Below are 144,179 nucleotides of genomic sequence, written 5' to 3' on the forward strand. Positions count from 1 at the left end.
GGATGAGGCTGGATCTTGTGTTTCTGGTGGGCAGGTCTATGTCTGGTGGTGTGTTTTGGGGTGTCTGTGGACTTACTATGATTTTAGGCAGCCTCTCTGCTAATGGGTGGGGCTGTGTTCCTGTCTTGCTTGTTGTTTGGCATAGGGTGTCCAGCACTGTAGCTTGCTGGTCGTTGAGTGAAGCTGGGTGCTGGTGTTGAGATGGAGATCTCTGGGAGATTTTCACTGTTTGATATTACATGGAGCTGGGAGGTCTCTTGTGGTCCAGTGTCCTGAAGTTGGCTCTTCCACCTCAGAGGCACAGCACTGACTCCTGGCTGGAGCACCAAAAGCCTTTCAACCACACACTCAGAATAAAAGGGAGAAAAAATAGAAAGAAAGAAAGAAAGAGGATAAAATAAAGTAGGATAAAATAAAATAAAGTTATTAAAATAAAAAATAATTATTAAGAAAAAAATTTTTTTAAGAAAAGAAAAAAAACCGGACAGTCAGAACCTTAGGACAATTGGTGAAAACGAAGCTATACAGACAAAATCTCACATAGAAGCATGCACATACGCACTCACAAAAAGATGAAAAGGGGAAAAAATCATAAATCTTGCTCTCAAAGTCCACCTCCTCAATTTGGGATGATTCGTTGTCTATTCCGGTATTCCACAGATGCAGGGTACATCAAGTTGACTGTGGAGCTTTAATCCGCTGCTCCTGAGGCTGCTGGGAGAAATTTCCCTTTTCTCTTCTTTGTTCGCACAGCTCCCGGGGTTCAGCTTTGGATTTTGCCCTGCCTCTGCGTGTAGGTCACCTGAGGATGTCTGTTCTTCACTCAGACAGGACGGGGTTAAGGGATCAGTTGCGCCGGGTCTCTGGCTCACTCAGGCCAGGGGGAGGGAGAGGTACAGATATGGGGCGAGCCTGCGACAGCAGAGGCCGGCGTGACATTGCACCAGCCTGAGGTGCACTGTGCGTTCTCCCGGGGAAGTTGACCCTGGATCACAGGACCGTGGCAGTGGCGGGCTGCACAGGCTCCCAGGAGGGGAGGTGGGGATAGTGACCTGTGCTTGCACACAGGCTTCTTGTTGGCTATAGCAGCAGTCTTAGCACCTCATACCCGTCTCTGGGGTCCACGCTGTTAGCCGCGGCTCGCGCCCATCCCTGGAGCTCCTTTAAGTGGCGCTCTTAATCCCCTCTCCTCGCGCACCAGGAAACAGAGGGAAGAAAGGGGTTCCCTGGTGGCGTAGTGGTTGAGAGTCTGCCTGCCAATGCAGGGGACATGGGTTCGTGCCCCGGTCCGGGAAGATCCCACATGCCACGGAGCGGCTGGGCCCGTGAGCCATGGACGCTGAGGCTGCATGTCTGGAGCCTGTGCTCTGCAACGGGAGAGGCCACAACAGTGAGAGGCCCGCGTACCGCAAAAAAAAAGGGAAGAAAAAGTCTCTTGCCTCTTTGGCAGCTCCAGACTTTTTCCTGGACTCCCTTCTGGCTAGCCGTGGTGCACTAGCCCCTTCAGTCTGTGTTCATGCCGCCAACTGCAGTCCTCTCCCTGGGATCCGACCTCCAAATCCTGAGCCTCAGCTCCCAGCCCCCGCCCGCCCCAGTGGGTGAGCAGACAAGCCTCTCGGGCTGGTGAGTGCTGGTCGGCACCGATCCTCTGTGCGGGAATTTCTCCGCTTTGCCCTCCGCACCCCTGTTGTTGTGCTCTCCTCCATGGCTCCAAAGCTCCCCCTTCCGCCGCCCCGCAGTCTCCGCCCGTGAAGGGGCTTCCTCGTGTGTGGAAACGTTTCCTCCTTCACAGCTCCCTCCCACTGGTGCAGGTCCTGTCCCTATTCTTTTATCTGTGTTTTTTCTTTTGCCCTACCCAGGTACGTGGGGAGTTTCTTGCCTTTTGGGAGGTCTGAGGTCTTCTGCCAGCATTCAGTGGGTGTTCTATAGGAGCAGTTCCACGTGTAGATGTATTTCTGGTGTATCTGTGGGGAGGAAGGTGATCTCTGTGTCTTACTCTTCCGCCATCTTCTCCAGAATCCGATATTTGTTTTTCTCTTTCTGACTTACTTCACTCTGTATGCCAGTCTCTAGATCCATCCATGGCTCCACAAGTGACTCAATTTCATTCCTTTTTATGGCTGAGTAATATTCCATTGTATATATGTACCAGATCTTCTTTATCCATTCATCTGTTGATGGGCACTTAGGTTGCTTCCATGACCTGGCTATTGTAAATAGTACTGCAATGAACATTGGGATGCATGTGTCTTTTTGAATTATGGTTTTCTCTGGGTATATGCTCAGTAGTGGGATTGCTGGATCATATGGTAATTTTATTTTTAGTTTTTTAAGGAACCTCCATACTGTTCTCCATAGTGGCTGTATCAATTTACATTCCCACCAACAGTGCAAGAGGGTTCCCTTTTCTCCACACCCTCTCCAGCATTTGTTGTTTGTAGATTATCTGATGATGCCCATTCTAACTGGTGTGAGGTGATACCTCATTGTAGTTTTGATTTGCATTTCTCTAATAATTAGTTATGTGGAGCAGCTTTTCATGTGCTTCTTGGCCATCTGTATGTCTTCCTTGGAGAACTGTCTATTTAGGTCTTCTGCCCATTTTTAGATTGGATTTTTTGTTTCTTTAATATTGAGATGCATGAGCTGTTTATATATTTTGGAGATTAATCCTTTGTTGATTCGTTTGCAAATATTTTCTCCCATTCTGAATGTTGTCTTTCATCTTGTTTATGGTTTCCTTTTCTATGCAAAAGCTTTAAAGGTTTGAAGTTTCATTAGGTCCCATTTGTTTATTTTTGTTTTTATTTCCATTACTCTAGGAAGTGGATCAAAAAAGATCTTGCTGTGATTTATGTCAAAGAGTGTTCTTCCTCTGTTTTCCTCTAAGAGGTTTATGCTGTCCGGTCTTAATTTAGGTCTCGAATCCATTTGAGTTTATTTCTGTGTACGGTGCTGGGAATGTTCTAATTTCATTCTTCTACATGTAGCTGTCCAGTTTTCCCAGCACCACTTCTTGAAGAGACTGTCTTTTCTCCGTTATATATCTTTGCCTCCTTTGTCATAGATTAGTTGACCATAGGTGCATGGATTTATATCTGGGCTTTCTATCTTGTTCCATTTATCTATGTTTCTGTGCCAGTACCATATTGTCTTGATTACTGTAGCTTTGTAGTATTGTCTGAAGTCAGGGAGTCTGATTCCTCCAGCTCCGTTTTTTTCCCTCAAGACTGCTTTGGCTATTCGGGGTCTTTTGTGTCTCCATACAAATTTTAAGATATTTTGTTCTACTTCCGTAAAAAATGCCATTGGTAATTAGATAGGGATTGCATTGAATCTGTAGATTGCTTTGGGTTGTATACTCATTTTCACAGTATTGATTCTTCCAATCCAAGAACATGGTATATCTCTCCATCTATTGTTATCATCTCTAATTTCTTTCATCAGTGTCTTATAGTTTTCTGCATAAAGATCTTTTGTCTCCCTAGGTAGGTTTATTCCTAGGTATTTTATTCTTTTTGTTGCAGTGGTAAATGGGAGTGTTTCCATGATTTCTTTCAGATTTTTCATCATTGGTGTATAGGAATGCAAGAGATTTCTGTGGATTAATTTTGTATCCTGCAACTTTACCAAATTCATTGATTAGCTCTAGTAGTTTTCTGGTGGCATTTTTAGGATTCTCTATGTATAGTATCATGTCATCTGCAAACAGTGACAGTTTTACTTCTTTTCCAATTTGTATTCCTTTTATTTTTTTCTTGTCTGATTGCTGTGGCTAGGACTTCCAAAACTATGTTGAATAACAGTGGTGAGAGTGGACATCCTTGTCTCATTCCTGATCTTAGATGAAATACTTTCCATTTTTCACCATTGATAAAGATGTTTGCTGTGGGTTTGTCATATATGGCCTTTATTATGTTGAAGTAGGTTCCCTCTATGCCCACCTTCTGGAAAGTTTTTATCATAAATGGGTGTTGAATTTTGTCAAAAGCTTTTTCTGCATCTATTGAGATGATCATCTGGTTTTTATTCTTCGATTTGTTAATATGGTGTATCACATTGATTTTGCATATATTGAAGAATCCTTGCATCCCTGGGATAAATCCCACTTGATTATGGTGTATGATCCTTTTAATTTGTTCTTGCATTCTGTTTGCTAGTATTTTGTTGAGGATTTCTGCATCTATATTCATCAGTGATATTGGTCTGTAATTTTCTTTTTTGTAGTATCTTTGTCTGGTTTTGGTATCAGGGTGATGGTGGCCTCATAGAATGAGTTTGGGAGTGTTCCTTCCTCTGAAAATTTTTGGAAGAGGTTGAGAAGGATGGGTGTTAGCTCTTCTCTAAATGTTTGATAGAATTCACCTGTGAAGCCATCTGGTCCTGGACTTTTGTTTGTTGGAAGATTTTTAATCACAGTTTCAATTTCATTACTTGTGATTGGTTTGTTCATAATTTCTGTTTCTTCCTGGTTCAGTCTTGGAAGGTTATACTTTCCTAAGAATTTGTCCATTTCTTCCAGGTTGTCCATTTTATTGGCATCCAGTTGCTTGTAGTAGTCTCTTAGGATGCTTTGTAGTTCTGCAGTGTCTGTTGTAACTTCTCCTTTTTCACTTCTAATTTTATTGATTTGAGTCCTCTCCCTCTTTTTCTTGATGAGTCTGGCTAATGGTTTATCAATTTTGTTTATCTTCTCAAAGAACCAGCTTTTAGTTTTATTGATCTTTGCTATTGTTTTCTTTGTTTCTATTTCATTTATTTGCTCTGATCTTTATGATTTCTTTCCTTATGCTAACTTTGGGTTTTGTTTGTTCTTTTTCTAGTTCTTTTAGGTGTAAGGTTAGAATGTTTTTGAGATTTTTCTTGTTTCTTGAGGTAGGCTTGTATAACTATAATCTTCTCTCTTAGAACTGCTTCTGCTGCATCCCATAGGTTTTGTATCATCATGTTTTCATTGTCATTTGTCTCTAGGTATTTTTTGATTTCCTCTTTGATTTCTTTAGTGATGTCTTGGTTATTTAGTAACGTATTGTTTAGCCTCCATGTGTTTGTGTTTTGTACGTTTTTTTCCCTGTAATTCATTTCTAACCTCATAGTGTTGTGGTCAGAAAAGATGCTTGATATGATGTCAGTTTTCTTAAATTTACCGAGGCTTGATTTGTGACCCAAGGTGTGATCTATCCTGGAGAATGTTGCATGCGCACTTGAGAAGAACATGTAATCTGCTGTTTTTAGATGGAATGTCCTATAAATATCAATTAAATCTATCTGGTCTATCGTGTCATTTAAAGCTTCTGTTTCCTTATTTATTTTCATTTTGGATGATCTGCCCATTGGTATAAGTGAGGTGTTAAAATCCCCCACTATTATTGTGTTACTGTCAATTTGCTATTTTATAGCTGTTAGCAGTTACCTTATGTATTGAGGTGCTCCTATGTTGGGTGCATAAATATTTATAATTGTTATATCTTCTTCTTGGGTTGATCCCTTGATCATTATGTAGTGTCCTTCTTTGTCTCTTGTAACAGTCTTTATTTTAAAGTCTTTTTTATCTGATATGAGTATAGCTACTCCAGGTTTCTTTTGATTTCCATTTGCATGGAATATCTTTTTCCATCCCCTCACTTTCAGTCTGTATGTGTCCCTAGGTCTGAAGTGGGTCTCTTGTAGACAGCATATATATGGGTCTTGTTTTTGTATCCATTCAGCAAGCCTGTTTTTTTTGGTTGGAGCATTTAATCCATTCACGTTTATGGTAATTATCGATATGTATGTTCCAATGACCATTTTCTTAATTGTTTTGGGTTTGTTTTTGTAGGTCCTTTTCTTCTCTTGTGTTTCCCACTAGAGAAGTTCCTTTAGCATTTGTTGTAGAGCTGGTTTGGTGGTGCTGAATTCTCTTAGCTTTTGCTTGTCTGTAAAGCTTTTGATTTCTCCATCAAATCTGAATGAGATCCTTGCCGGTTAGAGTAATCTTGGTTGTAGGTTCTCCCCTTTCATACCTTTAAATATATCATGCCACTCCCTTCTGACTTGTAAAGTTTCTGCTGAGAAATCAGCTGTTAACCTTATGGGCATTCCCTTGTATGTTATTTGTCATTTTTCCCTTGCTGCTTTCAATAATTTTTCTTTGTCTTTAATTTTTGCCAGTTTGATTACTATGTGTCTTGGCGTGTTTCTCCTTGAGTTTATCCTATGTGGGACTTGCTGTGCTTCCTGGACTTGGGTGGCTATTTCCTTTCCCATGTTAGGGAAGTTTTCAACTATAATCTCTTCAAATAATTTCTCTCATCCTTTCTCTCTCTCTTTTCCTTCTGGGACCCCTATAATGCGAATGTTGTGGCATTTAATGTTGTCCCAGAGGTCTCTTAGGCTGTCTTCATTTCTTTTCATTCTTTTTTCGTTAGTCTGTTCAGCAGCAGTGAATTCCACCATTCTGTCTTCCAGATCACTTATCCATTCTTCTGCCTCAGTTATTCTGCTATTGATTCCTTCTAGGGTAGTCTTCATTTCAGTTATTGTATTGTTCATCTGTTTGTTTGTTCTTTAATTCTTCTAGGTTTTGTTAAACATATCTTGCATCTTCTCGATCGTTGCCTCTATTCTTTTTCCGAGGTCCTGGATCATCTTCACTATCATTATTCTGAATTCTTTTTCTGGAAGTTTGCCTATCTCCACTTCATTTAGTTGTTTTTCTGGGGTTTTATCTTGTTCCTTCATCTGAGACATAGCTCTGTGCCTTTTCATCTTGTCTATCTTTCTGTGAATGTGGTTTTTGTTCCACAGGCTGCAGGATTGTAGTTCTTCTTGCTTCTGCTGTCTACCCTTTGGTGGATGAGGTTATCTAAGAGGCTTGATGGGAGGGACTGGTGGTGGGTAGAGCTGACTGTTGCTCTTGTGGGAAGAGCTCAGTAAAACTTTAATCCACTTGACTGTTGATGGATGGGGCTGGGTTCCCTCCCTGTTGGTTGTTTGGTGTGAGGCAACCCAACACTGCATCATACCTGGTGTCTTTGGTGGGGCTAATGACAGACTCTGGGAGGGCTCACGCCAAGCAGTATTTCCCAGAACTTCTGCTGGCAGTGTCCTTGTCCCCATGGTGAAACAGAGCCACCCCCCGCCTCTGCAGGAGATCCTCCAACACTAGCAGGTAGGTCTGGTTCAGTCTCCGCCGGGGTTACTGCTTCTTCCCCTGGGTCCCAATGCGCACACTTTGTGTGTGCCCTCCAAGAGTGGAGTCTCTGTTTCCCCCAGTCTTGTCAAATTCCTGCAATCAATTCCCACTAGGCTTCAAAGTCTGATTCTCTAGGAATTCCTCTTCCTGTTGCCAGACTCCCAGGTTGGGATGCCTGACATGGGGCTCAGAACCTTCACTCCAGTGGGTGGACTTCTGTGGTATAAATGTTCACCAGTCTGTGAGTCACCCACCCACCAGTTATGGGGTTTTATCTTACTGTGATTGCGCCCCTCCTACCATCTCATCGTGGCTTCTCCTTTGCCTTTGGATGTGGGGTATCTTTTTTGGTGAGTTCCAGTATCTTCCTGTCGATGATTGTCCAGCAGCTAGTTGTGATTCTGGTGTTTTCTCAAGAGGAAATGAGAGCACATCCTTCTACTCCGCCATCATGGTTCCTCTCTATGTAATCTTTTTTGCTTAGTTTTGTGAAATCAGTTTCCCTTAGACTCTTTAAAATTTCTTACCCATTTTAGCTGTATGCTTTAAAGTTTTCAGATACCTGTACTTGTCAAAGTCATTTTCCATGAATCTTCCTGAAGATGAAGAAGCTGATGCTTTGCAAAACATAACTGTCTATGAATGGCAACCGGCTTAAAAACGCAAGGTTAGAGATATAATTACAATGTTTTTTACAAAGGAGCTTAACCAAGATGTTGTGACATGCAACATTTTAAGATAACACCTAGAATTATGACAACATATCAGGGCATAGCAGATTTTAGGAATTTCATATAAATTTTGGAATATCTGTATTAATGACATTTACTTATATAACCTAAAGTTCATCTCCAATCAGTTGAGAATGTGTCTCAAGTAATTTTAACATACCAAATAAGCCTAATTAGTTTTACATTCCTCTCTGATATGTCTCAGGGTTCCTTTGAAGCAAGCACATCTCAGAGTTAGCTGGAGGTTAAAAGAAATTTAGTTAGAATTTGATATTTGTGAAGTTTGTTAAATATATCAGAAAGGTTTTAAAACACATGAGGTCACTGTGAAATATTACTTATTCACTTAACTAAAGGCTTTAAGAAAGTTTTCCCAAAAAATTACTTAAAGGCACAGAAACTCACACAATCTGTTATCAAAAGCAACACTCCAAGAAAACTTTCTTCCCTTAACAGAGAGAAAATTAAACTCCAGTCTTGTACCAGCTTACTTTTGTGTGTGTGTGTGTGGTATGCGGGCGTCTCACTGTTGTGGCCTCTCCCGTTGCGGAGCACATGCTCCGTTCGCACAGGCTCAACGGCCATGGCTCACAGGCCCAGCCGCTCTGCGGCATGTGGGATCCTCCCAGACCAGGGCACGAACCCGTGTCCCCTGCATTGGCACGTGGACTCTCAACCACTGCGCCACCAGGGAAGCCCCCAGCTTACTTTTAACAACAAAATCTGCTTACTAAATTGAATTAAATCTAAATTTGGTCAATTCTATCCATGCACAAACCGTTTTCCTTAGGATTCCTTTTCCACAAAACTTCCATCACTTTCTGTATCCAAATAGTTTGTCCCTTATTTTTCCCGTCTAGAGACAACTAGCTCTAAGACAAAATTACTTTTCTCTTAATGAAATGCAATTCCATCCTTTATACCTCCTTTTTTAAAACACACATTCTTACTTTCCTACTGTATACTGAAATGTATTTCTTTATTATTTCCAGTAGCCTTAGCTACATGATTAAGATAGAATCCTCAACTCTTAAAATCTTAGTTTCCAGTGAAAACTAAGAAATAAGCAATTATGAACTGTCTTCTACATTAGCATTCAATAGATTGGCAAACATAAATACCCATGATAATTTCTAAATATAGGTGCTTTCTTATAGAGAATATCTAAGGGTTGCACCAAACATATTCATCGATAGTTCTGAACACTTTTAGTTTTTCCAAAAAGGGAAGCCAATGTCAGGTAATATTTCAATATTTCTTTTTTGGGAGGGAATGACCTAGTTATTAAACTTCCATCATTTAACTCAATTTGGCATAACTCTAAGATTTCAATTTACCAAATATCTGGAGTTATTATGTTTAAGTACACATGTCTAAAACATGATCATTTCTAAACAATTCACCCAAAAACTCTTGCCTCATTTGCATTCAATTTACTTATAAGAATTTTATCACAATAATTTAATTTTCTTGCTGACAAATTTGCAACAGATATAACAAGGTCTTGTTTGTTATTTCTATTAAACCCAAGTATAATAAAAGTATTATACTTAATGTTCATGACTCTAAAGACATTTCTACATTAATTAGATCAGCAAACTTAAACTAACCTTAATACCAGATATCAACTTAATATTGAATAATTCTCAGTTCACATGAACCTGAAAGCCATTTTGTCTAGCTACTTTTATATTTAATTTGTAAGTGCTTGCTTACTTTTAAGTCAGTTAAGTAGAGCTCTTTATAGATTCAATTTTGATAATATTTTCCAGAGGTAGAGATATTTCATATGTATAATGTGTTCACAGACATATAAACAGACAACACTAGAGCTCTCATAGGTTCACTTGAAAAAACTCAGTTATGGGACTTCCCTTGTGGTGCAGTGGTTAAGAATCCACCTGCCCATGCAGGGGACATGGATTCGAGCCCTGGTCCAGGAAGATCCCACATGCTTCAGGGCCCCTAAGCCCATGCCTGCTTCTAGAGCCCACGAGCCACAACTACTGAAGCCCGCACACCTAGAACCCGTGCTCTGCAGCAAGAGAAGCCACCACAATGAGAAGCCCGCGCACCGCAATGAAGAGTAGTCCCCACTTGTTGCAACTAGAGAAAGCCAGCGTGCAGCAACGAAGACCCAACACAGCCAAAAATAAATACATTTAAAAAATAAAAATTTAAAAATAAATTTAAAAACTCAGTTATGAATCAGGTATTACAATATAAACTTACTAGTTTACAAATGAGTAAACGTTGCTTGCTCAGATGATAAAGGCTTTACTATTTGTTCTTGATAAACCCTTAGAAGGCTTATGAACTAAACTTAGGCTGATGGAGCCTTCAGTCCAAGGATCACACGTTGATTACATAAGTTCCTAAGAGCCCAGGTAGATCATCTACATCTCAAAGGCACAGGAAACAACTTCTCCCAGAAAGGCCCTTCTCTAAGGATCAGAATTTAAAGAGATATTTTTCCAAGCTAGATTTTTCTAATTGCATATACAAGGAAAGGAATCTGTTTTGGAGTTTCAAAAGAGTTTCATCTTGGGTTTCCCTGGTGATGCAGTGGTTGAGAGTCCGCCTGCTGATGCAGGGGACACGGGTTCGTGCCCCGGTCCGGGAAGATCCCACATGCCGCGGAGCGGCTGGGCCCATGAGCCATGGCCGCTGAGCCTGCGCGTCCGGAGCCTGTGCTCTGCAACGGGAGAGGCCACAGCAGTGAGAGGCCCGCATACCGCAAAAAAAAAAAAGTTTCATCTTATCCAGTTTTTCTCTAGAGTCTAAAGAGTATTGTGGCCACACAATGTTATAATAAAATACCATCTTTCTCTTAGTCATCGTCTCATAACAAAAATCTTTCCCATTTCAAAAGACAAAAGATAGACACGAAACACAAATTCACAAACCAGACTGGTCACAAACCCAAATCCTCCTCAAGCCCGTGGAGAGACCAATTTGGAATCTCACTTTTTTTGCTCCCTTAAAGAATTGACACTCTAGGGCAGGGAAGACTGACACTCATCAAGGTCAAAGGGCAGCGAGCTGCCACAGAACAGGTAAGAGAGATTGGCTGGTGCTAGCTCCAGCAGATTTACCCAGATCTAGAGCCCATCAGCTCTTAAAGTTGCAAGTTTCATTTCTATCAACCTGAAGTAAAAAGGCAGCTGGTGTCAGGCAGGAAAGAGACCAGGAGAGTCTAAAAAATTGGCTTAGTCAGCGGCCGAGACCTCCCCAGAAATTTCCCCACGAAGGCCAGCTAGCCACAAGCAGCTGACTCATCACTACTGTCCCGGTGCATTGCTGTGGCTGGTGGCCTTACTCCAGGAAGCCCAGAGGACCCAAATATCATGAGAGTTCAGCTCCACATTGGGTGCCAAAACATCTGTTACCAAATCAGATCCAGCTGCTCGCCACTCGAAAATCAATACATGAGAGAGAGATGTTGGTAGAAAGGAAAGCTGCTTTTCATCAGAATGCCAGCAATCTGGGTAGATGGTGGACTCAGTGTCCCCCAAAACCCACCTCCAAAGATTCTGCTTGACCATGAAAGTTTTTAAAGGGTAAAAGGGTGTAATCTCAGTTAATCACTGAGATAGGGGATCAGAATGGTCACCATCCCCCACTGTACGCAGGCTCGTCTGCAGGCTTATAGACTTCTTGTGGTTTTTCTTTAGATGCTATCTTGTTCACGCAGCTTTTTCACAAGATTACTGAAGGGAAAGCCAGGGAAGAGATTTCATCATCTGTTAATTACTTATTCTTCATTTCTACTTCTTTGATCTATGGAAGGAGCTAACAGATTAGGAAGGAATTATGTGATCCAAAGATTTGAAAGGTGTGCTAGGGCTGGAGATGCGTAGAATATGGAGGTGCTTTGTTTAAGGTTAGTGACAGGACAAGAGGTGTCTCCTGCAGAGAGCTCTTTCCTGCCTAAAGCTGCTTACGGTATGCCTGGGTCTTGGACAGACTGAAAGCTGAACATGAGCATGTTATCACCATTGACATCTCCCTGTGGGAATTCGAGAACAGCAAGTACTATGTGACCATCATTGATGCCCCAGGACACAGAGACTTTGTCAAAAACATGATTACAGGCATATCCCAGGCCGACTGCGCTGTCCTGATTGTTGCTGCTGGTGGTGTGAATTTGAAGCAGGTATCTCCAAGAACGTGCCCTTCTGGCTAACACTCTGGGCGTGAAAGAACTAATTGTCGGAGTTAACAAAATGGATTCCACTGGTCACCTTACAGCCAGAAGAGATACAAGAAAATTATTAAGGAATTTAGCACCTACATTAAGAAAATTGGCTACAACTCTGACACAGTAGAATTTGTGCCAATTTCTGGCTGGAATGGTGGAACCATGCTGGAGTCAAGTGCTAGCATGCCATGGTTCAAGGGATGGAAAATCATCTGTAAAGTTGCCAATACCAGTGGAACCACACTGCTTGAAGCTCTGGATTGCATCTTGCCACCAACTTGTCCAACTGACAAGTCCTTGCATCTGCCCCTCCAGGATGTCTACAAAATTGGTGTTATTGGTACTGTCCCTTTGGGTCAAGTGGAGACTTGCGTTCTCAAACGTGGCATGGTGGTCACCTTTGCTCCAGTCATTGTTAGAACTGAAGTAAAGTCTGTTGAAATGCACCATTAAGTTTTGAGTAAAGCCCTTCCGGGGGACAATGTGTGCTTCAATGTCAAGAGCATGTCTGTTAACTATGTTTGTCATGGCAATGTGGCTTGTGACAGCAAAAATGACCCACCAGTGGAAACATCTGGCTTCACAGCTCACGTGATTATCTTGAACCATCCAGGACAAATCAGCATTGGATATTCACCTGTGCTGGACTGTCACACAGCTCACATTGCTTACAGGTTTGCTGAGCTGAAAGAGAAGATTGATCATCATTCTGGAAAAACAAGCTGGAAGATGTCCCCAAATTCTTGAAATCTGGTGATGTTGCCATTGTTGATATGCTTGTTGGCAAGCCCATGTGTGTTGTGAACCTCTATGACTATCCTTTTTGTTTGTTTTGCTGTTCATGACATGAGATAGACAGTAACTGTGGATGTCATCAAAGCAGCAGACAAGAAGGCAGCTGGAGTTGACAAGGCACCAGGTCTGCCAGAAAGTTCAGAAAGCTAAATGAGTATTATCCCCAATACCCTCTTTTTTTAAATTAAAATATAGTTGAACTACAACTTTGCATTAGTTTCAGGTATACAGTCAATTGATTCAGATAAATATATGTGCCATACAGTAGTCCTTGTTGGTTATCTACTTTATATATAGTGCTGTGTATATCTTAATCCCCCACTCGTAATTTATACCTGTCCCCCCACATCCCCTTTAGTAACCCTAAGTTTTTCTGTGTCTGTGGGTCTATTTTTGTTTTGTATCTTTTTTTAAAGATTTTTAAAATATAAGTGATATTATATGATATTTGTCTCTGTCTGGCTTACTTCGCTTAATATGATAAGCACTAGATCCATCCGTGTTGCTGAAAATGGCATTATTTCATTCTTTTTTTTGACCAAGTAATATTTCATTGTATGTATATACACCACATCTTCTTTGTTCATTTATCTATTGATGGACATTCAGGTTGATTCCATGTCTTGGCTATTGTAAATAGTGCTGCTATGAACTTTGGGGTGCATGTATCTTTTTCAATTATGGTTTTCTCCAAATAGATGACCAGGACTGCAGGATCACGTAGTAGTTCTATTTATAGTTTTAAAGAATCTCCATATTGTTCTCCATAGTGGCTGCACCAATTTACACACCCACCAACAGTGTAGGAGGGTTCCTTTCTCTCCACCCCCTCTCTAGCATTTGTTATTTGCAGACATTTTAATAATGGAAATTCTGACTGGTGTGAGGTGATACCTCATTGTAGTTTTGATTTGCATTTCTCTAATAATCAGCCATGCTAAGAATCTTTTCATGTGCCTTTTGGAATCTGTATGTTTTCTGTGGAGAGATATCTTCATAGATCTTTTGCCCATTTTTGATGAGGCTGTTTGCCTTTTGATACTGAGTTGTATGAGCTGTTTGTATATTTTGGAGATGAATCCCTTGTCAGTCACATCAATTGTAAATATTTTCTGCCATTCTGTATGTTGTCTTCATTTTTTACAGTTTCTGTTGCTGTGTAAAAGCTTTTAAGTTTAATTAGTCCCCATTTCTTTATTTTTGTTTTCTTTCATTACTCTAGGAGAAAGATCCAAGAAGATACTCCAGCAATTTTTGTCAAAGGGTGTTCTGCCTTTGTTTTCCTCTAGGAGTTTTACAGTAACTGGTTTTATATTTAGGTCTTTAATCCATTTTGAGTCTATTTTTATATATGGTGTTAGAGGATGTTCTAATTTCATTCTTTTACATCTAGCAGTTCTGTTTTCCCAGTACCATTTATTGAAGAGAATGTCTTTTCTCCATTGTATATGCTTCCCTTTTTTGTTGTATATTAATTGACCATAGGTGCATGGGTTTATTTCTGGGCCTTCCTCTTCCATTGATCTATATGTCTGTTTTTGTGCCAGTACCATACTGTTTTGATTACTGTAGCTTTGTAGTATAGTCTGAAATCAGGGCACCTGATTCCTCCAGCTCGGTTTTTCTTTCTCAAGATTGCTTTGGCTATTTGGAGTCTTTTGTGTCTCCATACAAATTTTTTCTTCTAGTTCTGTGTAAAATGCCATTGGTAGTTTGATAGGGATTGCAATGAATATGTAGACTGCTTTGGGTAGTATAGTCATTTTGACAATATTGATTCCTCCAGTTCAATAGCATGCTATATTTCCATCTGTGTTGTATTCAATTTTTTATCAGCATCTTACAGTTTTTAGAGTACAGGTCTTTTGCCTCCTTAGGTGTGATTATTCCTAGGTATTTTATTGGTTTTGATGAGACGGTAAATGGGATCGTTTCCTTAGTTTCTCTTTCTGATCTTTCATTGTTACTGTATAGAAATGCAACAGATTTCTGTGTATTAATTTTTCTATCCTGAAACTTTACCAAATTCATTGATGAGCTTTTGTAGTTTTCTGGTAGCATCTTCAGGATTTTCTATGTATAGTATCATATCATCTGCAAACAGTGACAGTTTTACTTCTTCCTTTCCAATTTGGGTTCCTTTTATTTTTCTTCTCTGATTGCTGTGGCTAGGACTTACAAAACTATGTTGAAAAAAGGTGGCAACAGCTGGCATCCTTGTCTTGTTACTGATCTTAGAGGAAATGCTTTCAGCTTTTCACCACTGAATATGATGTTAGCTGTGGGTTTGTCATATATGGCCTTTATTATGTTAAGGAAGCTTCCCTCTATGCCCACTTTCTGGAGAGTTTTTATCATAAATATGTGTTAACTTTTGTCAAAAGCTTTTTCTGCATCTACTGAGATGAGTATATGGTTTTTATTATTCAATTTGTTAATGTGGTATATTACACTGATTGATTTGCAGATACTGAAAAATCCTTGCATCACTGGGATAAATCACTCTCAATCATGGTGTATGATTCTTTTAATCTATTGATGGATTTGTTTTGCTAGTATTGTTTGAGGATGTTTGCATTTATATTCATCAGGGATATTGGCCTGTAGTTTTCTTTTTTTGTAGTATCTTTGTCCAGTTTTAGTATCAGGGTGATGGTGGCCTCGTAGAATGAGTTTGGAAGTGTTGCTTCCTCTGCAATTCTTTGGAATAGTTTCAGAAGGATAGGCATAACCTTTTCTCTAAATATTTGGTAGAATTTGCCTGTGAAGCCATCTGGTCCTGAACTTTTGTTTGTTGGGACTTTTAAAATCATAGATTCAATTTCAGTACTTGTAATTGGTCTGTTCATATTATCTATTTCATCCTGTTTCAGTCTTGGGAGACTGTACCTTTCTAAGAATGTATCCATTCTTCTAGGTTGTCCATTTTATTGGCATATAGTTGTTATAGTCTCTTATCCTTTGTATTTCTGTGTTGTCAGTTGTAATTTCTCCTTTTTCATTTCTAACTTTATTCATTTGAATCCTCTCCCTTTTCTTGTTGATAAGTCCAGCTAAAGATTAATCCATTTTGTTTCTCTTTTCAAAGAACCAGCTTTTAGTTTCATTGACTTTTGCTTTTCTCTTTGTTTCTATTTCATTTATTTCTGCTCTGATCTTTATGATTTCCTCCTACTAACTTTGGGTTTTGTTTGTTCCTCTTCGTTTTATTTATTTATTTACATCTTTATTGGAGTATAATTGCTTTACAATGGTGTGTTAGTTTCTGCTTTATAACAAAGTGAATCAGTTATACATATACATATGTTCCCATATCTCTTCCCTCTTGCGTCTCCCTCCCACCCTCCCTATCCCACCCCTCCAGGCAGTCACAAAGCACCGAGCTGATCTCCCTGTGCTACGCGGCTGCTTCCCACTAGCTATCTACCTTACGTTTGGTAGTGTATATATGTCCATGCCTCTCTCTCGCTTTGTCACAGCTCACCCTTCCCCCTCCCCATATCCTCAAGTCCATTCTCTAATAGATCTGTGTCTTTATTCCTGTCTTACCCCTAGGTGCTTCATGACATTGTTTTTCTTAAATTCCATATATATGTGTTAGGATACGGTATTTGTCTTTCTCTTTCTGACCTACTTCACTCTGTATGACAGACTCTAGGTCCATCCACCTCATTACAAATAGCTCAATGTCGTTTCTTTTTATGGCTGAGTAATATTCCATTGTATATATGTGCCACATCTTCTTTATCCATTCATCCGATGATGGACACTTAGGTTGTTTCCATCTCTGGGCTATTGTAAATAGAGCTGCAATGAACATTGTGGTACATGACTCTTCTTGAATTATGGTTTTCTCAGGGTATATGCCCAGTAGTGGGATTGCTGGGTCATATGGTAGTTCTATTTATAGTTTTTTAAGGAACCTCCATACTGTTCTCCACAGTGGCTGTATCAATTTACATTCCCACCTACAGTGCAAGAGGGTTCCCTTTTCTCCACACCCTCTCTAGCATTTATTGTTTCTAGATTTTTTGATGATGGCCATTCTGACTGGTGTGAGATGATATCTCATCGTAGTTTTGATATGCATTTCTCTAATGATTAATGATGTTGAGCATCCTTTCATGTATTTGTTGGCAGTCTGTATATCTTCTTTGGAGAAATGTCTTCTGCCCATTTTTGGATTGGGTTGTTTTTTTGTTATTGAGCTGCATGTGCTGCTTATAAATTTTGGAGATTAATCCTTTGTCAGTTGCTTCATATGCAAATATTTTCTCCCATTCTGAGGGTTGTCTTTTGATCTTGTTTATGGTTTCCATTGCTGTGCAAAAGCATTGAAGTTTCATTAGGTCCCATTTGTTTATTTTTGTTTTTATTTCCATTTCTCTAGGGGGTGGGTCAGAAAGGATCTTGCTGTGATTTATGTCAAAGAGCATTCTGCCTATGTTTTCCTCTAAGAGTTTGATAGTGTCTGGCCTTACGTTTAGGTCTTTAATCCATTTTGAGCTTATTTTTGTGTATGGTGTTAGGGAGTGGTCTAATCTCATACTTTTACATGTACCTGTCCAGTTTTCCCAGCACCACTTATTGAAGAGGCTGTCCTTTCTCCACTGTACATTCCTGCCTCCTTTATCAAAGATAAGGTGACCATATGCATGTGGGTTTATCTCTGGGCTTTCTATCCTGTTTCATTGATCTATCTTTCTGTTTTTGTGCCAGTACCATACTGTCTTGATTACTGTAGCTTTGTAGTATAGTCTGAAGTCCGGGAGCCTGAGTTTTCCAGCTCCGTTTTTCGGTCTCAATATTGCTTTGGCTATTCGGGGTCTTTTGTGTTTCCATACAAATTGTGAAATTTTTGTTCTAGTTCTGTGAAAAATGCCAGTGGTAGTTTGATAGGGATTGCATTGAATCTGTAGATTGCTTTGGGTAGTAGAGTCGTTTTCACAATGTTGATTCTTCCAATCCAAGAACATGGTATATCTCTCCATCTAGTTGTATCATCTTTAATTTCTTTCATCAGTGTCTTATAATTTTCTGCATACAGGTCTTTTGTCTCCTTAGGTAGGTTTATTCCTAGGAATTTTATTCTTTTTGTTGCAAAGGTAAATGGGAGTGTTTTCTTGATTTCACTTTCAGATTTTTCATCATTAGTGCATAGGAATGCCAGAGATTTCTGTGCATTAATTTTGTATCCTGCTACTTTACCAAATTCGTTGATTAGCTCTAGTAGTTTTCTGGTAGCATCTTTAGGGTTCTCTATGTATAGTATCATGTCATCTGCAAACAGTGACAGCGTTACTTCTTCTTTTCCGATTTGGGTCCTTTTGTTTCCTTTTCTTCTCTGATTGCTGTGGCTAAAACTTCCAAAACTATGTTGAATAAGAGCGGTGAGAGTGGGCAACCTTGTCTTGTTCCTGATCTTACTGGAAATGCTTTCAGTTTTTCACCATTGAGGACAATGTTGGCTGTGGGTTTGTCATATATGGCCTTTATTATGTTAAGGAAAGTTCCCTCTATGCCTACTTTCTGCAGGGTTTTTATCATAAATGGGTGTTGAATTTTGTGAAAAGCCTTCTCTGCATTTATTGAGATGATCATACGGTTTTTCTCCTTCAATTTGTTAATATGGTGTATCACGTTGATTGATTTGCGTATATTGAAGAATCCTTGCATTCCTGGAATAAACCCCACTTGATCATGGTGTATGATCCTTTTAATGTGCTGTTGGATTCTCTTTGCTGGTATTTTGTTGAGGATTTTTGCATCTATGTTCATCAGTGATATTGGCCTGTAGTTTTCTTTCCTTGTGACATCCTTGTCTGGTTTTGGTATCAGGGTGATGGTGGCCTCATAGAATGAACTTGGGAGTGTTCCTCCCTCTGCTATATTTTGGAAGAGTTTGAGAAGGATAGGTGTTAGCTCTTCTCTAAATGTTTGATAGAATTCACCTGTGAAACCATCTGGTCCTGGGGTTTTGTTTGTTGGAAGATTTTTAATCAGTTTCAATTTCAGTGCTTGTGGTTGGTCTGTTCATATTTTCTATTTCTTCCGGATTCAGTCTTGCCAGGTTGTGCATTTCTAAGAATTTGTCCATTTCTTCCAGGTTGTCCATTTTATTGGCATAGAGTTGCTTGTAGTAATCTGTCATGATCTTTTGTATTTCTGCATTGTCAGTTGTTCTCCTTTTTCATTTCTAATTCTATTGATTTGAGTCTTCTCCCTTTATTTCTTGATGAGTCTATCTAATGGTTTATCAATTTTGTTCATCTTCTCAAAGAACCAGCTTTTAGTTTTATTGATCTTTGCTATCATTTCCTTCATTTTTTTTCATTTATTTCTGATCTGATTTTTATGATTTCTTTCCTTCTGCTAACTTTGGGGTTTTTTTGTTCTTCTTTCTCTAATTGCTCCAGGTGCAAGGTTAGGTTGGTTATTTGAAATGTTTCCTGTTTCTTAAGGTAGGATTGTATTGCTATAAACTTCCCTCTTAGAACTGCTTTTGCTGCATCCCATAGATTTTGGGTTGTCGTGTCTCCATTGTCATTTGTTTCTAGATATTTTAATTTCGTCTTTGATTTCTTCAGTGATCACTTCGTTATTAAGTAGTGTATTGTTTAGCCTCCATGTGTTTGTATTTTTTACGGACCTTTTCCTGTAATTGATATCTAGTCTCACAGTGTTGTTGTCGGAAAAGATACTTGATACAATTTCAATTATCTTAAATTTACCGAGGCTTGATTTCTGACCCAAGATATGATCTATCCTGGAGAATGTTCCATGAGCACTTGAGAAAATGTGTATTCTGTTGTTTTTGGATGGAGTGTCCTATAAATATCAATTAAGTCCATCTTGTTTAATGTATCATTTAAAGCTTGTGTTTCCTTATTTATTTTCATTTTGGATGATCTGTCCATTGGTGAAAGTGGGGTGTTAAAGTCCCCTACTATGAATATGTTACTGTTGATTTCCCCTTTTATGGCTGTTAGCATTTGCCTTATGTATTGAGGTGCTCCTATGTTGGGTGCATAAATATTTACAGTTGTTATATCTTCTTCTTGGATCGATGCCTTCATCATTATGTAGTGTCCTTCTTTGTCTCTTCTAATAGTCTTTATTTTAAAGTCTATTTTGTCTGATATGAGAATTGCTACTCCAGCTTTCTTTTGGTTTCCATTTGCATGAAATATCTTTTTCCATCCCCTCGCTTTCAGTCTGTATGTGTCTCTAGGTCTGAAGTGGGTCTCTTGTAGACAGCATAATATATGGGTCTTGTTTTTGTATCCATTCAGCCAATCTGTGTCTTTTGGTGGGAGCATTTAGTCCATTTATATTTAAGGTAATTATCGATATGTATGTTCCTGTTCCCATTTTCTTAATTGTTTTGGGTTCGTTATTGTAGGTCTTTTCCTTCTCTTGTGTTTCTTGTCTAGAGAAGTTCCTTTAGCAGTTGTTGTAAAGCTGGTTTGGTGGTGCTGAACTCTCTCAACTTTTGCTTGTCTGTAAAGGTTTTAATTTCTCGATCAAATCTGAATGAGATCTTTGCTGGGTAGAGTAATCTTGGTTGCAGGTTTTTCTCCTTCCACACTTTAAATATGTCCTGCCATTCCCTTCTGGCTTGCAGAGTTTCTGCTGAAAGATCAGCTGTTAACCTTATGGGGATTCCCTTGTGTGTTATTTGTTGTTTTTCCCTTGCTGCTTTTAATATGTTTTCTTTGTATTTAATTTTTGACAGTTTGATTAATATGTGTCTTGGCGTATTTCTCCTTGGATTTATCCTGTATGGGACTCTCTGTGCTTCCTGGATTTGATTAACTATTTCCTTTCCCATATTAGTGAAGTCTTCCACTATAATCTCTTCAAATATTTTCTCAGTCCCTTTCCTTTTCTCTTCTTCTTCTGTAACCCCTATAATTCGAATGTTGGTGAGTTTAATGTTGTCCCAGAGGTCTCTGAGACTGTCCTCAGTTCTTTTCATTCTTTTTTCTCTATTTTGCTCTGCAGTAGTTATTTCCACTATTTTATCTTCCAGGTCACTTATCTGTTCTTCTGCCTCAGTTATTTGCTATTGATCCCATATAGAGTATTTTTAATTTCATTTATTGTGTTGTTCATCATTGCTTGTTTCATCTTTAGTTCTTCTAGGTCCTTGTTAAATGTTTCTTGCATTTTGTCTATTCTATTTCCAAGATTTTGGATCATCTGTAGTATCATTATTCTGAATTTTTTTCAGGTAGACTGCCTATTTCCTCTTCCTTAGGTCTCGTGGGTTTTTATCTTGCTCCTTCATCTGCTGTGTGTTTCTCTGTCTTCTCATTTTGCTTAGCTTACTGTGTTTGGGGTCTCCTTTTTGCAGGCTGCAGGTTTGTAGTTCCCATTGTTTTTGGTGTCTGCCCCCAGTGGCTAAGGTTGGTTCAGTGGGTTGTGCAGGCTTCCTGGTGGAGGGGACTAGTGCCTGTGTTCTGGCGGATGAGGCTGGATCTTGTCTTTCTGGTGGGCAGGTCCACGTCTGGTGGTGTGTTTTGGGGTATCTGTGGACTTATTATGATTTTGGGCAGCCTCTCTGCTAATGAGTGGGGTTGTGTTCCTGTCTTGCTAGTTGTTTGGCATAGGGTGTCCAGCACTGTAGCTTGCTGGTCATTGAGTGAAGCTGGGTGTTAGTGTTGAGATGGAGATCTCTGGGAGATTTTTGCCATTTGATATGTGGAGCTGGGAGGCCTCTTGTGGACCAGTGTCTTGAAGTTGGCTCTCGCACCTCAGAGGCACAGCACTGACTCCTGGCTGCAGCACCAAGAGCCTTTCATCCACACGGCTCAGAATACAAGGGAGAAAAAGAAAGAAAGGATTAGTAGAAGAAAGAAAGAAAGAAAGAAAGGGAGGGAGGGAAGGAAAAAAGAAAGAAAGAAGATAAAGTAAAATAAAGTAAGATAAAATATAATAAAGTTATTAAAATAAAAAAATAATTAAGAAAAAATAATTAAAAGCCAAAACAAAACAAAACCAAAAAACGGATGGGTAGAACCCTAGGACAAATGGTGGAAGCAAAGCTATACAGACAAAATCTCACACAGAAGCATACACCTACGCACTCACAAAAAGAGGAAAAGGGGAAAAAATCATAAATCTTGCTCTCAAAGTCCACCTCCTCAATTTGGGATGATTCATTGTGTGTTCATGTATTCCACAGATGCAGGTTACATCAAGTTGTTTGTGGAGCTTTAATCTGCTGCTTTTGAGGCTGCTGGGAGAGATTTCCCTTTCTCTTCTTTGTTCTCACAGCTCCCAGGGGCTCAGCTTTGGATTTGGCCCCGCCTGTGCGTGTAGGTCGCCAGAGGGCATCTATTCTTCGCTCAGACAGGATGGGGTTAAAGGAGCCGCTGATTCGGGGGCTCTGGCTCACTCAGGCCGGGGGGAGGGAGGGGCACGGAGTGCGGGGCAAGCCTGCTGTGGCAGAGGCTGGCGTGACATTGCACCAGCCTGAGGCATGCTGTGCGTTCTCCCGGGGGAGTTGTCCCTGGATCCCGGGACCCTGGCAGTGGCGGGCTGCACAGGCTCCCCGGAAGTGGGGTGTGGATAGTGACCTGTCCTCGCACACAGGCTTTTTGGTGGCGGCAGCAGCAGCCTTAGCGTCTCATGCCCGTCTCTGGGGACCGCGCTTTTAGCTGCGGCTCGCACCCATCTCTGGAGCTCCTTTAAGCAGCGCTCTTAATCCCCTCTCCTCGCGCACCAGGAAACAAAGAGGGAAGAGAAAGTCTCTTGCCTCTTCGGCAGGTCCAGACTTTTCCCTGGACTCCCTCCCGGCTAGCCGTGGTGCACTAACCCCTTCAGACTCTGTTCACGCTGCCAACCCCAGTCCTCTCCCGGTGCTCCAAAGCCCAAGCCTCAGCTCCCAGCCCCGCCCGCCCCGGTGGGTGAGCAGACAAGCCTCTCGGGCTGGTGAGTGCTGGTCGGCCCTGATCCTCTGTGCGGGAATCTCTCCGCTTTGCCCTCCGCACCCCTGTGGCTGCGCTCTCCTCCGCGGCTCCAAAGCTTCCCCCTCCACCACCTGCAGTCTCCACCCACGAAGGGGCTTCCTAGTGTGTGGAAACCTTTGCTCCTTCACAGCTCCCTCCCACTGGTGCACGTCCCGTCCCTATCCTTTTGTCTCTGTTTATTCTTTTTTCTTTTGCCCTACCCAGGTACATGGGGAGTTTCTTGCCTTTTGGGAGGTCTGAGGTCTTCTGCCAGCGTTCAGTAGTGTTCTGTAGGAGTTGTTCCACGTGTAGATGTATTTCTGGTGTATCTGTGGGGAGGAAGGTGATCTCCGCCTGTTCCTCTCTGTATAGTCACTTTATGTGTAAGGTTAGGTTGTTGGAGACTTTTCTTGTTTCCTGAGGTTAGATTGTATTGCTATAAACTTCCCTCTTAGAACCGCTTTTGTTGCCTCCCAAAGATTTTGGATCAACACGTTTTTGTTTTTATTTGTTTCTAGCTTTTTCTGAGTTTTCTCTTTGATTTCTTCAGTGGTCCACTGGTTCTTCAGTAGAATATTATTTAGCCTCCACATGTTTGTGATTTTTGCAGTTTTTTTTTCTTGTAGTTGATTTCTAACCTCATAGTGTTGTGGTCAGAAATGATGCTTGATGTGATTTCAGTTTTTTTAAATTTACCAAGGCTTGCTTTGTGGCCCAACGTGTGATCTATCCTGGAGAAGTTCCATGTGCACTTGAAAAGAATGTTTATTCTGCTGCTTTCAGATGGAATGCTCAATAATTATCAGTTAAGTCCATCTGGTCTACTGTGTCATTTAAGGCCTCAGTTTCCTTATTGATATTCAGTCTGGATGTTCCATCCATTGATGTAAGTGGGATGTTAAAGTCCCCCACTATTAGTGCCCTACAGTCAATTTCTCCTTTTATGTCTGGTAACATTTCCCTTATATATTAAGGTGCTCCTATGTTGGGTGCATATATATTTACAATTGTTAAATCCTCTTCTTGGATTGATCCCTTGATCATTATGTAGTGTCCTTCTTTGTCTCTTGTAACAGTCTTTTTTTTAAAGTCTATTTTGTCTGATATAAGTATTGCTACTCCAGCTTTCTTTTGATTCCCATTTGCTTGGAATACCTTTTTCTATCCCCTCACCTTCAGTCTGTATACATCTCTAGATCTGAAGTGGGTCTCTTGTAGGCAGTATAAATACAGGTCTTGTTTTTGTATCCAGTCAGCCAGTCTGTCTTTTGGTTGGAGCATTTAATCTGTTTACATTTAAGGTCATTATCAATATGTATTTTTATTGCCATTTTGTTAACTGTTTTGGATTTGTTTTTGTAAGTCTTATTTTTCCTTTCCTCTTTTGCTCTCTTGTGATTTGTTGATAATCTTTAGTGTTGTGTTTGGATTCCTTTTTCTTTTTTGTGTGTATATCTATTATAGATTTTGGGTTTGTGGTTACCATGAGTTTTCAGTATAGCAATCTCTGTATATACATGATTGTTTTAAGTTACTCACTTCTTAATTTTAAATGCATTTTATTTTCTTTAATTTTTATTGGAGTATAGTTGATTTACAATGTTGTGTTAGTTTCTGCTGTACAGCAAAGTGAATCAGTTATACATATACATATATCCACTCTTTTAGATTCTTTTCCCATATAGGTCATTACAGAGTACTGAGTAGAATTCCCTGTGCTATACAGTAGGTCCTCAATTGTTATCTATTTTATACATAGTAGTGTGTATCAAATGTATTTTAAATATCCAGCATTTGTACTCTCCTCTCACATTTACTGTTTTTCATATCATATTTGTGTGTGGATGACTCCCTACCTTTACTGTTTGTTTGCCTTTACCAGGCAACTTTCCCATTTCATTAATTGTCTCATTTCTAGTTGTGGCCTTTTCTGCTTACAAAAGTTCCTTTAGCATTTTGTTGTAAAGCTGCTTTGGTGATGCTAAATTCTTTTAGCTTTTGCTTGTTTGTAAATCTTTTGATTTCTCTGTCAAATCTGAATGAGAACCTTGCTGGGTAGAGTATTTTTGTTGTAGGTTTTTCCCTTCCATCCCTTTCAGTATATTATGCTGTTCCTTTCTGGCATAGAATTTCTGCTGAAAAATTAGCTGAAGCCCTATGGGGATTCCTTTATATGTTACTTTGTTGCTGTTAATATTTTTCCTTTATCAATTTTTGTTCAATTGATTACTATGTGTCTTGGAGTGTTCCTCCTTTGGTTAATCCTGTATGGGACTCTCTGTGCTTCCTGGGCTTGGGTGACTGTTTCCTTTCCCAGGTTTGGAAGGTTTTTAGCTATTATCTCTTCAAATATTTTCTCAGGCCCTTTCTCTCTCTCCTCTTCTGGGACCTCTATAATGCAAATGTTGGTGCATTTGACCTTGTTCCAGAAGTCTCTTAGACTGTCCTCATTTCTTTTCATTTTTCTGTTCTGTGGCAGTGATTTCCACCCCTCTGTCTTCCAGCTCACTTACTGTTTTTCTGCCTCATTTATTCTGCTCTAGATTTCTTCTAGTGCATTTTTCATTTCAGTTTTTGTATTCTTCAGCTCTGGTTGTCTCTATACATTCTAACTCTTTGTTAAAAACTTCTTGTAGCTTCTCACTCTGTGCATCTGTTCTTTTCCCGTGTTCTTGGGTCATCTTTATGATCAGTACTCTGAACTACTTCTCATATCTCCACTTCACTTAGTTGTCCTTCTGGGGTTTTATCTTGTTCCTTCATCTGGAATATATTTCTCTGCCTTCTTATTTCATCTAAATTTGTTTGCATTTTTATGTATGTGGAAGGTTAGTTATGTTTCTCAAACTTGGAGAAGTGGACCTCTGTAGGGAATGTCCTATGTGTCCCATCAGTACACTCCCTTTCTTCACCCAAGGGCCAGGGATCAGCTGGTCCCAGAGTAGGTTCTGACCTGTGCTTGGGGACTCATATCCACAGGCTGCAGGACTGTAGTTTTCTTGCATCTGTTGTCTGCCCCCTGGTGGGTGAGGCTCGTCTAGAGGCTTGTTCATGCTTCTGGGTGGGAGGGGCCAGTGTCTGCCCACTGGTGGGCAGAGCTGGGTCTTGGCCTTCTGGTGAAAATGTAAAAGTCTATACAATAGTTACCCTTATCAGTTTTTGGACTGGTAAAGTGTTAATAAGAAGACTCACATTTTAATCCATTTTAGGAGCAAGCAAACAGGTGGAGTACAGCTGAGGCTACAAAGGGGAATCAGCCCTCATTGGTTAGCTAATGGTCTCTGACCTCCCCAGGCAGAGTGTCCTCACTCTCTATGGGACCTGGGAGTGTGCAGGTAAACTCAGGAGAGGACCGGCAAAGAAACAGATTTGAAGGAGAACGGTCAATACCAGGTTTTGACAATTTTATTGGAAAATAAATACAGTCCATTGATCAATGATAGGTGCTGTACATGAATCTGGCATCTTACTATATAAAAATATTTGGTATCTGCTACAGAATTATACAAACAAGTTTTTAAAAAACCCTTCATCATTAACCAGTACAAATATAATTTACAAAAAATATCATTGAAAAAATGGCTCAATACCCTTTCTTTCATTGCAAATAAAATAGAGGCAGAAGGGGGAAAATAAAAATTCTGCTAAGCCAGTTTTAACAACTGGAAATGAAACACTTCATTGCATTTGCAAACTTAAACAGTTAGGCTGACCAGAACAAACAAAAAATTTACCATCAGATAGCGCAGTAAAATCTAATTAATGGGGAAGGCCTGAAAGGAAAGAGGGTAGAGGAAACCTTAAAAGAGATTTTCAAAAATTAAATAAGATAATCTGCGGACATTTTTAAACAATAAAGCACTACACAAATCTGTTATATGTGCAAATTACTTCTGAAGGCACCTCTGACAAAGAGACACACCCACACCTCTCCTGCAGAGAGCAGGGCTCCTTAGCTGGAGACAGAACAGACTTCCCATAAAGTGACAGCCAACAATAAGTACAATCAGACTGAGAAAAAGAGAGCAAGTGCCTTAGGGCAGTTTCTTGGGGAGATCTCTTGGAGGAAGTGACTTGGAGTAAATTTTGAGTTTCAGTAAAATTCTGGTCAGCTGGAGAAAATGTGAGGAGACAGGAAGGAGAGGCAGAGGTGGAGGGGCACTGGGGGCAGGTATGAAGGTGCACAACTTGGGATTCGCAGAGCAGGACCAAGAGGGGTCCAGCTGTGTTGGGGTGGTGAGATGCTAAGTGGGAGAACATGGGCTTTAGCTCCTGAACCAGGAGGAGCCAGTGGAAGTATTCTAGTAAGGACAGGATGAGATCACAGCAGCATTGTGGGAAAGATGGTTCATCTGGGGCCGTGTGTGTATGACAGAGTATAAGGAAGAGGTGACTTGGAAGTTGTCCTTCCAAAGAAGGTACGAGTAAAGTAAAATGCAGAAGAATAAGGTGGAACCGAATGGTCATTCCAGGGGGAAGGCATTAAGAGGTGGATCAATTCTTTGCAACTCTTGCTCTTGAAATTCTCTCTCTCCTGCAGAAAGCTAAGGTTATTGCAAACCCTTCTAATACTGGAGAATTCCTTTGTTCATTGAAATGACAGTTTTAAAGGTCTGTGAAGTAAAATTCCATCTTTGGAAAGTGACTGCCAGCCGTCAAGGGGTATGGGAAATGCAAGGCAAATGGAAAGTTCTCCAAGAATGCGTCTAATTCCCTGGGAAGTACGGGTCTCACTGTGCCTGCAGCAATGTCCAAGAGAACCGCTCGAGGACCAGTGACCCTGCTGTCCCCAGACTGGGCCACAGCCCTGCCCTCAGACTGTGGGTGACTTCCTAAAGCTGTCTATAGAAGGGATTTCCTGCACGTTCATTCCTCTTGTTTGCCGCCTCAGTGCCTTTTCTCAGCAGTTCAAACATTCAGACAGGGCATCTGCTGCCTTGTTAAAGGACTTTCCAAGCCCTCTGCTCTGAGTTGCCCTGGCCACAGGGCAACTGTCACCACTTACTGCTCCCTTAACAATCCAATTCTAGGTGACCTCAGGGATAAGGGACTACACAGGTGTGTGGTATGACTGTACAAGTCAGTGAGGCCCAGCCCTGCCTGCAATGCCTGAAGACAGGAATCACCAAGGAACTCTTGACCAAGCTTCTCTGCTACCCGAGGGGCACGTGGACCTCCAGTGGCCGTTTCTCCTTAGAGTCCCGCTGAGTGGCCGGGGACAGCAGCTTGTGCTTGGCTGAAGGCGGCTGCCGCTGGACCGGCATGTGGTACCTGACCTTCTTCCAGAACCTCGAGTTCGTAGTCTGCGACCCTTCTCTAATGTCCCCTGACCAGCGTATGGCCCCCTGTTTCTGCTTAATGAATTTAATGGATTCTGGCATTTTCTCATAGTCTGGGATTTTCTCTAGCTCCAGCAGGACAACTTTAATTCCTTCCTGAATGAGAGCGTTGTACATGGCTATCTGCTCTTCAGATGAATTCCCCAGCCAGCAGAATCCTGATATTTCTCGGGCCAAAATGATAATCAGTCTTCTGCTTTTCTTTATGGTTTCATTAGCAACCTCCACAATGCCTGAAAAACACGGAGCACAGCAAGTAAACTTTCAACTTACAATCATTCCCTCCAGAACCAAAACCCCTCAAGGTTCTTCCCACCCCATGGCCTATGTCTCCTAATGCTCTTTTTTTCTTGCCTTACCTAAGATTGAAGGAGTTTCTCATTTTATAGAATAGATCAAAAACTGACCCACAAAAGGTGAGCAGGGGTCAGAGTACTTTAAGTAGAAATTTATAAACTTTCTTGTTAAACCACTGGATCTATATCACTCCTATTTTACCATCAGCTGTAAAGTAACTACTGGATCTAACTAGTTACGTTTTCCAAAATGAAATAAAACTTAGTTAATTGTTGCCCCAAAAGAATATGAGAAAAGTAAACACTTTGCATTTAATATGAAAGTCGTCATCATGCACCACTTAAGAGGCTCTTAAAATTGTCAGATATGTACACCCAGAAAGAGGGAACCCAAGTTTAGTAATTAAATTAGTTTTACAAGACTATTACTTTTTCCACTGCATACATACTTTCCCCAACATAGTCATCTCGGCCACTGATGAAGAGCTTATATCCACACTGTTTTTCCAAGACCTCAGGTAAGACTTTAAACACAAAAATATCTGAGTTAGAGGTGGACCCTTCCCCAGGGGTCTTTGGACATAGTATGTACGCATCATACGTCTTTCCATCTGAAGCTAAAGAGAAAATGCAATATATTTAGAACCAAAAGAAAAAAAATGAGATTTGGTAAAGTCAGTATCGCAAACATGCATTTCATAGTGAATTATTAATTTTGTGTGCAATGGTATGAAGCAACAACACCAAAAGTATAATGCCTTTTTAAAGTGTTCATCTTCTTACAAGTTTACATTTATTCTGTTTTACTACAAAGTTCTTCTTATATTATTCGATGGTCCCCTCATATGCAAACATTCTTTACCCCTCAGTATGGAACTACCCTTATCTCACTGTTCTCATCTTCCCCAAACGTCTAAGCCCTGAATGCTATCCATTCTTCCTTTTATATATTAGTGTAGTATTAGTTTTCTGTGAGGTTTAAACAAAAGAGAGAGTGCTTCCCTGATGCCTGAAAATTACATCATTTCTTCCATTTGATGGCAAATCATGGGGTGATCTGTGTTCTACCCAGCACAGAGCAAGTCCTCAACCACAGCTTCTGAATAACTGGATTTATCAGCAGATGCTCTAAACGCCTGTTTATCCCACCATGATGAACACCAGAGCAGTAACTTAGAAAATAATACTATTCAGTCTATTTGGTTAAGAAACTATAATTATGTATAATTATGTTATTTTGTATATGCCACATTTCATTTTAAAATTTAAATAAAACCCCTCTTAGTTAGCTTTTACATCTCTTAACTATCCCAACAAGAAAATACTGCATAGAATACAAAATTGTACCTTTTTTGGGGAGAAAATCATAGAAAGAATCTCTGTACCAAAGCACAATGTCAACCTTGAAGACTTTATAGATGAAAACAGAGCATGTAATTACCAATGTTAACATGACAAATATACCAATTGTGGGCGTCTGGAAGTCAGGGACTACAGCAGAAAAGAGGGGAAAAAATATTAGAACCCAAAGAATTTAAAAATTGAGCATAGCAAATTAAACATTATCATCCCAGAGAAACCATATTTGGGATTGGCCTGTAATCCCAAATCCCAGACAGTATTAACCCATTCATTATCGTCTTTTATTAATGAATACTAATGTACAAAGGCATTGAGAATGGATACTGTATAAAACTAAGGTGCGTTGTATTAAATCTTCACATAAGTCGTATGTAATAACATAGAAAAAATACCAAAGACCATAGGATAGAGTACTCCATAGGACTATGAGTAAAGTCAGAGTCACTCAAGAACCTACAAAAGTTCTACAAAAGTAGGAGAGTCAGGTGGAGCAAGCTGCAGACAGGAGGAAAGGAGAAAAGGGTTTAGGGATGCCAGACAGTGTTTCACACTTCCACATCCTCCCAGCTTCACATGCTAGTTATTCATCTGATGACTGCAGAGGAGTTCATGCGGAGAGGTAAGGGAGAGGAGAGGAGAGAAAGAAGGAGGAGCCTTCTAAATGCCAAGGGCCAAGGAGGCATCCAGAAAGCTCTGTTATGTTGCTTTTCCAATTTCAGTCATTGATCCATCTGCAGTTGAACTGGCTATGAAGTGGAACTCAAGATAGATCAATATCCGATTGGCCCAACTGATAGTTCACATTTACAGTCTTAATTACTGTAGCTTTGTACAAGATCATGATATCTGAAGTGTAAATCTTTGCGATTTGTTGTTTTTATTCAAGACCACCTTGACTAGTCTTGGCCCTTTACATTTCCAATATGACCTTTAGGATAAACGTGCCCACAACAACATGCCCACACAAATGCCCACCCACACCTGTACAAATATTGCTGAGATTTTGATTGGAACTGTTTTGAATCTGTAGATTAATTTGAAGGGAACTAACATATTTATAATACTGAGTATTTCAGTCTTTCAATCCATGGATATTGTATATCCCTCCATCTATTAGGTCTTTAATTTATCTCGATAATGTATTTTTAGTTTGTATCACAGATTTTGAACAGCTGTTGCTGGATTTATTCCTATATACTGAATATTTGATAGTTTTAGATGCTACTGTAAATGTTATTTTTAAACTTAATTTCTATTTGTTGTTGTTATTTGCAGAAATACATAGAAATACTATATATAAACATATACACTAGGGATCATGCTAAATTCATTTAGCTATTAATTCTAATAGTTTGTCCATAGGTTCTTTTAGATTTTCTTCCATGTACACGTTCATAAATACCATATTTTAATTCAACTACAAATTACCTTAAAATATTTCACAAACACTTTAAGATTTTTTTATTGGAGTATAGCTGACTTATAATGTCATGTTAGTTTCAGGTGTACAGCAAAGTGATTCAGTTATATATACAAATAAAATATATAATTCAGTTAGATGTGTATATATATATATATATGTTCTTTTTCAGATTTTTTCCCCTTATAGGTTATTACAAAATATTGAATATAGTTCCTTGTGCTATACAGTATGTTCTTGTTGGTTATCTATTTTATATATATTAGTATATATATGTTAATCCCCAACTCCTAATTTATCCCCCCCTCCCCTTCCAACTTTGGGAACCATAAGTTTGTTTGCTATGTCTGTGTGTCTATTTCTGTTTTGTAAACAAGTTCATTTGTATCTTTTTTTTTTTTAGATTCCACATATAAGCGATAACATATATTTGTCTTTCTCTGTTTGGTCTACTTCACTTAGTATGATAATCTCTAGGTCTATCCATGTTGATACAAACGGAATTATTCTATTTATGGCAGAGTAACATTTTATCGCAAATATATACCACATCTTCTTTATCCATTCATCTGTTGATAGACATTTAGGTTGCTTCCATTGTTAAATAGTGCTGTTAGGAACATTGGGGTGCATGTATCTTTTTGAATCATAGTTTTCTCTGGATATATGCCCAGAAGTGGGATTGCAGGATCATATGGTAACTCTATTTTTAGTTTTCTAAGGAACCACCATACTGTTCTCTATAGTGGCTGTACCAATTTTCAATCTTACCAACAGCATATGAGGGTTCCCTTTTCTCCATTCCCTCTCCAGCATTTATTATTTGTAGATGTTTTGATGATGGCCATTTTGACAAGAATGAGGTGACACCTCATTGTAGTTTTGATTTCTCTAATAATTAGTGATGTTGAGCATTTTTTCATGTGCCTGTTGGCTATCTGTACGTCTTCTTTGGAAAAATGTCTATTTAGGTCTTCTGCACATTTTTTGATTGGGTTTTTTTGTTATTATTGAGTTGTATGACTATTTGTGTATTTTGGAGATTAATCCCTTGTCAGAGGCATCATTTGCAAATAACTTCTCCAGTTCTATAGGTCATCTTCTCACTTTGTTTATGGTTTCATTTGCTGTGCAAAAGCTTTTAAAGTTTACTTAGGTCTCATTTGGTTTTGCTTTTATTGGCATCTAGAAGATGGATCGGGAAAAATATTGCTGTGATTTATGTCAAAGAATGTTCTGCCTTTATTTTCCTCTAGGAGTTTTATAGTATCTGGCCTTACATTTAGGTTTTTAATCCATTTTGAGTTTATTTTTGTATAGGGTGTTAAAGAATGTTCTTTTACATGTAGCTGTCCAGTTTTCCCAGCACCACTTATTGATGAGATTGTCTTTTCTCCACTGTATATTATTGCTTCCTTTGTTTAATTGACCACAGGTGTGTGGGTTTATTTCTGGGCTTTCTATCCTGTTCCATTGATCTATATTTCTGTTTTTGTGACAGTACCATACTGTTTTGATGATTGTAGCTTTTCAGTATAGTCTGAAGCCAGAGAGCCTGATTCCTCCAGCTGTTTTTCTTTCTCAAGATTGCTCTGGCTCTTCAGGGTCTTTTCTGTTTCCATAGAGATTTAAAAATTTTTTGTTCTAGTTCTGTGAAAAATGCCATTGGTAGTTTGATAGGGATTTCATTGAATCTGTAGATTACCTGGAGTAGTACAGTCAGTTTGAAAATATTGATTCTTCCAATCTAAGAACATGGTATATCTTTCCATCTGTTTGTGTCATTTTCAAATTCTTTCATCAGTGTCTGATAGTTTTCGGGGTACAGTTCTTTTGCCTCCTTAGGTACGTTTATTCCTAGGTGTTTTATTCTTTTTGATGTGATGATAAATGGCATTGTTTCCTTAATTTGTTTCTGATCTATTGTTAGTGTATAGAAATGCAAGAGATTTCTGTGTATTTTCTATCCTGCAACTTTACCAAATTCACTGATGAGCTCTAGTAGTTTTCTGGTAGCATCTTTAGCATTTTCTATGTACAGTATCATGTCATCTGCAAACAGTGACAGTTTTACCTCTTTTCCAATTTGGTTTCCTTTTATTTCTTTTTCTTCTCTGATTGCTCTGGCTAGGAATCCTAAAATTAAGTTGAATAAAAGTGGCAAGAGCGGGCATCCTTGTACTGTTCCTGAGGAAATCTTAGAGGAAATGCTTTCAGCTTTTCAGTGTTGATTATAATGTTAGCTGTGGGTTTGTCATATATGACTTTTATTATGTTCCCTCTATGCCCACTTTCTGGAGAGTTTTTATCATAAATGGGTGTTGAATTTTGTCAAAAGCTTCTTCTGCATCTATTGAGATGATCATATGGTTTTTATTCTTCAATTTGTTAATGTGGTGTATCACACTGATTGATTTGTGGATACTGAAAAACCCTTGCATCCCTGGGATAAATCCCATTTGATCATGGTGTATGATCCTTTTAATGTATTGTTGGATTTGGTTTGCTAGTATTTTTTGAGGATGTTTGCATTTATATTCATCACTGATATTGGCCTGTAATGTTCTTTTTTTGTGGCATCTTTGTCTGGTTTTGGTATCAGTGTGATGGGGGCCTCATAGAATGCATTTGGAAGTGTTCCTTCCTCTAGGTTGTCCATCTTATTGGCATATAGCTAGTTGTTGTAGTCTCTTATGATCCTCTTATGACACTGTATTTCTGCAGTGTCAGTTGTAACTTCTTTTTTGTTTCTAATTTTATTACTTTGGGCCATCTCCCTTTTTTCTTGATGAGTCTGGCTAAAGGTTTATCAATTTTCTTTACTTCTGTTCTGATCTTTATGATTTCTTTCCTTCTACTAACTTTGGGTTTTGTTTGTTCTTCTTCCTGTAGTTACTTTAGGTATTAGATTAGGTTATTTGAGATTTTTCTTGTTTCCTAAGATTGTATCACTATAAACTCCCCTTTTAGAACTGCCTTTGCTGCATCCCAGAGGTTTTGGATGGACATGTTTTTTTCATTTGTCTCTAGGGGTTTTTTTTCTTATTTCCTCTTTGATTTCTTCAGGTGATCCATTGGTTCTTTAGTAGCATATTATATAGCCTCCACATATTTGTGGTTTTTGCAGTTTTTTTCTTGTAGTTGATTTCTAATCTCAGTGTTGTGGTTGGAAACGATGCTTGATATGATTTCCATTTTCTTAAATTTACCAAGGCTTGCTTTGTGGCCCAACATGTGATCTATCCTGGAGAATGTTCCATATGCACTTGAAAAGAATGTGTATTCCCTGCTTTCAGACGGAATGCTCTTATAATTAAGTCCATCTGGTCTACTGTGCCATGTAAGGCCTGAGTTTCCTGATTGATGCTCAGTCTGGATGATCTGTCCATTGATGTAAGTAGGGTGTTAAAGTCCCCCACTATTATTGCCTTACTGTCAATTTCTCCTTTTATAGCTGATAACATTCTCCTTAGATATAGAGGTGCTCCTTCTATGCTAGGTGCATATATAGTTACAATTGTTAAATCTTCTTCTTGGATTGACCCCTTGATCATTATGTAGTGTCCTTCTTTGTCTCTTGTAACAGTCTTTAATTTAAAGTCTATTTTGTCTGATATGAGAATTGCTACACCAGCTTTCTTTTGATTTCCATTTGCATGGTATATCTTTTTCCATTCCCTCAGTTTCAGTCTGTATATATCTCTAGATCTGAAGTGGGTCTCTGGTAGATGATATATGTATAGATGGGTCTTGTTTTTGTATCCATTCAGCCAGTCTGTATGTTCTTATTGCCATTTTGTTCATTGTTCTGGATTTGTTTTGGTAGGACTTTTTTTTTTTTCTTTTCCTCTTTTGTTCTCTTCTCTTGTGATTTGATGACTACCTCTAGTGTTAGTTTCTTGATGACTACTAGTGTTAGTTTCCTTTTTTATGTGTATATCTATTGTAGATTTTTGGTTTGTGGTTAACATGAGGTCTTGGTATAGCAGGCTATATATATACATTGTTGTATTAAGTTGCTGATCTCTTAATTTCAAATGCATTTTAAATATCCTGCATTTGTACTCTCCTCATGATTACTGGTTTTCATATCTTTGTGTGTCTATGATTTCCTGCCTTTACTGTATGTTTTCCTTTACTGGTAAGCTTTCCCGTTACATAATTTTCTTGTTTCTAGTTGTGGCCTTTCCTTTTCTGCTTATAGAAGTTCCTTTAGCATGTTTTGTAAAGCTGGCTTGGTGGTACTGAATTCTTTTAGCTTTTACTTATCTGTAAAGCTTTTGATTTCTCCATCAAATCTGAAGAATAAACTTGCTGTGTAGATTATTCTTGGTGGTAGGTTTTTCCATTACATCATTGTAAAAATACAGTGCCACTCCCTTCTGGCCTACAGAGTTTCTGATGAAAAACCAACTGATAAGCTTATGTGGTTTCCCTTGTATGTTATTTTCTGCTTTTCCCTTGTTGCTTTTAATATTTTATCATTAATTTTTGTCAGTTTGATTACTATGTGTCTCAGCATGTTCCTCCTTGATTTTAATCCTGTATGGGACTCTCTGTGCTTCCTGGAATTGGGTGGCTGTTTACTTTCCCATGTTAGGGAAAATTTCAGCTATTATCTCTTCAATTATTTTCTCAGGTCCTTTCTCTCTCTCTTCTCCTTCTGGGACCCCTATAATTGGTGCATTTGACATTGTCCCCAAGGTCTTGTAAACTGTCCTCATATTTCTCATTCTTTTTTCTGTTCTTTAGCAGTGGCTTCCACCACTGGGTCTTCCTAATCTAACTTTGCAGCCCCATGTAGGTTGATAAGTCTGAACTTTTAAAAGCAACCTATGATTCTGAAAATAAGTGGTCTCAAGACCAATTTTACAGACTATTAATGGAGCAAATAAGGAACTCTAATGGTGAAATTGTGAGGAAAATAATTTTAGTGCAATGAAAAAGAAAAGGAGACAGCAAAGGAAATAAGGGTACAATGAAGTAAGAGAAAGTACAAGAAGCAAAGAGTAGAATTTTAAGGAGCGTTGGCAAATGCTGCAGAGTATCTGAGGAGGGGGAGAAAGCTGAATAACACTTGAAGGAGTCTGTAAGAGGCTTGAAATATCCAGTAGGCCATGAGGAATCACTGAAGCCTTTGATGGCAGAGTAGGACCTTGAGTTCCCCTCCTCTCACGAGCACACCAAAATCACAACTAACTGCTGAACCACCATCTATAAAAGAGTGGAACCTACCAAAAATGACATTCTACATCCAAGGAATTAAAGAAGAAATCATGATGAGATGGTATGAGGGGCACACTCGCAATATAATCAAATCCCATGCCACCCGGGTGGGCAACCCACAAACTGGAGAATAATTATATTGCAGAAGTTCTCCCACGGGCATGAGAACTCTGAGCCCCACATCAGGCTCCCTGACCTAGGAGTCTGGCATCAGGAGGAAGAGCCCCCAGAGCATTTGGCTTTGAAGGCCCATGGGGCTTCACTGCAGGAGCTCCGCAGGACTGGGGGAAAGAGATTCCACTCTTGGAGGGCACACAAGGTCTTGTGCACACCAAAACCCAGGGCAAAAGCAGTGACTCCATAGGAGTCATTACCTGCTGGTTTGGAGGGTCTGCTGGGCAGGCGGCAGCTGTGGCTCTCTCTGGGATCATAAAAGCTGGTGGCAGACATATCTGGGAGTGTTCATCTGCGTGAACTCTTGATAGAGGCAGATATCTTGCTTGGGTCTTTGGCACCAAGACCTGGCCTCCTGCAACAGCCTGTAGGCTCCAGTGCTGGGCTGCATCAGGCCAAACGACCACCCAGGGCAGGAGCACAGCCCCACCCATCAGCAGACAGGCTGCCTAAAGACTTCCTGAGCCCACAGCCAGCTCTAGATGTTCCCCTTGACACGGCCCTGCCCCCCAGAGGGCCAAGCCCCAGCGGCACCCACCAGTGGTCAGGCACTGGCCCCTCCTACCAGGAAGCCTGCATAAGCCCCTAAACCAGCCTCACCCCCCAGAAGCAAGAAAACTATCATCCCACAGCCTGTGGAACTGAGTACACAAACAGGTCAGAAGCTACCCTGGGACCAGCTGGTCCCAGGCCACTGGGTAGCAAGAGGGGAGTGTACTGACACACAGGACATCCCCTACAGAGGGCCACTTCTCCAAGACCAAGAAACATAACTAATCTTGCATATACATAAAAATACAAATAGAAAGTTAACAAAATGAGACAGCAAAGGAATACATTCCAGACGAAGGAACAAGATAAAACCCCAGCAAAACAACTAAATGAAGTGGAGACAGGCAATCTACCCAAGAAAGAGTTCAATATAATGATCGTAAAGATGATCCAAGAACTTGGGGAAAGAATGGATGCACAGAGCAAAAAGCTATAAGACGTTCTGAACACAAAGTTAGAAAATATAGAGGCAACCAGAGTTGTTGAATACCATAACTTTAAATGAAAAATACAGTAGAAGGGATCAATGGCAGAATAAGTGAGGCAGAAAAATGAATCAGTGAGCAGAAACACAAATACTGCCAATATTGTGTTTGATTACAGAATTCATGAAAACCAGTAACTTCTGACATCCTGTCCGGAAAGTGGATATTTAGGCTTCCCCTGTGCATTCATCATGTAGTGCTTTACCTAAAGCTATTCATTAGGTACCGAGGATGACCAGACTTAAGTTGCTATTAGCTCTGGAAATAGAACGATTAGTAATTATCTGCAACATCACAGAATTTATATTCAAGTAAAGAAAACTAAGATAGATATGGACATGCATAGCAGAGGCTCTACGGGGCAGAGAGAGGGGTTAAGAGTAGGCAGCAGGACAGCACAACCTCCTAGAAGAAGATATAGTTCAGCTGGGAAGTGAAAAAGGAACGGCAGTCCCCAGGTTAAGAGGAATCTAAGAGCATTCTGGGCAGAGGAAATAGCATGGTAAACCTCAAGGTCATGAAATCTTACTACAGGAAAACAAAATTGCATTTCAAATAAACAGCTGTGTTGTTTACCTGGATGTATTAATTGGATATATGCTGTACTCCTTCCTTCTGTATTCTTGGCTAAACAGATAAATGGATGTAGAAAAAATTTACTTTCCACTGCTGTAATATTAAGCCGTGCGATGACCGCACTCTTTCTTTTGTTTAAAGGATTCTGCACGCTGTTCAAAAGAGTAACAAAATTGTATAAATGGCATCAATTATAGATACGATAAGCATCCCTGGTTTATCGTTACAGCAGAAATAATCACCAGCCCTAAGCACAGGTATAAGAATCAGGCTTTTAGCAAGACTGATCTGATGTTTCATAGCCCTAAGACCACTGTTAGTAAAAGACTCAGTAGCACAGAGAAATAAAATTAAAATTACCAGCTTCCAAGAAGAAAAATGGGGACCTAGGCATTCTGGTCTCCATGGGGCACGAAGAATATATGAAACAAGGGTAGATTGGGACAGATGGGAAAGGGTTTGCAGGTGATGCTAAGAAGTAATAGGACGCCATCAGAGACCTGAGCAGGGGAGTGCCTGATTCTTGGCCACAATTAATGAGTCTTTTCTAAACTACTTTAAAAATGGAATGACATGAAGGATAATTCAGGACAATTGCTTCATGGGAATGCTGCAACATTTTTAACTGAACTTAAGAGAAAGCCTTCCAAGGGGTCTGGAATTTGTACCATAATGGCATGTATCGTCACCTTCATTGGACAAGATCTTATGAATCCTGCTGAGCTTAGCAAAACTCAATATGGGCAGCAAAGGGTTAAGGACCAATCAATGACCAACTCGATCACGGCCACTAGATTCAATCATAACGGTTATATAATGTATGACATGGAATTTAATACCAAAATGTCTGGCTCTTGGCATACTTACTATGTAAACTCTTCCATCATCATAGGCTCGTATTCCTTAATTCCTGACCCATTCCACCTCCAGTAGACAAAGTTACTTAACTGGCCGGTAACATTGCAGATGAGTTGGAGCCAGGATCCTGCAAAGGAATGGATTTTGAATCATAACATTAATGGACTTTCACCTGATCTATCTAGATTAATAAATGACTGTTGAACAAAAATTTTAAATTACAGGAAAGCAAAAAGAAGAAATTGCCCTTATATCCACCACCGAGAGATAAGCACTATTAGTAACTTTACGTAGCTCATTCCTTACCTTTCGGTGTACGTATGCAGTTTTTAAAATGGGGTGTCGTTGTCTACTATTTGTAATTATTGTACATTGAGAATTTCGGCTCACGTGATTAGCCTTCCAAAATAGGCTATTTCATGACAGTTTACTATTCCATCATACAGACATACTATGATGAATTCCTTTCCTATTGCTAAACATAATGTTTCTAATTTTCCATTATTATGATTAACATTCCAATGAATGTTCCTGTACGTCAACATTGTACATATCCTGAAGTATTACTCTGAATAAAAATCTGGAAGAATTGAGTTAAAAGAGAGACATACTTTTAAAAGCCAAACGCCCTGTCCCAAGGGAGACTACACCAGTCTGCACTCTGTCCAGCAGTGTATGCAAGAGTCATTTATCCCCGAAAGCCCCAGATACCAAGTGTTTTTGGTTAGTCATTGCCAATTGAGAGAAGAAAAAAATTCCATTTAAATTTTCATCTGCATTTCTTGAGCTCATGGTGAATTAGTATTCATTTGCCCTTCTTTTAAGAATTGCTTGTTATGGGCTTCCCTGGTGGCACAGTAGTTAAGAATCCACCTGCCAATGCAGGATCCGGGAAGATCCCACATGCCGCGGAGTAACTAAGCCTGTGCGCCACAACTACTGAGCCTGTGCTCTAGAGCCCATGTGCCACAACTACTGAAGCCCGTGTGCCTAGAGCCGGTGCTGCACAACAAGAGAAGCCACCGCAGTGAGAAGCCTGTGCACCGCAAGGAAGAGTAGCCCCTGCTCTCTGCAACTAGAGAAAAGCCCACACAAAGCAACGAAGACCCAACGCAGCCAAAAATAAATAGAACAAATAAATTTTTAAGAAAAGAATTGCTTATTATTCCTAATGGCCATTACTAAGCTGCATTCTCATATTATTAACCTTATGATGCATGGAAGCTCTTTAATTATCAAGGATAGTAACTCTTTATCATACATAAAAACTACCGCAAATATCTTTCAGAGCTTGTTTTCATTTTGTTACTGTTTATGGAAATTCTTTAGTGTATATATTTTTATTATTTGGCCAAATTTACAATTGTTTTATACTACGTCTTCAGTATTTTTTGTTGTTGTTGAAAAGCTCTCTACCATCAAATCAGGAAAATATTCCATGTACTTTTTTCTTTCAGGTATATATGACGTTTGCATTGCTGTAGTTTGAGTGTTTTAGTTCTTTAATCTGTCTAGAATATAACTTGGGTATGGTATGAGAGAAAGCTTTAACTTAATGTTTTTATCCAAATAGTTGACTGATAATTCCAGAATCTCTTACTGAATAATAAATCTCTTCCTCAGTTACATAAGAATTATAAAATAATTATTTGGGCCTTTCTAGGTTGATCTGAATGTGTATACTGGCGCCAGGGGTACCACACTCTTAATTATTGCAGTTTTAGGGTAAATATTCATATCATTTAGCTTTTCTTCCCAGTATTATCTTAGTAATCTCAGCATTTTATTCTCCCAGGTGAATTTCAGTATCACTTGACAATTTTTAAGCCCATTCATATTTTTATTGGAATTCCATTAAAACTGTAACTTACTGTTGAGAGTCCATATCTTTACAATTTCCAGTTTTTCATATAGGAAAAACACACATCCTTATTACAGTTTTTCTTAAATTTGTGTTTCTTGAGAGATTGTTTTTATTATTTCTCCCTTTGGAGCTTTTTTGGATTTTTTTATCCCAGTTGCCTAACTCTCTGTGAATTTTTAATACCACAGATATACACTGTATCTATTGATTTAATTTTTTCACCTCCTAAGAACCAATTTTCTCCCCATTGCCGACAACATCTCCCCATCCCTTTAAGAATGTATGCTTTAAATCTCCCAGTTTTTTGAGATTTATAGGTCAGAGTTTGTGGGGGTTTTGTTTGGTTGGTTTTTTCTTCCTTATAAATCCAATATAATTTTTAAAGGTTTTGCTAAGCTATCTTATAGACATGTCTATGGCCTTTACTGTTGCAAATAGGATCTCTTTTCCCATTTTCTTGGTTTTTGCTAAATAAGTCTAATATTTTAGAATATTAATTTTATATCTGGTCAATACAATAATATTTGTAGGTACATCATTATATGATCTGAAAATAATACAGTTCTTTTCTCCCCTACAGTCAGCATGCCTTGGTTCTTTTATCTTTGCATTAGTGGGCACTTCTGGAACATGTTAAGGCCTAGACCTGTAGAAGGTTTAACACTATATAGTGTTTCACCATTAAAAATGTTGGTGACGATTGGTTTGAATTGATGTTATTAAGTGCAGAAAGTATCCCTCAATTCCTATTTTTCTAAGTCATTTTATTGGTAATTAATATGAAATCTTATCAAATAAATGTCTGATTATAGGATACTCATATGCCACGGTGATCAGGCCTCTGATCAATGTGATATATGAAAATTATTATTTCCTAATGTGAACTTCTTAGACTTGTAGATCCAATCTAGGCTTTAGAGCTCTACGTGTACATTCCTCGAGCATGCTTTCTCAACAGGGCGAAATGTGTGTCTTGGCGAGGAGAGCAAGAGAAGCTTAGCTATTGCAGTGGTGTGTGGCCTTTCAAAGTGCCACAGTGCACATCTGGGTATTAAATACCTGAGCAACTAACGAGTATGAGGGAAAAAATGGCTTGTTAGGCGCTACAGGGGAGCAATGATGGGGAAAAAAGGGTTGAAACACTGCTCTGGATTCTACGGGACAATATTTAAAATTTTCACATCTTTGTTTACATCTACGAATGTCTTTATATTACTTTCCACCACGAAGAACAACTTGGCCAAGTACAGAATTCAGAGGTCACACATTTTACCTTCTAATCTCTGTACAATTGCTCTTTGTCTTCATGCAGTTACTATTACAGAATTCTATATGCCAGCCTCATTTGTGATCCTCTGATACAAAAATCTGTTTTTATGTTTGGACTGGTGGTTTCCAACAGAACTTTCAGCGTTGGCAAAAATGTTCTGTAGTTGTGCTGTCTCATACGTAGTCACTAGTCACATGTCACTCTTCAGCCCTTGACTGAGGGACTAATTTTTAATTAAACTAAATAAATTTACTTAATTTAAATTTACATGTATGTAGCCACACATGCCTAGTGGCTATCGTATTGCATAGCTTAGATCTGAATGCTTATCGTGTTACATCTTCATTCTTAAAATGAACATTATCACTAACTTGGAAAAATAATTTTCTAGAATAACTGTCTTTTTGGCCTGTAGTCCTATTCTTCTACCTAAAAGCTTAACTCTGATCATAAGAACTCCATCCTGCGCCAAGTAAGTTACATTTCCTATTCCTAGGCCTACTGAACTTGGTCTTTTCTTTTTTTTTTTTTTTTTTTAAGATTTTTTTGATGTGGACTGCTTTTAAAGTCTTTATTGAAGTTGCTTCTGTTTTATGTTTTGGTCTCCTGGCCGTGAGGCATGTAGGATCTTAGTTCCCCAACCCGGGATCGAACCCTCACCCCCTACATTAGAAGGCGAAGTCTTAACCACTGGACGGCCAGGGAAGTCCCTGAACTTGGTCTTTGGCTGATGGCTTCACGAGTAATAAGTGTCCATAGGAAAGTAAGGGTGGGCCAATCAGACATGGCTAGATGTTTGCCATAAGAGGCACGAAATCCAAAGAAACATTTAAGACATAATCTGTGCCACTTTCCCTCTAACTTTAGATATATATCCACTAAACAGCTTAGGTTGTGTGCAGTAAAGGTAGTTTATCTTAATCTCGAGTGCAACAAATACTGATGTCGGCATATCCTGATTGTAGCCCACTTACCCAAGACCACTTCTATCGTCTCATTAGCTGGACTCACAATCTCAGGTCTCTTGTTCCTGGATTTCACTGAAAGAAAAACAGCCATAAGGTCTCTTATAGACCAGAATCTCAAGTGATGACCACACTTGGCAAAATATACCAAAAATATACTACAAGGCATCTGCCCGATATTCCCTCTACTGGCCAAAGCATGTATAGCAGGAAACAGAAGGCCAGAGGTGAAGGTAGGAGGCTGACACAGAGACCACAGCAGAACCCACAGAGTTGGCCCTTCTGAACCCAGAGTTTGGTGCTGCAAAAAAAACCCCCACACATCACCAGGCCCTGGGGCTCCAGACAAGTGCCCCTCTTCATGCAAATCAGGAAAAACGAGTCGTTGTGGAAAGGGACTTATTAACCAGAAGGCCATCTATTGGTAGACCTGCTTGTACTTAGTAATTTTCACAATGACCCAAGAGTGAAAGCCACCATTATTGAAGAATGCCAAACATTTTGGCATAATTTATTAAAATAAGCATAAAAATACTAAAGAGCTCCAGAAATTAATCTGACCTATCTGGGGCCAAGCCTGAGAAACTATGAACTTGAAAGCCCAGTATTTATTCCGCCACAGGCAAAAAGAAAAATGTTACCTCCATCAGGGCAGGATACTGTCTCCTTTGTTCCCTAATGTATACCTAGAACAGTGCCTGAAACATAGTAGATGCCCAATAAATATTTCTAAGTCCACCTTTAGAAGAAAACAAAATACAACCTCCCATCTGATTAAGTATATTATTTCTACGTAAGGGATCAGAAAGGATGGCAGAAAGTATTTAAAACCCATTTGGCCTAATTTTTAAAACTCTGTAGTACCCTGTTTTCCCTAAAATTTGGTCTGCTGGTCTGGTTGCAGTACCCCAAGGAAAACAAATCAGCTACACAATGACCAGAGAGGGGCTGCTCAGGAACTCAGGACGGTTGTGATTCAAGGACTCCTGAAATTTACGAGTCATTGATGCTTGTAGGATGTAGGGAAGGAATTGATTCTGAGACAATAAAATTAACCTTTGAAGAAAAAATGAATTATTGTAGAATTGAGAAAACATAGCTCTCTGAAAAGTGATCATAATCTGGGTTTACCTGGGATAGGCCCTGTTTATCCCTGTTGCCCCAGAGTAATTACTGATAGAGACTGCTTTGACTTTCAAAGTCCTGGTTAAACGAACTCTATTCTTATCTTACTGAAAGCTTAGAAAACCCTGGTATTTACAGAAAGGTTGAGCATTCTGCCCATCCCCGGGTAACTTGTAGGAGTGCCTTGGTTTTATTTTGTTGTAGTTTTTAATATGAAATATGGTTAATAGAAGCCTCAAGAAAACTAACAAGAATAATCATCATGTACCTACTCATTTCTCATCTGTTTGGCCCCAGGCACAGGACCGCAAGCTGAGCACACTTGATCTCTCGCTTTTGCAGCAAGCTTGGAAGCTTGAATTTTCTTACAGAGGAGCAAACAGCCTCAGAGAAGTTAAGCGACTGGACTAACAGAGATCTAACAAGAGTGTAACTTGTGCCAAAGTTCATTAGCATCCATCCATCACGCCAGTGATGGCTAGACACTCAGACTGCCCAAGTGAGGGATCTCAGAACTGTGGTTCCTCCAGTGCCTCTCCAGAGAACCCTCTGGAGAAGCAGCTCTAGCCAGGCCAAAGAACGTGCTCCGAGTTCAGCTGGAACACATAGCTCATCCTTGTCTGTTTGATCAGCACTGCCTCTGAAGTAGGAATGAGAAACACATACATAGCACGTAACAACAAAAACTAAACTAAAGCCAGGTGACCTCTGGCAAGTCATCAAGCTTCTCTTGGATTTAGTCCCTCCATAGACAGTGAAGGTGATATTAGAGTTATGGTCTCTGGGCCTTCCTGGATTTAAAATCCTAGGATTGGAGCTCTGACTCACCTAGAGTAATGAGTTTTATCGCCCGGGTGACGTGATACTGCTTTCCCAAGTGTGCGTAGGATGCATGACACGTATAGTGCCCATTATGCGCCGTAGTCACGTTCGTGATGATGAGTTTATTTGTTATTCCAACAAAGTTTATATTGTCAAGAAGTAGAGGTTTGCAGTCCTAAACAGAGGGAGAGGAAGGAAGTATTGAAAACCAATAATTCATATTTATATTCGTACGTATACGAATAGAAAGGTTCCTTGCGTACAAGTTTTAATATTGCATTTTTTTGCAACGTCATAATTACATTCCCAGGATTTACATTTTTATGCCCATGAGGCTTGCACTTTGAAGACAAGTGAAGACCAACTTACTCTGCAAGAGAAACACATTTGAGGAAAGAATGCTAACACCATAGCTGCTTAGTAATGCTATACTTCCATTCTTCACTGATATTATTTTGTATTTTTTTAACCTCTACAAGATGACTCTCCATGTAAGCTCCAACAAGCCAGGTAGATCAAAGATACCAGAATATGATGTATTCCATGGAGTGCTGGCCAATCGCCTTTCAGACAGTTAGAGGAACCACTAGGTTATCCAAGGACCACTTAATGTTTGTAATAAAACACAAAATAGTATCTTTGTAACAAATAGTTATTTCTTAAAAACCCTAAATTTATAATCATCCTTATCTTTAAACATCTTTTATGCCTACTATACTTTTCTCAGCTCTACCTTATTAAACAAAAATGACGTCTTTTTAGTTAAGCTGCAAATTAAATGTGTACAGTCTTAAAACCTTTTAAAAACATCCTATTAAATTTCACCACTCAGGCAAAATAACATGCCAAAGGAAAAAGCGCTTTGCAGATTCATCCTATTGTCTGTGACAGAAAACTATTTTATTTGCTAGATGAGTAGAATGCCATATGTAATATAAAATTACCTTATACCACTGTATTTGGGGTAACTCATTGTTTTCATCTCTGAAAAAATCCAAATAAGGACATACAAGTTGTCCATCTCCTGGAATCAGTAGTCTCTGTGTAAAGACGGCTTGTGAATTGTAACACAAGTTAGGCTCATGCTGTACAAACTCTGCAGCTATTTTAGTTTTGAGGCAGTAAGTTGAATTGCTAAAATAAATCAAAATAGGTTTATTAGAAGATTTTTGTCCTTAACTATTGCAGGTACATACAACGCACGTTGGTAACATATTAATTCCTTTCTTACCTCACTGCACAGTAGTAATATCCTGAATCCTCTACTTCCGCAGGAACAAACCAAAGTTTATCTTTGTGCTGATGAATCCTGGAGTCTCTTTCGGTAGATACAGGTGTCTTGCTGTCATTTTTATACCAAATTATAGGGCCTTTGTGTTCACTTAGGATAAGAGGACATGAACGAGCATCAATTTCATGTGCAGACGAAACTAAAATAACTTCCTCTTCACGTTCCACACATTTATCTTTAAAAGGGAGAAAGGGAAAGTCATTTCTATAAGAAATTAGTCAATGTTTCTTAATGTAATATCTAAATATAAACACACCAACTATTAAATACATTAATTTGTGTTATACGTGAGAGTGTCAGTAGCCTTATGATTAAGAGAATCATCTTGGAAGTCTAAAAGATTTCTAGTCAAATCCAGGATGTCACTTACTACTTGTGTCCTTGAGCAAGTTATTTAACCTCTCTCCTCCCCTCTTTACTCAGCTAAAACTTGGGGATAAGGTAGCAGGAAAAGATGGCTGCTTCAGTAAAAAGATGGAATAACCGTTATTTACCCTCCCACCTGAACAACTAAAAAATGCACAAAGTATATGAAATAACAATGTTCAAGACATCGAACGTCAGGGAATGAAGGACACAAAGGAGGCGAGTCCTAGGGTTTTCCCAAATTACTGTGTAGAGAGCAGTTCTAGGCCATGACATTGCTGGGAGGAAGTGCAGGCAAAACCCAGTGTTCTCTCTTGAGTTGAGGAGATGGAGCAGGGAATCCAGGTCAACCAAGAGCGTGGAGGGCAGAGTACCAGCGAGATCACAGCTGCACACAGAGAGTAAGCAAGCTTTGGAGGTCTACAGGATCTCCCTCAGGTTTTCAGCTGAGTATCAATTAGCAGAAGCATGAAAGAAAGCTCCTCAAGGCCAGAGTGAAAATTGCCACAAGAATTAGAGTGGATGATACCCGGAGTGCACACATGCCGGGAATGGTGGCTGTTCTCAACAGCCAGAATGGACAATCTTATCAGTCATGGGGCACCAGGTAGAGAACCCAGAAGGGTTTTGTCTCAGTAGATGGAGCAAGTTAGGCCTAGAATAAACCTTGTTCTGCTCCTGACTTACAAAGCTTAAAAGCAAGACCTAAAAGGATCGACTATTTCCAAGTAACAACCCTGTAAAAGAACATAGCTCAAGAACGTTTTTAGTAATAAAAAAAATATCCAATGCCCAGCATGGTAAAATCTACAATATCTAGCATCCAATCAAAGATTACTAGGCATGCAAAGAGGCAGCATAATAAAGAGAAAAAAAATCAGTCATATCAAAACTGACCCATAAATGACAGATAATAGAATAGATGGAAAAAATTAAAATAATTATCACTGTGTTCCCCTTGTTCAAGGGGCCAGATCAAGCATGTTGAGTAGAGAAATGAAAGACATTATTTTAAAAATCCTAAATCAAACCCCTAGAGATGAAAACTACAATGCTGGCTTTAAAAAAAAAAAAAAGGATGTGATTAATGGCAGGTTTGACACTGCAGGAAGAAAAGCTTAGTGAACTACAAGATATAGCGTTAGAAACTCTTCAAAACTAAACAGAGAGAGAAAAATAACAATGAAATAAACAGGATTCTAGTTAGCTGCAGGACAACTTCAATACATGTAATGAGAATCCCTGAAGAACAGAAGAGGTGGGTTGAACAGGAAAAATAGTTGAAGAAATACAAGTTGAAATTTTTCACGATTTTATGAAAATGATGTAGCCACAGACCCCCAAATCACAATAAAACCCAAGCATAAGAAGCATGAAGAAAAGCACACCAAACAAAGACAAAAATGCTGCAGTCTTCTTGCCAGAAACAATACAAGCCAGAAGAGGGCAGAATAAAGATAAGTACTAAAAGGAAAAACATCATCTACCTAGAATTTTTCAGAAAGAGGCAAAATAAAGACTTTTTCATATTTATAAAAGCTACAAAAATTATCACCCATACACCTGTACTGCCAAAACATGTAAGGAAGTCCTATAGAAAGAAAGAAAATAGCATCGGATGAAAAATGAATCTACATAAACGAATAAATAGCACCAGAAATGTTTACTACCTGGGTGATCATAAAATAATTTTCTTATTATTTAAGTCTCTTTAAAAACAACGGAATATTTAAAGCAAACAATGTCTTTTGAGATTTATAACATATAAAGAAGTAAAATGTATGGAAACAATAAGGCAAAGTTCAGGAAGGGAGAAGCAGGTATATACTGTTTTAAGTTTTTTATACTATTTGTGAATTGGTATAGTATCACCTGAAGGTAAACAGTGATGAGTCATAGATGGATACCATAAGCACTAGAGTAGTTATTTTTTAAGTTATGGATACCATAAGCACTAGAGTAGTTATTTTTTAAGTTATTAATATAAGCCAACCCAGAAGACAAAATAAATCATGAAAATCCTCAATCCAAAAGGCAGCAGAAAAGAGAAAACACATAACAAAGAATTAATGGTACAAGGTGAAAATAAAACAAGATCCTAAAATAAAACCCGAACATATTATCATATTTTTTTCGTGGTCTAAACAACCCAGTTGAAAGGCAGAGATAGTCAGACTGGATAAAGAAAGAAGGATCCAACTATATGCTAACATACACATGAACTCACACATAAACACACTTTAAGTGTAAAGACACAAATATGTTAAAAGTAAAAACGGGGAGGGGAGAGAAATATCATGTTAACACTAATCAAAAGAAAGTTTGAATGTTTATTATTATCAGTCAAAGTAGATTTTACAGTGAAAAATATTAACAGGGATTAAAAAGAGTCATGAAATTATGATAAAGGAGTAATTTGTCAGGAGGTACACAGTAATCCTAGACATTTACTCACCTACTGACAGTGCTTCAAAATACATGAAGCAAAAACTGATAGAATTGCAAAAAGAAATAGAGAAACCCACAATTATAGTCTGAGATTTCAACAGTCTCCTCATAATAATTGGTAGAACAAGTACAACAATTAGACAGAAAATCAGTAATGATATAGAAGATTTGAACAACACTATCAACCAATTTGGCATAATCAATATTTACAAAAACTCCTACCCAACAACAGCAGAATACACATTCTTTTTAACTGCACACAAAAGAACTTACCAAGATATACTATATTCCTGCTTATAACCCAACAGTCAACAAATTTAAAAGAATTCAAAGTATGTTCTCTCTTGACAATGAAATTAAATTAGCAATCAGTAACAGAAAAATATCTAGTAATTCACCCATGTATTTAAAAGCTGAAAAAAACCCAACCAACAAACAAAAAAATCACCCATGCATCAAAGAAGAAATAAAGGGGACTTCCCTGGTGGCACAGTGGTTAAGAATCCACCTGCCAATGCAGGGGACACGGGTTCGAGCCCTGGTCCGGGAAGATACCACATGCCTCGAGACAGCTAAGCCCATGCACCACAACTACTGAACCTGTGCTCTAGAGCCTGTGAGCCACAACTATGGAGCCCACGTGCCACAACTACTGAAGCCCGCATGCCTAAATCCTGTGCTCCACAACAAGAGAAGCCGCCGCAATGAGAAGCCCGTGCACCACAGTGAAGAGTAGTCCCTGCTCGCCACAACTAGAGAAAGCCCAAGCACAGCAACAAAGACCCAACGCAGCCAAAAATAAATAAATCAACTTTAAAAAAAAGAAGAAATAAAGGAGGAGATTAGGAGATGAGTCTTTTGACCTGAATGATAAAGAAAACACAACATATCAAAACATACGGCATGAAAAGGAAACAATACTTAGAGGAAAATTGATAGCACTAAATGTCTGTATAAGAAAAAAAAAGATCTCAAATTATGACTTCGGATTCCATTTAAGAAATTTTTTAAAAAATTACACCCTAAGTAAGCAGAGGATAGTAATAGATCCAGGAGAAAAACCAATGAAATGGAAAACAAAAACAATAGAGAAAAAAATCAAAGATACCAAAAGCTAGTTCTTTCAGAAAAATCAATAAAATGGATAAATCTCCTGCCATACTGATCAGGAAAAAAAGAGAGGTGACATCTCTCATTCAGATGATTTTAAAAGAGTAATGAGGAAATATTATGAACAGCCTAATGCCAATAAATTCAACAACTTAAATGAAATGGGCAAATTCCTTGAAAGTACAGACTATAAAATCTGCCTGAAGAAGAAACAGATAACCTGAATAGCCCTACAGGTATTAAAGAAACGGAAAGTGTAGTTAAAAACCTCCCAACAACAAAAAAAATTTCAGGCCTCGATGGCTTCACTGGCATATTCATAGAAGGACCAACACCAGTTTTACACACACTCTTCTAGAAAACTGAAGAGTCAGTAACACTTCCCAGTTCACTCTAGAGGTCAGTATTATTCTAATTCCAAAACCAAACAAAGACATTCCAAGAAAAGAAAACCACAAAACAGTCTTCATCGTGAACATAGATGCAAAATTTCTTTAAAATATCTTAGCAAATTGAATGCTACAATATATCAAAAAAGGACAGTGCATTGATGTACACAACATCCCCCCCAAAAAAACCACAATAAAACAAAACTAGGAATAGAAGGGAACTTCCTAAAGCTAATAAAGGACAGCTATAAAAACCTTACAGCTATCGTATACAAGATTAGAAACAAGGTAAGAATGTCCACTCTAACCACTTCTATTCAACATTGTATTGGCAGATCTAATTAGTGCATTAGGCAAGAAAAAGAAATGGCATACGGATTGAAGAGAAAAGTAAAATGTCTCTATTTGCAGACAACATGATTCTCTATACAGAATATGCTAGGAAATCTACCGAAGACCTACAGGGTTTGTAAGTTGTAGGATACAATATGAATATGCAAATTTGAATGTGTGTGTCTATATTACCTAAGAACAATTAGAAACTGGATTTTTTTAAATGCCTTTTACAAAAGCATCAAGATATGAATAATTTAGGATAAATGTGACAAAGGATGCATCAGACTGATCCAATGAAAATTACAAAATAAATTTATTTAAATAAATTTTAAGAGATCTAAAAAAATGAAGACGTCTATACTTTGTTCATGGATCAGAAGACTTGATATTGTTGAGCTGCCCCGTTCTCTCCAAACCAATTAATACTCAATTCAATATTATCTTGTGATGATGGTTTCAGGGGTGGATATGTATGTCAACACATCAAATTGTATACCTTAAACGTGTGGTTTATTGTATGTCTATTATAACCTCAATAAAGCTATTTAAAAACAGAAATGGAAATAAAAGTGGCTAGGCACTCAGCAAGGTACCTGCACTGATGGAGGACTGGTAAGTATTTAGCTCCGAGGAGTAACAGTAGCAATAATAACAGTGATAAAAGAGTAAACCTTAAGGTCTCAGCTCAACACACTCTATTTATCTGGGGGTTGCTCCACCACTCCATCAAAACTGCTCTGATCAAAGTCACCTATGACTTTTAAGTTGCTAAATCAAATCGACAGCTCTCGGACGTCAGCTTACTTAGCACATCTGCACTGGACACGCGTTATTCTCATCCCTGAAACACGTTCTTCACTTGGCTTTCAGGACATTTGTCTGGTTCTCCTCCTACCTTTCAGGCCAGTCTTTCACTGGTTCTTGGATGAATGGAAGCCTGACCGCCCATCCCTGGAGGGCTGCAGGGTTCACTCCTTGAGGTTCTTTTCTAACCACACTCACTCCCCAGGTAGACCCATCTAGTCTCAGGGTTCTAATAGCAGCTGCTTGCCAAGGTCTCCAATTTTATACTTCCAACCCCTGGCTCCAGACTGCTTAGTCAACATCTCTACTTAGACATCTAATGGACAGCTAACTTTAACATGTTCAGTCTGAACACGTGACCTTCCCCCCTCCCATCAACGGCAACTCCACTTTACATGCGCTTGGGCTGAAACCCTTAGTCATCCTTGATTCTTCTCTGTTTCTCACACCCACATCCAATCTGTCTGCAAATCCTGCTGGCTCTGTCCTCAAAGTATATCCAGACTCTGACGACTCACTTCTCCTTGTCACCCTTGAATAAGTTACCATCATAGCTTGCCTGGATCACCGTAATGGCCTCCTAACTGGCCTCTCTGTTTCTCCCTTTGCCTCCCTAGGATCTGTTCACAGTAATAAGAACCAGAGTGAGCCTTTAAAATATGGAAACTCCCTGGCGGTCCAGTGGTTAGGACTGCACACTTTCACTGCCGAGGGCCCGGGTTCGATCCTTGGTCGGGGAACTAAGATCCCACAAGCCGCACGGCATGGCCAAAAAAAACAGAAAGGAAAGTTAGATCACCTCTCTGGTTTTAAACAGGGAACCTACACAGTCTTCCCACCTCAGAGTACAAGCCAAGATCCTTAGAGAGGTCTACAAGGTTCTCTCTACACAGTCAAACCTCCACCGCCCCCCATTACCTGAATGACCTCACCCTGTATCACATCCCTCACCATTCCCTCTGCTCCAGCCACAGCAGATTTCAGCCCCTGGAACATGCCAGTACTCCCGGCCTCAGGGCCTTGGCACGTGCTGCCTAGAATGTTTCCCCACCCCCAACCTGATCTCTATATAGCTCCCTCCTCCCGCTCCATCAGGTTCAACTCAAAAGTCAGCTTCTCAGTGAGGCCTTTTCTGGCCACACTATCAAAAAATCCCCAAAGTGAATACTTTACTTTTCTGCTTCTTTTCCTCTCCACACTTATCGCCATATGACACAATATATCTTTACTTATGTAATGTACTGTCTCTCTCCCCCACTGGAATGTAAACCCCAGGCAGATATTTCTGTCTGGATTATTCACCACTGTAGCCCCAGCAGCTAGTGCCTGGCACACGGCAGGAGCTAAATACGTTCGTAGCGGGAGAGGGAGAGGGGAAGAGAAAGAATGAATGAATGGAGAAAACACAGAACTGCCAGCTGTGGTTCATAAAGACTGCTTTTAACACCTCTTCTGAATGAAAGCCAGGATTTCCCATATTACACTCTTCAAGCAGCAACCAAGTGGGAAGAGGCCTGGACTAGACACTGGTGACGTGGACTATAGCTTTTGCTCTGAAACTAGCTGCATGACCTTGGGCTCTTAACCTCACTGGGCTTCAGTTTCCCGATGTATAAATGAGAGAATGAAAAGTAAAGATCTTGAAAGGACATCCAGCAATACAGTTCTGTGACTTGGGCATCCACAGACACACGTAAGAAAAATGACTCTGTTCAGCAAGGTACTTCATGTATTCTAAATAACAGATTTTCTTAGCAGACAGGAACACAAGGAAATGCTTAACTCACCAGCCTCCAGAGAAGAAGTCAGTAGAGCTATGAAACAAACAAGCCTGAATAATACTTTCATATTCTCCTGGAGAAACAGAGGAATGAAAGAAAAATTTTAAATGTTACTATTCCCCCAAACATCTCTAAAACTACACACACGGACTCCCCCCCTGGTCCCACCCTTACCCGCAAGTCACACTGATGGGTTAGTCTCCCTACATCACTTAATGTGATCATGCTTCTGGACGCAAACTGGGGAAAAGGGGGATGAAGATTTTTAACAGAACTGGGGACGAACTCACACAACTTAAGATTAACAAAACTTCCATCAACTGTCCCAACGTTCATTTCCATTTAAATTTCCCCCAAATCTAATCTATGCTACACCCAAAATAGACTACCCACTAGACCCTAAACCATCTTGCCTCTACTTACATGGATGTGTTCCCCACCTGGAATGTACCCACTGCCAGGACCCACTTGCAAAGTCTCCCCATACTTCTAGATCCTGCGAAAGCTCACACCTTCGCTTTATAAGGTAAGACACTAAACCGTTTGTACGAAATGGTAGAGCTGCATGAAAATGCACCAGAAAGACTAAAAGAAATAATGACAGTATATCAAAATTGGGTTGCTTCTTGTGGTTGGTTGGTTTGCCCCTTCTCTGGGGCTTTTTATCTAAAATTTCTATAATAAGCATGTATTCATCTTATCACAAAGAAAACCAAAAATATAAACAAAACCTCCACAGCTCCTCCGAGTGGTTTAGAAGCCACACTAACATAGGAGCAGCTACAACAGGTATTGATCAGCCATAGGGCTACATAGTAAACTGAGGTCCTGGTAACCTAGCATTTCAATTCCCTAACACTCTGTCCACGTACTTGGCAGGGGGCGTAATCAGATGAGGCATTTGGCTGGTGCTGGAAGGAAAGCACGCCTGTGGCTTTATCCATAAAATATCCCTAAAATCATATCAATTGAAAAAGGAAAAAAGCACTCCATTTTGCCTACCTTTCTAAACTTCTCAGGCCCAAATTAAGTTAATGTTCAGTACGGCCCCCTTTACCTTTTTGAACGTTCCTGTTCAGTGCTCCTGAAGGGGGACCTTACAACTACATGCAATAAATTCCAATCTCGTGCTTCCAGTGAACTTATGCACAAGTCTATTCAACAACCTATGAATTCCTAGTATTCCACAGGCCTCAAACCAAACTCATTCTCTGCACCAGCCATGCTCCCCACCTTAGTGACGGGGAGAGCACTGCCACACTCCCACCCACCCAACGAGCGACCCAGGCTCAGTGACCCTGACACCCGCCATCCCCAGAGCTGTTCTCACCAGCCCTGAACAGTCCGGCTCCGGAGATCACCAGACCAGCCCGGTTCACTCATACCCACTGCTGATGCCTCTTTAGCTCAACAATCACCGGCTCCTTCCTGGATTAATTATGCCAACTAGCTCCTTATCAGTCTCTCTGCCTATGGACTTACTGCTTCTATTCAATCCAGGGATCTTACAAACTCATAGTTACCAAGTGATCGGTTCAAAGCGCCTTCACCGGCTCCCCAGTGCACCCCAAACAGTCCGCACCCCTCAGCAAAGCACACGGGTCCTCTGTGCTGAGGCTCTGACTGCTCAACCCTCCACCTTCCTCTCCCCATGCCCAGTTCATACGTCAGCCTTCACCTTGCCCAGTTCTCCAACCTCAGAGCCCTTGCCTTTGCTATTCCCTCCACCCTTCACCTGGTGGTGAAGGTACCTCCCCACCCAGCAGGTCTCAGCCGGGGTCACCCTCCTCCCACCAGCTCCAGGGAGCCCCCAGAACCCTTGCCTGGCCAGACCGTCTCTCTCTGGGCCCCTGCAGCAACCTGTGTTAATGCCTTCGCACTTTTCACTGCAGTTACCCTAGGACAGGGAGCCTCATGTGGGCAGGAACCATGACCCGCCTATCACTGCACTCACAGCTTCCAGAACTGTGCTGGGAACTCAGAAGCCCTTGATAAGTGTTCACAGAATGAGTGAAAAAATGAACTAAAGAAACAGCTATCCCCTCGACCCGACCTCAGGGGCAATGTCCAGGGCAGACCGCATAATTTCATGCTTCAAAAAAAAGCTGTCCTTTTCATTTTACAGAAGATGAAATTTGCCTATATTCTTTTCTGTAGCCGTAAGTTAATTGCAAACAAAATATTTTAACTAAGACATCACAAACCCAGATTCTAATAACATGCAATCATTTGAATATTAGATGGAAAATGTCCTACTTAAGAAGTGGTATTAAAAGGTATAAAAAAAGGGACAGTGTGCTTTTTAAATACAGGCATACCTCGTTTTATTGCGCTTCGCTTCACTGCACTTTGCAAATACTGTGTTTTTTAACAAATGGAAGACTTGTGGCACCCCTGCATTGAGCAGGTCCATCGGCACCATTTTTCCAACAGCGCCCACTCGCTTCATGTCTCTGTGTCACATTTTGGTAATTCTCAAAATATTTCAAACTTTTTCGTTACTCTCATGTTTACGTCATTCTGTGATGAGGGATCTTTGATGTTACGGCTGTAATGTGTTTTGGGGGCACCACAAACCACATCCATATGAGACAGCAAACTTAACTGATAAATAGTGTGTGTGTTCTGACGGCTCCACCATCTGGCTGTACCCCCAGCTCTCTCCTTGGGCCTCCCTAGTCCCTGAGACACAACACTATTGAAATCAGGCCAACTAACAACCCTACAATGGCCTCTAAGTGTCCAGGCAAAAGGAAGAGTCAATCAATGTGGCAAATTTCAGTGTCGTCTTACTTTGAGATTGCCGTGGCCACCTCAACTTTCAACAGCCACCACCCTGAGCAGTCAGCAGCCACCGACATCCAGGCCGGACCCTCCACCAGCACAAAGATGATGACTCGCTGAAGGCTCAGATGACCGTGAGCATTTTTTAGCAATGAAGTATTTTTTAGTGAAGGTATGTACATTGCTTTCTTGGACATAACGTTATTGCTCATTCAATACACCACAGTATAGTGTAAACATAACTTTTATATGCACTGGGAAACAAAAATTTCGTGTGACTCACTTTATTGCAATATAAGCTTTACTGTGGTGGTCTAGAACCAAACCCACAGTATCTCCGAGGTGTGCCTGCAAATGCAGGGAAAAAGAAGACAATCTAAGCGTGAGAGACACCCCCATCCGTATTCTCCTCAGTTTACCCCCAGCATGAGTGCAGTGATCCCTATACCTGATTCAAGCCTTGAAACCTACCTCAGAGCCATGAGACCACATTCCTTAAGTATCCTGTAATTCTGACGTTTTACTCACATAAATTAGCCTTCTCCCAAATTAGTCTAGATTAAGAGTATTATTATCATATTTACCTTGAACCTGTATTCAGATTATTAAATAAGATGGGAGGCTTTGACGTCTTGCAGTCTGGCTTATTAACTATTTCTGTAACCCTGAGGAGGTGTGTTTTAAATTTCTATGATAGAAGGAAGTAAATAAAGGGTTAAAACATTTCCCGATTACCTGTTCCAGGCCAATCCATTACTCACATTAGTTTATTAAAGACACCACAAAATCAACTGAACTCTGCCAGGTGTTCGTTCATTTAGTCACAAGCTCTGGCTTGTTCGATGAGTGGGCGGGGGAGAAGACAAGGAAGGTGCCAGGCTGAATTCATACAGAGTGTGTCTGGAGATGTAATTCCAAATTAATTGTGGGCAAACAACGTTTAAGAATTGCAAGTCCAAGGACGGTGCGACCTTGGACACAATTCCTCCTGAGCCTCGGTTTCCTCGTCTGCACAGTTGGCAATGGGCTGGGTGACTATAGACCCCTTCCTATCTAATAGTCCATAGAATGCAGGAGCCCGGCCCCAGGGGTCCAGGTTTTACTTCGCCTGCCCTGGAACTGCTCTGGGAAAAAAGCAGGGGGGTGAGAGAAGCCCCTTCCCCTCAGCAGGGGACCTTCTGAATCCCTGTCAGTCTCCAGGATCCTAGGGCAAGGGGTTTGGCTCCAGGCCATGGGATGGGGGTTAAGAGTCCCATGAGTCCGGACAGTGTAGAGGAAGCAGGTAAAGACGTACCATCCAAGGCCAAACTAAACAAAAAAATGAACAAAACCCCCCGTAGGTCCCAAAATGATACAAAATTCCAAGGGTGAAGCCAAACCTGACTAGCCTTCACCCTGCTAGTCCTTGAAAGGCTGGGCAAATCAGAAAATCCCTCAACGACATTTGTGTTCTGCTGTATACCAACCTATACAGCCTGTATACCAGGCTGTATATGCTAGTGCCAGGGACAAAAATAATTTTTAAAATTCAAAATAAAGAAAGTGAAATATAAAACAAGAACCCGCTCTTCAAGATGGTCACAATTCAGCCGTCAGCCACATGTGATCACGCAATACATCCCACATAGCCATCAGTGGCACACTGGATAAAAGTTCAGCCTCTGTGTCGCAGTTCCCCCTTTGGACAAAATGGGGATGATAACAGTATTTGTCCTTGAAGGCTGTGATTAAGTGAGTTGTCACACGTGAAGGGTTTAGAACATTGGCAAATGGTCACACTCTGAATTAGTTATCGTAAGTCACCCCACGCTCTGACGAGAGATGTAAGTTTTGGTAAAATGTTCTCAGGTATCCATTCATTTCTTTATTCATTTGCTGCCAAACCACAACTGTATGTTGAAGATCTACTACATGCCTGTGTGTACACTTGGTCCTGGGAACAAAACTAGGAACAATGACCCAGGGGCTCGAGGAGCTCCCCAGCCAGCAGGGAGAGTGGACATGTCTGCAGAGTTACACCACAATGCGGGACTGACTGTCCATGGGGAGAGAGACGCCCCGGGTAGGAGGGAAGACAGGGCCTAATGCGCCCTGCAGGAGGGCTTCTGGACCAGGTGAGCCTCACGGTGGGGAGAGCATGGGGGAGATTCATCATGTTCCGGAGCATAAGTCAAAGGTGAGGCGCCGGGAATTCCCTGGTGGTCCAGTGGTTGAGACTCTGCGCTTCCACTAAAGGGAGCGCAGGTTCGATCCCTGGTCGGGGAACCAAGATCTCACGTGCTGGGTGCGGCCAAAAAAAAAAAGTGAGGTGCCAAGAGGCAAAGCTGGAGAGATGGAAAGTGCCCAGGACAGAGCCTTGCTGAGCAGCTGGGACTGCCGTTTGTAGGTGGCAAGACAATCGCGTAATGGTTTTAAGCCACAGAGTGGTACGCGATCAGATTTTCATCTTTTAAGGAAATGTTGGCACTCATGTGGAATATAAACGGGAGAGGTGTCTGGGGAAGGGCTGTAGACGAGCAGGGATGCAGGCATGAGTGGCCAGCAGTGACAGACAGACGGAAGGGGGCATATCTGAGTCCCACTCAGAGGCAGGCCAGAGAAGGGGTCTGGGACCCACCGGCCCTGATTCCCTCAGGTGGGACCAGCAAGGGCAGGGCAGGTGAGGAGGGAAGGTTCTGGCACCCACACAGCCGAGGAGATGCCTGGGGGTGTCGCTCACGGCACCACCGGCCTGGGTCTCCTGAGACCATGTAACAGAAATCGAGAATTCGATTGTGAGGTGGAAATTCAGTGACGTGGGCATGGAACCCGGGACGATCTGGAATTGAGGCAGCTCAGACCTGCACTGGGAGCCACCGTCACATGGTCACAGCTGAAGCTGAGGGGGAGGCAACCCTGAGAAACCGGGTGAGCAGTGCTTTTTTTTTTTTTTTTGGTTCGCGGGCCTCTCACTGTTACGGCCTCTCCCATTGCGAAGCACAGGCTCCGGACGCGCAGGCGCAGCGGCCCTGGCTCACGGGCCCAGCCGCTCCGCGGCATGTGGGATCTTCCCGGACTAGGGCACGAACCCGCGTCCCCTGCATCGGCAGGCGGACTCTCAACCACTGCGCCACCAGAGAAGCCCAGCAGTGCTTCTTAATGGCTTCACAGACCCCTTCAGAAGTCAGAGATGTCCCAAAGAAAAATGTACCGCCAAAACCAAAATATTTTGTATACAATGGGAAATAGTCCAGAACTACCTGAAACAGGGTGGAGGACTTCAGCTGTTGACGAGAAAAGGCCGGCGAGCCCCTGGGGTGAATCAGCCCAGTAACTGTGGAGGAGGCCTTGTCTCGTAGGAAGTGACCTGCTCCCTAGGAAGGAGTCACCATCTTCAGGGGGCGCATCTACCTGGGGAAGGAAATGCACACACAGGCATGAGCTGGAACAAGGAACGTCAAGTCCCCGACCACCACACGGATCTCACGGGGTCCAACGAAACAAAACAGGCTTACAAAGGTGAGTCACCTGTTTAAAGAGCACGTGTTCCACAGTCCTTTGAGAAAATCAAGTCAGGGGTGAAGAATACGGAGGCTGACAACCCCTAGTTTTGTTTTAAATTTTTATTGGCGTAAAGTTGCTTTACAATGTTGTGTTAGTTTCTGCTGTACAGCAAAGTACATCAACTCTACGTAAACATATATCGCCTCTTTTGCATTTCCTTTCCATGTAGGTCAGCATAGAGCACTGAGTAGAGCTCCCTGTGCTATCCAGTAGGCTCTCATTAGTTATCTATTTTATACGTAGTATCTATAGCATCTATATGACAACCTCTAGTTCGTTTTGATTAAACGCACACACCTGGCACTTTGCTGCACACAGGGATGAGTCAAACCACCTCTTAACGCACCTGGCCACTTAACGCACCTGGAGAATAATGCTCAGGGAAACACACCAGATGCCAGGAAAACCTTCCAGGCCCTGGTTAGTAACAGTCATCCCCTCAGAATCTTCACTCTTCCTTTGCACCAAGCATATTAACACACTGGCATTCCAAATTACATAACTTAAGATAACTTCTAAAAAGCTGAGCTGGGAATGCCCTACTGTGACATCCTCTAGAAGTTTCACCATTCATTCCCTGGTTTTGCAGCTTCCTTTTAGTGTTTTGGAGTGTCATATTTTTTTCTCAGGTCTGAATCATTTCCTTAGGCCTCTGAGAAGCTTATAAGGCCTTTTAATGCCCAGTGGATAAAACAGCCTAATTCAACGCCAAACATTCTTCTTAGACTAAATGTGCTAATTGCCACCCTTGTTACTCACTTTGGACTTAAGAGAAAGTACAGGGCGTCCCATCAAGGTGTCAGAGCTCGCCATCATGAATCATAACAGGACACAAGATTAAAGACAAGCCTCCCAGATATTCCCGTCTGCAGGCCCAGCAAAGGGCCCTCCCCACCTCCAGCCGTGTGGCCCAGAATGACCGCAGCTGATGGCAGTCCCGTGGACGACGTCTGGGAGAAATTAACAGACTGGGGGAGGGGTGGATGGGCAAGCGGACCAGATTTGTTTGGAAGGTCCAGGAAACCTTCTGCAGGGAAGGACACCCCACAGCCCTCTAACCACTTTCCTGCCTCGATGCAGTGATGCCTATGCCACGTATGAAGTTTCCCAGACTTGCTAACATCCTCTCCATAGCAGCTTCCAGCTGATGTGCAGGGGTGCAGCAGTGCACTGAGGTACCCCACTGCCCAACCCAGGGCCGTCGTGGGGAGCCTGGGTCAACAGGCCTCGGCTACTCACCCCACCTCCAGCAGCCTGGCCCGCTCACGACAGTGCACCGTGGAGTGGAAACACGAGGCGCGACTTTCTACGACGCTCGCTGCAAAAGCGAGCCCTTGTGAGCTCCCCAAGCCCAGCTCCCGTTGCCTTTTGGTGATACCGTTTGGAAACTAGTACATCACAGCATGCCTGTGTGGTACATGGAACATACATAGAAAGCTAGTGGCTTATTAAAGACAAAGCGAAAGTACAAATGTGAGGCATAGAGCCATTTCCTCCTAGACCCAGAATGAGAAACTTCAACGTGAGCTCATTTATAAGAACAGAGATTAAGCATCAGAATTTACAGTGAGTGTATTGGCCCCAACCAAAGCCCCCCTTCCGGGAAGGACTGACTTTATCCATAGCGCCTTCCTGTCACTGCAAGAAGTTCCACACCCAGTGCAGACAAAGGAAAAGAGACATGGGGGTGGGGTGCTGTCATAAGAACCCGAGGGATTTCCACAAGTCCCAGAGCCCCCGTGAAGGGCGGGGCAGGGCATTTGCTCCTAGTTTGTGGCCACAGAGCATCTAGTAAGGCCTTCCTATTCTTGAGGAATTTCCTTCTTGTTTCTAAGGAATTTCCTTCGTGTTTCTGAGGAATTCCCCCTCTCTGTGACTCTTGCCTTCCAGGACAGAAGCCACGCAGAGGACTGAGGTGGCGCACAGCAGATGCACCCCAGATGCATGAAGGCACACTGCTGCGTGGGCCCAGGGTCCGGGCTGCACCGTCCCACACAGGGTCTACAGGGGGCAGTGCCCCGTGGGGCTTGAGCAGTTTCTATCTACAGTAACCTCCAAGCCTGACTCCCCGGCCTGCCCCCAGCTCCATCCCATACTGTGAGGGCCCTGAGTGTGCATACAGGCAGACATCCTCCCGTCTGGCCCTGGCCACTCTGCAGACCAGGGAGGCCCTCAGGCGGTGGAGTCCCCAGTGGACAACCCAGGAAAGAGGGTTGCACACGCCCTGGAATCCAAGTCCAGGTTGTCTGGGCAGGGAATTCCAGGGCTCTTGGGCCCCTGGACCATCCTCTTGGCCCTACAGACTCCTAGCCATGCCGAGGCCAGCAGCCGGCTCTGAGAAAGAGAACAGAACCCTCCAAAGTACAGGGCCTGGGTGGGACCTCTCCTGCCAGGTCTAAGGGAAGTTTCTGGAGAAACCCAAGGAGAGACATGACAACACTAGGGGCCCCATCCTCTTCCAGGGACCTTAAGTAGCAGAGCCCCGCCTCCTAAATATAAAAGGAAATCCTAACGGTACTTTCCACGTCTCCACCTCACGCCTACTCGCTCTCCACACTGAGCACCGCGTAAAGACACGGACGGCATTATTTCCTACAACTTCTCATCCCAAACATTAATCAACGCGGCCTCCGTGTATATCGGACATCATGGGAAACTATTCAGAGAATGACGTTCCAACTGATTCACCTGTAACTAAGAAGGCACAGTGGATGAGCCCCTGGGGAAAGCAAGGGCTGTAAGGCAGGTTCTTCAGCTCGTGAAATGGCACCACCCACGTGTTCTATTGAAAATCTGTGGAGACGTGCACAGGGAATGGATGACGGTATTAAAATGAAGTTCATAATTATGATGTTCACCTGTTACAAGCATTCAACCAGCTATAAAACAGTCGATATTATTCAGACCAAAAATGTCAGTTTTCGGAACTTATAAAGCCAGGGAACTACACGATGGTGGGAAATACTTTAGAATTCTGTGCTTACACAAGTCCTTGTTTTTTTAAACTACAGCCATGAATACCTGCCCAGAGAAGCTGCAGACGGCCAGGGATCTCAGAGCCCCTGTTCCAGGGGTAAGGATTCTCCCTGAAGCTTTTCTAGGGGGAGTTATTTTTATATTAGAGGATGCAGGGCTATGTCATGAAGAGGAAAGAAAAGTCTTCAAGAGATAAAACATGAGGCAAAGAACTATCTCTTAAGGTGATACTGTGGAGTGCTGGGTTGAGCATCTACTCTTCGCTTCCCAAGAGGAGCATTTTGGAGGTAAACTCGGCGAGGCACTATCTTACGTAAGCACCACGGTCATCTCCATTCCGTCCCAGCCACGAGAAACAGAAGCACTGGGGTCCCACAGACTCACACCCACCAGCCCAGACACACAGAGCAGCCCAGCCCCGAGGATGGACGGGGCCCCAGGACGGCTCCATACGGGGAAGGAGAACGTGAACGTGACCACCTGGTGGTCGCCACGGTGTGCCCCCCGACGTGACATGATGACTGTTCCCATTCTGCAGAGATGAAAAACACACAGACATCCTAAACCCTGACTATGTGGTCAGCATGGCTGTCACGGATCTTCCCCCGAGAAAAAGCTTTCCACGACTCTGAGCATACAAAACCACTCCCACCACAGAGGGAAAAGGAACACTTATCCTCTCAGAAAATCCAAAAAACCCTGAAATATTGGTGATTTTCCTCTCGGGGGACAGATCCAAAAGCCTAGCTCACAGAACTATTTGACTTATTTACCCAAACGGGGCAAGGAAAGTTGCTTTTTTTTTTTTTTTTTTCCATCATAAGGGTATCACGTACAGGACATGAAGATAAAGTAAAAATAGCCACAGAGGTTTCTGGTGTTGCTAGGAAATCTAAGTTATTCAGCTCTTACACGGCTCAAAGCCACCAGATTGGTGGTGTCACGTGGGTTTTAAGGGCAAAGGGGAAAATGAGGCAGAGAGGGAGTGATCACCATCACAAGAGGGCTACAGACAGGAGTGGGCTTGACCACTAGGCTGGAGTTTGACAAGGTCTCCACTTTGCCTTCCTTGGGCTCCTGGACAAGAGAAACCAGACCCGGTGATGGGAGTGACTCTGGTCTCCATCCCTGGTGACCTTTTAAGCGCACTGCCTTGCCCCTTCCAGAATCTCATCCTGAAGCACAGCCCCAGCGCAGACACTTGCCAAAGGCTCTGAACTGAGTCTGGCCACACAGGACTTGCAAAAAGTCAACTGTGAGAGACAGAATGCCCCGAGCACTGCCTTCTCGTCGGCTGAGAAGTCCCACTTCTCAGAGTGGCGACTACAGGCGAGTCTCAGAGGACCAGACAGTCTCTACAAGAATCTTCCAGTGTTTTCACTCTTGTGGGGTTTTCTTAATTGAAGTAAAGCATGCATATGATGAAACACACAAATCCTAAGTGTACAGTTCCAGAAACTGTGCCAACTGTATATACCAGGAGCACCTCCACTGGGATATAGACTGTTTCCATCCCTCCTAAAGTTCCCGGGTACCTCTGAGCACTCACCCCACCCCCCCACCCTGCTGCATGCGGCCCTCACCGGTCTGATTTCTATCACCTCCTCTGCGACCCTCTGACGGTTCACGCGCATGCCCCCACTGGCCAGCTCACACCTGCTACTGTGAGTGCCCTGCTATTTCAGGGTGCACACCTGCATTGGCGTTTTCGTCGCTTACCACCTAGTGATGCAGTGAAAGCAGTGGTTCTCCATGGGGCCAGCATTTCCCCTGAGGGAGCACATTTTGCAAATGTGGGGAAGGGGACCCTTTGGGTAGCCATTTAGTGGCGGAGACAATGGACGCTACACATCGGGAACGGCCCTACCCAGCAAAGACCTGTCCCTCATCCTCCTTGGCTTCCAGGGTCCTGCAGACATTCATGGCGACAGGAGCAACGTTTACCGCTTTGGGAGCCTAGCACCCCACTCCACGCTCCACTTAGATAATATATATTTTGTTGGCACAGTCGCATCCCCCTGAATTTTCCGGGGGATGCAACCGCTGTGATAACAGAGGAAGGACTGGCCTTTGACCTCCACTTAGACCTTGATCAGGAGTCAGACCTCGTCATGGGCAGCGCCGCATGTCCTCACGCTCGGTCTGCATAAAGCACCGCTGACCCCACAAGTCCTGGTGGGGCTCTGCCCAAGCATCGCACACCAGAACACACCATTTTAACCCAAATTACTTTACTTATTCTTTACATCTACTATTATATTGATTATTTGGAAATTATGTTGTAGGTAAGTTTGATTGTATCATTTTGGAATTGTAAAAGGGTGTTTAGCATAGTCGCATTCAGAGGGGGTGCTGGGTTTCGAATGAGGTGACAAGCACTGGTCTAGAGTGACAGCATCCGGTATTTGTTTCTCTTTCTGACTTACTTCACTCTGTACGACAGACTCTAGGTCCATCCCCTACAAATAACTCAATTTCGTTTCTTTTTATGGCTGAGTAATATTCCATCGTATATATGTGCCACATCTTCTTTATCCATTCGTCTGTCGATGGACACTTAGGTATGCTAGCACATATATATGGAATCTAAGAAAAAAAAAAGGTCATGAAGAACCTAGGGGTAAGACGGGAATAAAGACGCAGACATAGGGAATGGACTTGAGGATATGGAGAGGGAGAAGGGGAAGCTGAGACGAAGTGAGAGAGTGGCATGGACACATATACACTACCAAACATAAAACAGCTAGCTAGTGGGAAGCAGCCGCATAGCACAGGGAGATCAGCTTGGTGCTTTGTGACCACCTGGAGGGGTGGGAGGGAGGGAGACGCAAGAGGGAAGAGATATGGGGACATATGTATATGTATAACTGATTCACTTTGTTATAAAGCAGAAACGAACACACCATTGTAAAGCAACTATACTCCAATAAAGATGTTAAAAATATATATATAAAAAAATAAAGCGACAGCAGCTAACTCTGAATTTGACTCTTGGTCAGGAGCCATCGGCTGTATTTTCAGGGATCCATGCGTTCTCTGGTTTGGGAAGCCAGAGGCGCAGAGCCCGGCATGCCAAGATGCTCCCCCAGCCCCATCGACGGCACCCTGAGTCCCGCTGAAATGCACCAAACTGCACTTTTAGCGGGGGTCGCTCAAGAGATGCCCTGAAACTCGCTCTTTGTACCTCTTAAATGGGGACCTTCAGGAGAGAGTTCCCTCTTCTCTCTACCAGGAATGCTTTTGCATCCCCTGAGGACTTCCTTTTCATCTCGAAGACACGTGTGGCTGTTCTCTGCCAGGTGTCCCCTCTCCCACTGCCTGCAGGAAAGTGTGTTGTTGCTGTCGGCCTTGGCTACTCGCTAGAACCACCCTGGGGGCTTTAGAAACACCAGGGCCCGGGCGCACCCTGAGATGCTCGTTAGTTTGCTCTGCCGTCGGTCCAGCAGCAGTGGGAGGGCCCCGGGGGGTGCAGAGGAGCCAGCAGGGACGGGCACTGTGCTTTCCTCCGCCCCTGCAGCCCCGCTTGGGTCACCTTACAAGATACACAACTACTACGTATAAAACAGTTAACAAGGAGAGGGAACAATATTCAATATCTTGTAATAACCCATAATGGGAAATAATATGAAGAAGAATATCTATATATGTGAATAACGGAATCACTTTGCTATACACCTGAACTATTGTAAGTCAACTCCAATAAAAACAAGCACATAGGTCATCAAGCTTTACCTTTTATACATCTAGACTCCTCTTTGTCTCCATTCTTGTTTTACTTTCTTCCCACTGTTAACTCATAGCACCTTACAAATCCTTTCCAGAACAGGTAGGAATGAAAAACTTGTCTCTGTTACTCTGCCGCACGCATAAAAGAGGGGCCAGCGCCGAATCCAAAGGTACGCCGGCGACCCGCAGCCTCGAGGAACCCAGCCCCTTCCCACACTTAGGGAGATCACTCTGCAAGCTCCCGCGTGCCACGGCCAGGAGGCTGCAGCAGCGCTGCCTGGGGCCCCGGCAGGCAATGGGGCGGGTGGGTGCAGAGAGGGAGCAAAGCTGCTGACAGTGCAGATCCTGTCGGCCCACCTGACAACCTCCAAGGGAGGAAGACGCAAGCAAGTTTGACAGCAGCAAATGGGGAGCATCACGGGGCAGAGCCCCTGATGACTTCTGTCCTTCAATGCAGCAAGTTCACACTGAGTCCGTCAGGTACCACAATAATAATAACCTCTGCGCTCCCCTACCCGCTATGCCATGGTAGCTTCACTGCAATTGTCCAGCTTCGCCACTTGGATCAATGACATGTTCTCTCCACAACCTCTCTACCTACGTCCAGGTGGACACACCTCCCACCGATGCATCCCAGTCACAGGCTCTCCATCTGTCCTGGTCCAAGGCCATGGCTGAGCCAGAGTGTATCAACCGACGTCCTGCCTGAGGGCAGTCCGTTTCCCCACACTTTGTCCAAGGGGGCAAAGTTCCAAGAACCTCATTATGCAGAGAGACCTCCAATGTCCTGTGACTTCACCCAGAGGACTCCCATCCATTAGAGGACAGGAATTTGCATCTATCTTGTTCACTGCTCTATCCTCAGTACATGGAACAGTCCCCGGCACACAGTAGACCTCCAATAAACATTTGTTAAGTGAATCTAAAATTAAATAGTGTTTCACCAACAGTGAAGGAATTACTCAAGATGCTGCGTGTTTCAGAGCCATAAAAGAAAGCCCACAAAGGGCCCCTCAGAGCCTATTAGAAACAGGGAGGGTTTTTCCGGCCTCTGCCAAGTTCACGTGAGAATTCAGGTCAATCCTTTCTGGAACCTCAGGGAGGCCCCCTGAGGACATTCAGGTGCGCGAGATGCTCCACACACAGCAGAATGGCACCCAGCCAAACAAGACACAATAAATCAGGGCTCCCACACAACGGCCACACCCCTTCTCCATCAAATCCCATCCCAAAGGCCCCACGTTTTTGTCTAGCACAAAACTTAAGGTAGGATACGAATACAGAATATTAAATGAAATACTAACTAGGATATACTAGATAAGAAACTGAAAGGAGTCCAGAGAGAAAAAGATGCCTGTAGCTGCATAGCAGACTGGGTGGGGGAAATGGTAGCCGCCTTCCCCAGCACCACCCGTAGTTCTCCTCATTTTCTTAACTGTCCCAGAGTCCCATTTTGCACATCCACCTTCCAGACGCCCTGGAAGGTAGGACCACTGGGAACGATCATGCCATAAAGTAGAAGCCATAGGGTGTGGAGTCCAGAGGCCTCTGTCTCCTTCCGGATGCCAGCCCTCCAACAAGTTAACCATCCCGTTTAAGCTTCTGCTTCCTCCGCTGGAGCATGAGGGTGATAACTGCATGTCTCTCACAAGACTGCTGGGAGGACAGAAGAGCAGAAAGTGTAAAGGGGCTTCGAGGAGGCTCCCAAACCCGGAGGCTCCTAGCAGAGAGCGGACCTGCAGGCCCCAGATGTGCTGGTTTCTGCTTCAGGCAGAGCAGCCAAGCCCCCTGGGGGCTGCAGACGGGCGTCCCCCCAGTTCTATCCTCCGGGTCAGGCGAGGCCACACTGGATTCCCAGCCACTGGCTAGATGTGAGCTCAGAAATGGGATCTCCCTATTCACCAGTTAGACCCCAGTTCTATCTGTTTCCACATCTGTCTTTTAAGTAAATCTAAAAGAACCGTACAGTGTGTGACCACACTGAGTGGATGTGACCCCCAGGCGTGCAAGAAGAAAGTGGTGCGGTTTAGAAGCTTCTGGAGTCCCGCAGATCTCGACTGGAATCGTCATTCTGTGGCACTATATTCGCTCCAAGCCCCGGGTTCTTCCTATTTAAAAAGTGGAGCGTTGACACCTAGAATTCAGGTTTGTGTCAGGAACTTTATACACGTATATATACAGATAATAGTTCCAGACACATGCAGATGTGCAAATGTACCTGAACACATACAAAGACATCTAGTGTAACTACTTTTTCATTAAATAAATGTGAAATATTAAAACAAATAATTACTAACCTAATTTTAAACCTTCTATTTGGGGCACCTTATAAATAATATATATGGATAAAATGGACAACGTGCTAAACTACGTAGTGTCAAATAACTACTCCATGCCATGCTGCTTTCAGGATTGGTCCGTATCTTTTTAAAGCTCCCTTCCTATGTAATAATGTACCTTTTCAAACTTGTCTTTACATTAGAAAATTACTTAGGGTGTTGGTAACACAAATCAAATACAAAATACTTTCAAATAAAAAGATGTGAAGTCAAAAAAAAGTGTAAAGGGCCTTATAAACTGTAAAGTGCCGGACGTGCCTGTTGTGAATGAGTGTCTTCCTGGTGTCCGTAGCTACACCAACCAGCATCATCCTTCATCTGAAGGGGCCACAAGGTACCCTTCCCCACTGTGTTTAGGGAATTCGTACCTTATCTTCTCGAGAAGACAACACTTTTGACCCTAAACCCCAAAGAGGGCCACTCCCAAATCAGTTGAATTTGGCCGGATTAAAACGCCTGGATGCAATTTACAGACACACCCTAGAACAACCCTCCAGAAAGATTGCCAAGTTCCCCAAAGACAGATTTGAACAACTTTTACTCCCGCTTCACACAGGAATAAAAACAACCCCCCCCCAAAAAAATAAAAATAAACCCACAAATCAAACTACCAGCACCTTCTTACACAACAAACTGACAACCAAGAGTAACAGAAAGGACGCTTTCTGCGCGCTGCACAGGGAAAGGGGACTCCGCGAAGGTGCCAAAGCCACAGTCGCCCCCCCCCCCCGCCCCCCGCAAATCCTACCCGCCTGAATTCCGGCCCCGCGCCCCAGCGTCCTCCTACCTGGGCGCCCCGCGGGCGGCGAGCGGGGAGGCCGGCCGGGCGGGGGCGCCCTGGGAGCCGGGCGAGAATCACATCCCCGCGCTCCGGGCCGGGCTGTGCGCCCCAACCGGCTCCGCCCTCGCGCCCGGGAAGCGCGGGCGCGGCTCTGGCTCCGGCTCGGGCTCCGCGGGGGCGGACGGCTCCCACCCCGCCCCACTCGGGAGACGGGAAGACCGCCAGCCCCTTCCGGTGCCGTCCTCCCCTGGCGTCGCCGCGAGGGGCCCCGGACGGCTGTTGCGCGCTCCCCCCGGACTGAGATGGAGCGACTCACCGAGACCTCGCCAGTCGGTTGCCCCCCTCCACGGCGGGGTCCCTGGGCACGACTTCTAACGGAGCTGCCGACCCGCCAGGCTCCCAGGCTCCAGCGACACTCACACTTCTGTCCCCGAGCCTGACCGGCGGCCAGCCTCCGGAGCTTTGTGAACTTGGTCGAGTCGGAACTTCTGCGAACCTCCGTTTCCTCTTCTGCGAAAGGGATTTTAACAGCACGCACCTCGTGCAGCGGTTGGGGCTATTAAAGGATTTAATGCTGTAAACCTGGGCCAGGCGCGGAGTTGATACTACACGAATCACCTGCTACTTTTATTGTTACAGTTAAGCGCCTGAATGGGCAAGCAGCTGCAAGTGGTACAGTCTTGATACCAGACTTATTGGCCAGACCTCGTGTGCTTTTAAGCTTAAAACCTACTTACCCCACCGGTTCGTTTTGAACTCAGAGGAATGCAGTGAATGGGTCACACCTAGACCTCTGGGTGGGTGGGGGGGGGGAGGATGCTGGGGTCCTGGCAGCGCGCGCTTGGCTCCAAGCGGCCCTTCCCCTTCCAGTCTGTACCTCCAGCAAGTGACTGGACCCCAGCTTGTTTTGAGAACCACCTAGGCCATCCTTCCAGGAGACACTGAGTAAATGATGATTGTTTCCTTTCTAATAGAACACACCACCCCTTCCTGTATCCCTTCCAGGCTGGGCAGGCACTCCTTTCCCTAACCCATCCCTTGATATCCACATCAGAAACTCAAGAATTGAGATAACCTGGGCCTCAGCTGCCCCAGATAATTCTGCGATGGAAAAAAACATAAACGATACAGCAGCAACAGCGCCTCTGCCCTAATGCTGCCTTGCGACCTCGAATGATGACATTTTCTCACTTTTTATTTTAGCTGGTTCTAGAACATGTATGGTTCCTTTTTCTCAGAGGAACTGGTTCACATCTGGGGCTGGTGACATAGTATTATGAGAACTCATCACATGTCCCATCTCTTAGTTTATTCCTGTTTAGGTGGCCGTTCTCTAAACCTGGCCCACATGTTAGAATCACCGAGGGCATCTGGACCTCCCAACGCTCAGATCAGTCCCTGCAGAAACTCTGCAGCTGAGGCCCAAACCTCAGGGTTTTTAAACCTCCCAGATGATTCCAACGCGCACGCAGGATTGTGAACAAGTGTGCGTCCAAGCTCCTACAGTGATGCCCTCCCTCTGTATCCTCCACCTGAAAATACTTCAGTGAGTGTGTCCGAGTGGCAATGAATGAAACTAACACAGTTCGACACCGCAGAACTATCTCACAAGCGATAAACTGTCTTACTATTTATACAATGAAGATTTCTGAATAGTTCACAAGTAGAAAGAAAAATTGATTTGTGCAATAATGTAGAAGTAAAAAATTATACTTTCCTTTTATTTTTCTTTTATGTTCTCGATGCTTCCCACCTACCCCTACCCCAGCTGTTCCACTAGACACTGGGGCCCCTAAACCCAGGTGGGACCCTCAAACACCACCCCCCCCCCCGTTATAGGGATGGGATCTGAAGACCTGACCTTCCCACCTACAGCCACTGCTCTACTGGGACCATGAATTCATCTCCTCCCTCACAAAGTGATGCTGACCACCTTCCCTGGATTCTCCTCCCTCTGTTTCCTCTCCTAGGTAACAGGTGTGTCCACCTGCCTCACCCCACCCTGGGTTGGAGGGTCTTCACGGGGTGGAGACTGTCACCCTACATCACTTCCTGCTCTGGTCTCAGCACCGCACAAGTGCTCTGGGTGCGGGCGTGTGCTTCAGTTCAGAGACCACTTCATGAACATGAGGACAGGTGTGTTCGACAAAACCGTACGAGGAACAGAAATAACACCCAGAGCCTCGGGACCCCTCCTGGAGTGTGTGTCCCTCACTACCCTCCCACCTCTGAAACTTATCCTTTGGGAGACCTGACCGTCTGCCACCCCGGGCCACCTTCCTTAAGAGAGACCATATCCCTGAGGATTTTCAGCCTCTCCCCGACCTGTCAAGCTGCTCAGATCACATGACCCTCCTTGGAGGAATAGCTAATATGCACACGAAATAGCACCCCACTGACCAGTACAGCATGCTCTGGTGATCTGAAACACAAGGCATTCCCCATGGCCTATGAGGCATGACGCTTTGAAGGACTGTCCATTATAAACATTCCCACTAGCTTTGGCAGCTTTAAAGAGGGAGCATTTGTGTGATTGTTTCCTTGAATCCCCAAAGCCAAAGTGCTGGAGAACTCTGAGCCTTGAGTTTATATCATAAACCATCGAGTTCAGAAGGATGTACGGTCATGTCAAGAATGAAAGGTATTTTTCCCACCCAAAGAAGCAGAGTTAACCAGCAGGTGAGAAGGAAAGCAGAGGGGAGACCCCTGGTGTTTACTGACCCTGGAAGGTCGCTGAGAGGGGGTCCAGCACCCCCATTCTCCACCACCGCCAAACAAGAGACACCCTAGCCTCCTCCCAAGAGAAGAGACTGAGGGGACCCTGGAAGAGAGAGGCATCCCTGGGCTCCCCTTGGCGTAGCCCTGGACACCGCCCATGTCATGGCAAAGTCCAGGGTCCAGCATGGCCTGTTCCGAGGGGCAGCCCGACAGCGGAACTGCCCGAACCTGGGGCCAGGCTGCCTCACTAAGTCCAGTGTATCCTCGAATGTTCAGAGTCCCAGACCCTCCAAGGGGGCTTCAGACGGACTGAGATGAGCCGTTGCAGTTGGGGACCAGTAGGGCAAGCAGGATCTCAGCTGAGGGCTGTAAGTCCAGAGGACTGGCCAGCAGGCAGAAGCCGTATCCAGATGCCAGGACAAGCCTCAAGCAGTCCATACCTCCATCTCCACCACCCCTGAAGAGCCCCAGTTACTGTCCAGAGAAAAAAAAGCCACTTGAAGAGGGAAAATTCTGAATAGATTGTGCTGTTTCCCCAAAGAGACGGAGCCTTGACCCAGCAGAGACTAAACAACTCTGCATTGGCAAGATTTTCTTCTGGCCTCAGATGGAAATGAGGATTCATGAGCTAAGTTGACTTCAGTTGTGGGACATTTTTTTTTCAATTACATTTGCGCCTCTGTGACTCTGGCTACGCCTATCTTTTTGTTATTTATGGAACTGCCAGTAACTGCTCACAGAACCACAGCGTTCCCTGAGATAGATTTAAAAACCACTGTCCTAGATGGACTTCCTTCTATGGCCTAGTTTTTTGCTCCTTTCACACATTTTCCATCCACTGAGCTCCAAATAATCACTTTTTAAACCTATGTCTCTTTCCATGTAATACTTCGCAGTTTTAATCGTTCTCTACGCAGTCTTGTGTGGGCTTCTGTGATCATCTTTCTGCCCAAGTTCCTCTGATTTTGTGAGACCTCTACCAATCAGACAGCCACGTATGAACTAGAGAGGAGAGCTGGGGAGAAAGTATAAACTATTATAAGACTTCCACGGACAATAAACTATTTCTTAACCTCTTTTATGAAGAAGAAAAGATAGACATTGCCCTGCCAAGCCTTAGTTCCAACTGCAGCCTTCATCTTGTTCAATGAAGGCAAATGACCACAGAGGCTCCTTGTACCCGGTTTTTCCCATGTTAACACAGAAAGTGCACAGCAAGTTCCAGAGGCCCATAGACTTAGTAACTTCCAAGAACTGTTAGTAACCTAACAGAACCAGACTGGCAGGCCTTTTCTTTTCTACCAGCTGTCTTCGGTTTGATGATTGCTTCAAAACAGAACACTGAAGGCACCAATGACCAAATCATCCATCCCCATCCAAAAGGCAGCCATTACCAGCTTCCCACGTCATCCAAGCAGGGCCAATTGAAACCTTTGTGCTTAGTCAGGTGCAAGCTATGTAACAAAAGTACTGCTTTCCTTAAACACAGTTTTAAATCTAACAGTCTTTGCTGGTAATTCTACGTGGTCCCACCACCATTGGCGCTCCGCAAATTTCTATAATTCATCCTTAAATTTTGTCACTTTCCCTTTTCCCCAAGCACCTTCCAAAATCCAGATTTTCATGTTGCAGCCTCTCAACTCTTTGATACTTCCTGAATATAACTGCCAATTTCATTTCTCTAAGTGGTCTCCTTTTAATAGGATCACTATCGTACATTAAAGATGGCTGCAAATTCTTCACTCCTCTAATTAAGGGGCGAAGTCAGATTCCCTCCCCTTGACTCTGGCCCCCCCGAACCAGTGACTTAACCAATGCCAACCAATAGGATAAGGTGGAATTGAAATTTCTGAGGCAAGATCATCAAAAACCTTTCAGCTTCTCTCTGGGACTCTTGGAGCACTCACTCCTGGTGCCCAAAGCTACCTGGTAAGAAGTATGACTCTCCTGAGACTGCCACACTATTAGAAACACTAAGCTTCATAAAGACCACATGGACGCACCCCAGTCCACAGCCCCAGCTGACAGCCAGAACCTACCCCAGCCATGGGAGCGCCATCTTGGATGTTAAGCCAGTAACCCTAGTCAGCTGCTTTCTGACTGCATCCACAGGAAAGGCCCCAAAGGAGAACCACCCAGCTGAGTCCCATCAACCCACAGAACCATGAGAGATAATAACACGCTGTTGTTTAAGTCACTGAGTTTGTAGCACAATAACAGACAGGCAAAGCAATGACCACACTCAGGAATGTGTTACGATTCTCCATGGCCCATCCTGCACCATGTAGAGTCAGCCCAGCATGCAAAGTCTCTATGAATTAAAATGATGCCTATCTCCCTTCTCCAGCCTCACCTCTGAACACTACCCAGTTACAGGGTTCCTTAAGATGATGACTGTCTCACCAGCAAATAAAGGAAAAATGAGAGTTATGAGATAGTCAGATAGGTTTAGCTTTACATATACCATCTTGGGTAAAAGAGGTAACCATGTACTTTGCAAATGCTAACTGCAAGAATGATTTAGTTTCTAGCGTTGTCCTTTAATGGTTTTCCAAGAAATAGTGTGACCCGTGGGAAGTAAGCCTCTGCCAGCAAAGGTACTTGCGAGAGTGAGAGCAGGCCACGACTTCTGACAGTAGAAGCAGAAAGAAAACCTGGGCAGACTCAGGAGTGCCAGAGCTGTTGAACCATTTCTCTAATGTCCAAAGATTGTATTAACACTCACCTATTCATTTCTCTTGTCTTTCCTCAGAACAAACAATTTGGCAATCACCCGGCAGCTGGTGAGCTACTCCAATAATAATCACTGTTCCCCTGAGGCAGGAGGAGAGCTGTGTCCAAGGGGTGGGAGAAGAGGCCCTGGTACCACTGATTCCTTCTTTGCCTCTTGCATCCTTACTAGTAAGTCACTGAATTGAGAGCCTTGATGGTGGATGCTGAGCTATCCCAACTCTGGGATGGTTTGACCCGCTGATGAGCTCAGCCTATGGTCAAGAACATAGCTGGTATTGTCCTCAGAGGAGGCCAATGTCACTGAGCCTTGAGTCTTTCTGAGAGTGACAGTAGTAGAAGCCTACGATCCCAATCTCCCAATAACGGCATAAAAGATTCAGGATCCAGACCTGGTACCAGTTCTGGGCAGGAGACACAGAAGATCCCTTGAGTGTGACTTCTGCATGGGCTCTCAGGACTAAAGATTCCCTCTCATATTCCTCTAGATCTGTGCTATCCAATACGTGTAGCCTCTAGAAACATGAAGCTGTTTTAATAGTTAAAAATTGAATAACATTAAAAATCCAGTTGCCCAGATGTACTAGCCACATTTCAGGAGCTCAGTAGCCTCACATCATTAGTGGCTGCCATATTGAACAGCACAGTCATAGAACGTTCCCATCTCTGCAAAATATTCCATTGGACATTGCTGCTCTAAAGCCTAGACAATTCAAGGCCTCTGGAATAGGGGCTCCTTCTCTGGCCAGCTGGTTTTCATCCAAAATAGACAATCTGCTCATTTTAAATCTATACCTGAGCAAGAAACCTCTTCATACGTCCGTCTTTCCTCTCAATCAGCCAGGTCATCATTTAGACTGCCTTTCATGGCTCAGCTCAACCCTACCTCTTCACACCTTCCCTCTATATTTCATGTTCTCAGTTTGTATACTGTTATAACTACTTGACATTCATCATTATAATGCTTTGCCCATAATCATTTCCAATCTATATTTTTTTATTTCTCTAGTAAATATAAGTATTTATAGTAAATATAAGATTTTATATTTACTAGAGAAATAAAAAATACAAAACCATGTATTTTGTGGGGGAGGAAGGGAATCCCTCCACCCCCTGTCCCAAAACACTCACATCAACCATAGCAATACCCTGAATGTCAGAAGTAGTCAGCAGACCAGCTAAGGAGGAGGGTGGAGAGTTCTTACAGCAAGTATCACTCCATACTTCTACTGCGCCGCAATGAATTCTAGCAGAGGCAACACTGTAGTCCCTAGTCACAGGATCATAAAATCAGCAGCAGAACATTTATTACCTTTCAATTTAAAATAAAAAGGCCAAAGATTTTAAATGCAAGTATGCTAGTAAACGAAATTGAAAAGTCTTACCACACTCTATATTTTTGTCATTCCTTTCTGTTATTCTCTAAGAAATAATAATCACTTACAGTGCTTTCCTGTTGCTTTGACATATTAACCATGTGTTTATCAAGTAACTTGGTGTTGCCCAACTCAACCTGGCCATGGGAATAATGACACAGAGAAACAGTCTGAGAGAAGGTGCCCACCTAGAACCCAGGCTTTCCTAAGAGCAGGAAGAAGGGGTCCCAGGGCATCCTGTTTTGAATGCAGAGGAAAGCCCTAAGTTTCCTGGGATGAGAGTTTTCTTTCCCCATGCTGTTTCATGAAAAGGAAAGCATCTCGGGAATGAACTGGTGATGGCTGGAAAAGGATTAAGTGCTTTTTCTGCTTTCCCTGCTCCATGTATAGAAGAAGTGAGCTACGTACCTGAAAGACCCGGGAAAAGCCAGTGATTTGGGAAAGATCTTGAAAAAGTCTCTGCAGAGAGAGCGGCATAAGCCAGGGAGGGCAGGGAGCAGGGACAGAAGACAAGAGCAGTGCCTCGCCCACCATGGGCTCAAGGGAAGGACAGCCTCCCACGGCTACCACCTCACATGCTGGTCTTGTAAGTCTTCTATTTTATCTCAAAGTTTTCATACTGTTGATCCTACTGTAGAGGGTATTGCTTTTAAATGCCAATCCTGGATCTTCAACGCTAGTGTATGGAAATACAACTGATATTTGTACATCGATCTTGTGGCCCACAGAACTCGCTTATTAGTTCTAGTAGATTTTAAAATAGATTCCATAGGCTTTTCTATATAGACCACCATGGTATCTGCAAATATAGTTTTACTTCTTCTTTTCCAGTCTGGATGCCTTTTGTTTCTTTTACTTGACCTTTTACATCCTTTAGTACAATGTTGAATAGAAATGAGGAAAGTGGATATTCTTGCTTTGTTCCTGATCTTAGGGGAAAGCTTTCAGTATTCTACCATCAGGTATGATGTTAACTACAGATCTTCCATAGATGCCCTTCATCAGGCTGAGGAAGTATACTTGTATTCCTCATTTTTGGATAATTTTTATCAGGAATAGACATTGAGTTTTGTTAAATGATTTCTATGCATCTGTTGAGATGATATATGGTTTTTCTATTTTAGTTTTATTAATATGGTGAATTACATTTCTTGATCTTCCAATACTAAGCCAACCTTGCATTCCTGGGATAAAGCCTGCTTGGCCATGGTGTATTAGCCTTTTTATACATTGTTGGATTAGATTTTATTTTGTTTAAAACTTTTATATCTGTGTTCATGAGGAATATTGATCTATAGCTCTCTTTTCTTGTGCTGGTATGTTTTTTAAGGTGTTTTTATTTTTTAACATCTTTATTGGAGTATAATTGCTTTACAATGTTGTGTTAGTTTCTGCTGTATAACAAAGTGAATCAGATATACATATACATATATCTGCGTATCCCCTCCCTCTTGCGTCTCCCTCCCACCCTCCCTATCCCACCCCTCTAGGTGGGCACAAAGCACCGAGCTGATCTCCCTGTGCGATGCGGCTGCTTCCCACTAGCTATCTATTTTACATTTGGTAGTGTATATATGTCCAAGTCACTCTCTCACTTCGGTTTTGATTCCAAAGTAATACTAGCTTCTTAGAGTTGGGACGAACTTGTGAGATGGGAAATATTTACTCCCCTTCAATTTTTTGGAAGAGTTTATGCAGAACTGATATTATTTCTTCCTAACGTGTTTGGTAGAATTTACCAGGGAAATTATTTAAACCTCAAGTTTTCTACGTGGAAAGATTTCTAACTGCAAATTCAATTTCTTTAATAGATAGAGGGCTATTCAAGTTATCTCCTGCTTCTTGAGTGAGGTTGGTAGTTTGTGTCATTCAAAGAATTTGTCCATTTCATCTAAGTGTCAATATTTTTTGCATAATTTTGTTCCTAATATTTTATTATCATTTTAATATTTTTACTGTAGTGCAGTGATATCACCTAATTTCTGCTATTGATATTTCTGTCTTCTATCTTTTATTCTTAATCATTCTGGCTAGAGCTTTATCAGTTTTACTGATCTCAAAGTATTAGCTTTAGTATCATTGATTTTCTCTACTGTATTTCTGTTTTCTACTTAATTGCTTTCTGCTTTGTTCTTTATTATTTCTTATCTTCTGCTCGCTTTGGGTGTAATGTTTCTTCTTCTAGTTCCTGAAAGTGGAAGCTGAAGTTATGATTTGACACTTCTCTGTTTTTTTTTTTTTTGTTTTTTTGGTTTTTTTTTTGCTGTACACGGCCTCACTGCTGTGGCCTCTCCCGTTATGGAGCACAGGCTCCGGACATGCAGGCTGAGCGGCCACGGCTCATGGGCCCAGCCACTCCGCGGCATGTGGGATCTTCCCGGACCGGGGCACAAACCCGCGTCCCCTGCGTCGGCAGGCGGACTCCCAACCACTGCGCCACCAGGGAAGCCCCCTCTTCTTTTTTAAATAGACATTTTGTGATGAAAATTTCTCTTTACGATACTACATTTCCATTTCTCCCTGCCTGGCCTTTGTGCTATTTTTGTCACTCATTTTGCTTTTACATATGTTATAAACCTTGCACTGTACTATTATTATTTTGTTTAAACAGTCCATTTTCTTCTAAAGAAGTTTAAGTAATAATTCCATTGCCATTTCCCATGGTCTTTATTCCTCTGAATAGATCCATATCTCTATCTATCATCATTTTCTTTCTGCCTAAAGGATTTCCTTTAATGTTTCTGTAGTTCAGATCTTCTGGTGATGAATTCAGCCTTTTATGTTCGAAACAGTTTAACTTTGTTTTTGAAAGATAGTTTCAGTGTGTATAGAATTCTACGTTGACAGGGTTTTTGGTTTTTTTTTCCTTTCAGTACTTTATAAATAAGGCTCCAAAGTCTGCTAGTCTGCATGGTTTCCGTAAGAAATCTGCCATTTTGTCGTCCTCATTCCTCTGCAAGTGTGTTTATTCTCTGGCTTTTATTAAGATTTTAATAAAATTCAATTAATTTTAATTTAATCTTTAATCTTTTATTAAGATTTTATTCTTTATCACTGGCTTTAAGCAATTTGGTTACCATGAAACGCTATTTTTCTTTGTGTTTGTTGGGGTTCTTGGATCTATGGGTTTATCATTTTCATCTAATTTGGAAACATTCTGGTCACTAATTTCAAATATTTCGTCTGTTACTCCCTTCCTTTGGGGGACTTCAGTTACGTGTGTATTTGGCTCCTTGAAACTGTTCCAAGTTCACTGATGCTCTGTTCTTTTGTTTGTTTGTTTCCCCTCTGTTTCACTTTGATAGTTTCTATTGCTGTGTCTTTAAATGTATTCATCTATTCTCTTCAGTGTCTAACCTGCAGTTAATCTCATCCAGTATATTTTCGTCTCAGACATGGTAGCTTTCATCTCTAGAAGTTAGAGGTGGGTCTTTCTTTCTCATATCTTCCAATCCACTACTTACTTCTTCGAACATATGGAATACAGTTATAAAAAGCGGCTTTAAGGTGCTCGTCTGCTAATTCTAACACCTGTGTTAGTTCTTAGCTGGTTTTGATTGACTGATCTCTCTCCTCATTATTTTCCTACTTCTTTGTATACCTGGTGAATTTTTTTTATTGGATGCCAAACATTCTGGATTTTGACTTGCTGGACGCTGGGTATTTTTGTGTTCTGGGATGCATTTGAGTTCTTGGAAATGTTTGATGATTTGGGGGTGCTGCTTTGTGCCTTGTTAGGCAGGGGCACAGCAGCATTGGGTCTAGGGTTCATTTTGCCCCACTGCTGAAGCATGATCCTTCTTAGTCCTCTACCAAATGCCTGCAAATTAGGTTTTCCAGCCTGGGTGGTAGGAATAGAAATTATTCCTGGCCTTCTGCACCATCTAATCCTTTCAGAGCGGTACTTTTTCTGGCCTCAGGTAATTTCCTCGCATACATGTGCAGATTGGTACTCTGCTGATTCTTTTTTTTTTTTTTTTTAACAGAGTCAACAAGATTATTTATTTTCAGAGCAGAGAAGAAGAGAGTTTTAAAGGTTTGCATGTTTGTTTATAATTACAAGTTTACATTGCTCCAACAGAGCAGCCGCGTTGCTATGTTCTAATTCTTAGCCATTAATTCCTACAAAAATAAACCTAAGCTTTTACAGTAACTTAATCGACACAGAACTAAAACCGTTCCGCCTACTTAAAGGGATTTAGTTACCAAGGCGCTTATGCCCACCACGATGCCCTGTCAGAGGGACGCACGCTTCTACTGAAGGTCTGATCCCTTTGCTCATGCCACAAACTTATATTCCCCACCCTCCCTCCACCCACCAGTAAAACAAAAACACAGAACTATTTACAATGGAGAGGAAATATGTTCTCGGTCAACCGACCTTGCAAAAAAAAACAAAAACGACTGGCTCATTTCCAAGTGGATGAGACACCGAACAGTGTTCGGCCAGAGTCCAACGCTGACTGGCCTGGGTCAGGGACTGGCAGGGAGAGGGCAGGAGGGAGAGGGACGCCGCAGAGGAGCTCATCCTGGGCGCTCACCCCCAGCCTGGATTCCTACGGAAGCCACACTCCAAGTGACAGCTCCCAGCTCCCTCCCGTTCAGGGCCCCATCCTACGCCTCCAGCACCCCCGACCCCGCCCTCTACCTTGAGGTCAGGGTCGTCTGGTTTGCTTCTACAACATGATCGTGGGACACCCCACTTTCCATGCCCCCATGCCGGCCATGCCTGGCTCCTAGGCCCCGCCTGTGGCAGTGGGTACCAGGCCAGCAGCACCAGAGGCCGCTTGGATTACAGAGATGCGATTGGCTGCCACATTTGCCAAATGGGACTTGGTTCCACGTTAAAAAACCAAAGCTGTCAAAAAAAGGTCACAAAGTGAGGATCACGCTTTCGCTCTAGAAACCTTTCTGCAAAGTACCAAAACCTTAGAGTCGGGCTGTGCACAACTAAAAAGGAAAAATAGGCCAAGACACCTCCAAGAGGTTTCCCATATACGCGTCCCCCCAAAAAAGTGGTTGTAACTCAGACCACGTCCAAGTTCAGTTCAGTCCAAAACATAAGCAGTAGCATGGGAATTTTCCAAACTCAGTAAACAAAGTGACCCACGACTCCCGCAGTAAGTGCAGCGTTTTCCAGCATCCTCGTAGACACAGTCTGGCGTCTGTGCCGCTTCAGCAAGAGCCTTCAGCTGCCTCCTTACACCCGGCCAGTCCCAGCTCTTTGGAAATCAGGTTACGACGGGTTGCACCGTTGCCCCTGCCCCCTCGAAATTCACCCCGGAAACTACGGCCACAAAGAAACCTTCCCGACACCCCGAAGGTCTCATTGTTGAGCCTACTCTCTTCAGCCCACGTTGTCCGACTGGAACTGGTCTTGAGCTCGGAGGAAATGTTGTCAAAGAAGGACTTGGATTTGTCATCGTAGCAGTTGGGCCCCAGGTGGTCCTCCTCAGGCAGGCGCCTCGTCACTCTGGGTCACCACCGCCAGGTCCTTCTCCTCCCCTTTCTCAGCTTTGTCGTCTTTAAAATTCAGTTTCTTCTTAAATTCTTTGTCCAGCTCCTCTCGGTTGAACTGGGCATTTGCACTCTCAAAGTCAAAGTCGCCTTCAAACTTGATTGTGTTTTCCTTGACGGTAGTTGGACGGCTTTGCCCTCTGGAGCCGTTCCTTGTTCGTCTGTCCCCCGACCGCCTCCTCTGAGGTCTTCTGTTCTCATCATTCACCTGCCCTTGAGTCTGCCCAGCTGCCGGCTGAGCTACATCGCTGGCAGCCTTGCTGCTTGGGGGGGCTGGGCACCCGTTGAGCTGCATCCCCGCGGTGCCCTTGCCAGGTAACAGCTTTTCGGTGTTCAGGTTATCAAGAGAACCAGTCTGGACAGCCTGTGCTCCACCATGGGGCTCTTGCTGACTGAGACAGCCGGAAAGCCAGCTCCTAAACCCAAGGAAGCGGTATGCTGCTGGCTGAGCAGGGAGCTGGCGGCCAGCTGGCTGTAGGGTGGCATCCCTTGGAAGGGGCTGGAAGGCACATGTGGCTGGAAGGAGGAGGCCGGGCCCAGGGAAGACTGAACAATAGCAGGGAGCGCATGCTGAGCTTTCGGAGGTTTGCACACAGTAATGTCTTTTTTTTTTTTTGGTACGTGGGCCTCTCACTGTTGTGGCCTCTCCCGTTGAGGAGCACAGGCTCCGGACGCACAGGCTCAGCGGCCATGGCTCGCGGGCCCAGCCGCTCCGCAGCATGTGGGATCTTCCCGGACCGGGGCACGAACCCGCGTCCCCTGCATCGGCAGGCGGACTCTCAACCACTGCGCCACCAGGGAAGCCCCACAGTAATGTCTTTGATATCACTTCCCCGGAAGATGATGTACTCATAAACTTCCTCTCGGGGGGGGGGGGGCAGGCCTATCTGTGGGACGGTCTTCAGTACCAAAGGACCTCACTTGGGCGAGCGCCACCGTGGAGTTGTCCGTGTCGACGGTGTAGAGAATGTCCTCGTAGCGGATCTGCGCCTTGGAGATGAGGCTGATCTCGTTGCCCAAGTACGGGATGCCCGAGGGCCTGCGCGGGGACCAGACAGAGAGCGTCGCCGCGCAGCCCTCTGCTGATTCTCAAAGGGGGCCCTCCGCAGATCTGACGTTCTCTCTTGCTCCAGCTCCCTCTCCTCTGGCATCCTTTCTGTGAACTGTAGCCACCTTGGTCTCCCTTGGCTCTCAGCTCCATCACACCCATTCAGGAAGTTGGCGAACTCTGCCTGGATCCCCCTTCCCCAGGGAACTGGCTGGACACCCTCCCGTGGCCTGAAAATTCTCTCAGTTGGTGACCAAGAGCATTCATTTGTTTTCCTCTCAGGGACCACTGTCCTTCACTGGCTGATGTCCAGTATTTTAAAACCTCTGGTTTCATGTATTTTATGGAGTGCTTTTCGTTGTTGTCTCTGGTGAGAAAGAAAATCCAGGCCCAGTGACTCAGTCTTGGCTGGCAGCAGAATTCTGCCGCATAGTTTCTGAAGTTCGCAGATATTACCCTCTGCCATGAACATGCCACAAATTCTTTACACATCTCAAAAAAATTTGGAGTTGGAAACATTTTTGAAATATTTATAAAACAAAAGCCAGAATTAATAAATGTCAGACAAGACCAAGAATTTTGAGGAAGGAAGTAGACTGTGAATGATGTCAAGCAAAACACAAGCTGGCAACTGTCAGGTTCTAGAGGCACAGAGACCAGTCGGGAGGCACCAGAAAAACTCCCCAGGTTGTGAAGCAAGGAAGGAGGATAGGAAGGGAAGAGAAGAGGAAAGGAGAGAGGGAAGGAGGGAGAGAAGGAGGGAGACCTCTGAATCCACTATCTCCAGTCTTGCCAAAGCCAAGAATGCTGAAGGAAGAATTATTATCCATCATGATCACTTGAATACAGGCATCAGGAGGGAGGCGTTGAGAAGAAATTGTAAGAATGTTGAAAAAAGATGTTTAAAGAGAAAAAGATATTCTACATTAGTGGTCCTCAAAGGTCCCTGAGACCCTTCCAAGGGGTCCATAAGGTCAAAACTACTTTGATACTAATTCAAAGATGATCTGTGCCTTTTCCACACAAATTCTCTCGCAAAAAGCTACGTGATGTATAATACCTCAAAGACTGAATGCAGATGCAGACATGAGAATTCATCTGTCTCCTGTTGAGCCAGATATAAAGAGATTTCCAGAACAATGTAAACAATGTAAAATAATACCAGAAAAAAGTCTATTTTTTCTATTTGTTTTAAAAATCTAATCTTTTTTTTTTTTTGCGGTACGCGGGCCTCTCACTGCTGTGGCCTCTCCCGTTGCGGAGCACAGGCTCCGGACGCGCAGGCTCAGCGGCCATGGCTCACGGGCCCAGCCGCTCCGCGGCATGTGGGATCTTCCCGGACCGGGGCACGAACCCACGTCCCCTGCATCGGCAGGCGGACTCCCAACCACTGCGCCACCAGGGAAGCCCGAAAATCTAATTATTTTATAAAAGAGATGTTACTTATGTTAACAGGTAATGAAGTTATTATTTTTGAATGATCAATAAACTTCATTTTAAAATTTGTGTTCACTTCTAACACTGTCAATATCAATAGTTAACCCATGTAAATAAATCTCTGTAGAGTCCTCAATAATTTTGAAGAGTGAAGGGTCCTTAAATCAAAAGTTGAGAACTTCTGTTCTACCTAAAGCTTGGGCAGCCCTATGGAGACCACCGTGTAGTTCAGGGAAGCATCTTCCCAGAAGCAAGGACCAAGGGCAGATCAAGAGGTCAGAAGGGAGAATCACCCCCGCACCAGCTGCTTCACCTGTTACCCAGACTTTGAAATGATATTTCACTGAACAGCAGCCCCTCTAAGCCTCACCCATGAGGAACCGTGCCCTCGCTCACCACCGCGATCTGAGCTGCTCTCTTAGGTTACACAAATCCCACACTGAGTTTCTCAAAGGCTATGCAAAACAGCCAGCGCCATTTACAGTTTACTTCACTACCGCGTCCCTAACTGTTCCTCTGACCCAAGCCTAGTGATGATCCTTCACGTAGGAAGGAAATGTACAAGCAGTAAGCACCTATTACACGTCCGACAGTAAGTTAGATGCTTTAATAGGACACCCATCGAATGCTCACTATGCTGTGAGCGGTATCACTATCCCCTTATTTTACAGACAGAATCAGACATTCTAGGGAGCTTAAGGAACTCACCCAACTGCAAAATAACCAAATGAACTGGAGCTCAGGTCACTCTCCAAAACCGTTGGTCTTTCCCATCCACACTGCTGCCCTTTACTGCTCCAACATTTGTCACCGTTGTGGTGATGTTGTGTGTGAAGTTAAAAACTCCCTAAAATAGGTAGCAGCTGGGAGATCTGCTTTCCAGAACAAAAGGAGTATAGCCTGGTGGTTCGGAGTGTAGACAGACACTGGAGGTTCTGAGCTCCACCATATCCAAGCTGTGTGTGGCTGAGCCAGTCATAGCTTCTCTGTGTCTGTTTCCTTGATGGTAAAATGATGCTATAAATAGTCTCCACGTTACTGAGCTGTGTGTGAGGACTGAATGAGTTAATATGTAAAAAGCATTTAAACACTGTCTGACACATACAGAGTCAACAGTACAGAGGATCATTATTTGTCATACACACGAGGGTAACTCGCTCAGCCTCCTTGAATCTGTGGAAAGGGTACAACATTCCTGCCCTGATAACCACAGAGTTACTGACAGACTTACAGGTAATGAATATGCCTGAGAGTGTTTTTAACCGAATATTATACAAATAAGCAAATATTACTGAAGCATTATTAGCCATAAACTCCTAATGTGATATTTTGGGATAGGGATATTTCTGGTAAAGGGTGGGTCAATATTTCTGGCAAAAAGACTATATACACTAGTATATATACCACAGCTGATAAGGCCCTCATTCCAAAAACACCAATCAAAACCACATCTAAGAAGCAGGGTTTTTCTGCACAAATACTCCAGTCTAAAGTAATCAGGTGTGAGATGTACAAACAGCTTGGTCTCCATGGGATAGGACGGTGAATTTAGTCCATATCACGAAGAACTCTAAGGAACCGAAATCTAAACAGTACTCCAAGACTGCAAAGGGCTTCAGGGAAAGAAAACGTTGGTTTGCAACCAGAAGTTTCTCAACATGCCTTACGCAAACCCAGAAATGTAATTATTGCCATGCTAAAGTGGTTCTGTTTCTCTTCATTTCTCATTGTTAAAAAACTTTACCCAAACTTGAATCATTTCCTGTCTTAACAACTGCAATCTCTCTTTCCTGTTCTTCCTACACAACTAAACTCCCAATCACCACTGTCAAAGAAATTCCCCTCCTCATTGCCAAATAGATATCCCAAGCCATAAGATGTCACGTGCACACATGTGTGCACACACACACACACAGGCACACACATGCACGCACGTTCCTACCCTACTGAAGTCCCTACTGGTGCTCCACAGCATGTCACCATCTAACTTACTGTACATATTCCGTCATGATCTTGTTTATTAACCATCTACTTGTACTTCTACTTGTACTTCTACTAGTATGTGGTCTGTTTTATTCACTGTCATACTATCATTATCTAGAAGAAAGCCTGATATGTAGTAGATGCATTTTGCATTATGTAAGATGAATAAATGAACCAATCATTTAACTCTGCACTTTGAAAACTCTTGTGCTTGATTTCAGTATTTTTCATCCCTTCCGCTTAACAACACTTTGTCTTCCTTGTCCAGCTCTTTTCCACAGCCCTGATAGGACTCTTCAGCTGTCTTTGTTTTGTCTCACCGGGCACTGTCCATGAATGTACAGGTCTTGAGTTTTAGGACAACTTTTCTGTATTGGATCCTTCTAAAGGTAGCCGGGGAGCTGACTCAGCCAATGGGACTTCAAAGGATGGAGACCTGGAGCAAAGTGTTTCTCACCCTTGATTCAGTGGGGGAATGAGCAGAGCAGAGAAAGCTGAAGTCTGAATCACCATCTCCAGGGCTGCTGCAGGCAAAGGCCCAGAGGAGGAATGTGTGCATCAGACCAGCTGCTCCAATCCTGGCTTGCCTCCTGGGCTGACAAGTGGGCTGGGAAGAGAAGTGGCTCTCTTGATGCTATTTACTGAAGCATGGCACCTTCAAGCCCAGGTTGGGCAGCCACTGACCCCAGATATGGGAAGGGGACCCCGTGAATAAGAGCGAGGCATACCTGGGTCAGGAGGTGCCAAACCTGGCTGTGCACCAGAGTCTCCTGGACATTCTGGAGTCCTGCCTCCTGAGTGGAATCTCTACAGGTGGTGCCTGGATATCTGTATGTCTTAAGAGCTACCAACTGCTCCCCAGACCAACCCTTGGTAACCAACAAGCCGAGAAGACCACTAAGGACCCTTCCAAGCCATGACTACGAGACTCTGAGACCTCCAGAGAGGTAGGACATGGCCCAGGGGAGTTTTAAGTGGAGGTGGAGGTACTTCGGTTGGCCTGTGCTGGGGAGGGTGCCTTGTTTAGTGGACAGAAGCTGGGGCTTCTAGAGGTTCTGCAACACCCAGGACATCACTGCACAACAAACTGCCCCCCATCCTACCAAATTTTCAAACATCCCACACAACCTGAATGTAGGTAGAATCCGAGCCTGGAACCTAACTCTGTTTTTCATAGAAACAGGAAGTATTTTTGTGCAGTTTTACTACCTATTGAATTTTGCAGAAATGCAGTTGCCATGAAAATTGAGGGGAAGTAGAACTTTTCTTCCTGAAATTAAAAAAAATATTTTTCATCATGGGAAAAGTCACTGATGGCCCCACCACGCATGAGATCTGAAGCTCCAGAGAGGGACAGACTATCTCCATCTGGCTTTGCGGCTACCACCTTACAGACTTGTCTGTGCGTATCTGCACACCTGACGGCTTCTGTCTCCCTGTTCAGTGGTGCCCACAAATGTCCATGTTGAACTGAACATGGAATAGCTTTCATTTCTCCTTCACATTATGCTTAGTGTAATATAGTTACGTGTTTAATGTCATGTATAGATAGAATACGTTATCAGTGAATTTCATTATAAGTTTGTAAAGAGAATGTTATAAAATATGCATTAAGGAAAGGAGCATTAAGTCTGTTGAAGCAAAGAACCACTGATCCAAACCTCTTAACTCATCCCTCAAAACAAACCACCACTCAGCCATAAAAAACGAATGAAATAATGCCATGTTCAGCAATATGGACGGACCTAGAGATTACCGTACTAAGTAAGCCAAAGACAAAAATCATGTGATATCATTTATATGTGGAATCTAAAAAACTTGATACAAATAAACTTATTAACCAAATAGAAATAGACTCAGACATAGAAAACAAACTCATGGTTTCCAAAGGGGATAGTGGGAAGGGGTGGGGGGGATAAATTAGGAGGTTGGGATTCACACATACACACTTCTATATACAAAATAAATAAACAACAAGGTCCTACTGTATAGTCCAGGGAACTATATTTAGTACCTTCTAATAACACAAAATGGAAAATAATCTGGCAAAGAAGAGATAATATATGTATAAATGAATCACTTTGCTGTATACCTGAAACTAACACAACACTGTAAATTAATGATACTTCAATTTTAAAAAATGGTTATAAACCTCTTAACTCATCCCTCGGAACAAAGCTACTAGTTGGAGGAGAAACACTATTTTCTTTGGCTCGTCCTTGTTGTTGGCCTGTTTACCATTGACTTGATCCCCTTCGTCATCCAGGTGTGTGACCTATCCAGTAACGTCTCCCAGTAGAACCAGTTCAAATTCCAACCAGTCTTCCAGTACAAACCAGGTGCTTGTAGTGTCTCAAGCATCACAAAAGAGGTCTATTTTCATGGACGGGTCCCCAAGGAGACCCTCTCAGCTTCGCTCAGCTTTCCTTTTGAAGCACAGATAGTGCGAGCTTTCTTTTTAGAACTTGGTTTTATTCATGGCAACTCTGCTTTGACAGTTTACAGTCAAGACCACAAGGAGGGCTTGACATAACCACACCGGCTGACCCTGCTGGGCAATAAGTGCCACAGTGGGGCTAGAAGCTCTTAGCGTTTAGCGCGTCTCCTTTCTAAGCATCTCCCTTCCTCCTACCCCTCACCTGTGTGCCACAGTGTACACTCTGGCTGCTAAATGTGACTGCTGTCAATGCACCTCAGAAACTCTTCCCTTCAATGCCTGGGGAAGCCCTCGGTCCAAGAAACAATAAGAAGGTTACCAAGACCTGTGACCAAGGGGGAAAGGAGATATTGTTTGTACCAGACTAGATCCCAGCTGAGAATTATTCTTCATGCAGAGGTAATGAGGGAAGTTGCAAGAGAAAATCCTCTAGTGTGGTTTTCCTACCAAGTTGTTCTGCAGAGGAAAGATGGCACCTGCTAAATGATCGGTGGGTTCTAGATGGCTGGGGAGTAGCCGAGGAGGAGCCTCCAGGATACCCTCCCAGTCATCATCCTCCAAAGCTATAAGGGTGGCCATTCCGCCATCCTCCTCTCCATCCTCAGCTAAACTTCTCCTGCCTCAGCCGTGGGCGTTGCCATCTGAGTGCTTTACTTAGATGGACTTTCCTCTCCCCCTTCCTCTTTCCATCCTTTGCCCCCTCTTCCTCTCCTTCTTATTCTTCATCTCCCTCTACAATCTCTTCCAAGTCTCATTCCTTGCTCTCCATGCACCAAGAAAGACCCATATGAGATACTACCTGTATTTTTATATTTTCTTGGAATTGTATCAACGTACCTTATTTTAAACTGTAACGTTTTATCATTGTGTATACGTAAAGTATTGATATACTTCATAAGGATTCCCCCCAGCCTTTTCATTTGCCATTAACATTTATGGTATCTTCTGCTCTGATTTACTCAAATTTGTTTTAAGCCTAGCATTCTGGGAATACGTCATTATGAAAAAGCTAAATGCATTTATGAGAAAACTCAGCTTGCTTCTCAAAGTGGGGCTGATGATGCTTTTCCCAATAAGATATAAATACAATTTTACATATAATAAGAATAGCACAGCATTGGAATGTCTGAGGTTAAATATCTTTGACTGATGAAATTTGGCGTTTTACTAGGTTATCTTCTGAATCAACACACCTTGGATTGGAATGCAGTGTCACCTTAAGGAAACAGACTGAATGTACTCGAATACTTAACTCAAGGCCGCATTCAGCCTTGCTCCATTTATATAATGTCTTTGGGTTGGTGTCTAGTCAGTGTACACCTATTTCTCAGGAAAGGGAACCAACTTCCCTGTTCCGCCACTTCCCGTCTATAGATGTGGCCCTAGGGATGAAGGGATGATACCCTGGGCCATGGCTGGCTGGGCCAAGAGCGTTTGCTAGGCCCAAAGCTAGAGCATTCACTTTCTCTCTCCCCAGAACTTTGCATCCAACCTGAAACACACATCCTATGAGTCTCGGTTGGAGTCAACACAAAGAAGGTGCTATTCTGCTTAGAAATTCATCTGGGACACGCGGGGCGGCTATGTTTTCCTCTATATGAACCAGAGATGCAAAGAAAGGCAGTTTTCATAGAAAGAGAGAAGCAAGAAGTGGAGATAAGAAGAGAGAAAGACCCCTCAGGCTCTGCCGGGCAACCTCCCAGGCTGTTGCGGAAGCTAGGTGGCACCCTTGAAGGTTGGCTACAATTTCTCTTTTTTTTTTGCTTGAGCAAAGGCAGCTCATTTCAACAAGCTCATGGTTCTTGCCATTGCCAAGTCCTATCGCTTGTTATCACCAACATCTACCTGAGTGCATCTCACTCTTCACAGTGAATTTTTTCTCAGATTTGGTTGTTATTACACAGTTTGGTCCCTCTCTACTTCATGTCCACTCGTTCATCATTGTGTGTATGTGTGTGTCTGCGTGTGTGAGACAGAGACAGAGAGAGAACTGACATAGAAAGCTCTGACCTAAGTATAGAAGTTTGCCAAGAAAGGCACTGTTTGAGGTTAACCTGTTCCTAAAGAGGACGTCCAGCTAACCCCAAAGTGTCCTGAAAGACGGCCTTCACCTCTGGATCCACTGGGCCCTCGGGCCTGGCTCTCATTGTACAGACTCAGGAATTCAGGTTTTGTGGTGTTTCACACGCATACTGTTCTTGTGAGGCAGATGTGTCAGTCCAGAAAGGAACTCTGACTATTTAGCTTAAAATAAAACCTATAACTTCCAAAGGGACAGGATATTATTATTTACTGACAGCACGTTTTCTTCTTCCAGGAAGGACACATTGGGAAACCACAATCGCATCAGAAGTGTTCTTAATGACCAAGGAATCAGACAGAAGGCTGGGTCCAGTGGTTAACGGCATCCGTCTTGGGGACCTTCATCCCCACTCTGCATCAGCACTTCTCAGCGGCTGTGACTGGTGCACAGCACTGTCGCATTTATCCAGGGGTCCGTGCGTCTTACTCCACGGCAGCCCCAGGCCCTTTTTTCTCTTTAGCTGTATTCCAGGATACAGCATGGAAGCCAGCCTATCGCATGAAGGTGGTCTAATGCCATTTATACCGATTAAAAGGGTAATCTTTCGTACTGGGAATTATATTTCTTGAAAGTATTAAACAATGTATATTCTTCTGGGTCACCCTTTAATTGTTTCTGGTTGCCTGATAGCTTCCTACCTTTGCAGGAGAGGCATCCATTACCTTGGGGAGAAGAAGACGGAGGCTAGAACGAAGAAGGTGCTGCTTGTCTTAAAACTCCAGAGTAGAGTTTAAGGCCACGGCCAGACAATTGCCTATGCCAAGTGTCCTTAATTGTCATAGGTGCAGTAGGAAAGGAAGAAAGAAAATGCTGGCAAGTAACTATGACCTATCATCTATTGCGAGATGCATCTTAAAATGTGGTAGAAAATGTGCCAGGCTTTGCCGAGAGACAAGAGGGATTTAATTGGGGCTCCTCAAGCTGGGCTCTGCTTCTCAAGAGTCAGAGGGGAGGAGTGGACCCACACGCCAGAGAGTGAGCTGGGCTGGGCTAGAACAGGGAGGGCTTCCACCCAGCCCAGGAGGGCACGGCCTGCGGCCGATGGGAAGAGCCGCAGAAAGAGAAAACGGACGAAGCAAGAGCTGGGCTCTGACGGTCAAGTCTGGAAGCGGGGGTAGAAACCTACGGTCACTGGGCTCGTGGCTTCCTCCCCCGGGGGAGCCCGGGGGGTGGCAACTGCCCCAGAAAGGTGGGCACAGAGTGCGACCCGGCTTCCAGCCAGGCACAGAAGGATCCCAGAGCCCGGGGGCACCAGCAGAGTGGGAGAAGCGACCAAGAGCTCCTGGGACCAGGAAGCTGGAGTCCAGGAGCCTCACATCTGGCGCAATGGCAAGGCCCACGGCTGTTGGCACCGAGCAGCTTCATGGCCCACACCCAGTGAGACCTGTCACACCACAGCTGACACAGGAGGCCACAGGGACCCAAGGACGGGGGCTACCACCTGACCCGGCAGGATGAGGCAACTCCCCTTGAGGGGGGCAGGCTGGGACCTCTCCACAACCCCTGCAGATGCCACACCAACATAAGGGAGAGGGCCAGTGGCAGCCGGAGGGGTTGCCCTGAAAGGCCAGGTCCTAAGAGTTACTGAGATTTAAAATAAACTCAGTGACGGACATAGTCATGCCTGCCCTGGGCTAAAAACCTTGACCTGGACCGAGTATGCTGGAACTCATTAATCCTGGCATGTATTCATTCAGTAAATATTTACGGAGCACACACTACCTGCCGGGCAATGTTCTAGCTACTTGGGACGGATACGAGAACGAATCACACAAAAGCCCTACCGTCGAGCCTACATTCCGCAGGGGGTGAACCGATAGTAAACTGTGACCGTAATAAAGAAGGGACTTCCACGGGATGTGAGACGCGAACCTGGAAAATAAGTGTCTGCCTCAAGGAGTCTGGGCCTGAGAGCAAAACCATGTCCAGTTACACAATATCCATCCCCACGGGCGCCCCTACACTTGCGTATGCCAGCGTCGCCTCCCTCTGAAGGACCCTGAGGACAGAAGGAGGAACACGAGGTAGGCCGTGTCCTCGAGGACCTGACGGCCCAGCCTGTGAGTCTGCACCATGGGCTTCGCGGGGCAGGAACTGTGTCCTTTCCTTCATTTAATAAATGTTTACCGAGCACCCAGTAAAATGCATGCCTGGCGCGGGGCACTCACACAACACACAAGACATTCACAAAGCACACACGGCCTACACAGCACACACAGAAAATACACACACACAGCAGACAATACACCCTCACACAACACACACAGAAAAGTCACACAACATACCACATACGCAAAACCACGCACTCACACAACACACACACGGCAAACACAATACCTGCCACGCACAACACACGTGCTGACCCAGCACACGCATCCAAGTCTCCGTGCTGAAATGTTTTCACGTTTCACATTAAAGCCCCCAGGACAGAGATGCAGGCTGATGGGGCCAAGCAACCAGGCGAAATACGCCCACACGGAGGTGGTGAACGGAACGAAAGCCTTAAGACCTGGGTGGGGTGGGGGTGGGGGGTCCCGGGTAAGACACTTCAGGACAACACTTGGGGGTCCCAAGTTCCCGCAGGCGCCCCCCGCAGGCTCTGAGGAGGGATTTATGACCATGAGAGCTGTTTACAATCAAGAGCTCGGGGTCTGCTCTCATGATGTAATTTCTTTAAGATGCTCTAGACTCTGTTCCTGCAGGGCCGAGAGGGCCACCTGGCACCAGGTGTACCTGTGTGTCTCTCAACACCTGGTGCTTCAGTAAAGGTTACAGTCACATTGTGCAACTGTGTCATCGGGGTTTCTGTCCAGAAGTTAGTCTGATGCAGTGAAGTTTAAAACAATAACCTGCCGACAGCATGAAATTTATTTTCTAACTTTCAGCGGATCAAAGGAAGTGCAATTTGGCTTCCATAGTGAATATCCCCGTTTTGCGTGACAGCACAAAGTGTTTTGAGAGGAAAAACCCTCTGTGGTCAAAGGCGTATCTTTGAAGTGCAGTAAGGAGCTTATGTTTTAACTAGATATTCTTGAATGATTGAAAGAAAGTTCCAATCTCACTATGGCACGAAGTTACAGCTTTTACCATTACCCTCTGATAAACGTTTCTTTGGTCCCAGCTGAGCTGTATACTTACTCTGAGCAATTTTAAAAGAATGTGTGTGTGTGTGTGTGTGTGTATACACATATATACAGTATATATTGTATAGCTTTAAAGGAATATATATATATATATATATATATATGTTTCTTTTCTTGATACTTTCCAAACATATTCTTTACCACGATTGTAATGAAAAACTCCCAGGAGGTAGCAGTTTTAGCACTTTCTCAAGGTCGAATAAATGAGATTAACTCTTGAAGCTCGAGTGCTCAGAGTAAATGTTTTCTGCCCAGCAGTGTCCCCCGCACACAAGCGTTATTTCACACATCCCCAAGGGGCCATACAGACTTGGACAAACATTTAAACAAGCTGCCTCAAGTCCTTTTTGGAACAAGGTGAGATTCACCTAAACAAAGAAAGAAGCAGGGAACATGCCAGGTGAAAGTTAGGATGGAGAATCAAAGGTGGCTCTGTGAGTGCAGAAGTGACAAGTGAAACGTTGACAGCTGTTCAGAGATCTGAGAGTTGGAGGTAACTAACAGTAACATATGCAGGTACTTTACTTTGCTATGTCAACAGGAGAGCTAAGCCACAAATGTGTGTGCCGGGGATGCCACTAACGCGTGTGCTGGGGATGCCACGAGTGTGTGTGGTGGGAGCATCGCTAATGCATGTGCCGGGGATGCCGCGAGCAACAGTAACCCATAGACAGGAGAGGCTCAGGGTGCCTCCAGCTCTACCCATCCCAATGGTGCTTCGTCAGCCTCAGTTCCCCATCCGTCACATGGGGAAACCAGAGCCCGCCTGACCAGGACGGTGAACATACAGGTAAAGTGCTTTTTGCTGTAGCTGGCACATAGTAGGTGCTTTCTGCTGCTAATTTTGGTCCCCCAAGATAGGTAGGGGACATGTTACAGTTTCAAGCCTGGAGTAAGGATGCCTTCCCAGTCCAAAACTGGACCTGCGGTTTGATGAGAAAAGGTGCAGCTATGAGACAACACTGCCCAACGTTGAAAACTAAGACCTTTCAGTATTTTACCTCCCGACTGTGTCACACATCTAAGATTCGCACATAAACAAGCCTTACCTTTAAGAAGTGACTTTTTCCTTTCTCCTTTATGACCAGATTCTTTCAAACTAGGTCAAACACTTATTGCAATGGGGTTATGAATTAATGTGAGAACAGTAAGAAATAGAACCGAGAAACTACAGACATGCAAAGTTTATCTAGAAAAATGTTAGCCCTGTCATACAGAAAACACTAGGACCCAGCGCAGCAAGTCTGCTAACGTGATTTCACCCTTTTCTGCCAATGGGAGAAAAAGTGAACCCGAGAGTTTTCAGGACCATAAACATCCTCCTTCTGTGTGTGTGTGTGTGTGTGTGCTGGAGGGGAGGGGAGGAATCCTCTAATGTGTCCAACACAATGCAAATAAATGCTTCTTAAACTGAAATATGATTGACATGTTAGTTTCGGGTGTACAACATAATGATTGGATATTTGTATATACTTTGAAATGATCACAATAAGTTTAGTGAACCACCATCACCACCCACAGTTACTATGGTTATCATGCTGTATATTACATCCTAGGACTTATTTATTTTATAACTGGAACTTTGCACATTTTGACCCCTTCACCCATTTCACCCCTCCCCGCCCCCTGCCTCTGGTAACCACCAATCTGTTCTACCTCTGAGATAATTCAAAATCAGACTTAGACAAAGTGATCTCAATTATAGGGAAATCGCTCTCCCTCCTCTCCCCTTTTAGACAGAACCACTAACAGCACTTTCTAATAAATAAAATTCTCAAAATGCATTGAAGAACATTTAGAAGCAATAAAATTAATCCAGAAACATCTCTGGCAGAAGCATGTTGGCCATCTGAGCCAAAACCTGGCCGACCTTTCAATGTTATTATTGTATTGTGAAAAGAATTTTTAAACAAGCAGTTACCATATTTACTTAAGAGTCAACGTGGCCAAGAATGAAGTAAATACCGTGCGAACCATCAGGCCTCTTAATGACCAGAGAATCTTTTTATACTCAGAGTTTCACTGTCACTACTGGAGGCAACAAGATTATATGTGTGGGAGGCTCTTCAATTTCCCCCTCAGAAGGAGGACTGGGGAAGAAGAAAGGAAGTAGTGCTCAAAGCTAGAGAAAAGGAGAGATGAATAAGGCAGCAATCAGGAAAAGTCTGAACTACCCTAATGCAATAACCCACCACCCTGTGGACACAAAACTGACGTGTGGAGCCTACGTGGGTGTTTTTCCCACTTTGTCAAATGAGATGGTTAGACCAACACAGACTTTTCTTCCAAAGCACCCACATTAGCTGGATAAATAGTGCTAGGCCAGCCCCTACTTGCCCTTTGCTTGGGCTTTGGCAGTCAGAACCCAGCCCCGCAGGGCTCCCACTCCCCTGGATGAAGCCCAGACCACTGGCTCTCATTCCAGACCCTCCTGGCCTCCCTGACTCCATCTTTCTGACAAGTTCCCCTCCTTGCCTCGATGCTTCTTGGCCGAGGTCAAATCGCAAAGCAGCCTCCTTGCCAGTTTCTCCATTGTTCCCTCATTCCCTCTGCCCAGACTGTTATCCTTCTTCCTCCTTCGTCCTCCAGGCCCAGCCTCAATACTGTATGCTCCTTTCAGAGGGCGTCCTAGGGTTTTCCCACCCCTCCAACCAGGGGAAACGGGTGACTATCTCCACCTCCTCTGAGCCCTTGGCTTCACCTCCCCGTCCCTGGTGGCACCAGCACCCCGGACTCCGTAGGGCTGAGTCCTTCTCTCCCTGATACTCATCACATGCTGAAAGGTAAGCTCTTTCCCTTACTGACCGTAGCTTGAGCAGAGCAGATGTTTAAATCTTAGCCGAATAAATGACAGCGGCTCCGTTTACACTACTCACACCCACTGTCCCTTAGAAAATTCAAACCACACGGACGGGACAGAGAACCTGTGACCATGTTCAGGAACAAAGTATTCTGGGAAATGGACCTAAATTCCCCCAGCAGAGGGATGTGGCAATCACTCAGGACAGCCTTGTTCTAGCCAGCTTCTCGTTGACTTGGGTAAATTATGGAAATTACGGCTGTCTATTTCCCGGGTCAGTGATTCTCAGGCCACATTATAACACCTGCCCCCGGAGAGTTTTTAAAAAATCCCTCTGCCCAGGTCTGCTGCATCTCAGACCTATGCCATCAGAACGTCTGGGGGGTGGGGCCCGGGTACCTGGTAGTTCTTAAGGCTCCCCAGGTGATTCCAACGTGCGGTCAAGATCGACAAAGGCTGGCCTAGATCACAGAGGCTGACCATAGTAGGTACCTGTACGTAGCTGAGTGGGTCCCCTAATGCAGCAACACCATTTTCTACACCGACTGGGCCGACAGGGGCCAGGCAGAGGAAGAGAGTCCAACTTCAGGGGTTTACTCACACACAGCAGGTTTCCCTGGAACAATAATTCATGATCCGGACATCAGTTCCAGACTAAAGGAAGTGTCTGTCTCCACCACCCCTCCTCCGCCACCCTCCCAGCATTTTTCACTTTCCTATGAACCTAGTTTTTATATATTATGTCACGTTACCTAAATTTCTTAAACATTTCAACTGGGAAAGAAAATCTAGAACTCTGATCTTGCAGTTAAATAAATCTCAGAATTCGAGGTTGATGAGAAATATTCAAGTGTGCTGAGTGATGTGGGGTGTAATTTCCCACATTATTACAATTGCAAAAATGTAACCTCTCCTTCTCCCTATGAGTCAGCTCAGCAAACCACTGCGATATTCTAGAGAAGTGCTTAAACCTTGAGGGAAATTTGTTCAAAAGAGGTTGTCATGGCAAGTATCACATGAGATTTTTTAAATCAACAAGTCAAAGAACCCATTCTATCACCCCTGGCTAGAATCATATATTTTCTCCCCAGGAAAGAAATGCTGTGACTTTTTGCATATTGTGTAACAGGTTATTATTTTGTTTGTTTGTTTCCCAGCCTAATTGAAATATAATTGACATATAACATTGTGTAAGTTTAAGGTGTACAACGTGTTGATTTGATATATTTTTATACTGTCAGATATGACCACCATAGTGTTAGCTAACACCTCCATCCCATCACATAATTACCACTTCTTTTTTTTGTGGTGAGAACATTTAAGATCTACTCTCTTAGTGACTTTCAAGTATGTAATACAATATATTAGCTACAGTCACCATTCGGAACATTAGATCCCCAAACTTGTTATTCTTATAACCGGAAGTTTGTACCTTGACCAACATCTCCCCATTTCCCTCACTCCCCAGCCCCTGCAAACGCCACTCTACTCTCTGTTTCTCTGAGTTCAGCTTTTTTTGATTCCACATATAAGTGATATCGTACAGTATTTGTCTTCCTCTGTCTGGCTTATCTCCCTTAGCTTAATACCCTGAAGTTTCTTCCATGTTCTTGTAAAAGGCAGGGTTTCCTTTCTCATGGCTGAATAGTATTCTATTGTATGTCCAGTATGTACCACATCTTTATCCATTCATCTGTTGACAAACACTTAGATTATTTCCATATCTTGGCTATTATGAATAATGCTGCAATGAACACGGAAGTGTAGGTATCTCTTTAAGATACTGATTTCATTTCCTTCGGATATATACCCAGAAGTGGCATTGCTGGATCATATGGTAGCTCTATTTTTTAATTTTTTGAGGAACCTCCACACTGTTTTCCAAAGTGGCTACACCAATTTACTTTCCCACCAACAGTGCACAAAGGTTCCCTTTTCTCCACATACTCATTAACATGTGTTATCTGTTCTTTTATTGATGTACAGATCATTCATTAACAGATAGATGATACAATCTGTGAAACCAGGTTTCTCCCACCTATTTCAGGCAGGGCATGTTTAATCCTTCCAGAGAAATATCTGTTGAGTTCCTATTATAGTTGAATTTTTACTTTATAATATGTATTGTATTGGTTGTAGCTTAAATATTATCTACAGACCATTTCAGAGGCTGGAAAATAACCCTTGTACAGAACGCCTTCTTTAAAAACTAGCTTACAGGTACCAGGTGCCAGCTTGGATGATAAGTTCCCATAAGAAATGGTAGAAGGGAGCCTTAATCATGTTCCTCCCGTGAACGAACTCTGAAAGCTTCGGCACTCATAGAAATATGAGTTCAAATACATCTCAAAAAGAATTATTCATCGACTAGCACTTCCCTTCTTTGGGTCCCGTTATCATATCAGCACAGTGAAACGCGAAGAGGTTTGGGAGCCCAACTGACTCAGGTTCAAATCCTGACTCTGTCATTCACCTGCCACCATCTGGAGATGGTACCTGCCTAAATCTGCTAGCTCTGCCCCCCATCTTCCTTTGGGACAAATTGAAAACAGCAAAACCTCTGTACAGAGCACAGGTAATGTCTGTAAAGCACCTAGACGCCGCCAGGAGGAGCCAGATGACAGCTGACCCTGGTTCATTCAGGACAGCGGCAGATCTGCCCAGAGCGATGTGGTCAAAGAACCAGCAATTGAAATCCAGGTAATAAATGATCTGAGAAAAGTTGTCCCATGATTTCCAGTCAAGTTCTGCCCTCTCACTAAGTCCAGGAATTGAATGAGGGAAACCACATCAACCTCTGGGGTCATACTCATGGCTGTGGAATGTGTTGGGTTTGCAGCCATGTTGGAATATATCGTTGGCGTAAGTGGCTGAGTGGATACAGTCAAACAAACCAACACTGCTTACCTCAGCCAGGAAGTTCAGCATCTTCAGAAAAAAGAGGATAATGTATAAGTGTGTCCACTTCCAATAATTTCCCCTCAAGTGACAAAAAAGGCAAACCTCCACAAAAGACACAATCACGCCATCGCCTAGTTCTATAGCAACATCATCATTCATTTGTTCATTGATTCGGAGAATGTCTGAAGCCTTCAGACGTCAAACTTGCTAATATTCTCACTGAAATTTTAGTCATTGTCATGAACAGATTGAACACAGATATCGGAAAACCAAGAGCCTAAAAATCTATGAATCCTGAAATGTTTATTTTAATTACAATTAGCACAGATGCCGTTCAAGTTTTGTCTTTGTTTTGTTTTGCGGTACGCGGGTCTCTCACTGCTGTGGCCTCTCCCGCTGCGGAGCACGGGCTCAGGACGTGCAGGCTCAGTGGCCATGGCTCACGGGCCCAGCCGCTCCGTGGCATGTGGGAACTTCCCGGACCGGGGCACGAACCCGTGTCCCCCGCATCGGCAGGCGGACTCTCAACCACTGCGCCACCAGGGAAGCCCCGTTCAAGTTTTCTAAATATGTTTTCTGGGCTTTTCCTTTGTAAGTATCCCTTTGGCTGTGCCTCTTTTACCTCCTTATCATTACCACTAGACAAGTCCCAACCCCACCCCATGTTGTGTTGGATTGGGCCACTCTGTCTGAGTTGAGCATCTGGAACTCATCTGTGGAATCCCTTCTCCTCCAGAGCAAACCCTGCCTGCCCTCTTCTCCCTGGACCAGGAAGCAAAGCTAGCTGAGGTGTTAACTGATCTCACAGCTGTCCCACTTCCTGCCCAGGTGGTCCTATCTCCATGGAAACCTGCAACCCTGAACACATCTTCTGGGCCAGCAGGTCCTGAAGCCTTCATTCAGACACACCACCTACGCACACACACGCACGCACATGCGCTAATCCCCACTCTAATCACCAGTTGTGCCCTAGATAGGGGCCTGAGAGCCCGACCAACAATACTTGACCTCGGTCCCCTATGTTCCTTCCCAAGATAGAAGCAACTCTGGGCTTACAGCCTGAACCATCAGGCACGTGAGGGTGTGGCCCAGCCCTTCTGCAGGGCTCTGCCAGTGCTACAGGCTCGGAAGCCAAGCTGCCCCATGATACTGGAACCAGAGGGGCCAAAGTGAAAGAGGATGCGGGGCAGAGAGAGCGCCTCTCCTCCAGGCCTTCCCCAGCGATGAGGCTGAGGAATTTTGCTCCATTTGGGGATGCCTGGAGAGCATCCTCAGGGAGCTCAGAATCGGGCTAGTCCCAGCTCCACCCTTGGCCCACCCCGTGGCCTTGAGGAAAGCTCTTGATTCTTCACCTCTAAACATAGAAGGAACACCCTACCTGCACCTACAGAGAAGGACATGAGAAGCTCCAGCCCCATGGACTCCACAGCACCAAACAGGCCCCCGCAGTGGTCTGCAAGGCCGGGGTTCTCATCTGGAACCAGAGGCGCCTGGGCCTCTCTGCTGCCCCCTCCGCCTGCCTTTTGATCATTGATGTTAATTCTGTCTCGAAACTGTAAGTAAGAAAGTAAGAAGCCGCTGCTCACTTTCTTCCTCTGTGTTTTCCCATCCTCCGACTCCTCTCGGCACCGGAAGCACCGAGCACGGGGCTCAGTCCGGACTGGACGCTCATGAATCATTTCTCAGAACCCTCAGTTAATTTAGCAAAGCGTGAGGGGATGAGCAAGAATGCCCTTTGTACACCTCGTTTCATTCCTGGGAGAGGCAGAGTGCGTGCCTGTGGAATGTCTCCACGGCCACGTTCAGGCAAAGCACCTGTCGCTTGTCACACACCCAGGAATCCAGGGCTGGGCGAGACAGCACAGTGTCCTGCGTGCCAGGACATGTCTGCCCTGCCACCATCTCTCATGGTAAATACAACGACGGCCCCCAGTGCTCGGGCACAGGGACTGGGCTTCCCTAATATCACACAGGTGAGCACTTGTGGTCTGGGAGGTAAGACTGTACACACTCTGGCACCATCTCCCCAGCCTGTGACTGGGAAGTTCAGAATGAAACCCAAGCTCCTTACCATGGCCGCATCTCTGTCTACACCACCGTGATCTGGCCCCATCTCTGTCTACGCCACTGTGATCTGGCCCCATCTCTGTCTACGCCACCGTGATCTGGCCCCATTCTCCTGCCCCCCCACCCCGGGCTCAAGTGCCGCTGTTCCCTCTGCCTCAGACCTCACGCCTCCTCACAAGGACCCCCCATCACCAGGTAACGTAGACCCAGCCCCTTAGCCACTGTCTCAGCAGCCATCTGTGTCTTTCACGACGCTCATCACACACTCGACTTGGGCTACTGCCCGGCCCCTCTGTGTGCCCTGCCCTACTGCAGCATCCCATGGCTGGACACCCACGAGGCTCAGAAAACAATCGTCATGATCACAGCCGGTTTTAAAACAATCTCAATGCCACTACACACCTATTAGAATGGCCAAAATCCACAACACTGACGGCAGATGCTGTCAAAGATGTGTAGCACCAGGGACCCTCATTCACTGCTGGAGGGGGTGCAAAACAGTGCAGCCACTTTGGAAGACAGTCTGACAGTTTCTCACCAAACTAAACATACTCTTGCAGTACGATCCTGCAATCACTCTCCTTGGTATTTACCCAAAGGAGTCGAAAACTTATATCCACACAAAAACCTGCACATGGATGTTTATAGAAGCTTTATTAATAACTGTCCAAACTTGGAAGCAACCAAGATACCATTCAGCAGGGGAATGGATGAATCACCAGTGGTCCATCCAGACAATGGAATATTATTCAGTGCTAAAGAGAAATGAGCTATCAAGCCATGACAAGACATGATGAAACCTTCAATGAATAATACTAAGGGAAGAAGCCAATCTGAAAAGGCTGCATAATATATGATTCCAATTATATGACATTCTGAACAGGTGAAATTATAGAGACAATAAAAAGATTGGTAGTTGCCAGGGGGCGGGGGGGAGGAGGGATGAACAGGCAGAGCACAGAGGACCTTTAGGGCAGTGAAAATACTCTGTATGATACCATAATGATGCATACGCGTCATTCTGTATTTGTCTAAACACATAGAATGTACCACACCAAGAGTGAACTCTAAGGTAAGCTACGGACTTTGGGTGATAATGACGTGTCCGTGTAGGTTCATCAGTTGTACCGAATGTATCCCTCTGGGGAGTGGGGCATACTGCTAATGGAGCAGGTTATACACGTGTGGAGCAGGGGGTATATGGGAAATATCCGTACCTTCCTCTCAATTTTTCTGTAAACTTAAAACTGCTCTTAAAAAATAAAGTCTAAATAGAACTACCACATGACCCAGCAATCCCACTCCTGGGCATATACCAGGAGAAAACCATAATTCAAAAAGGTACACGCACCTCAGTGTTCATTGCAACTCTATTTACAATAGCCAGGACATGGAAGCAACCTAAATGTCCATCAACAGAGGAATGGATAAAGAAGATGTGGTACATGTATACAATGGAATATTACTCAGCCATAAAAAAGAATGGAATATTGCCATTTGCAGCAACATGGATGGACCTAGAGATTGTCATACTGAGTGAAGTAAGTCAGACACAGAAAGACAAACATATGATATCGTTTATATGTGGAATCTTAAAGAAAGGGTAAAAATGAACTTATTTACAGGACAGAAGTAGTGTCATGGATGTAGAAAACAAACTTACGCTTACCAGGAGATAAGGGGGAGTGGATAAATTAGGAGATTGGGCTTGACATATACATATTACTATACATAAAATAGGTAACTAATAAGGACCTACTGTATAGCACAGGGAACTCTTCTCAATACTCTGCAATGACCTATATGGGCAAAGAATCTAAAAAAGAGTGGATACACGTATGTGTATAACTGATTCACTTTGCTGTACGCCTGAAACTAACACAACATTGTAAATCAACTACATTCCAATAAAAATTTTAAAAAATAAAAAAATAGTCTAAAAAAACCCCTCAGCAATGATATGAGATATGAAAAATTCGAAAACACACAGAGTTAACCTCTTCCCCCTATAAGATCACCAAAGCTAAAAAATAAAAACAACAACAACAACAAAAAACCACAGCTTGGTAGCATACTGTGTCGACATACGTGTAGAGAAACATTTTCTCAAACATTCCTGGCAGAGTTGTTAACTGTTATAACCTGATGGGAGGTGGGTGGGCAAATCACAAACGCACACAAGCCTCTGACCCAGCAGTGCCACTTCTAGGAATTTAGCCAACAAATACGCTTGCTAGCACTTCTGCAAAACGACACAGGCATGGCTGTTTGTTATTCATTGCAACATTGGTTGTAATAGCAGAAGACTGCAAACAACTTACTAGTCAGCAAAAGGCTAAAAAGCAGCTCGTTAGACGCAGATTTGGAACCAGGTACAGATGAGTGTACGTCACTGGCACGTGTGATGATTAATTTTATATGTCAACCGAACTGGACCATGGGATGCCCAGATAGCTGGTGTGTCTGTGAGGGTGTGTCTGGAAGAGATTAGCACGTGAATTGGTGAACTGAGTAAAGCAAATGGCCCTCCCCAGTGTGGATGGGCTCCATCCAATCCTTTGGGGGCCTAAATAGAGCAAAACGGCAGAGGAAGGTTGAATGAACTCTGCCTGACAACTTGAGTGAGGATGTCGGTCTTCTCCTGCCCTTGGCACTCCTGGTTCTTAGGCCTTCAGACGAGACTGGTGTCTACACCATTGCTTTCTAACTCTCAACCTTCTAACTACACCATCTGCTTTCCTTGGTCTACAGCTTGTAGATGGCAGATCCTGGGACTTCTCAAGCCTCCATGATGGCATAAGCCAATCCACACCTTATAATAAGTCTATTCCTAGACAGATACATATAGACAGATAGACACATATATAACCAAGAGGAGATTGATATAGCTATATCGATACCTACATATCTACATATATATCAATCTCCTATTGGTTCTCCAGAGAGAGAACCCTGACTAACACAGTGTCAAAGAGGTGGAAGAAACTATTAACTATCAACCTATTGGTGAGAAAGAGGGAAAGACTTCGCTGAATAACCTTTTTAAAGCCTTTTAAACTGTGTGTCATCTATTCAAAAGCACGCAAGCTATCTGTTTTTATTCTCGCTAGAGACCGTGTCATGAAGCCCAGTCGTGCACTAAGTACTGATGTGACTTTAGGCAAATCATGTCCCTGCACTTACATTTCTTAGTCGCAAAGTAAGATAATAATAAAGACTACCTCGTACACAGGGCACTTAGAACCAGGTCTCACATGTAGAAAGTGCTCTGTTGGTTATTTGCCATCATCATTACTTATTCAATACCAGGTTCAAACGATTGCGAAATGTTCATTTGATCCCAATATTAACAACCGACCACTGAGCTGAGGGTCAGAGTGAAACTCTGTACCTCCTGCAAAGCTTCCCATACATGCCAAGTCCATGGGACTCGCACTAACAAAAGCTGCGATCTCCGTTTTCCTGAGTCTACCCTGGGTTTGTATTCATTTGCTTAACATCCATTAAGAGCTTTAAAGTCTTACTCAGTAGAAAGAGAAACCAACCCACACTAAACTAAACCAAGAAAACAATCAATATGTCCCAGATAAAGCTCCATTTTTAAATCCTCTGTAATTCCTTTTGGGGATGTTCATTTCCCTGCAGAGTTGGGTAAAAACGTTCCTAGCTCCCTTCCACTGACTCATGCGAGAAACATTCGTCAAGCCCTCACAGGGTGTCAGACCCCAAACCAGGCCCAGGAGAGAGAGAAACACATAAAACCAGCCCCTACCTTTCAGAGGCTCTCACTGGGGATCAGAGTGAAGCAAGTGGATGGTGAAAATGCAATATGAGAAGAATGGCATATTATCCCATGTGCAGGTGAGATAAAGAAGCAACAAAATAAAACCTGTTTTTAATCTAAAGTATGTCCACGTGCTACTGAATCTAGGAACCAAGAAACATGTTGTAACACGCACAACCTTCCAAGTTTAGAATTAGAAGACATTGTCAAAATGTCAGCACGCAGCTCTCCCAAAACTAGATGCTCTATAAGGTAAGGCTATAATATAAGCAAACTTCATATTAACACTAGTAATAGTACCATTTGGTATTTTTACTTTGTTTCTATTTAAAGAACATTCCTCTAGCTTTTCTCTTTATCTTCCCAGTAGGATCATGTGGTGGAGTGGAAAGTCAGTCCTTTTACCTCTAAATTGTAGAGATAAAAGGAGATCAAATCATAAAGACCGAGGTTTGCGCTCAGTTGTTCAAACGGTAAATAAAAAGTCAGAGCAAAAGCATTTGACTCCCACACACTCTGGGCGGACTTGCTGAGAGACGTCAAATGAGGTCAAAGGCCTCAGAAATTAGGTTGGCAAAAGTTACTGTGAGAGAGGATTGGTTTGATAATGTAACCAAAAAAAGACAAGAAGCTGAACCTAAAGGGGCAGAATGGGAAGCCAGAAGGTTTCACAAAAAGTGGCCTTGAAGCAAATTAAGACAACAAAATACTCTTGGCCAGTTACCAGATTAGTACACTTTAGAAAAAAAAAAGGTGAAAAACCCAATGCTGGTGAAAGTGTGAGAAAAGGGTGTCCATACAGTGCTGGAGGGAGTATACACGACTAGTGCTTTCCTAGAAAAATTTAGTAAGAGAAGCAAGACCTTCAAATATGCTCGTGCCCTTTGACCTCTGGGAATTTATTCCAAGGAAATAATCAGGAAGAGAGGCATAGGTTTCCCTATAGGAATGTTAGTTTGGGGAATGTTAAAAATAGAAAAGAAAAACATCAAATATACCAACATGATTTAACACATCATCTGTGTAATGTGATTAAAAAGCTTTTGTAGGAAGAAATACATTAGCATGGTAAAACGCTCACAGCATATTGCTGAAAGGGAAAAGCAGGTGATAAAACATCATGTACAGTACAAGCATGTTTTGTCAAAAATGTAAATGTGTTCAGAGAAAACCATACCCACCAAAACACTAACAGTATTTATCTCACAATGTTAGGTTTTTATGTTTCACCTTTTGCATTTATCTCTATGTATTCTTTTTTTTTGTGTGGTACGCGGGCCCCTCACTGTTGTGGCCTCTCCCGTTGTGGAGCACAGGCTCCGGACGCGCAGGCTCAGCGGCCATGGCTCACGGGCCCAGCCACTCCGCGGCATGTGGGATCTTCCCGGACCGGGGCACGAACCCGTGTCCCCTGCATCGGCAGGCGGACTCTCAACCACTGCGCCACCAGGGAAGCCCTCTATGTATTCTTTTTTAATTTTATTTTTGACCATGAGCATGTTCTGTCTGTGTATGTTTTTAAAGGCTATATTTCAGAAGTGGATCCTAGCCACTCCGTGACCTCTCCTGTGGAGTTTCTCTCCTCAGCAAGTTAACAGAGCCCCAAAGGGTTTGTAGGTTAAAGATTAAAAACTGAATGTGGGGACTTCCCTCGTGGTGCAGTGGTTGGGAGTCTGCCTGACAATGCAGGGGACACGGGTTCGAGCCCTGGTCCGGGAGGATCCCACAGGCCGCGGAGCAACTAAGCCCACGTGCCACAACTACTGTGCCTGCTCTCTAGAGCCCTTGAACCACAACTACTGAAGCCCACGCGCCACAACTACTGAAGTCCACGTGCCTAGAGCCCATGCTCCACAACAAGAGAAGCCAAGGCAATGAGAAGCCCACTCAGCGCACCAAGGAGTAGCCCCCGCTCGCTGCAACTAGAGAAAGCCCGTGCACAGCAACGAAGACCCACTGCAGCCAAAAATAATAAATAAATTAAAAAAAAACACAACTGAATGTTGAGTAGAGACAGGCCATAAGCATCTTTCAGAATTCGTCACTACTCATCGACAGATTGAAAGGATAAAGAAGATGTGGTATATTTATACAATGGAACATTATGTAGCCATAAGAAAAGAATGAAATAATGCCATTTGCAGCAACATGGATGGACCTAGAGATTATCATACTGTGTAAAGTCAGACAGAGAAAGACAAATATTATATGATATCACTTATATGTGGAATCTTAAAAAAAATGATACAAATGAACTTATTTACAAAACAGAAACAGACTTACATAGAAAAAAAAACCTTATGGTTACCAAAGGGGAAAGGTGGTGGGGGAGGAGAGATAAACTGGGAATTTGGGATTAACAGATACACACTACTATATATAAAATAGATAATCAACAAGGCCCTACTGTATAGCACAGAGAACTATACTGGATATCTTGTAATAACCAATAATGGAAAAGAAACTTAAAAAGAATAGATATATGTGTATAACTGAACCACTCTGCTGTACACCTGAAACATTCTAAATCAACAACACTTCAATAAAAAATACATTTTTATCATATGATATCACTTATATGTGTAATCTAAAAAAAGGTAACAAATGAACTTATTTACAAAGCAGAAATAGAGCCACAGATGTAGAAAACAAACTTATGGTTATTGGGGGAAAGGAGGGGTGAGGGATAAGCTGGGAGATTGGGACTGACATATACACACTACTATATATAAAATAGATAATAAGAACCTACTGTATAGCACAGGGAACTCTACTCAACACTCTGTAATGACCTATATAGGAAAAGAATCTAAAAAAGAGTGGATATATGTATAACTGATTCACTCTGCTGTACACCTGAAACTAACACAACATGAAATCAACTATACTCCAATAAAAATTTTTTAAAAAATAAAATGCACTAATTTATAAGTTAACTTTTAAATTTAAATAACTGTGAAAAACTATTAGAAGTATAATAATATAAAGCAAATTGGAATAAATGTTGAAGAAACTCTAAAAAATACATTTTTTAAAAAAATAAAATAAAATTCATCATCACTATTAAGAAGATCAAATTCATCTTGAGAAGTGTCCCTACTCCTTCCAGATGGTATGTCTGTTCCCTTTCCCCAACTATCCACATGTTTTCAGTGAGCACAGAGTTCCCCCCGGCCCCCAGCACACACATGGTGGCCTCCAGTTGCCTGTGGGTGGACATGGTGATTCACCAAACCAGCTAGTCACTCACTGCACCTTTTGAAATGTCCTTCCCACCATCCAGCCCTTCACACCCTCACACCCACAGTGCAAAGTCACATTTGGCATAAGAAGAAGAGGAAGTTTTAAGTTGAATTGAATTGAATGCTTAACCTCATTTTTGTTCTCTTCCTTCCTTTCTTTAATATCTCAGATTCTGTCCCATTTTCTTATTCTTTCACACAACAACATTATTATAGGACACAGAGAGGTCAAGGGTGTCCAATAAGAAATACAAGGCAATGTTGACCAAACCCTGAGAGCCTAGAGTCTTCCTTGCAATTCCAGATGTAACATTTTCAAAGCCTCTGAGGAAGCATGCTCAAAACAGTGAAGGCTGACCAGGGCTCCCTGAGCTATACAGGCCTCTGCTCTGGGGGTGATGGACAGTCCCAATGTCTGAGTGATTCCCTAGGCCCAGCAAAGGGAATAAGTTTCCAGAGCCCAATAAAAATAAAAACAAACAGCAACAACAGCAACCATGCTCAAGCATTTAAGAGTCCATTGCATCTACTGAGATGATCATATGGTTTTTCTCCTTCAGTTTGTTAATATGGTGTATGACATTGACTGATTTGCTTATATTGAAGAATCCTTGCATTCCTGGGATAAACCCCACTTGATCATGGTGTATGATCCTTTTATTGTGCTGTTGGATTCTGTTTGCTAGTATTCTGTTGAGGATTTTTACATCTATGTTCATCAGTGATATTGGCCTGTAGTTTTCTTTCTTTGTGACATCTTTGCCTGGTTTTGGTATCAGGGTGATGGTGGCCTCATAGAATGAGTTTGGGAGTTTTCCTCCCTCTGCTATATTTTGGAAGAGTTTGAGAAGGATAGGTGTTAGCTCTTCTCCAAATGTTTGATAGAATTCACCTCTGAAGCTATCTGGTCGTGGGCTTTTGTTTGTTGGAAGATTTTTAATCACAGTCTCAATTTCAGTGCTTGTGATTGGTCTGTTTATATTTTCTGCTTCTTCCTGGTTCAGTCTCAAAAGGTTGTGCTTTTCTAAGAATTTGTTCATTTCTTCCAGGTTGTCCATTTTACTGGCATAGAGTTGCTTGTAGTAATCTCTCATGATCCTTTGTATTTCTGCAGTGTCAGTTGTTACTTCCCCTTTTTCATTTCTAATTCTATTGATTTGAGTCTACTCCCTTTTTTTCTTGATGAGTCTGGCTAATGGTTTAAGCTTTCGAAAAAATTCAACACCCATTTATGATAAAAACCCTCCAGAAAGTAAGTGTACAGGGAACTTACCTCAACATAATAAAGGCCATATATGACAAACCCACAGCCAACATCGTTCTCAGTGGTGAAAAACTGAAACCATTCCCTCTAAGATCAGGAACAAGACAAGGTTGTCCACTCTCACCACAATTATTCAACATAATTTTGGAAGTTTTAGCCACAGCAATCAGAGAGGAAAAAGAAATAAAAGGAATCCAAATCGGAAAAGAAGAATTAAAGCTGTCACTGTTTGCAGATGACATGGTACTATACATAGAGAATCCTAAAGATGCTACCAGAAAACTACTAGAGCTAGTCAATAAACTTGGCAAAGTAGCAGGATACAAAATTAATGCACAGAAATCTCTGGCATTCCTATGCACTAATGATGAAAAATCTGAAAGAGAAATTAGGAAACACTCCCATTTATCATTGCAACAAAAAGAATAAAATACCTAGGAATAAACCTACCCAAAGAGACAAAAGACCTGTATGCAGAAAACTATAAGACACTGATGAAAGAAATTGAAGATGATACAAACAGATGGAGAGATATAACATGTTCTTGGATTGGAAGAATCAACATTGTCAAAATGAATATACTACCCAAAGCAATCTACAGATTCAATGCAATCCCCATCAAACTACCAATGGCATTTTTCACAGAGCTGGAACAAAAAATTTACAATTTGTATGGAAATACAAAAGACCCCGAATAGCCAAAGCAATCTTGAGGAAGAAAAATGGAGCTGGAAGAATGAGGCTCCCTGACTTCAGACTATACTACAAAGCTACAGTAATCAAGACAGTATGGTACTGGCACAAAAACAGAAATATAGATCAATGGAACAGGATACAAAACCCAGAGATAAACTCATGTACATATAGTCACCTTATTTTCTATAAAGAAGGCAAGAATATACAATGGAGAAAAGACAGCCTCTTCAGTAAGTGGTGCTGGGAAAACTGGACAGCTACATGTAAAAGAATGAAATTAGAACACTCCCTAACACCATACACAAAAATAAACTCAAAATGGATTAAAGACCTAAATGTAAGGCCAGGTACTATAAAACTCTTAGAGGAAAACATAGGCAGAACACTCTATGACATAAATCACAGCAAGATCCTTTTTGACCCACCTCCTAGAGAAATGGAAATAAAAACAAAAATAAATGGGACCTAAAGAAACTTAAAAGCTTTTGCACAGCAAAGGAAAACACAAGCAAGACAAAAAGACAACCCTCAGAATGGGAGAAAATATTTGCAAATGAAGCAACTGACAAAGGATTAGTCTCCAAAATTAACAAGCAGTGCATGCAGCTCAATAACAAAAAAACAAACAACCCAATCCAAAAATGGGCAGAAGACCTAAATAGACATTTCTCCAAAGAAGATATACAGATTGCCAACAAACACATGAAAGAATGCTCAACATCATTAATCATTAGAGAAATGCAAATCAAAAATACAATGAGGTAACACCTCACACCAGTAAGAATGGCCATCATCAAAAAATCTAGAAACAATAAATGCTGGAGAGGGTGTGGAGAAAAGGGAACTCTCTTGCACTGTTGGTGGGAATGTAAATTGATACAGCCACTATGGAGAACAGTATGGAGGTTCCTTAGAAAACTACAAATAGAACTACCATATGACCTAGCAATCCCACTACTGGACATATACCCTGAGAAAACCATAATTCAGAAAGAGTCATGTACCACAATGTTCACTGCAGCTCTATTTACAATAGCCAGGACATGGAAGCAACCTAAGTGCCCATCAACAGATGAATGGATAAAGAAGATGTGGCACATATATACAATGGAATATTACTCAGCCATAAAAAGAAACGAAATTGAGTTATTTGTAGTGAGGTGGATGGACCTAGAGTCTGTCATACAGAGTGAAGTAAGTCAGAAAGAGAAAAACAAATACCGTATGCTAACACATATATATGGAATCTAAAAAAAAAAAATGTTCTGAAGAACCTAGGGCCAAGACAGGAATAAAGATACAGACATAGGGAACGGACTTGAGGACACGGGGAGAGGGAAGGGTAAGCTGGGATGAAGTGAGAGTGGCATGGACATATATACACTACCAAATGTAAAGCAGATAGCTAGTGGGAAGCAGCCTCATAGCACAGGGAGATCAGCTCGGTGCTTTGTGACCAACTAGAGGGGTGGGATTAGGAGGGAGGGAGGGAGGGGATATGGGGGTATATGTTATATGTATAGCTAATTTACTTTGTTATAAAGCAGAAACTAACACATCACTGTAAAGCAATTATACTCCAATAAAGACGTTAAAAAAAAAAGATTCCATTGTAAGCTCTTATGGAAGGAAGCATGCACAAATCTTGCTAAAACAATATATTATAATTTTAAATGCAATCGGTGATATCTGTTTATAGCAATGCAATGCCGTCAGCCAAACACAGGCCCAGGTTATGCCCCTCTAGAACTGTAGAAGCATGAAGGAAAGTCATAAAATGTCTTAATTCTAACATCTACTACAGCATTTTAAAAGAACTTTACAACATCCTTTGGTTAAACCTCGTGATTTACCAAAAGACACATAACTATTGATGCCTTATAGGTAGTATATAGTCATAAAATATATCTCCCACATATTTCATAGTTAATCTTCCATGGAATAAAACATATGTAATCATAGGTGATCTTTTAATAGGGCTCACAGACACACTTAGGGTTAAATATGGCCACAGGGCCACATAACTCCAAGAAATCCTTCACATCTTGTCTAAACAAACAGCATGACATTGTCAGTTTTATCAGATTCCATTGGCCCCTCTTAAATAATTCATCAGTGTATAAGTAAACAAAGGGAAAAGGAGGGGAAAAAAATACAGAAACGAAAACCAAAGTGCAAATCAATCATCTTACCGTCCCCTTTCCTTATGGTTGGAGGCTTTGGGAACGGCTGGCCCCAAGGGAGGTGGTAAGTCAGGGTCAGCCCGCAGGGTTTCTGTCCCTGGTTGGAGCCCGCTGAGTTGACGGTGGTTATTAAAAACAAAAGTGCATTTAGAAGTCAGTCCTGGATGGAGTTGCTAATTGCACTTTTCTTTCCCAAAGAGCTTTGGGTCTGGTCTGTACGTAGGAGAGGGACGCCTCACAGCTTGTCAGGAGACCCAGCTGTGCAGAGGCTGAGAGAAAGGAGAAAGTGGGCTCCGGTGATGCCTCTTAGGGCTTTAATCCTCAGCTGTGACACATGTGGGGAACTAGAAACAGGAAACTCTGAGCCCGGCAGGCAGCCAGAAACATTCAGAAAACGTGCCAAGCCCTTTCGAAATACCACGCTCTCCACTGAGCATTCACTCCTAACAGTTCACAGGCTGTGTCTCTCTTCTCAAATGACTGAGCCATAAACCTGGGCAAGGCTGGCCCACAGACAGCTCGTCTGTCACAGTTCCTGTTATCAGAATCTGGACCAGTCCAGGCCAGGCCTGGGGTCTCCTATGCCCTCGCTCTTCTGCCAACCTCCCAAGCCTCTTGTAATGACACCCACGGATGGGAGCTCCCGGCGATGCTGCAGGACCTTTCATTCAGGTCTTTGCATGTTTCAGACGCCGGGCCTCTTCCTACTGTGCCCACCGCCCCTGCCATGTGCCCTGGGGACACTGCAGGGATCTCTTCTCAGCATCCTGGAGGCGAGGAGACCCAAGAGTCACCCCTGGGCTCAAAATCCATCCGGGCACGGAGGATTCGGGGAAATGTAGCCAGAGCTTCTGGCTTCCACTCGCGGCGGCCTGATCCATCCCCGAGGGACTGTGCTGCCGCATCCCTCTTCTGTTTCTCTCTCACGGCCCCTCCCGCGCCCGGCATCCAGATTCATGTTCTCAACAGAGCACGGGCACCGCCTATCAGAGCTGTACTCAAAGTCTGCAGCGCAAGGACCAAAATGGCCAAAGCTCCTCTCCTGGCACCCAAGGCCCTCCTGCAGCTACCTCCGCATGCCTTTCCACCTTGTCCCACTGCCCTTTAAAAGAACCCCCCGCGCCAACCTGGATGGGCCACCACTCTCTCCAGAAGACAACGTTCAAACCTGTGTTTGCACGTGCTCTGCAGCCACCACCCTGCCCCGTCTCCCCTCCTCCTCTTGAACGTGATGTCACAACACGCACAACACTCCGTCCCCCTCCTCTTCGTCCCCCTCCCCGCACTTCCGGTCTTCACCACCGTTCACTCATGCATACCCCCTACTGCATCCTGGGGTGATGCTCCGTGCTCTGAATCCAAGTCTTCTGTCCATGATAACAACACAGACAGCAAGGGCGGGCACTTATTATGTATCAGTTTTTCCAGGAACTTTAAATTCGTTAAGCCCATTTTACAGATAAGGCAATTGAGGCATGGAAAAGGTAAGTACTTTCCCCAAGATTCCCTCAGCCAGGCAGGGTGGAGCCCGGGTGGAACCCAACCTGGCCTTGCTCTTTGAGTCTTTCCAGGGACCTGTGCTATTTATCAATATTTGTGAACAGGGAGTATGTACTCGGGGGAGTGCAATTTCCTCACCCTTCCCGGTATCCTTCCCAGAGGGCCTCCCGGAATGGTTTCCAATGCTAAATGATTATAAGTAGCTGTGACTAATTGGGAGACTAACCAGCTTTAATTGAGAGATCAAATGTTTCTACCTGAGTGGTAGACAGGACTTTCAACATTAAGAATGAGCAGAACGGTCTTGAGGTTAAGGCAACATTCCTGTAGAGGTTTTACTGACATTTTTAACCTACCTGTCACGTGACTATTCAGGCCTAGGCCGTCCGGTGTGTCAACAGACTGCTAAAGACATAACAACCTCACTGACAAAGCTGAGATACCCTCAAAGGTCGGGGGGCCGGGGGAACTTTCCACCCTTCCTCCAATGTGGAGTAGCAGGGGCCTCTGGAGCCTAACCCACCCCCAGCTCCAGGGGCAGCCTTGCTGATCTGAGCTGTTAGATCCTTAGAAACACACTAGCACCGCCCACATTGCTGGCCAGGTGCTACTCATGCTGGAAGGTGAATGATATTTCACTGAAGAGATGTTTCTGGCTTCCACTGAAGGCAAGACCCTCTCAATGCTCTTTGGAAGAACAACAACAAAAGATCAGGAAGACCCAGCTTTTGTCCCCAAGAAACTTACTACCCAGTTGATAGGGAGGCCATGGACAAGACACCAGCAGGCTTAACCCACCCTAGGTATTTGCCCCAAAACAGGAGTTTGTTTTCCCAAGTTTTCCCTAATCAGTTTATCCTTACTGAACATTTAGTGGAGAGGAAAGATTTTGTTTCCAGGATTTTTCTGACCCTCTTTTCCACTCCAGATGTCTCCCTTCCTCTTTCCCACTTCTCAACAAGGAGACACACATGCACACACATGCACACACACACTCCTGCCTGGGTTTTGTCAGTTGCTTAGTCCCCCCCCGACAGAGTTCAGGGAAAACAAATTGTCAGAGTTGGCAATAAAAATTCAGTACCAGAAGTTCATGGAAAATCGCCAAACTCCAAGGTCCTTTACAAAGTCTGGAGCACAGCACTCACTGAGCCAAGCCCACAGCTTTTACCATGGAAACTCTCAGAAGACGTCATTATGACGCGATTTCATCAGCGACATGGTCTTTGCAGAGCTCCGAAACATCTGTATTTATATTTAATAGGTCAGAAATAGCTCACATATTTTCCTGTAAGATTTTTATGGAAAAGTTTACACATTCAGAATGGATCTGCATTTAAGAATATCTTTAATGTGACTGTAACCCATTTCTCCATGTGTTTCCTTAATCCATGTGTTTCCTACACATCATAATCAATGAGAAAGGAGAATGCAAAGCACATACAACGTGTGTGTGTGTGCATGCATGTGCATATGTGTGCATGTGTGTGCATGTGTGTGTGCCTTCAGGCAAGCATGTCCATGCCTGGAATCTGACCTTGCCTGTACTGTCACATACTACGGGTCCTTAAGAAAGGGTGGTAAACCCTGCTTTACTAGGTCCAGCAATTTGGTAATTAATTTTGTAGTTAGACACTGACCTGGGCCCCAGGAGACCTGGATAAAAGAGGCTGCTCTAACTTCATGGATGTGGCTTTGGGGAAACCATTTCACCTCTCTGCACTTCAGTTTCTACATCTGGAAAAACATACAGTATAATCTAAATCCTTGCTACACAAAGTGTGGCCACAGTCCAGAGACATCATCAAGGAATGCACTAGAAATGCAGACTCTCAGGCCCCACCCCAGAACGACTGAATCAGAATCAGCATTTTTTTTTTTTTTTTTTTTTGCGGTACGCGGGTCTCTCACTGCTGTGGCCTCCCCCGCCACGGAGCACAGGCTCCGGGTGCGCAGGCTCAGCGGCCATGGCTCACGGGCCCAGCCGCTCCGCGGCATGTGGGAACTTCCCGGACCGGGGCACGAACCCGTGTCCCCCGCATCGGCAGGCGGACTCTCAACCACTGCGCCACCAGGGAAGCCCCAGAATCAGCATTTTAATAAGATTCCCCACGTGACCCGTGTGAGCGGTAAAGCTTGAGGAGCACTGATCTAAATGTTCTCTGAAGTGCCTTGCAGGGGCACATTTTGTTAGTTTAACCCTTATCCCTTTCAGCTGAAGAGTTAACATGCTATACACAATGGCTGCCTTGTGACCTTTGTGGTTATGCCCCGGGGGGATCTGGCTGATTCCACTCCTGTTCCAGGCAATGACACATAAACAGACCAGATCATCTCCATGACTCTCCCAGACCACTAAGTCACACTCTGTCTTCCAGCTTCCTTCCAAGCCTCTTAGGAGAATACTTAATACTTAACCCTTAATACTGCCTACCTCCAGACAGCTCCCACATCCATCACTGGGTCTGAGGGGTTGTGCAAGCACAGATTAGTGAACAGGAAAGATTCTAGATGAATTATTACAGTGATTGTCTTTAGCACTTAATGAAGCCATGATCACTAAGAGAAAGCATGAAGTGACTAAGAATGAACCAAGTCTGGTGAAGCTCATTTAATCTTGTATTTGATGGGGTTAGAGAGGTGGAGATTAGGCAGGATACTGCGAATTTAATGAATCAGGATTTCACGAGAAAGCATTTCAAACCTCTTTCTTGTGAGCAAGATGAAGAATACACTTAGTAGAGTTGGACACCTTCCTAAACGCCCATACTCCATGACAAATGGGTTAATGTGAAGAGTGGTCACCAGTGGACAACCTCGGTTGCCATACTTGTTCCCTCCCAGGAAAGTGGCAGCTAGGATGGATGTGGACAAGTTCACGGTCACCCTCCAGCTACAGCAAGTCAAGAGTAGAGGAGGTAAGGGTGGTTGGAAGGGGTATATTCCCCACCGCTGCCAAAAAAAGCAAGTTCAGGATTAAAAAGCAAAACAAATCTGAAGCCAAAAAAAATTACCAAGTGAGCATGGGCAAAAGAACCCCAGAGAGTGTGGAAGTGGTGATATTTCCAGGGGTCATGAGTGCAGGACAACAGAGGGCCACAAACCCAAGCCAGAGATTGGGAAGGGAATTGGGAGCTGCAGAGTGAGTTCTACAACATGCGGGCACAGCTCACCACATGATGGGAGACCAGCACTTAAAATGGACTTTGAATTCACGGAGTGAGCAAATCAGGATCCCAAAAGATCCCATGAGGATGGAGCCATGGCCAAATCTAACAATAGGAAATGTAACAGAGGCAAATCTAAAGTCCTATTCTTACTTCCCAAACCTCATTTTGTAAGTACAGGACAAGGCACACAAAAAGCAAAAGCATGGGTGGAGGACACAACCAAATGTTAGGGTCTCAATTGACTAAGATGTCCTCTGTGAACCCTAAGTGTGATGGGAGACTGTGAATTCAGCTGCCCTGGTAGAAGCATAACTTCTCATACAAGGAGGGCGGTCACTCTCGAGATTGTCCTCCAGAGCAATGTTTTCCAAATGTTCTCCCACCATGGCACTCAGAGAAAATGAGAACAAGGGCTGCTCTTGGCCAGAGAAGACCACCCAAGCCCTCCACCCTGCCCATAGGTCGAGGGGATTGATATCTGTACACCTGGAAGCCATCAGGCCAAGGGACCCTACCATAGACCCTACCGCAGAGATGTTGAAACAGGAAACCAGGGCCAGAAGGGACAAATCCAAAACTAGAATTCAGGTCTGCAAACTTCAACACCTTTCTTGGTTACTCTGTTCACAGTGCCTCACTGTATATATCTGTGAACTTTGGGTGAGGTTTTCAGCTCTTTCAGTGAATGAGGAAGTCATTGTTTTTTAATAAGGTAAGATGATATATTTACTATGTGTCAAGTTCTAAATATGAGTAACAGTCCAATAAATGTGCCCAACTTACTGTGCCATTAAATTTTACATGAAAACACTGTCTTTGGTTGTTCTTTGACACAAGTTAACTAGTGTCACTAAGTTTGTAGGAAGGTTCGAAACATTCCAATTAGTACAGATTTTTAAAATATTTTGTCATGAAAAATATAACCATGATACAGAAGATAAGAAGGAAAAAAGAAAAGACAAACATTCTTCATGATCTTGCAGCCAAATTCCCATCACTGTTGGCATTTTGGAATATTTCCATCTACTCTCTTCTTTTTTGGCACATGTCTTTGTAATCTCTTCTGATTTAACATTACATCACAAGTGGTTTTTTATGCTATTGCATGGCTTTTATCACTGTCGTTTTTAGTGCCAGGTACTGCATATCACCTCCTATTCTGACACATTACCCCTTTTTCACAGTCTTGACTCTATTGCTTTCATTTTACATTTAAAAAGAAAAAAGACTGTATCCACACACTACATTTGAAAAGTCTGGATGAGAGGAAATGGGGGGAGGGATAAATTATGAGTTTGGGATTAACATATACACACTACTATATATAAAATAGATAACCAAAAAGGACCTACTGTATAGCACAGGGAACTCTACTCAATATTTTATAATAAACTATAATGGAAAAGAATCTGAAAAATAATATATATGTGTGTGTATATATATATATATATATATATACACACACACACACATATATATACACACACACATATATATACACACACATGTATAACTGAATCACTTGGCTGTACATTTGAAACCAACACATTGTAAATTAACTATACTTAAAGAAAAAATAAAGAAAAAATTTAAAAATAAAAGTCTGGATGGACAACACATCCATGGCACCCACAGCGGTTGTTTGGAAAGGAAGGAGCTGTTGATAATACAGGGTTGATTTCTTTGTTATATTTTTCTGCATGCTATAGATATTTTACCAAAGGTATGCATTCTTTCTAATAGAAACTCTAAAAATCTATAGGATACAACATTACAGACTCAGTAACTACTAATGGAACACGCAGATGCTCTTGCCCCTTCTGTAGCTGACGCTCAAATGGCCCACAAACACCGCTGCATCCAGTGCAAGGAAATCAACAGAGCATGCCGATTCACTTAAATTTAACAGCCTTTACCATCAAATGCGTTGGGAGGTGTGCGTGTGTGTGTGTGTGTGTGCGTGTGTGTGTGTGTGTGTGTAGCCAGAAAGCATCATTTCCCATGTTTATTAGACCTATATCCTCCTAGATGAAGATTTCATGAGCAAAAAACATTAACTTTCCAGCTTACTGCAAATATTGTTTCAATTCTAGAAATCATAAAAATAAAAAGCTCTAAACATAGTTATGGGTTAGCAAAGGGAAGATCCCACATGCCGCGGAGCGGCTAAGCCCGTGCACCACAACTACTGAGCCTGCGCGTCTGGAGCCTGTGCTCCGCAACGGGAGAGGCCACGGCAGTGAGAGGTTCGCGCACCGCGATGAAGAGGGGCCCCCGCTCGCCGCAACTGGAGAAAGCCCTCGCACAGAAACGAAGACCCAACACCGCTCAAAATAAATAAATAAATAAATAAATTTATAAAACAAAAAAACCAATGTGCTGCATAAATACAACTAAAACAAAATTTGCTTTTGGGAACATTTGACTCAGTGAACAATCTCCTTCTACCCTGGTTTTATGTCTCCCTCTCTGAACATTTCTTCCGTGTTCTGAATCCTCATCTTCCTCCTAACTTCTAGCTACCACGACTCCTCAGGAATCACACCTGCCAAGTCAACTGAGGCTCTTCTCCCACCTCTTTGCCTCAACCCTCCCCCTCCGGGAAGATGGGTGCTATTGCATCTCCAGCCCGGGCTCCTGTCCCAGCTCAGGACAAGTTTACCTGTCCCCTGGGCACTCCACCCTGTGGTTGTTCAACGTTCCTCTATTGCAAACTGGTGTCAAGTACTGCACTGGCCTGAGGATACAGCTCTGAAAACCCTGCTTTCTGGAACCCTGCAGTCAAAGACAGCAGGATGTGGGCCAGAATCCTATCCTGAGGACGCGGGAGATGTATGTCCAATGTTAGCAGGGTACAGGGGACCAGCACAAAATCAACTCGGCTACCTGAGCACCCCTTCCAGCTCCCCCCACAGACTCACTCCACACTCCCATGTCCCCCTAAGTCTCATCACCCGGCACAGTTATTAACTCCCCCTCACCCTGTCCATACAGGCATCATAACTCTTTTACTTTCATTGTTTCTTCACATTTGGTTCTTTAAATAGCCAATGAATATTGGCTTGATTTTGCCTTAAAAATCTTTCTTCTAAAGAGGTGGAAAGAAAAGAAACTATTTGTTCAGTCATCATTAACATTTTATATGCTAGAAGGTTGAAATTATATATATAATCATATATAATATAAATTATATGCCTATATGCAAATACTGATGTATTTAGTGGCTTATATCAAAAGCTAGTGACCAGGAATTTCCACCAAATGGACTCAGGAACCTCTCTGCTAATAGACTGAGGAAAAAAATTTAAACCACATGGAATGAAGAGTAAGATTAAAAGCATCTCACACTGAAAGACAGAACACAGAAAGGATAAAAACTTTCTAGCAGTATGAACTCATAAAAGACAACCCCAGAGACAAAGAGCAGAGAAAACTGGTTGTCTCAGTCTTGTCTCTAAGTGAAGGTTGACAAAGAATTATCACCTCCCATGAAAATACATGCCTCCCGGCACACCTTTGTGAGGGGTTAGAGCCTGATTGTACACACTTTTATATGTTCTGAAAAGCCATAAGGCAATTTAAAGTAGTCCTAAGTCTCCTGGCTGAGGGAAATGTAAATACTCCCTGGAGGAAGACACTAGAAATGGACCTCAAAAAATTTCCACTGATTGATGTCAAACAAACATGATTTCACAATCAAAAACTTTAAAACATACAAGTACATAAGCTATTAAGCATTCACAGAAAAAATCCCAAAAAAACAAGAGAACCAGGCTGACAAAAGAAAACCTTCAAATACTGAATGATCAAATATAGACTATAAAGCAAATATATACATGTTTTAAACAACTGAAAGGAAATCAAACATAGTAAGGGGTAAAAGAATGTTAAAAATATTCAGGCTGACTAAAAGAAAGACACATGCACTATTTATTAATATTGACTCTGAAATTAGGCCACAAGTTTAGAACAAATTTCAAATTATTGGTATCAGACACAGACCCTATTCTCTTACTACAGTGCAATTAAATTAGAGAGAATAACAAAGACACTCACATATTCGGAAATGTAAACATACACTTCTAAATTAAATTATATTTATATAATTAAATTATATTATACTTTAAAATTAAATTATACTTTTTAAAAACTACATATCAAAACTAACAGTATACAAAAAAACTAACAGTATATAAGAGAGCACTTTTAGCTTTAAGATCATATATTAGAAAAAGGGTTAAAATTAATGAGCTCAGCAACCTACTTAAGAAATTAGGAAAAGAACACAGAAAAATTTAAAGAAAGGAAAAGAAGAAAATATTAAATATGAGAACAGACATTAATGACATGGAAAGCAGAATAAAGTACAGCAGATCAGCAAGGCTCTCACACAGGCCAAAAAAAAAAAAAGACTAATAAAATTGACAGGCCTGTAGCAATCCTGATGAAAGAAAAGAAACTTCATAATCTATTAGGAATGAAGGAATGAACAGGGATACATATATGTGGCAAGAACTAAAAATAAGAGAATACCAAGAACCACTTCAAGCCAATAAACCTGAAAATTTAGATGAAAGGAATAAATTCCAAGAAAAATATGATTTATCAAAACCGACTAGAGAAAAAAATAGAAAATCTGAATAGTTCCATGCAATATTAATCCATGTAATAAACTGTTTCTACAAAGAAAACACTTTGCCTAAATGATATTCTGGGTGACTTCTCCAATTTTTCAAGCAATAAATAAGATTACTCTCTTGGTTATAAGACTACTATCCAAAAATGAGTTATATTTCTGTACATGTAAAATCTTTATTAGCAACAAAAATTATAAGGACCTAGGAATAAATCTGGCAAAAATACAAGCAATACCTTTGTAGAAAAATATCATATAACTTTAATGGAAAACCTTAAAGAAAACTGAAGTAAATTGATAGAGAAACAGTAATCGCAAAGATTTCAATCTTCTCCAAACTGATTAATAGAATTAATGATTTAATCCTACAGGAGTTTTAATGGAAATTTATAGGCTCATTTTAAACAAATTGAAGAGATAGGACCAAAACTAGCTTTTTTTAAATACTGGGAAAGGAAATCAGATCAGGGCACTTGCATAAAGCAACTATCAAAACTTATTATAAAGCTATAGCAATTAAAGAATTGGTGTGAGGATATACAAGCAGACCAGGAACAGAATAAAGGGCCCAGAAAGAGGCCCACACTGAGATGACAAGGCAGAGGCAATGCACGCTTATTAAATGTGTACGTGCCCCCCAGATTTCACCACCTCCCTTGTGGTATGCTTGGGGCCAACTAGTTCTGGACAAGTGGCTGTGAGCAGAATTGACCTGCTAAGGGTGCAGGTTTTTTAGCTTAACTCCTTTATATGTTACTTCTATTCCATTAAAAATTTCAAATATTTCATAATTTAAAAATGAAAACATAATCATTGCTTCTCTCGTCTTCTTGATTTTAAAGAAAAAAGAAAACTCTGTTGTAGTGAAATGTCATAAAACAGAATTTATTGGGTTAGGGTTAGCAATATAAACGAGTGGAATTTTTCTCCCTAGTGGAGAAGTCAGCTTCCTTTCCTGCATTCTTTGTCATCACTGCAAACTCTTTCTACCGCAACAGAAGTCGGGTTGGGCATTTTTCCCCCATTATTACTATAAAAAATGGCATCATCACTACTACTGTGCAAGAACTGTACATATGTGACTTTCAGAGGAAATACCTGTCATGAGGTAGCAATAAGAAAGGACGCTGTGGTGGAGGGAGAGGATAAAGTTCAAAGGTTAAACTCTTGGGAAACAGCTGTGAAGTGGAAAATTCGATAAGTTTTGACATATGTGTAAGCGTGTGAGATCATCACCACAATCAAAAGAATGAATATACCCATCACCACTAAAATTTTCTCACACCATTTTGCAACTCATCCCTTCTGCCCCTCCCAGACCACCACTGATCTGCCTTTCTGTTAGCATTGATTAGTCTGCATTTTCTAGAATTGTGTATGAATGGAATCATACAATGTATGCTCATTTTGTCTGTCTTTTTTCACTCTGCATAATTATTTTAAGATTTGTCTAGATTGTAGTATGTATGGATACTTGGTTCCTTTTTAGTGCTGAGTGGTATTTCATTGTATGGATGTACCACTCACTGTTCACACATTCACTTGTTGCTGGACATTTGGAGAGTTTCCATTTTAGGTCTATTACAAGTAAAACTGCTCTGGACATTTGTATACAACCTCTGTGGGCTTCCATTTCTCTTGGGTAAACACTTTGGAGTAAAATGTCTCTGTCAGATAGTAGGTATATTTTGAACTTTGGGGGAAACTACCAAATTGTTTCCCGAAGCGTTTGTACCATCTCACATGCCCACCAGCACTATTTGAGAGTTCCTTGTCCTCCACATTCTCACCAACACTTGGTATGGTTAGTCTTTTTCATTTTGGCCATTATAACAGATTTTTCCCTGAGCACTAATGATGTTAAGCATCTTGTCATGTGCTTATTTTCCGTTCATACATCTTCCTGGATGAAGCATCTGTTTAAATCATTGGCCCATTTTTAAATTGGATAGTTTGTTTTCTTACTGTATATCCTGAGGGTTCTTTGTATATTCCAGTCCTTTACCAGGTATAAGATTGGTAAATGTTTCCTGTGGCTTGTCTTTTCATTCTCTTGAGTGTCTTCAGAAGAGCAGGACATTTTTTTTAATTTAATTTTTTATCAACTTTTTTTTTTATGGATTGTGCTATAGTCACATATATCTTTTTTTTAACATCTTTATTGGAGTATAATTGCTTTACAATGGTGTGTTAGTTTCTGCTTTATAACAAAGTGAATCAGTTATACATATACATATGTTCCCATATCTCTTCCCTCTTGCATCTCCCTCCCTCCCACCCTCCCTATCCCACCCCTCTAGGTGGTCACAAACCACCTAGCTGATCTCCCTGTGCTATGCGGCTGCTTCCCACTAGCTATCTATTTTACGTTTGGTAGTGTATATATGTCCATGCCACTCTCTCACTTTGTCACAGCTTGCCCTTCCCCCTCCCCATATCCTCAAGTCCATGCTCTAGTAGGTCTGTGTCTTTATTCCCGTCTTACCCCTAGGTACTTCATGACCTTTTTTTTCCTTAGATTCCATATATATGTGTTAGCATACGGTATTTGTTTTTCTCTTTCTGACTTACTTCACTCTGTATGACAGACTCTAGGTCCATCCACCTCACTACAAATAACTCAATTTCGTTTCTTTTTATGGCTGAGTAATATTCCATTGTATATATGTGCCACATCTTCTTTATCCATTCACCTGTTGATGGGCACTTAGGTTGCTTCCATGTCCTGGCTATTGTAAATAGAGCTGCAATGAACATTGTGGTACATGACTCTTTTTGAATTATGGTTTTCTCAGGGTATATGCCCAGTAGTGGGATTGCTGGGTCGTATGGCAGTTCTATTTGTGGTTTTTTAAGGAACCTCCATACTGTTCTCCATAGTGGCTGTATCAATTTACATTCCCACCAATAGTTCAAGAGTGTTCCCTTTTCTCCACACCCTCTCCAGCATTTATTGTTTCTAGATTTTTTGATGATGGCCATTCTGACCAGTGTTAGATGATATCTCATTGTATTTTTGATTTGCATTTCTCTAATGATTAATGATATTGAGCATTCTTTCATGTGTTTGTTGGCAATCTGTATATCTTCTTTGGAGAAATGTCTTTTTAGATCTTCTGCCCATTTTTGGATTGGGTTGTTTGTTTTTTTGTTATTGAGCTGCATGCACTGCTTGTTAATTTTGGAGACTAATCCTTTGTCAGTTGCTTCATTTGCAAATATTTTCTCCCATTCTGAGGGTTGTCTTTTGGTCTTGTTTATGGTTTCCTTTGCTGTGCAAAAGCTTTTAAGTTGCTACCAGAAAACTACTAGAGCTAATCAATGAATTTGGTAAAGTAGCAGGATACAAAATTAATGCACAGAAATCTCTGGCATTCTTATACACTAATGATGAAAAATCTGAAAGTGAAATCAAGAAAACACTCCCATTTACCATTGCAACAAAAAGAATAAAATATCTAGGAATAAACCTACCTAAGGAGACAAAGGATCTGTATGCAGAAAACTATAAGACACTGATGAAAGAAATTAAAGACGATACAAATAGATGGAGAGATATACCATGTTCTTAGATTGGAAGAATCAATATTGTGAAAATGACTCTACTACCCAAAGCAATCTACAGATTCAATGCAATCCCTATCAAACTACCATTGGCATTTTTCACAGAACTAGAACAAAACCTTTCACAATTTGATGGAAACACAAAAGACCCCAAATAGCCAAATCAATCTTGAGAACGAAAAATGGAGCTGGAGGAATCAGGCTCCCTGACCTCAGACTATGCTACAAAGCTACAGTAATCAAGACAGTATGGTACTGGCACAAAAACAGAAATATAGATCAATGGAACAGGATACAAAGTCCAGAGATAAACCCACACACATATGGTCACCTTATCTTTGATAAAGGAGGTAAGAATATACAGTGGAGAAAAGACAGCCTCTTCAGTAAGTGGTGCTGGGAAAACTGGACAGGTACATGTAAAAGTGTGAAATTAGAACACTCCCTAACACCATACACAAAATAAACTCAAAATGGATTAAAGACCTAAATGTAAGGCCAGACATTATCAAACTCTTAGAGGAAAACATAGGCAGAACGCTCTACGACATAAATCACAGCAAGATCCTTTTTGACCCACCTCCTAGAGAAATGGAAATAAAAACAAAAATAAACAAATGGGACCCAATGAAACTCCAAAGCTTTTGCACATATATCTTTGCCTAACCCAAGATCATCAACGTTTTCTCTTACATTTTCTTCTAACAGTTTTATCATTTTAGGTTTTACATTTAGTTCTATTATCCATTTTGAGACATTTTTTGTGGATGGAGTGAAATATGGATCAAAAGATTTTTGGGGGGTGTGCTTTTATTTTGCATATGGATGTGGAATTGTTTCAGCATGATTTGTTGAAAAAACTATCCTGTCTCCATTGCCTTTTTAAACTTTGTCAGATATCAGTTTTCCATATGTGTGTACCTCTGTTTTTGACTCTCTATTCTATTCCATTGATCTATTTGTATCTGTGTGTTAGTGTGTGCGTATCAGAGAACTGTCTGCTATCACTTCGCGAAATAAAGTATTTATCCTAGGAAATATGCTTCTATATAGCTCCACTGCTGGGCTTGTAGATTGATTTCTTTGGAAATCAATCAAGTGTAAAAATTGTGTCACCTTAATCATTTGCAGTATAAATGTAGCGTCTCCTCACACACAGACACAGTGATCCACATTTATGGGGCCAACTCATATATTCTTATCTCTGATGTAGTTATGCATACTGTCATTTCCTAAATTCAATACCCAGCAACACAGAACTTTCTTTCTTTTACTTTTACAAAAATTATTTTTTTGAAATATTGAAAAACGTTTTTTTGAAATCAACTAAAGGATAGTTGATTTACAATGTTGTGTTGGTTTCAAGTGTACAGCAAAGTTACTCACTTATATATATATAATATATATATTTTTTTCAGATCCTTTTCTATTATAGGTTATTACAAAATATTGAGAACAGTTTTCTGTGCCATACGGTAGATCCTTGTTGGTCATCAGAACTTTCTAAAATTTTGGTAGTGATCACTTAATACCTTTTTCTAGGTAACCGGGTGGCAAAACTGGAGTTGATCAACTGCCCTACGTAGAGCGTGCATTACCTTGCGCGAGGCTTTATGTGTGTTGTTTGTTCATTTTGTTGTGTTGCACGAGGGTTTTACAGGGTGTGCTCACTTCATCAATAAGATAAGTTAGACTGGTGCTGTTTTCTTTTCTGTCTTGTAAAATGATGGCTCTTTTTTCTTTTTCACTTGACCTTCCGCTCACTGCCCGCCACCACCACCTTTAACCACCACCCACGCTGGGCAGTTTGAACCACAGGACCCTACATCCAGACAAAGTTTCTACCTCAAGTTACTTGAATCACAAATAAGTCCATCACACCAAATATTATTTTCTCATCAATCTCTTAGTAAACAAAAGGTGGAAACCAATTAATACTCAGTCTCTCGTTTCAAAACTGCTCTCATTCCAAAATGCGCTCATTCTAGGCAACATCTCTATGGAGCTTTGCTTTAAGTATAAAGTTATCTCCCTTTCTGGGCTCAGTTTCCTTTTCTAAGTGCATCTTAGCAAAATTTCACTTGATCGTGAATAAATACGAGCCTATTGACAAGATACTCTTTGCCGGCAAAAAAATCATAGTCCTGGAACTGGGGATGATTGAGTGGAAAACCATCTTGCCTTGGACCCCGACTCTCTCCACCCTATACTCTCGCAGGCCTTCACTTGGACTTTAGCCTCCCATTCTTCCCTCTCAACCGCCCTGATGTGCAGTTAAGCCCCACATCTAATGAACAAGAGCTCCACTTCTAGAGGAACTAGTATTGCAAACATGCTTCCTCATGCTCTGTTATCTGACTTCGTATGTGGTGTGCAACGTAGAATTTTCAGTGTTATTTTTAGCACAGGCCAAATTGTTATGTATCTCATTAATGAAGAAATGAATAAGGAAGACCAAAAAAAAAAAAAAAACTTGGTTTAAGGAACCCTGAGAAACATGGGTTCATATAACCAGTTGGGAAATGAATATCAAGATTAGATTGTCAAGAACTTCTACTTCTGGGGAAGATATACTAGATAAAAGGTACACTAGATCTTGCTGTAATCACTGGATAAATATGAATAAATTTAAGAAGCTGTATTTTTAAAAGGATCAGAGAGCTGTGAAAGCAATAAGGAGTAGGAAAAAGATTTTCGGAGAACAGAGAACAATTACAATATCAACTCATAATTGCCAGCCATTTTTTCTCTGACATCTACCGATTCTGACTGCAAGCTGAGAACTGAGCTGGGCTCAGACAGAGGATGCTGCTGGGGAAAGAGAAACCAGCAAAGCTTTTCATTGTTACATATGACAACTGCCAGGTTAGAAATTTGAGGACTCTCACACACATGACAGTTTGCCAAATAAAACATCTCCTGAGGCCTGGGTAGGGTAGGTAGCTGGGAAAGAAGGCTGAAAACTTTTCAAATGCAGAGAGAAATCCCCTGAAGTCTTGAAGTAATTACAAGTCAAAACCTCCCAGACAGACAAAGCCTGTCTCATGCTCATAACCCATTTTCCCCTCAAGACATCTGTCAGAGTTTTCATCTCTGGGGACTGAACACTGGCAAGTAGGGCTGTGAGTCTCTGGGGAACATATGTGGATGTCTCACAATTTTTCAGGACTAGGGAAACAGAGACTCCTAAGGCTCTCTACAAAAAGCCCAGAAAAGCCTCAACTGTGACACAGGGTTAGACCAGGGTCCAACCTGTCTCTGAAGCTGCGAATCTGACTGGATTGAGCTTACACATTTCATCTGCCTAACAGAAAAAAAGAGGGAACACTCTTGATAAATAATAACATTATCTGAGCCTCTTATGCACAACTGTCTGGCAAAAATAAAAACTTACTAAAGAGGCAAGAGGACCAAGAGTCAAGAAAAAAAACAGACAGTAGAATCAACTCACGGATGGTCAAGAAGTTATGGTTAGCAGATGAGGACTATAAAACAACTATGATTAATATCAAAAGATGGAGAAAAATATGGGCTAAGTAGGTAAAAGGATAAAGTATAGCAACAAAGAACGGGAATCTATAAAAGGCAATCCAAAAGACAGTCTAAAACGAAAAACTAAAATAGTTGAAATAAAAAATTTAATTGATGAGTTAACAACTGATTAAACACAGCAGAGCAAAGGGTTAGTGAAATGGCAGACAATTTTAACAGGAAATATCTAAACTAATGCATAAATTAAAAAAAAGAGCATATGAAACATGTGAGACATACTCAAAAATGTACACGAGGGCTTCCCTGGTGGCGCAGTGGTTGGGAGCCCGCCTGCCGATGCAGGGGACACAGGTTCGTGCCCCGGTCCGGGAAGATCCCACATGCCGCAGAGTGGCTGGGCCCGTGAGCCATGGCCGCTGAGCCTGCGCGTCCGGAGCCTGTGCTCCGCAGCGGGAGAGGCCACAGCAGTGAGAGGCCCGTGTACCGCAAAAATAAATAAATAAATCTACACATAATCGATCAACAGATAAGTAGTAAATGAAATTTTTTAATGACATCATGGATAATCTCATTAAAAATAGGAATCACCTAAAAGCAAATCTAATAAATATGTAAGTTCTCTACAGTGAAAAATATCACAAAAATTGCCAAGAGAAATTAAAGAATGTATTCTTCATCTTCAAAACTTGATAGACTCAGGATAGGCATACCTCAGAGAGATCGCTGGTCTGGTTCCAGACCATTGCAGTAAAACAAATATTACAAGAAAGCAAGTCACACGAATTTTTTTGTTTCCCAGTATGTATTAAAGTTATGTTTACACTATACTTTAGTCTATTAAGTGTGATTATGCAATAGCATTATGTCTAAAAATCAATATACATACCTTAACTTTATTGCTAAAAAATGCTAACCGCCATCTGAGCCTTCAACGAGCGGTAATCTTTTTGCTGGTGGAGGGTCTGGCCTGGATGTCGGTGGCTGCTGACTGCTCAGGGGGGTTGTTGCTGAAGGTTGAGGTGGCCACGGCAATCTCTCAAAATAAGACGACACTGAAGCTTGACTTCCTTTCACAAATGATTTCTCCGTAGCCTACAGTGCTGTGTGATAGCATTTTACCCAGTGTAGAACTTCTTTTAAAATTAAAGTTAATCCTCTCAAACCCTGCCTACTTATTAACTAAGTTTATTCTCATCCTTTTTTGTCATGCCAACAATCTTCACCACATCTTCACCAGGAGTAAATTCCATCTCAAGAAGCCACCTCCTTTGCTCATCCGTAAAAAGCAACTCTTCATCCAATTCAAGTTTTATCCTGAGATGGCAGCAATTCAGTCCCATCTTCAGGCTCAACTACTAATTCTAGCTCTCTTGCTATTCCCACCACATCTGCAGTTACTTCAGACAGGAAGTCTTGAACCCCTCAAAGTCATCCATGAGGGTTGGAATCAACTTCTTACAAACTCCTGTGAGTGTTGATATTTTGACCTCTTCCCATGAATCAGGAATGTTTTGAGTGGCATCTAGAATGGTGAATCCTTTCCAGAAAGTTTTCATTTGACTTTGCCCACATCCATCAGGGAAATCGCTATCTGTGGCAGCTATAGCCTTATGAAATGTATTTCTTCAATAGTAAGATTTAAAGTCAAAATTACTTCTTGATCCATGGGCTAGAGAATGGATTTTGCATTAACAGGCATGAAAATAACATTCATCTCTTCGTACATCTCCATCAGAGCTCTTAGGGGACCAGGTACATTATCAACGAGCAGTAATATTTTGAAAGAAATCTTTTCTCCTGAGCCGTAGGCTTCAACAGTGGGCTTAAAATATTCAGTAAGCCTTGTTGTAAACAGATGCGCTGTCATCCAGGTTTAGTCGTTTCATATACAGAGCACAGGCAGAATAAATTTACCATAATTCTTAAGGGTCCTAGGATTTTCAGAATGGCAAATGACCACTGGCCTCAATTTACATTTACCAGCTCTATTAGCCCCTAACAAGAGAGACAGCCTGTCCTCTGAAGCTTTGAAGTCAGCTTTCTCTCTAGCTAAGAAAGTTCTAGATGGCATCTTCTTCCAAAATAGAGCTGTTGTATCTACACTGAAAATCTGCTGTTTAATGCAGCCGCCTTCACTAATTATCTTACTGGATCTTCTCGATAACTTGTTGTTTCACTTCGCACTTTGATGTTGTGACTACAGCTTCTTTCCTTAAATCTCACAAATTCATACCTGCTAGCTTCAGACTTTTCTTCTGCAGCTTTCTCATCTCTCTCAGCCTTCACAGAATCAAAGAGAGGTAGGACTTTGCTCTGGATTAGGCTTTGGCAAAAGGCAACGTTGTGGCTGGCTTCTATCCGGACCACTAAAACTTTCTCCATATCAGCAATAAGGCTGTGTCACTTTCTTATCATTTGTGTGTTCACTGAAGTAGCACTTTTATTTTCCTTCAAGAACTTTTCCTTTGCGTTCACAGCTTGGCTGTCTGGCGCAAGAAGCCGAGATTTCAGACATGCCTTCCTTGTTAAGCTTAATCATTTTTAGCTTATGGTTTAAAGTGAGAAATGTGCGAGTCTTCCTTTCATTTGAACACTTAGAGGCCAGTACAGGGTTATTAATTGGTCTAATTTCAATACTGCTGTGTCTCAGGGAACAGGGAGGCCTGAGTAGAGGGAGAGAGATGGGGGAATAACCAGTCGGTGGAGCAATCAGAACACACACATTTATCAATTAAGCTCACTGGCTTAACTGGTCACGGTTACTGGCACCCGAAAACAATTACAATAGTAACATCAAAGATCGCTGATCACAAGTCAGCAGGACAAATATAATAATAAGGAAAAATTTCGAAATGTGATAATTACCAAAATGTGACCCAGAGACGCAAAGTGAGCAAACGCTGTTAGAAAAATGGTGCCAATAGACTAGCTCATTGCAGAATTGCCACAAACCATCAATTTGTAAAAAACAAACAAACAAACAAAAAAACCCCACAGAATCTGTGAAGCATGATCAAGCAAAGTGCAATAAAATGAGATATGCCAGTAATGTAAAATATGTCAGCTCTTCCCAAATGTATTTATAAATTCAATGCAATCCTAGTCAAACTGTCTGTAGGGTTTTTGTAAGAATTGACAGGTTATTCTAAAATTCATATGAAAATATAAAGTACAAAGGGTAGCCATGACAATCTTAAAGAAGAATAAATCTGGAGGATTTACCCTACCAGGTATCATCTTATTTTAACGCTAGAGCAATTAGGACAGTATTGTATCAGTGCAAGGATAGATAAGCTGACCAATGCAACAGAACGAGCAGTCCAGAAAGAGACTCCTTCACACACAGTTACTAAATTATGCCAAACAGGACACTGAAGTCAAGTGGGAAAAAGGCGTTCTTTTCTACATATGAATCGTTTCAACAAATCAAATGGAAAAATTAAAATCAGACCTCAAACCACCACCTAACACCGTAGCAAAAATCATTTATAGACAGACTGCTGATCTAAATGTGAAAGGTAAAACAAGAAAGCCTTTTAAGGAAAACATAGAAGAAAATCTTCATGACTTGGGAGTAGACAAAGATTCATTAAACAAGACAGAAAATACTTGAACCAAAAAAGAAACAATATTGATAAATGATATTCATAAGTCAAGATCAGTTCATCCATTCCATTAGGAGAGTGAAAAGCCAGTCCACAGAGCTGGAGAACGGATTTGCAATCGACATATCTGACAAAGCATTCTTATCCGGAACGTATCAAAAACCTCTGCAAGTCAATAAGAAAAATACAAATGACAATAGAAACACAAACAAACGATTGAACAGATACTCACGAAAGAGAATATCTAAATGGCAATAAATATGTTTTTTAAGTGTTCGACTTCATTAGCCATCAGGGAAATGCAGTTTAAGCCAGAATGAGATACAAGGACACACCTACTGGAATAGTGAAAAAGAGAGAAAATACCAGAATAGTGGAAAAGAGAGAAAATACCAAATATTATAAAGATCTCGAGCAAATGGAGCTCTCCAACATTCCTGCTGGGAGTACAGAGGAGTAAAACCACTTTGAGAAACAGTGAGGCAGTATCTACTACTAGCTACCACCCAGAAACATATGCACATCCTCCGACCCAGGAATTTCACTCCTGGGCTTATGACCGATGGAAGAGTGTAGTAATGTTCACTACAAGACAAGATATGCATAGCAGCTCTACACATAGTAGCCCCAAACCAGAAATTACCTGTGCCCATCAGCAGTACGCTGGACGAATAAATCTCAGCATACTCCCAAAACCTGATTTTGTGAAAACTCATTGAGTTGTCTGTAATAAGTTCACTTTTCTGTAACATCAATAGACGGGGTTTAATTTAATTGGGCTTCATTTAAATGGGCTTTTCAGCTCAGGTTTCTCATTTGAGCCTCACGTTACAGCTACTAAATCTTAGTTTTGCCAACAAGGAAACTGGGATTTAGGGTCTCAAGGAGACTTGGGCCAAGGCCACAGAGCTAAGTAGTCAGGTCAAAACAAAATATTCATATATATATATATATATATATATATATAAATAATTTATATAATTATATATATATTATATATAACATTATATATATAATTATATGTAATTAACATTATATTAATTTAATATATTCATATTTGGCTAAAGTACATATTCATATTTCCATTTCTACAAAGCACTAGCCTATATTGCAGATTTTTTAGATAACTGGTAACTATAGTTTTAGGTGCTTGAGGAAAGGCCTTAAATGAATCATCAACCGTGCTCAGATCTTTTGAACTGTTCTGATACTTGCATCAGACACTGAACCAGAGCAGCCTGGGCTGGAAGAGTCCATACCTACTGGTGTCAAGATTCACTCAGGGGTTACCCTTGACCACTCAGACCTTCCAGCTGTTTTATAAAAAAGGAACTAGTAGGATTATACACAAGGTGATGTCACTCCATCCAGGTATGCATACACCCAGCACTTTGGGGAACAAAGCATCCATTTGAGGAGAAGGTGACTCCCCAAAAGAAAAGAACAGATTCTATTCTAGGTACTGTCAGTCCAAGTCAGCAGCTGACGGCTAGGAAACTTACATCTATTTGCATTTTCTTTCCAAACACCCACTCAAAGAAAGTGTTCTCAAAAGTGTGGAAATGAGTCAGTGTATGAAGCTTACTCTCCTGATGCAGTAGCCAGAAATCGTGGAGTCCAGAGCAGGACGAGATGTCCTCAGACACAGTCAGCAATTGCTACCCTGAGCCGACATGTGCTGGCCCTTGCAGAAGCTCATGGTCCCAGGGGAGGAGCCCCCCAGGGCTCCTGCACCCTGACATCATTCCTGTGCTCTCACAAAACTGGCACAGGTCCAAACCCCAACCTCAACTGCAGTTCCTGGGAGGAAGTGGCTCTTCACGAGCAGAGCCCCACTTTCAACACGTGGTGAGTTGTTAGAAAACACTGACAAACTCTAACCATCTCTGAAGGTACCCAGTCGATCGTACAGCCCGGACTCTTAGCTCTCACTTGCACTGACCAGGCAGCTATAAGCAACATCTCCCAGCACTAAATCTTTCTCTGAAGTAGGCCCCATTGATGGCATGCTCACTTGAAGCATTTAAAGAGAAAGAAAGAGAAAAACCATGCCACAACTTTACAAGGAAGTCTAGGACTCTGTCCCCAGAGGCTCTATTTTTTTTTTTTTTTTTAGAGAAACAGCAATATTTAATCTCTTTAGATGCTACTTGACTCCATTATCTGTATTATAACAAAGCACAAGTGTTTATAGATTTCAACAATTAATATTGTCAGATAATTATTTTTCCCCTAAACATCTCTATAGTGTACTAGAGATACACATGTAGACTCTAAAGTGTTGATTTCGTAAAAAGCTGAAGTTTTAAAAGTTCTTAAGATAAAAATTTCCAAGTTGGGTGGGAAAAGCCAAATTACTTTTGAATGTTTTTTAAGTGGATCTTAACATATATGTACGTTTACTAATTTAGTGTATGAAAAGTTTGTTTAAAAAAAGATATATCGGGGGTGATGATTGAATTTATTAAAAGATTTTTCTCAGGATTCGCATAGTACAGGTATTATTAGCAAGCTCTATTTCATTCAGGCCAAAGGGTTACTGCGATAGGGCCCTTAGCCCTCATGTTTCCTATCGTAATATACATCTTTTTAAAAAAAAAACTTTTTATTTTATACTGGAGTATAGCCGACGAACAATGTTGTGATAGTTTCAGGTGCACAGCAAAGCGACTCAGCTGTGTATACGCGTGTATCCATTCTCCCCCAAACTCCCAGAGGTTCTTTTTGTCCTAGCAGTCTGAACAGGAAAAAGCAGGAAAACCAACACCCTTGTTATCACTTAACTTTAGCTGAGTGTGCGGAATAATCGTGGCATCATTTCCAAGAAACTGCTTTTACTTTACTCTGATTCCAAAGTTTTTATATCAGGTAAATAAACGATGTCTGGGAAAAGAACATCCTTTGGTCCCGAGCACCCCGAGATGCACTATGTGTCCTTGGCTTCAGGACAAAAAAGACGATCATTTTTGAGAAGATACGATTAATATTTTCCTCTCTTGTGCGCAAAATGGGCCACATAAAAAGACATTTTCCAGAAGTAACATTTAAATGAAAGGATTCGATTTAAAAGGTCGCGAAGGCAACGTGCACGATGGGGAAACGGAGACAAAGATCAGTTATAAAGCCAAAAAGAAATGGAAGGAAATTTAAAGAAGAAAAGGGAGGAAGGGAAAGAAAAAGGTGTGTGCGTGGCTGGCAAAGTGGTAAGGTGTCTGTCCCACATCTACTAATTCAGAAACCCCGGAGGTGGGCCCTAGCATTCTGTGCCTGCCAGTGACTCTGAGGCAGGCTCGAGTGTGAGAATCACTGATTGGAGCAATCTGTGACCCACATCTCAGCTTCTTTAAAGATGGTGGTCCAGTGGTTAAGACTCCGTGCGCTCCATGCAGGGGGCTTAGGTTCCATCCCTGGTCAGGGAAATAAGATGCCGCATGCTGCAAAGCACGGCCAAAAAAAAAAAAAAGAAAAGAAAGAAAGAAAAAAGACGGTACTACACTTTCTCTGTTTTGAAGACTCCCAATGTCGCAGGCAAATGGGCCGTTAATAACGATGAGTGACTGGCAGGGAAGTAGTGTTACAGCCACTGAGATAACCAAGAGAGGAACCCCTGGGCCACCCGGCCAGTGAGCCCAATTCCAGGACCACCTGAGGCCATTGCAACATCGGGGTAGCAGTCCCCTGCATGTTCACGGTGATTTTCCCACAAGCACCAAGTTGCCACCCATGTCTAATTAGCCCTGAGCTTCTAATCAGGGGTGGCAGGATCTCTGGCTTCTTCCTTGGCAGGAAGCTGGGTTACACACTGGGAGCTGAGGTGCTTCCCAAACCCCTGACCCGAGAATGGGCAGGAGTTGTTATTTCCTGTCCTTGGGTACAATTAGTCTAACTCAATCCTCATCCTTATTCTATTATGAACACTTGATCATCTCTAGGGAAATGGCTGAAACCATTGTGGAGCCAGATGGATAGATGCTCTGGTGTGTTGCAGGGTTGAAGACTTCATCTTTGGTTCTTGGGAGATTGCCAGGTAGGCCACTGGGTGTGGTTCCAACTCCCCCAACCTCAACGAGTTTCAGCTAATTCAGCATATTTCTATAGGAGTTTTTTAAGCCTCTGCATTTAGAAACAGGTACTCTCATACAGTCCTATTTTTAAGAAAACTTTAGTGAGAGATAATTCATGCACCATGAAATTCTTCCTTTTAAAAGTGTACAATTCAGTGAGTTTTAGTATATGCATAGAGGTGGGCGTCCATCACCGCTGTCCAGTTTCAGATCATTTTCATCACCCCAAAAAGAAACCTCATGTGCATTAACTGTCACGCTCCATCCCCCTTTTCCCCAGCCCTTGGCAACCACTAAACTACTTTGTTTCTGTGGATTATTTTTGTAGACATTCCATATAAATTCCAAGCAATACACAGCCTTTTGTGGCCAACTTCTTTTACTTAGCATAATGATTTCAAAGGTCATCCATGCTGTAATATGTGTTGATAGTACTTCATTTCTTTTAGTGGCCCAGTAGTATTCCACTGTGTGGATATACCATATTTTGTTTGTCCATTCATCAGTTCACGGACATTTGGGTTGTTTCCACTTCTTAGCTACCATGAATAACATTGCTATGAATACTGGTGTACAGGCTTTTGTGTTGTTAATTTTGTTCAGTATGTACCTGGGAGTAGAGCTGCTGAGTCATATGGTAACCGTATGTGGAACATTTTGGAGAGCTGCCAAACTATTTTGCAAAGTGGCCGCACCGTTTTATATTTCTGCCAACAATGAACGCGTGTTCCAATTTCTCCATCTCCTCATTAACATTTGTTATTACCTGTCTTTTTTATTTTATTTATCCCAGAGGACGTGAGGTGGTATCTTATTATATTTTGATTTACATTCCCTAATGACTAATAATGTTGAGCACCTTTTCCTGTGCTTATTGGCCATTTGTATATCTTTCTTTGGAGAAATGGCGTTTCAAATCCTGTGCCCATTGTTTAACTGGGTTATAATGCTAACTTATAAGACGTTAAAAATATATTATGATACAAGTTTCTTATCAGACATATAATTTGCAAATATTTTATCCCATTCCATGGGTTCTATTTTCACTTTATTAAGAGTGTGCATCGGGGAGTGGTGTGGTGGTGGTGGGATGAATTGGAAGATTGGGATTGACATAGATACACTAATATGTACAAAATAGATAACTAATAAGAACCTACTATATAAAAAATAAATTAAAATTTTTTTAGAAGTCCACAGGCACTGGAAAAAAAAAAAAGAGTGTGCCTCAGAAGAACTGATGAAGTGCAATTTTCCTCTTTTTGCTTGCGCTTTAGGTGTCATATCTAAGAAACTATTGCCCAATCCAAGACCACAAATATTTACACCTATGCTTTGCTCCAGGAGTTTGATAGTTCTAGCCCATACATTTAGGTCTACGATCCCTTTTGAGTTGATTTTTGGATATGGTGTGAGGTAGATGTGCACATTTTTTATTTGCTTGTGGATATCCATATGTCCCAGCACCATTTGTTGAGAAGACTATCCTTTTCCTGTTGGATTGTCTCAGCACTCTTGTAGAAATTGATTGACCATGAATTTAAGTGCTATTTCTGGACTCAATTCTATTTCATTGATTTTTATGTTTAGACTTATGATACCACCACACTGTCTCAAATACTGTAGCTTTGTACTAACTTTTGAAATTGGGAAGCGTAAGTCATTAAACTTTGTATTTTTGTTCCAAGATTGTTTCGGATACTCTGGATACCTTGCATTTCCATATGGATTTTATGATCAACTTCTCAATTTCTGCACCAAAGGCAACTTGGATTTTCATAGGGACTGTGATAAATCTGTAGATCGCTTTGGTAAGTATTGCCTTCTTAAAAATATTAACTCTTCTGATCCATGAATATGAAATGTCTTTCAATTTATTGAGGTTTTCATCATTTCTTTTAGCCATGTTTTATATTTTAGTGTACAATCTTGCACTTCTTTTAAATGTTACTAAGTATTGTATTCTTTTTTGATACTATTGTAAATGGAATTGTTTCTTAATTTCATCTTCAGATTTTTCATGGCTAATGTATAAAAATACAATTAATTGTGTATAATGATCCTGTTTCTTACAACCTTGATGAACTTGCTTATTAGTTTTAATATTGTTGTGGATTCTCTAAAAATTTTTATATACAAAAACATGTTATCTGTTAATAGATAGATTTACTTTTCCTTTCCAATATGAATGGCTTTTATTTCTTTGTCTGATCTTATTGCTCTGGCTAGCACCTCCAATACAATGTTGAACAGAAGTGGTAATAACAGATATCCTTCTCTTGTTCCTTATCTTAGGGGAAAACTATTCATTGTTTACCATCAAGTATAACATTAGCTGTGATTCTTTTCATGGATGCACATTTTCATGTTAAAGATATTCCCTTCTATTCCTAGTCTGTTGATTTTCATTTTATCATGAAAGGGTGTTGGATTTTGTCAAATGCTTTGTCTGCATCTATAGAGGTGACCATGTGGTTTTGTCCTTTATTCCATTAATATGTTATGTTATATTGACTGATTTTTGGATGTTGACACAACCTTGCGTTCTTAGGATAAATCCCATTTGGTCATGGCATATAATCCTTTTATATGTTGCTCTATTGGTTTTCTGGTATTTTGCTGAGGATTTTTGTAACTATACATATAAGGGATATTGATTTTTATTTTACTTTTCTTATCATACCTTTGTCTAGTTTTAGTATCAGGGTAATAGTGGCTTCATAGAAAGAATTGTCAAGTGTTCCTTCCTTTTCTATTTTTTGGGAAAGTTTTTTTAAATATTGATATTAACTACTTTTTAACTGTTTGCTAGAAGTGAATATTTGCTGGAAGTGGAATGCCATCTGGGCCTGGGCTTTGCTTCATAGGAAGGTTCTTTTATTACTAATTCAATTTCTTTATTTGTTATAGGCCTATTCATTGTCTATTTCTTTTTGAGTCAGTTTTGGTAATGTCTTTCTAGGAATTTGCCCATTTCATCAAATGGCAATTGTATACCATTGTTGGCATAGAATTGTTCATAATATTATCTTGTAACACTTTTTACGTCTATGGGGTCACTAGTAAAGTTCCCTTTTTCATCCCTGATTTTAACAAAGTAAGTCTTCTCTCTTTCTTGGTCAACCTAACTAAAGTTTTACCTATTTTGTTTATCTTTTCAGGAAACTAACTTTTGGTTTTGTTGATTTTTTCCTATTTTCTATTTTCCATTTCATCTATTTCCATGCTAATCTTTATTATGTACTTCCTTCTGCTTGCCATAGGTCTAGTTTTCTCTTCTTTTCTAGTTTCTTATTCACTTGGGATATTTTAAAATATAGTCATTTACATCTCTAAATTTCCTTCCATGTACTGCTTTCATTGCATCCCTTAAGTTTGATATATTGTGTCTTCATTTTATCTTAAAGTATTTTCTAATTTATCCTTTAATTTCTTCTTTGATCCATTTGTTATTTAGGAGTGTGTTGTTTAATTCTACACATTTGTGAATTTCCTAAATTTCTTTCTCTTATTGATTTTTAATTTTAACATGCTTTGTATGTATTCAATCCTTTTAAATATATTGACCTAACATATGGTCTATCCCGGAGAATGTTCCATGTGCTGTTGAGAAGAATGTATATTTTGCTGTAGTTTGGTTGAGTATTCCATATATGTCTATTAGGTCTAACCACCAATGTAAAATTCACAATATCTACCATCCAATCAAAAACTACCAAGCATGTAAAGAAGCAGGAGAATATAACCCATAATAAGAAAAAACCCAATCAATCAAAACTGACCTAGAAATAACACAGATTATAGAATTAATAAACAGGACATTAAAAATTATTATGACTACATTGCATAAATATCAAACACCTTGAGTAGAGACATAAAAAAAGATCTTTTTAAAGATCCAAATCACATTTAATGAGATTAAAAACTACTATACCTGAGATTTATTTTTTTTTAATGGATGGCATTAATGGCAGATTCAACACGGCAAAAAAAAAAAAAAAGATTGGTAAACTTTAAGACATAACAATAGAAACTATCCAAAATGAAACAGGGAGAAAAAGATGGATTAAAATGAACAGAGCATTGATGAATTGTGGAACAACCTAAAGCATCCAGATACACATGTAATTGTAGTCCCCGAAGCGGGAGGGCAGGGGTGGAAGTGTGGGTAATAGAAAAAATATTTGAAGAAATAATGGCCCCAAATTTCCCAAATATAATGGAAACTGTAGACCCACAGATCCAAGAAATGCAACAAACCCCTAGCACAAGAAACATGAAAAAGACCACACCAAGGCACATCATAATAAAATTATTTAAAATCCATGATAAAGAGGAAACTTTAAAAGCTATTCAGAGAACAGAGGAACAAAGATAAGCATGTCAGCGGATTTCTTATTAGAAATGATGCAGGGTAGAAGACCTTGGATCAGTATGTTTTAAGCACTAAAAGAAATAACTGTCAACCTAAAATTCTTTATTCAGCAAAAATAGCTTTCCAAAAGGAAATGGAAATGAAGTTTTCAGACACATGGAAGCTAAAAGAATTCATCACCAGCTGACCTACAGAACACGAAGTGTTCAAGGAAGTGCTCCAGGCAAAAGGAAAATGATACCAAATAAAATCTTGAAACTACTCAAAGGAATGAAAAGCAGCAGAAATGGCTACTCCATGTACATAAATATTTTTATTATTTAAATCTCTTTAAAAGATAATTGTTTGAAGCCAAAATAATAGCAATGTATTGTGAGGCCTATAACATGTAGGAAAAAAAATGTGTGATGCTAATAGTATAAAGGTCAGAATGGTAGAAATGAAAAGTGTTATAAGGTTCCTATACTATACGTAAAGTAGTATAACATCACTTGAAATTACATTTGGCCCTTGAATAGCATGGGTTTGAACTGGTCGGGTCCACATACACATGGATTTTTTTTTTAATAAGCATAGTTGTCCCTCAGTATATGTGGGGGATTGGTTCCAGGACCCAGACATGGACCACAGATACTCAAGTCCCATAGTCGGCCCTCCATATCCAGGGCTCAGCATGAATGGATTCAACCAACTGCAGACCATGTAGTGTTGTATTTACTGGAAAAAATCCATGTGTTAAGTGGACTGGCGCAGTGCAAACTCATGTTGTTCGAGGGCCGACTGTACATACAGTACTACACAATCTGCGCCTGGCTGGATCCACAGATGAGCAACTGCAGGGCCGACCAATGGACCTGGGCGTCCTCGAATTTTGGTATCCACGGCGGGTCCTGGAACCAATCCCTCGTGGATATGAGAGACGACTGCAGATTACTCTAAATTTCAGACGTGCTTGATAAATCCCTTCATGGCGCAGATCGTGGCTGACATGGTTGGGAACCTCTGTCATACACTGTCCACAGTGCCCGTAGATTGGTCTTCTGAAAGCCAGTGGTACCACCCTTTGCTGCTTGAAAGGTAGATGGCTCCTGTAGCCTTCCCCAATAAAATCTGAAGTCTTTAACCTGCCTTTCCATCCTTATCTGTCAAGATACCCTCTACATACCTTGTGAAAAAATGAACCTCTGGCATCTGGACCTCTTTAAGACACTTCTGGGGACTGCAGTAAACAATCAGGGATGTTCAGGGTGGTTTTGCACCAGAAATGTGCAGCTGGTGAGTGGGTAGGCATGTAGTGAGTCTCCAACCATCATGTGAGAGGAGATCCAGGAGGGTGTAAACCTTCTTGTGAATGGCAAAGAGCTCCTCATGTCTGGCAGAATCCTCACATTACCCTGGAATTAATACGTGCAGTTGAACATCTCCTCAGGTCAGCTGAGGACTTGAGAACTGTATTTGGAGTCATCTGTGTTAGTTCCTTCTTTATAGAATTTTCTCCTTTAATTTGCGTATCCTTTTCTATTAAAGGAACGTTACGGTCTCGGAGTCTGTTGGCATCTTTTCTATAGTTATGACAACCACACGTACTGAGTCCTAAGAGGGATTCAGTCAAAAGCCCCAGGCCCTACTGGCTACGTTCATTTGGGAAAGACAGAGGAAAACTGCAGGTAAAGGGGGTTTATGCCCAAATGTCTGGATGACAGCTGAGCTCGCCTTGGTATAGAAACACAAAGGTTTGTAACAGGGAAGGAATTGCTTCACTAGAGAATGCAGTTGGGCACACTGCTTGGAAAAGAAGCTACAAACCCAAATAGTGAAATGACAGTTCCCTGGCTGTTCCTACAGGCTGTAGCCAAAGCAGAAGAGAGACCTAAGGCTTCCCACAACCTGAACAGAAGTCCAGCCAAAAAAGGGAAGCTGAGGATGAGACTGGAATCGAATGCCTGGAAGGAACACACTGAGGGTACAAGGTTGGTGACAGTGACCGGCCCAAAGCACCGCCAGAGCCTCCCGTCACACTGGCCGTCAGCAGCGTCCAGGCAGGCGCCGGGGGACTGCAAGGTTCGGGGTGCCTGTGGGTCCGGAGGCACAGTGGGGCAGCAGGTGCTCCACTCACGCGGAGCTACCGACCTCACAGAGCGAGTGGCGTCACAGCCTCAAGGCAAGGGGAAAAACAGAGGAGATATGAAAGTGGGAGAGGTGACAGAAGCAAGTTTAAAAACAATGACAACAAACTTCCTTCTCCTTCCTACCGACCTCTTCAGGGAATACGCTGTCAGTGCGTTCCCTGAGAACGTTGCTAAGAAGGAAAGGGATCCAAGTTAAACTGTTCAACACTGAGTAGTTCTCTGCTAATGTACGTATTAAATCTTTCTTTTTACAGACAGCTCTGACCCTAGAGTTCTGTGATTTCCGCAAACCAGTTGCATGTAATATTTGTATGTTTGTATTCGTGCTTTAGTGGTGTCCTGAAATCGAGGACTCGGAAATCATACGTGTATA

General features: G+C 42.2%; 1 protein-coding gene, 1 non-coding gene and 2 pseudogenes across 5 annotated transcripts; 2 read left to right on the plus strand and 2 right to left on the minus strand.

The window, feature by feature from the left end:
- The first annotated feature begins 11,621 nt into the window (after positions 1 to 11,621).
- Positions 11,622 to 13,051, plus strand: LOC137205776 (elongation factor 1-alpha 1 pseudogene; annotated as a pseudogene).
- Positions 13,052 to 26,243: 13,192 nt separating this feature from the next.
- IL1R1 (interleukin 1 receptor type 1) lies at positions 26,244 to 113,599 on the minus strand. Of its 4 annotated transcripts, none has more exons than XM_067704067.1 (13): positions 113,281 to 113,599; positions 59,737 to 59,887; positions 57,082 to 57,185; positions 53,720 to 53,786; positions 46,420 to 46,654; positions 46,133 to 46,322; positions 45,195 to 45,363; positions 43,251 to 43,316; positions 39,152 to 39,269; positions 38,285 to 38,436; positions 29,837 to 29,980; positions 28,939 to 29,106; positions 26,244 to 28,426 (listed from the first exon to the last, which is right to left on the minus strand). In XM_067704067.1, the coding sequence occupies exons 4-13, from the start codon at positions 53,778 to 53,780 to the stop codon at positions 28,008 to 28,010; spliced, it is 1,722 nt and encodes a 573-aa protein (XP_067560168.1). In that variant the 5' UTR covers positions 53,781 to 53,786; positions 57,082 to 57,185; positions 59,737 to 59,887; positions 113,281 to 113,599; the 3' UTR covers positions 26,244 to 28,007. The 4 variants fall into 4 exon arrangements, with proteins under 4 accessions (XP_067560168.1, XP_067560166.1, XP_067560165.1 ...); XM_067704065.1 differs by lacking the exon at positions 57,082 to 57,185 and adding an exon at positions 97,627 to 97,750 and having other exon boundaries at positions 113,281 to 113,598; XM_067704064.1 differs by lacking the exon at positions 57,082 to 57,185 and having other exon boundaries at positions 113,281 to 113,598.
- On the minus strand, positions 78,218 to 82,704 carry LOC137205852 (protein LSM14 homolog B pseudogene; annotated as a pseudogene).
- LOC137206246 (small nucleolar RNA SNORD86) lies at positions 109,471 to 109,553 on the plus strand. The gene has a single exon (XR_010934563.1). It is a non-coding gene; the product is annotated as a small nucleolar RNA SNORD86 (small nucleolar RNA).
- Positions 113,600 to 144,179: the final 30,580 nt, after the last annotated feature.

This window comes from Pseudorca crassidens, chromosome 14 (assembly GCF_039906515.1).
Source record: "Pseudorca crassidens isolate mPseCra1 chromosome 14, mPseCra1.hap1, whole genome shotgun sequence".
In the NCBI taxonomy this organism is placed as follows: domain Eukaryota; kingdom Metazoa; phylum Chordata; class Mammalia; order Artiodactyla; family Delphinidae; genus Pseudorca; species Pseudorca crassidens.

Excerpts from the sequence above, each read along its gene's own strand:
- IL1R1 (XM_067704067.1), bottom strand. The coding sequence starts at position 53,780 with ATGAAAGTATTATTCAGGCTTGTTTGTTTCATAGCTCTACTGACTTCT. Across the intron at positions 45,364-46,132 it reads CCCAAATACAGTGGTATAAG|GACTGCAAACCTCTACTTCT; the intron begins GTAATTTTATAT and ends CCCTCTGTTTAG. Across the intron at positions 29,107-29,836 it reads TGATTTTCTCCCCAAAAAAG|CTTCAGATGGAAAGACGTAT; the intron begins GTACAATTTTGT and ends TTTTCTCTTTAG.